The 106,787-nt window shown below is 44.7% G+C and overlaps 3 protein-coding genes and 2 long non-coding RNA genes across 6 annotated transcripts; 1 reads left to right on the forward strand and 4 right to left on the reverse strand.

Annotated features, from left to right (window-relative positions):
* Positions 1–258: 258 nt before the first annotated feature.
* On the reverse strand, positions 259–13,838 carry VSIG4 (V-set and immunoglobulin domain containing 4). Of its 2 annotated transcripts, none has more exons than XM_083722357.1 (9): positions 11,531–13,838; positions 7,278–7,634; positions 6,287–6,568; positions 4,989–5,054; positions 4,385–4,468; positions 3,036–3,101; positions 2,373–2,474; positions 1,861–1,882; positions 259–827 (listed from the first exon to the last, which is right to left on the reverse strand). In XM_083722357.1, exons 1-9 carry the CDS (start codon positions 11,622–11,624, stop codon positions 560–562), a joined length of 1,341 nt encoding a protein of 446 aa, XP_083578483.1. In that variant the 5' UTR covers positions 11,625–13,838; the 3' UTR covers positions 259–559. The 2 variants fall into 2 exon arrangements, with proteins under 2 accessions (XP_083578483.1, XP_083578484.1); XM_083722358.1 differs by lacking the exon at positions 11,531–13,838 and adding an exon at positions 11,177–11,506.
* Positions 13,839–24,635: 10,797 nt separating this feature from the next.
* Positions 24,636–30,433, reverse strand: LOC310836868. The gene is made up of 2 exons (XR_014560282.1): positions 29,467–30,433; positions 24,636–24,841 (listed from the first exon to the last, which is right to left on the reverse strand). It is a non-coding gene; the product is annotated as an uncharacterized lncRNA (long non-coding RNA).
* A 13,874-nt stretch (positions 30,434–44,307) lies between these two features.
* On the reverse strand, positions 44,308–77,428 carry LOC310837134 (heat shock factor protein 3-like; the record flags this gene model as incomplete). Its single annotated transcript, XM_083723200.1, has 11 exons — positions 44,308–45,851; positions 46,790–46,844; positions 61,132–61,237; positions 66,360–66,490; positions 67,157–67,238; positions 68,730–68,791; positions 69,786–69,861; positions 72,230–72,351; positions 73,726–73,853; positions 75,918–76,026; positions 77,384–77,428. Coding segments are annotated over 11 exons (1,140 nt in total), but the record flags the coding sequence as incomplete, so codon positions are not given.
* On the reverse strand, positions 48,366–50,779 carry LOC310836875. Its single transcript, XR_014560289.1, has 2 exons — positions 50,481–50,779; positions 48,366–49,045 (listed from the first exon to the last, which is right to left on the reverse strand). It is a non-coding gene; the product is annotated as an uncharacterized lncRNA (long non-coding RNA).
* Positions 49,515–50,450, forward strand: LOC310836752 (putative CENPB DNA-binding domain-containing protein 1). Its single transcript, XM_083722551.1, has 2 exons — positions 49,515–50,012; positions 50,178–50,450. The coding sequence occupies exons 1-2, from the start codon at positions 49,530–49,532 to the stop codon at positions 50,433–50,435; spliced, it is 741 nt and encodes a 246-aa protein (XP_083578677.1). The 5' UTR covers positions 49,515–49,529; the 3' UTR covers positions 50,436–50,450.
* Positions 77,429–106,787: the final 29,359 nt, after the last annotated feature.

The following is a 106,787-nucleotide window of genomic DNA, read 5'->3' on the forward strand; positions in this document are numbered from 1 at the left end:
CAATGCATTCCTGAGGCACACTTGAACATAAGCCATTGCTTTTGTGATCCACACTCCACCCTACTTAACTAGGGTTGCCATCTTTCAAAAATTGAATCAATTTTGAGCTTTGGCCAATTTTTGTGCAATGTTGTTGAGCTTTTTTTAATTGCTAATTCTCAATTCGCGTCCGTTTTCTTATTGCATCCCGGCTGTGTCAGCAAAAGTCAAGATGTATGGCCTCTTTGCCCAATTGGTGGCACAATTTTACCCAGCCTGACAATTGCTGGGTTGAGGAGAAGAAGAAGAAGAGTTTGGATTTGATATCCCACTTTATCACTACCCGAAGGAGTCTCAAAGTGGCTAACATTCTCCTTTCCCTTCCTCCCTCACAACAAATACTCTGTGAGGTAAGTGGGGCTGAGAGTCTTCAAAGAAGTGTGACTAGCTTAAGGTTACCCAGCAGCTGCATGTGGAGGAGAGGAGACATGAATCCGGTTCACCAGATTACAAGTCTACCGCTCTTAACCAATATACCACACTGGCTCTCATCAATGCAAAAAAGAAAAAGGAAGGCGCCTCACAGGGGGGCATCTAGCACTTCAATGTCAGAATCTGACTCATTGATCAGGGCCTCATACATATTGACTGTCTTGAGTTCTATCGCCTCTTCCTCAAGGCCTAGTATAGGTGCCAGGATGCGGCTGTTGTCAGCACTGCCGTTCAGTAACTCGTACTCATACGAACATGCACACCTGTTGTTTCTTCCTAGGTCATGTGGGTTGTCCCCACCACTTCCACCTGTGTTGTCATCATCGTCTTCATCTGTGCCTCTGGTAATACAGAAGCTGAAACAGAAAGTAAAAGGTGAGAATCAGGTCAATAGACCCAGGGCTTGCAATAGGCGTAAGGGAAGAAAACGAAGTACTTTGGAGGGCTGGAACTTCAAAGCCTGATTGGCATTTCTGCAGTTAGATGGTCTTTTTGCACAGCTTCCTATGTCCTGTTTCAGCCTTTCCAATGTGCACAGTCTGCTTCTGAAATCCATGCTTCAACTTTTAAACAAGTGCAAAGATTAACATTTGGCCACTTTCCACTCACAACATACCACTATTCTATCCATGTTTTCTAAGGAGATAGGAGGCTCACTTGCTGTATGGAGTTGTGCGGTTCTTGCTGTCATTTTGCACACTTTTATTTTTCTAGTGGTAGCGGAACTTATGCCACTACCAAAAAAACACGAATCAGGGAGTTTGTCAAGCCACAGAGCAAGGCCTGATTTGCTGGAAGTGTCTACTCTTGTTTTAAAGAGTTCCTAGATTTTAGCCCAAATATCTGATCCAATAGTTTATGTCCTTTGCAAAAGCAGGGGATCAGCTGAGCCCACTGGTGACATCTGGCTGAGGCTGGATTAGGACTGCCAGAGGCCCTGAGCACTGAAAAGATTATGGTGCTCTCCACAATATGTAGTTCAAAATAAATTCAAAATAAAAAAGAGAAAAGAAAAATCAAGAAGAGTACGAGTAGAGTGTAAGGAAGACTAGCAAAGTTCTGATTTTTCCCATGACCACCTCAATACTTTTTCTTTAAAATATCAAAGGTCATTCCCCTCCCAAAAACACACACACAAACAAAATGGTCACTTTTTGGGTACCCCTGCTTTGCTAGTGCCCTAACCACATCTTTTTGGATAATCCAGCCCTGAATCTGGCCATTCCGGATGAGACCTACTTCTCATTCACTCTCCTCCTACCACAACACATATGCACTGTAGCATTTATATTTCAGGTCCTTTTCACTTATTCATATTCATCTTTCCAATATGCTGCCAGCCCAAACATGTCAGTTCTACAATCCCTAGATAATCAGATAATCACTTACTATGAAATTGGAAAGCCATCACCTGAAATACAAAAAACAAACAGCAGAACTTTATGAGCAAATGTCCCTCCAGAAAAGTACAATCATTTCAAAACTGCAAACAGCTTTTGTTAAAAATGTAACAAGCAATATCAGATGAACAATAGAAGTGCAGCTTATACCCTAATCCCAACAAGGGGAAAACACATGCAGCTGCTGTGTTGTTCTGTATGTGGCAGGGGGGCACTGGTGCAGCTCTTAGGCAAAACGGCCTATAAACACTCCTTCTGTCTGGCATGGTCATCCTTTTCTACCAAGCACATAGCTTCGGGAGGGACGTACAAAGTTATGTTAAGAACTACCTGCAGTTCACTAGTCCCATAGATAGGGTTCCTAAATCCTTCACCCTGGTCCACCCACCCTAGTCCTGAGGACTAATGCAGCAGAGTCCCTCCCTCCAGTTCTTCATATATCATTTCACTCTGTCATATCAGAGAAGCCATTGTTTTCTGAGTGAAATCTAACTCACTCACCAGTTCCATGTATTCTGTAGCAGACAAGACACGTAAGAATACCAGTGAGAACAAAGGAGAGCAGAACAAGCATGATGATGGCAAAAGTTGACATCTTGGACCCTAGGATAACACAGCAAAGGATGAGACTTACATATTTGTATGTCTGTTCATACTGATATGTTCATTTTAATGCACATGTTCCCCAAATATATACATTTCTGTAAACACTGCTTGGAAAACTACACTGCAAAATTCAGAAAAGGGTGAATTTTGTAGGGTGACACTGTTTAGGTTCTCACACAGTTTTGAAAAGTGTGGATTTGATACAACTGCCTTTAAATGTGAACTAAATTTAAATTCTTCCCAATCCCTAGTTCTGAGAATAGGTCAGCTTGAAGGGGAATCAAAACATTTTAAATCCTTTCCCATGTTAAAAGTATCCTGAAAAGTGGCAGGCAAAGGGTTGGAGCCTAACTTTCCTGTACTCCCTAGTATGTAAGGGGTTTGGTTAAAAAAACCAAAATACTTTTAGCAAGTTCGTCCCCCCCCCCCACTAATGGGGGATGCATTCAAAAATGGCACTTCCAACTTGCAGCCTGAATTCTGCCACCTTCAAGCCTGCCACACAGGCAACTTCACTTCCTCCTTTTCCTTAACTTTGCTATCAAGTGCTGTCTTTACCAGTAGGCTTTGGTAAAGGCTTCCCAGTAGTAGTCGCTGTCGTAGTTGCTGGTGTTGTAGCTGGACCTGCAAATCAAGGCAAAGATGCTGCATCAGCAGAAAGGAGACCGGCTTTCACCCAAAGAGCAACTGAAGCAAGGCTGGAGGAGAATCTATGCAGCAGCTGTTAGAATTCCCCACCCCACCCCAGTGTATTCGCAGGGCGAATTTCATCTCCGGAGCCACACAAAAGACTTTAGGGTTGAGATGTTGGGTACTTCTGCTGGGGTGTCAATTGGGGTGACCTTTAGAAACAGGCTCATGTCGGACAGGGTCTTCTTCTTTTTGCCTCCAGCACTTTCTCCATGAAACCAACTCTTTACCACCGAATTGGAGCAAGCAGTAGCCTGCAGGAAATCTGAATAGCTGTTTGCTCCAATTCAGCAGTAAATATCGGGTTTTCCTGTGGAAAGCGGTGGGGCACCAAAAACAACCCCCCCACACACACATGTTCAAACACAAACCAGGAAACCATGGACCTGTGCCTAGAAAGTGCAGAGTGAAAGGTAAGTCTGGATGAGTCCTAAATGAAATAAAAATCTAAATTCTCCCTCTCCCTCTGGAAATGACAGTGCACAAATGTTCCTCAAAACTGGGGACTCCCAGCAACAGTCAAGGTATATGTAGGCCACTTAGGAAGCTGATCTTTTTTGGAACACATCTTTGAGCCAGGATACACCAGTTACTAGTACATTTGTATTCCATGTTAGCCCTATTCAGAGAAGACTCACTGAAAGGCATGAACAGGACTAATTCAGGTCGACCCATGTCAGTGTGTCTGCTCTGGAGGAAATGATGCTTGTGCTTCTGTGGGTACAGAAATACATTCCTGGCTGCTAGTGAGAGTATCCTCTTCCTCAAGTCGAGTCCTAAAGAGGCAATGAAAGCCCCACAGTACTGTACAGCTTGGCTAGTTTTCGGAGCTGAAAATGCTAGCCCCTGTAATGAGCTAAACTTTACCTGTCACTTGCTACTTTATCAGTACATCTGTGCTCAAGGGCTAACCCAGGGGGAGTAGCCAAGGCCCCACTGCAAACACGGTCTCCTAGTTTGCGAAGGAGCCTTAGGGACAGAAGCAGACTTCTGGGTGCTTGGCACTCAGAGAGAAGGAAAGGGTGACTAGAGCCATTGAGAAGGATTCTGACATTGCCTGGAAAGGCCCCTGAGCAGAGGATTTTTTTGCAGTGAACCCCAGAGCTTTCCCAGTAAACCTAAAGAGATGCCGCATTGCACATTCCCCTCCCTGGGAATTCAGGTTGTCCTCCTCCTGCAGTCTAAAATAACAGGAAGGCCACACTAATGTTCCTCACGTTTTGCCATGGTGAGCTCTCTTGAGTTGAAGCTGCCAGATGTAGTTCTTCCTCCGAACACCATCCAAGCCGTGCTGGTGGCATCTGTGAGAATATTAGAGATACGTCCCCATACTGTGCCTTCCCCACATGCACTCTTGTCCCCCAGGGCCACTGTTCTCTCGGCAGGACTCAGCTGGGAGAAAACCATGCCCTGGGAAGTGCTGTGGTGTGGCATTGCAAGGCACTGGGAAGGTTTTGGCACCCCTCATCCCCACACCCCTTTGCTGTCTAGATTGGGCCTCCGCCTCCTCACACTTGATACACAACTAGAGACGAGTTGAGTTTACAGGGTCACCTTTTGAGGCTGCAGGGTGAAGGAGTCCTTCTATTTCTATTTCCCCTCCACCCACGACCACGTGGACAACTAGAGGATGCCTTCAACAAGGGGGGGGGGGCGACAGCGGACAAAAGCAGGAGAAGGACAACTGGGGGCATTCCGCAAATGCTGCCTGCTGTAGCAGTTGAAGGCCAGGCAGAGGAGCAGGCGACCCCACCTCAATCACCCATGCATTTCCCACCCACAACTCAAAACTGAACGGCCTATCATTTGGCGACAGCTTACCTGCCACAGCTGTGGTGCTCATTGCGAACTCAGTGCTAGGCCCCAAAGTAGATGGCACTGCAGAACCTGCAAGCAAAAGCAGGAATGCATTTTTCTCTCTCCTTTTCTGAAGAACAGATGAGTTCTTTTTTGCATGTAAGATTCTGATAATCACTAGATGCACTGATAGTGCTTAATAACTGTTGGTATTCCACAGCTTTTATTCCTTCTAATATGTATCTTGCACCATCAATGTAACTGGTGTTTACAGGGCAGCTAACATACTGTAAAGGGTTGGTTTTTTTGGGAGGGTGGGGTGTGTGTGTCAGTCCGGATGATACCTGTGGGTTCCTTCCAAACCTGCAATCCTGTGTATGTGTAGAGTGCAAATCTAGGACAGGAAACCTGCTGAACCAATCAAACTAGTCTTTCTGTTAAGGTAATGGCCTTGGCTGGCCAGTTAAGTACTGCCATTTACATGTTGTAGGAGGCTGCCATAGAGACAAGTGGGTAGGCTTTTTTCCACATCACCTGGTGGGATGCCATATCAATCAAAGATGGGGAACTCTGTGTGAGAGAGAGTTTTGGCTGATCTTGGAAGCTGCAGAAGCAGGGATGTGTCTGCTGTACGCTAGACCCAAAGCTGTGACTTGGGGCTTCCCTAGGAACTTAATGGGCAGGTAAGAGTTAAAATGCTGTGGGCTCCCAATTCACACTTGTCCTTTGTTTTTTAGATACAGGATTGTAGCCTTCTGCCTTATTGATCTTTCTGAACTGAATTTTATATTAAGAAAGTAAGACGTAAGAAGATCCTGCTGAATCAGGCCAATGGCCCATCTAGTTCAGCACCCTGTTTTCACAGTGGCCAAACAGATGCCTAAGGGAAACTAGGGAGCAGAACACATTGTTTTATTGTGTACTGTGGATTTGATTATTGTACACTGCTCTGATATGTTTTTAAAATGTAGTTTATAAACTTTGTCAAATAAAATAGAATAAAATCTATCTATTTCATGCAAAGAATTTCAGATACTGGAGCTCTTAACACAGAGGCCAAGCCTGGACAAAACTGTTGGTTATAAATTGTGCGCGCGCGGGGGGGGGGAGGGGTTAGCTGCTTTGGAGAGGCTATTGTTACACTATGTATTGCTTTGTGCTGTATTCTGGTTTTCTTGAATTTGTATGTAGCCATTTTACTGCATTTTTTATTAAATATTATTATTATTTGAATAAATGAATGAATTGGGTTTCCTAAAACTAAATCACTCTGGAGCTACATTGTGGATCTTTGCATAGCAGAGGCTGTTGGATGCTCTTACTTTGCACGTTTATCCGAATAGCTCTACTCTGCTGGATCTGCTTGCTGACCCTGTTTTCAACTTCACAGTAGTATCTGCCAGCATCCGATGCCTCCAGCCTGTCAAAGGTAAGTACAGCTTCCTTGCCCACAAGGGTTGCATTGCTTCCTTCCACTTGTTTGAACCAGCGGTAAGTGATGGGCGGAGAGCCACTGGTCAAGCACGACAGGTTGAACCTCATCACGCCAGGCAAGCTGGTCTCATCATTGTTGGTGGCCTTAATGACAGGCTTGGCCACTGGAACTGGGAAGCAAAACGATACTTATCAAACACCTGCAGCAAATTTGGTACTTAAACAGCTCAAGCAGACATAGAAAGCGAGGAAAGTAAAGGAAGACGACTGAAGATACTTTGGAATTGTAAGGTTCTAGGAGAATGTGATCCTCAAGGTTCTACCTCTTTTCACAATTGATAAAAAGCTTGGGGACCTGTCCCCTCCCTCCATTTAGAACATAAGAAGAGCCCTTCTGGATTAGGCCCATCTAGTCCAGCATCCTGTTCTCACAGTGGCCTCTTCTGAGAAATCTGCAAGTAGGGTCCAAGCACAACAGTACTCACCCCTCCTGTGGTTCCCAGCAACTGTTTATCAGAAAGAGGCATTGCTGCCTTCAACTGAGAAGGCAGAGCTGAGCATTGTAGCTAGTAGCCATTGATAGCCCTCTCCCCCCTGAATTTGCCTAATCCTCTTTTAAAGCCAGTCCCATCTGTCACCAAGGCACCTTGCAAAGAAGCAGCTGAGCACCTGAATGGTGAAAGCAAAGCTATATTTTCTTCTTCCTTCACATTTTTAAAATCCTGCTTGAGAATCTTTTTTTAAAAAAGCAAACCACAGATTCTCTGAATAAACAAAATAGAAAATGATACTATGCAACTTAAATATATATATATACACACACACACATATATTGCATTTTTAACCATGCAGCCTTCTCAGCATATTAATGCAGGTTACCTTTTTTAACCTTCAGTATGATGATCCTTGATATTGTTACCCTGGTATTGTTTTTGGTCAGGAAGGTAACTTCACAGGCATATCGCCCTCTATCTGCCATGTCGAGATCGTGGATCAGGAGGGAGACATCTCCCAGGGGTTGCTTAGGAACGGTGAGTCGGTCTCTGAAATGTGCCACAGGTGTTTGGTCCCCGGAGTCATTATCCCGGTGAAAGATGGCTCTATTGTGATGATCCCGCTGCCTCCAAACAACACTTTGTTCCAGGAAGTCAGGAGATGGGTCATACAAACATGGCAAAGTGACCGAAGCCCTCCAAGTGCCATGGGTCTCATGTGGGCCAGTCAAATCCAGAACAACTGGGGGAGCAGCAAGATAAATAGAAGGTTATTATATTATTTCACAGGACCGATTGATTGATATGCCAGAAATTTGTAAAAGTAAAGGGACCCTGAAGATTAGGTCCAGTCGTGGCTGACTCTGGGGTTGCGGCGCTCATCTCGCTTTATTGGCCGAGGGAGCCAACGTACAGTTTCCGCGTCATGTAGCCAGCATGACCAAGTTGCTTCTGGAGAACCAGAACAGCACACGGAAACGCCGTTTATCTTCCCGCCAGAGCGGTACGTATTTATCTACTTGCACTTTGACGTGCTTTCAAACTGCTAGGTTGGCAGGAGCAGGGACCGAGCAATGGGAGCTCACCCCGTCGCGGGGATTCGAACCGCCAACCTTCTGATTGGCAAGTCCTAGGCTCTGTGGTTTAACCCACAGCACCACCCATGTCCTGCCAGAAATTTAGGCCTGTGCAATTAAAGTGAATTGAAGAATCTGGTCCAGCAAATCAATTTTATTTGTTTGTTTATTTATTTAAACACACACAGACAAATAAGTGGGCCTTTTCCTCTGCTGGATACCACTGTCATCCTAGGATGAAGAACAACATCCTATTGTGGGGCTGTGTGTGAGCCGTCACTGATTTAGGAAGCCTCAGACATAGAGACATGTGTTGTTCTGTGTTGGATCCCAAACTGTGACTTGAGGCTTCTCTGGAAACCTAATACCAGATCTGCTGCAGCATTAATGCGGTAAGTGCTTTCATCTTTTGCTCACGCTGTACCTGTAATACACATGTAAATAAACCTATATATCCTAAAGACATCACAGTCTCCGCTGGCCTTCATTCCAAGGAAACTAAACCTGCGTAAGCACAGGAACCCCTGGAGGCTGTTGCTGCTCGGAGAATGGGGGGCCAGTAACAATATTGTCTACCAGATCAGAGCATTAGCCTGCATTGGCGTGGCCAAGGGGGCTGCCCCCCCAATCAAGTAAATCAATAAAAATACTTAACTGAGGCTCCCCCCCCAACATGAGCGTAGGCAAGGGGGCTGCCCCCCCAAAATCAAGTAAATCAATAAAAATACTTAACTGAGGCTCGCCCCCCCAACATGAACGTAGCCAAGGGGGCTGCCCCCCCCAAATCAAGTAAATTAATAAAAATACTTAACTGAGACTCCCCCCCCAATATGAGCGTAGGCAAGGGGGCTGCCCCCCAAATCAAGTAAATCAATAAAAATACTTAACTGAGACTCGCCCCCCAATATGAGCGTAGGCAAGGGGGCTGCCCCCCAAATCAAGTAAATCAATAAAAATACTTAACTGAGACTCCCCCCCAACATGAGCGTAGCCAAGGGGGCTGCCCCCCCCCAAATCAAGTAAATTAATAAAAATACTTAACTGAGACTCGCCCCCCAACATGAGCGTAGGCAAGGGGGCTGCCCCCCAAATCAAGTAAATCAATAAAAATACTTAACTGAGACTCGCCCCCCAACATGAGCGTAGGCAAGGGGGCTGCCCCCCAAATCAAGTAAATCAATAAAAATACTTAACTGAGGCTCCCCCCCCACATAAATCCTGAATACGCTCATGCTAGCCCTGTCAGAGAGAGAAAATAGCACCAAAGTGCCCCCTTCCCAGGCATTTTCTTAAGACTGCTTACCATAAACAGCAGTAACCCCCCCAAAAAACCTGGCTTGTATATCTCATGCAAGCACTTCTCTCTTGAAAGAAAATTAGCGTTGGGGGGGGGGTGTTTCATGCAGGTGCCTTTCTGAGCCCTATTAAGAGCTGAACCTGCCATCTTTTGCACACAAGGCTCACAAACAGGAGGCCCACAAGCACAACTTGCCTCTGACAATGAAGTTAGCACATAGCCATTGTGGCTTGTAGACAGGCATAAAGAGCTAATAACGGACACCTCCTTGCATAAAGAGACACCAACTGACCTCTGAAGCCACCTGCTGGAGAAGGTAATAGGCAACTGACAACCAGAACACTTATGAAACCAAAGACGCAAGACAAGAGGTTCAGTTAACCTTTTAAAATTAAATAAATACAGAGGTCTTGCACAAGGCTTATTTACCATAAGTACACAACAAGAGCTGGATCAGGCCATGGGCTCATCTAGTCCAGCATCACATTATCATAATGCCCAGTTAAATACCTCAATGGTAAGCCCACAAGAAGTTCCTGGGGTGCAACAGCACTACTGCCTCTGATTCCGAGTAATTAATTTAATATTTAAACACTGCTTTTCCGGCAATAAATGTTGAGCTCAAAGCAACTAAGAAATACATTTCTCAAAAAACAATGCCAGAAAACAACATCATAAGTAATTTGCCACGAAGCTAAGATTATGCAAGATTACGGCATCTGCTACATTTTGAAAACCACACCTGTTCCATCCACCTGTTCAAGCCCCCATGACATGCTAAACACTTCATGCTTCTTTCTTAAACATATCAAAGAATGACATTTGGCTTATGTAGTAAATGTGAATGAGAGGACAGAATGAAAAGGATGAAAAGCCTTGCAAAATTTTAAAGGTACAGCAAATGTAGAGTGGCATAAAACCATCAGATCAATTGCAGTCACTTAAGTGCCTAGGCAGATTTACAGAAAAAAAGCATACAAAATGTTCTACAACTTCTTTGGAAGTTTTCTTGCTTTGTGTAATTTAATCAAAGCCATAATATATAGCCAGGAGTGATTAAGCAAACAGTGAAATTTCCTGCCTCTTCCTCACAACAATGCAACAGAGCAACATCACACATTTCAGTTGCAACACACAATCTGCGGCTTTACTGTCTTACAACCCATGCCTAGTTCTGAACCGAAGCAACAACTTTGTAGATGAGACACCGGGTGCCGTAGCGAGAGGCATCAGTTAAGAAGAAACATTCCAAAGTGGAAGGAGAAATGTCTCAAGGCTGCTTTTATAATGAGTTGTTGCATTAATAGAGAAGCCAAAGAGATCGGATTCAGTCCTCAGTTAAAGGCAAACCTCCCTAACTTTCTGAAACAATATGTTAATCAAAATACAGCCATCCTTTTAAATCCACACTTCTCTGAACCCTGCAGTTCTCCATCCAAGTAATGCAAACAGAACTGCATATGCTGTGGTAAGATGTGCACAGAAATGTATATAAATTCAATGAGACATTCTCATTGAAATGCTGATTAATTTTCATGTGGATTTGAAGGGGGGAATACAAATTGACATGGAAATGCAAAAGTGGCAGCTTCACTCATCTCTGTGTATTAAAGATAATATTTTTTAAAAGTCTGCCACTGGTTAATTGTGTGGCACATTATTTAGCTTATTGGTTTATTTGTATTTTAAAAAGCCTGACTATATTTCTGCATCATAAAAAAATCAAAGCAGCTTACAGCAATAAAGCCATGAAACTATACATTAAAAGCATAAAAAGTTAAAAACCTTTAAAAGTTTTAATCTAAAAAATGAAACATTGCAGCCCTGATTGTTACTCTTATGAATTCTGAAGAACGAAGTATTGTACATCTCATTTAAACAATATTAAAATTTCATCCTAAAAGGACTTACCTTTTCCATGGATAGTGGGTGAAAGCAGCAGAAACCACAGCCAAGCTACCTTGGCCATGATTGCCAGAGACTGATTACTCTGACTGCTCCTCACTCTGTGCTAACTAGTAAGGAACTGAATCCTTCAAGGGTGCAGTGAACAAAACTTCCCTCTCTCTGCTCCCTACGAACCGGACAACTGCATCAGTGCATCACAGATTTTTATACCATTGCCAGGGTACCTTCGTCCCCCCTTTTCTGTTCAAAAAGGAAAGGAAAGGAGGGGCATCTTCCAATTGGCTGAATACATCAAGGACATTATTAGAGTAAGCTGGTTGATTATAATAAAAAAACAAGGGAAAGCAGTATCATCACCTTTGCAATGAATGGAAGAAAAAAATGCACTTGTTTGCAGGCGCAAGGGTTTATTTGGAAGAACCTTGTAATAGTTATGTCTCAATTTCTGCATGACCTTTAGAAAGAACTTTGTTTTAAAATCAGATGTTTTTTTCCAACACACACTTCTTCCCCCCGCCTCTCCATTTTTTGCATCCTCTCCTTCTGCTCACATTTTATGTATATTTGCTAAGTTTGCAAGTTTCAGGGTAACCCTAAATGGGCTGAGAGACTTCGACACCTGAACTGCACATTTAGAACTAAAAATTCAAGCACAAAAAGCCCTGTCAGTTCCATAGAAACTGAACACATTTGATTGATTTATTTTTAAGTGTTATGATTTATATCCACCCCATGGAGCCCAAGGCAGCAAACATTCAAGTGATAATTTTAGTGGGATTATAATGTTTTAAACACATAGGGTGGGTGTGGCCTTAATTCAGGGCTAGGCAACCTAAGGCCCATGGGCCACAAGCGGCCCACGGGAGTCGTTTAACTGGCCCCCGAGCCACTCCCAAACCAAGTCGCCTGCTCGGCGAGTCCCTGTGCATTGCGCTAAACTGACGCAGCACGGTTCGGGAACTCACTTCCGTAGTGCCAGAAATCGCGTCTGCGCATGCTCGGATGCCGAAAATTGCGTCTATGCAAACGCAGACACCGGAAATCATGTCTGCGCAGATGCTGGAAATCGCGGCCGTGAGTGCGCAATCTGGCCCACAGAGGGATCTCCATTGGAGTGAACCAGCTTAGGTGAGGTAAACCTTGCCGACCCCTGCAATTGAAGAAAAGTACCATATTTTTCGCTCTGTAAGACACACTTTTTTCCTCCTAAAAAGTAAGAGGAAATGTGTGTGCGTCTTATGGAGCAAATGGCACTGCACAGAGAAGGAGAGCTGCACAGCGCCCCCTCAACGAAGCAGGAGGAGAAACGGAGCCCCTTCCATTTCTCCTCCCGCTTTGCTGAAGAGGCGCTCCGCAGAGAGGGAGAGATTTTTTCCCTTGTTTTCCTCCTCTAAACACTAGGTGCGTCTTATGGTCGGGTGCGTCTTACAGAGCGAAAAATACGGTAGGTAGGTAGTTGGGGAGCAGGGAAGAAAAACAGAGGGTGCAGACTAGGGGCTGGGGAGTGTGAGGACATGCTGTGTCTGCCTGCCTATATATGTCTGCCTGCCTATGTTTTCTGCTTTGTGAAATGGTTCTGTGACCTCTGAGGGCATCATAGTGCCACTGTCAGGTCTGAGGCCTTCTGCGGATACAATGGAGCAGGCCTGTTGAGTGTCAGGTTCAGAAAGGGAGTTGAAGGAGCGGGCGAGAATCATGGTGGGTATTTATAGGTGCAACCTGGATCAGCTGATGTCTTTCAGAGGCCACATCTGCCCCACACATTTAAAGCTTTATGACACCACTTTTAAACACTCATGGCTTCCCCTCAATGATCCTGGGAAGTGTAGTTTGCTCAGGGCATTGAGAGTTGTGAGAAGACTCCTACTCCCTCTGCAAGAACTATAGTTTCCAGATCTCCCTGAGAAGAGGGATTGACTGTTAAAGCACTCTGGGAACTATAGTTCTGGGAGGGAAATAGGGGCTTCATAACAACTCCCAGCACCCTTAACAAACTACAGCTTTCTGGGAAGCCATGTTCTCTTATACCACTGTTAAAATGGTCTAAAGTGTTTTAAATGTCTGGTGCAGATGTGGCCTTTGCTATTTAGAAACATTTATGTACTACCCTTTGTCCTATGTAGTATTTCAGAGGTGTGAACAGCCACCCAGGGAATCCTTCCATACTCTGTTCATAGTGGGTGAACAGAAAATATCAGCACAGTGTGCAGCGTTAAAGCAAAAAACACCATTAAAAACAAAGTGAGTAGCTAATAAAAAATTGAAATATTAAGCAGCTACAAAGTCCTGTTGTCAGGCATCCAAGAGATGCCTGAAAGTCAACATTGAGGATGTCTTCCAAATCTCTGGTGACACCAAATGCCCAACTTCTAGTTGGGGCCAGTTGGGTCTCAGTAACCCTGGTGTGGGGACAAGTAACATCCTCTTCCAGATAAGCTCTGACTAACTGGGATATAAAGGCTCAGGTGGTCTTTAAGGTACACTGGGCCAAGGTTGTTCAGGGCTTTGTATATCAACACATCCAACCTGAGAGCCTTTCTTAATTTTGGGAACCCTTAAAATAGAATAGACCTATACTTTCTCTGACAGAAATGCTATGGAGGTGCAGGTTACAGCAACAGCCAAGGCGACATTTTTCCACCTTCGCCGCATCAAGCAGTTGGTCCCTTACCTTTCCCACCCCGACCTGGCGACAGTGATCCATGTGGTGGTCACCTCCAGGCTTGACTACTGTAATTTGCTCTATGTGGGGCTGCCCTTGAAGCTGTCCCAGAAACTCCAGCAGGTGCAGCGAGGCTCCTCACGGGGTCTCTGCCATGGGAGCATATTCACCCAGTGCTTTTCCAGCTGCATTGGCTCCCGGTGGAGTACAGGGTCAGATTTAAGGTGCTGCTTTTGACCTTTAAAGCCCTTCACAGCCTAGGACCCTCGTACCCACGGAGAGCCTCAAGGTCCATAAACAGCAACACCCTAGTGGTCCCGGGCCCTAAGGAAGTTAGATTAGCCTCAACCAGAGCCAGGGCCTTTTCAACACTGGCTCCGGCCTGGTGGAACGCTCTGCCTCATGACACCAGGGCCCTGCAGGATCTGATTTCTTTCTGCAGGGCCTGTAAGACAGCCTTTGGCTTGGAGTCAATTTGATTCTCTCCCCCCCTTTCTTTTTCCTTTCTCCTTCTGTGATGAGGCTGCATTTTAATTGTTTTAATGTTTTAATGTCGTATTTTAATCTTGTTTTTAAGTTGCATTCATTCAAGTCATTTTTATTATTGGTTGTTAGCCGCCCTGAGCCCGGCTTTGGCTGGGGAGGGCGGGGTATAAATAAAATTTATTATTATTATTATTATTATTATTATTATTATTATTATTATTATTGATGCATATAAAATGCTTATATTAACCAATCCGTTCACATCTCCTCTCAGAAAGGCAAAGTTGGTTAGACAAATTCATGGAGGAGGAGAGGGCTATGGACGGCTACTAGCCAGGATGGCTTTGCTCGGTCCTCCACGGAAGGAGGGCAACAATGCTTCTGAATGCCAGTTTCCATAAATTACGCTCAAGTCCTGCTTTTGGGCTTCCCATAGGGGCATCTGATCGGCAAATGTGAAGACAGGACATAGGACTAGATGGGCCATTGGCCTGATTCAGCAGGACTCTTCTGCAGTTCTTATGTGCTCGAAAGCTTCTGTCTTAACCTGGTAGCTTCTTCACTACAACCTTCCTCTCTGACTCTTGTGTTATTGCATTAACTCTTGGCCCAGCTAAGCTGTCAGATTGGTTTGCAGGGCAGTGTGGTAGATGCCACAGCAAAAGAGGAGACTTCTCATGAGATCTTGGGGCCCAAGCATCTTTCACAGCTTGCAAATGGGCAGGGTGGCAGAACCTTTAAAAGGACCAGCCACTTCTTTCCTCTTGTGGAGGAATTGGGATGGTCAGACTTTGGGCTAGAAATCCTTTTGGTCAACAGAACCAAATTCAACATTATGCCAGCCCCCCAGCCCCCTGCCGGGTGGGGGTATGTCTGTCAGTAAAGTTGTAGCTAGTTTTCACTCATGCATCTGACTTGGCCAATTATTGGGTTGGCAGGACGGGGGGACCAGATTAATTGTCCTGTAACCTCCTAGGCTTATCCGGAACCTTACTTTAAAAAACCAAGGCCAGTTCTCAATAACAATCTGGCAGCTGACCTCCTGAAAGGGACATGATATGGCAAATGTTTTTTTGCTGGCACAATCTTTCAAAACAACAATTGAAGCTGTTTCCATCTTGTTATTATATACATTCTTGCAGGGTCATATTTATAGAACAACCAAAGGTCACAGCCTGAAAGCATCTACACGGTTAGAATTGTTAGAGACAAACCTAGTGCCATCTTGGATTAATAACCTTCCTTCTTCTTGTGGGGGTGGGTGGGTGAGACAATACACTAGTTCTGCACACTGTCCTTTGAACTCAGAATTGTGGGACTTTTTGGTTTTGCAGCATGAAAAGCTGCAACTTTTGCAGCACGATAAACTTCTCCAGGCTATCAAGGTTCCCAAAGCAAAACTCACAAGTGAGAGAAGAGCTGCTCCATTCATGCCATAGATATTCTGGTTGGCTACTGTGAGAACTGGATATTATATTGGGTTGCCAGACCTCCATGGCTGACTTAGTCTCCAGGTTTGCACGGATCACGTTCGCAACCGAAGCATCCACTGTAATGATTAATAATAATAATAATAATAATAATAATAATAATAATAATAAAGACTCAGTATGCAACTTACAAGCTGCAGCCTGGCAGGAGCTGGCTGCAAATTATAGTGTAAGCACTCAGGATGGGGGCTAGTCCCCCTCTGCTCCCCTCTCCCAATTAATCTGTCTCCAGAGACTTCCCCCATGACATCACGAGCGACTGTCCCTAGGTCTCAGGTTTTGGCCCTGAAATCTCAGGTCTAGGATGCTGCTGGCTTGACAACCCTAATACTGAACTAAATTGCAATTTGGTCTCATACAGCAGCCAGGCTCTTCTGATGTTCTTAAACCACAACTTTGGACTTTTTTTTATTTGGTCCATACTGCTTAATGTTCATTCCTTTAACAGAAAACAGACCCAAAAGGATTGAAGGGTGTATGCAGAACTCAAGTCAAAATATGAGACCACATTGCAATAATCAAGGAAATGAAGCTTTATGAGGAACAGTAGAGGGAATTGGGTATGTTTTGCCTGGAAAAGAAGACACTGAGAAAAAATATGATAGCCATCTTCAAATATCTAAATAGCTGTCAAAGAAGGTGGAGCAAGGTTTCTTCTTGTTCTGGAGGGTAGGACACAAACCAATAGATTCAAGTTACAAGAAAAGAGATTCTGATTAAACAAGAAGAACTTTCTTACCGTGAGAGCTGTTGGACTGTGGAACAGACACCCTCAGAAGGTGGTGGACACTCCTTCATTGGAGGTTTTTAAGCAGAGGGTTTAGTGACCATCTGACATGCATTCTTTAGTTGAGATTTAGTTGAGACTAGATGACTCTCAGGATCCCCTCAAACTCTACAATTCTATAATTGTAAGTCATTGCAATCTGAGGAGCAAGGCTGGCTCTAACAGATGCCAGATTCAGGTGTTTTCAGGGCACCCAGGACCAAGAAAGTCTTTCACTCGGCATCACGCCACAGGACTACCCATCTCACTTTGCAAGGCATGGTGTCGGCATGAAATAGACACACTTTCCAGGTTAAAAGCGTGCAGCGGCGATGCTTTACGCAAAGGCTATCAGAGCTCTGGAGCCAGCGCTGCTGATATAATGAAAAAATGATGCATGTGCTTTTGAACAGCTGAGTCACTCTCAGATCTCGTTCTCCGTATGCAATGCAACCCACCCACCCTGCACAGACTTTTCTTCAAGGGTAGCAACACAGCTGCTCAAGATGGGGAAGTTGAGGGTGTCCTTGCCCTGGAGGGCCGCCACTAAGGAAAGTGTTTTGCAAACTGCAGTGGCTGTCAAATTTAGCAGCCATTGGAACTAAGTAATGCTGGAGCAGTCAGCATTTCTCTACCATCCCCCATCCCTTGAGAAAAGAAAGAAAACATCCCAATCACATGTATTTTCAATTAAATATTTTTCTGGATTGTTTTTTGGGGGGATGTCAGTCTGGTTGATGCCATGAGTCCCTTCCAATTCTTGGGGTTCTGTAGCCAAGTGAGGGTTACAATCATAAAGAAGAGGTTGTTGAACTAAACAGGGAGGTTTCTTTGTAAGACAGTGACCTTAACTAGCCACTCAAATGTCCTCATCAGCATCCCAAAAGAATGAGTTGGGCTGCAAGAACTACAACTAAGTGACGGGCCCTCCTAGCTAATTAGTGGAGTGGGAGAGCTGAAAATAATGCCAAAATATTTCACATCTGGCAACCAATGTGCCACTTTGGTTCCAGATAGTACATGGGTAGACAAGTCTAAAAAGTCCAGGACACAAATTTCCATGGCCCTCTAACGGCTATGGTGGCTCATTTAACAAAGGCAATGTACAGTGGTGCCCCGCAAGACGAATGCCTCGTAAGACAAAAAACTAGCTAGACAAAAGAGTTTTTCGTTTTTTGAGGTGCTTCGCAAGACGAATTTCCCTATGGGCTTGCTTCGCAAGACGAAAACGTCTTGCAAGTTTGTTTACTTTTTCGTAAAACCGTTAATACCCAGGGTGCATTGCTTGAAGAGGTGCAGTTGCGACTTGACTTTGAGGAGCAATTCATAGCATGCGGTGTGGTAGCTTTTTTTGAGGTTTTTGAGGACTTTGGTGATTTTTGAAGCTTTTCCAAAACTTCTTTTGCAGCCATTTGGTAAGTTAAACTTTTAAAACTTTTTTGGGTTGGGGTGTTTTGAATTCAAGGACTTGGTGTTGGGGAGGGGTTTGCAAGAATCTGGGAGCTTGTGTGGTTTTTTTCTGCATTTTTATGATTTTCTGTGACCATTGGGCCACTCTGTTGTTGTTTTTTTAAAAAAATCTGGGTTTGAATTTCTGTGTGGTGGGTGGCTGGGGGAACAGTTGAGGAGGGGTTTGCAAGAATCTGGAAGCTTGTGTGGTTTTTTTCTGCATTTTTATGATTTTCTGTGACCATTGGGCCACTCTGCTGTTTTTTTTTTTAAAAAATCTGGGTTTGAATTTCTGTGTGGTGGGTGGCTGGGGGAACAGTTGGGGAGGGGTTTGCAAGAATCTGGAAGCTTGTGTGGTTTTTTTCTGAATTTTTCTGATTTTCTGTGACCATTGGGCCACTCTGTTGTTGTTTTTTTAAAAAATCTGGATTTGAATTTCTGTTTGGTGGGTGGCTGGGGGAACAGTTGGGGAGGGGTTTGCAAGAATCTGGAAGCTTGTGTGTTTTTTTCTGCATTTTTATGATTTTCTGTGACCATTGGGCCACTCTGCTGTTTTTTTAAAAAAAATCTGGATTTGAATTTCTGTGTGGTGGGTGGCTGGGGGAACAGTTGGGGAGGGGTTTGCAAGAATCTGGAAGCTTGTGTGGGTTTTTTTCTGAATTTTTATGATTTTCTGTGACCATTGGGCCACTCTGCTGTTTGTTTTTTTAAAAAAAATTCTGGATTTGAATTTCTGTGTGGTGGGTGGCTGGGGGAACAGTTGGGGAGGGGTTTGCAAGAATCTGGAAGCTTGTGTGGTTTTGTTCCTGAATTTTTATGATTTTCTGTGACCATTGGGCCACTCTGCTGTTTTTTAAAAAAAATTCTGGATTTGAATTTCTGTGTGGTGGGTGGCTGGGGGAACAGTTGGGGAGGGGTTTGCAAAAATCTGGAAGCTTGTGTGGTTTTTTTCTGCATTTTTATGATTTTCTGTTACCATTGGGCCACTCTGCTGTTTTTTTTTTTAAAAAATCTGGGTTTGAATATCTGTGTGGTGGGTGGCTGGGGGAACAGTTGGGGAGGGGTTTGCAAAAGTTGGGGAGGGGCTGGGGGAACAGTTGGGGAGAGGTTTGCAACAGTTGGGGAGGGGTTTGCAATTTCTGTGTGGTGGGTGGCTGGGGCAACAGTTTAGGTTTTTGAAGACTTTGGTGATTTTTGAAGCTTTTCTAAAACTTCTTTTGCAGTCATTTGGTAAGTTAAACTTTTAAAACGTTTTTGGGGGGTTTTGGATTTTGGGTTGGGGTGTTTGGAATTCAAGGACTTGGTTCTGGGTTTGAATTTCTGTGTGGTGGGTGGCTGGGTGCTTTTGAATTTTTTGGATGTGAAGCACTGATTTGTTATTTTTATTTTTTGGGTTTGCGAAGGTAGGAGCTGTGCTGCCATGGGGCCCAAGAAGACTGCTGCTGCAGAGGCCGGCAAGAGGAAAAAGGAGAAGGTGACGCTGGAAATGAATAAAGAGATCATCCGGAAGCACAACGGTGGAATGCGTGTGACAGATCTCGCCAGGGAGTACGGGAGGAATCCATCGACCATCGGGACCATCCTGAAGATGAGAGAGAAGATCCTTGTGACTGATGCAGCCAAGGGAGTCACCAGGATCGTGAAGAACCGCCCAGCTGTTCTGGAGGAGGTCGAGAAGTTGCTGCTCATCTGGTTAGAAGAGAAGCAGCGTGCAGGGGACACAGTGACTGAGGCCATCATTTGCGAGAAGGCCAAGGCCTTGCACGCAGACCTCGTCTGGGAACAGCCAGGAACCTCAGGCAAGCCAGAAGTCTTCAAGGCAAGCAGAGGTTGGTTTGACCGGTTCAAGGCAAGATCTGGAATCCACAGCGTAGTCAGGCATGGAGAGGCTGACAGTTCTGATGTTCCTGTGGCTGAAGACTTTGCAGTGGAGTTCCTGGAGGTTGTGAAGAGGGAGGGCTACGTTCCACAGCAGGTCTTCAACTGCGACGAGACCAGGCTGTTTTGGAAGAGGATGCCCAAAAGGACTTTCATCACACAGGAGGAGGCCAAGTTGCCTGGCCACAAGCCCATGAAGGATCGTCTTACCCTGCTCTTCTGTGCCAATGCAAGCGGCGACCTGAAGATCAAGCCCCTGCTGGTGTACCACTCGGAGATCCCACGGGCCTTCGAGAAACACAAGGTCGACAAGGAGCAGCTGAGTGTCATGTGGCGATCCAACAGTAAGGCTTGGGTCACACGTGTGCTGTTTGTGGACTGGGTCAATCTTGCTTTTGGCCCTGCTGTCAAACAGTACCTGCTGGACAACGACCTGCCGCTGAAGGCTTTGCTTCTGATGGACAATGCTCCTGCTCATCCTAAAGGCCTTGAGGAGGACTTGTTGGAGGAGTTCGGCTTCATCAGCATCATGTTCCTGCCGCCTAACACCACGCCACTGCTCCAGCCGATGGATCAGCAGGTCATCGCCAATTTCAAAAAACTCTACACCAAGGAGCTTTTCAGGCGATGCTTCGAGGTGACTGATTGCACCACCATCACCCTGCGGGAATTCGCTTGAATCGTCACCTGCTTGAAGATGATCACCATGGCCTGGAACGGGATCACTCAGAGAAATTTGAATTGCGCTTGGCGCAGCCTGTGGCCGGACTGTGTGGCACCAAGTGACTCTGATGCACCAGAGTCAACAGTGGTGCAGGACATTGTTGCCTTGGGGAGGACCATGGGCCTGGAGGTCACAGAGGAGGACGTCAGCGAGCTGGTGGAGGAGCACGACCACGAGCTGACAACCCAGGAGCTGGTCAAACTGCAGGCAGAGGCTGTGCAGGAGCAGGCCTCGCTGGAAGAGGAGGAAGCAACTGAGGAACGGCTGTCCTCCAAAAAACTGAGGGACATTTGCCAGAAGTGGAAGGATGTGCAGGCTTTTGCACAGCGGCACCACCCTGACAAGCACGTGGCACATGACCTTGGGAACACTTTTGATACCAGGGTCATGTCGCCTTTCAGGGAGGTGCTGAAAAGGCGGATGAAGCAGCAGACCATGGACAGGTTCTTCAGCAAGAAGCAAAGAGTGTAAGAGGAACCTTCTTCGAGTGGTCCCCCAGAGTCTTAGAAAATGTACTGTACACTTTGTTGATTTTAAAATGTTTTTCTGTCATGTTTAGAAACTTAATTTATTGTTCCTTCAATTTTTGAAATGCTCTTTACAGTATGTGTGACTTTAAAGAGCACTTAATAAACTCTTGTTGTACCAAATTTGGCTTTGTTTGGACTTTTTTTGACCATAGGAACGCATTAATTGATTTTCAATGCATTCCTATGGGATTTCGTGCTTCGCAAGACGAAACATTCGCTAGACGAAAAAACTCGCAGAACGAATTAATTTTGTCTTGCGAGGCACCACTGTATTTTTCATTAACTCTGGAAGTTGATACTTGATTCTGATCAAACTAGGCCTCTTACAGAAAAACATTAGTATTACCTCTCCCCTAAAATATCATAGAATCATAAGCCATGGCATTGTAGAGTTGGAAGGGACTACCGAAGGTCATCTAGTCCAACCCCTTCAAATATGACCATAAAACCTTCATTCCCCCCCTTATTCGATTTAACAGCATCAAACATGAAAAAATAGAAAATACGCAGAGTGTACTTCATGTTTCAGAGAGAGAAACACCCCTCCCACTGTATGTAGCTCTCGTGATTCACACTGTCACTGAAGAAGAAGAAGAAAAATCATACATAAACTGTCTCATCTGGGCCTGAGTGGTACATATAATTGGGGGTGGGGGGAGATAGAATATGCAATTTAGTAGAAAAGTTAAAAAAACAAAAAAACAGGGAAAAGGTGGAAGAGGGGAGTCACACCAAACATTTCTCAGACATTTAAGAGGTGGATTTTTGCCATCAGCTATCAGGATGGAAGCTAGGACCAGGGAGCAAGTGGAAGAGCAATCTTGTCCATGGAGCAGCTGGGCAATGGCAACACCTTGCAGAGTGTGGGGGCAACTCTAAAACAGGGATTAGAGCCCTTCCAGCTCAAGGACTTCTGGGTGACTTTCTGAGGGCCACATGCTGGTACATCAGAAAGCAACAGTGGGTTTTACCTGGGTTTAGCTGTCTAGTTTTTACACCCACTCACACATATCGGCTTTCCTCTGTTTGGATAAACAGGATGCATTATAAAAGTTCAAGGTGATATTTCAGCAATGATAAGACACCTGTAATGCGTCACAGGGCCAGTGAGGATTAAGACAAGCTTTGATGACTAGATTAGTGAAGCCTGGAGGGCTGCATTTGGCCCCCTTCCTTAAGGTCCCCCACCCCAACTCCTGCTCTAAAACATGATTCTGCTAAAAGTTGCCTGGCGGGGTCTCCTCGTCTAAGAACGAATGGCTTCCTAGGGATGAGTTTAGCTCAGTGGCAGAGCACCTGCTTTGCATGCAGAAGGTCCCGGGTTCAATCCCCAGTAGTATCTCCAAATAAGGCCAGGAAAGACCCCTGCCTGAAACCCTGGAGAGACAATACTAAACTAGATGGACTAGTGAACAGACTCAATAAAAGGCAACTGTTTATGCTGCTAAGTTAATAGACATCTGAATATTTATGAGCATCAATTAACGTTATGTTCCATCTAAAGCAAAACTACACTGTATTAGAATCATTTTTAGTGGAGCAGCAAAATAGATATAGTCTTCCCATGTGTCTTGGGTGGGTGGGGGGTAAAAATGAGTTGCATATACAGTGGTACCTCGATTTCAAACGTTAATGAACATTTCAAATGTTGACAAACATTTCGGTTTTTGAACGCCGTAAACCCGGAAGTAAATGCTTCAGTTTTCGAACATGCCTTGGAAGTTGAACATGCCACACACCTTCTATACTGAGTTTTCCATATTGAGGCTCCCGTATTAAGTTTTCAGTTTTCAAACATTTCGGAACTTGAAACAGTCTTCCAGAACGGATTACATTCAAAAGTCGAGGTACCACTGTATTGATAAAAAGTGCTGTGGGAACCAGCACAAAATTGCTTCAGTAGGCAAAACAACCCCCCCCCCCAAAAAACAACAACTTGATTTTGTGCTCCATTCTTCCTCTTCTCATCAGGTTTAGCCCTTACATACAATACAAATCTATTTGTGGATTTTATTGTTAAAATCACCGGCATGACTGGTGGTGAGGGTTTCTGTGAGTACAGCACTCCAGTATTGGGGAAAAGGATTGCATTTTTATTCTTTGTGACACATGGTAGCCCTATTCAGAATAGGCCAATTGAAGTTTATGGGCAATACTAACTTAGATTCACTAATTTCAGTGGATCTGCCTCTGAGTGGGACTTAGTTGAATACAACCCACATTCTTTAACATTGCCAGAAGAAGACAAAACATGATGAAGTCCCGCAGAACCAGCAGTCTGGGCATCCTCAACACTACTTCCATAACAAACTCTTTCAGCTCAGGGAAAGACACTTCTGGGCAGCGAGGTGATGAGATCTTGAGGGGCAGGACATGAGATCGCTTGGTGGTCTAAGCTGTTCCCCAAATGGGGGAACATCCTATGTGACTTTGAGCAAACATATAGCATTCTGCCAAACCCCAGGATGTGGTTGTTTGTTTTACCTACCACCTTACTAAGGAAGATTTCTTTCACAGAGTCTGCTTTATTTTTTTTAAAAAAAATTACTTACAAGGAATTTCCCTTTACAGTCCTACAGAATCTCTGCAGCGACACTTTTAAAAGTGGGAGATATTTAGTTCTGGCCATGGAGCACTTGTGTGAGGCCAAGACCCCCTATCGTTGAGGCTTCCCCTTTTGACTGTTGGTTACAATGGTTTGGATCATGCACTCTGCTGTCTCTTGCTCAGAAGTAACTCATATGTACCCTCATTCCGCTTGACCTCTCAGTCCTGCGGGGTGAGGATGAATTGAAATCTGAAGATCTTGAAAATCAGACAGCGGAGGTGTGGATTACGGAAAACAAGGACCAGTCCTCCAGCCCTGACGTCAAGTGCTCAGGGACATGGAAAAATCAGATTCAAATATCCTGAAATCTGCTCAAGCCAAGCTTTAATTACTTATCTAGCTTCAGTCAGTGTCAGGCTTTGCAAGGCTGTTTCCCCCCACCCCCACTTAGTGATGTTAACTGTTATTAGAGTTATAATCTCTTGATCTCATTAATCCAAGCAACAGCCCGCTTCCTGAAAGCCGGATGGTATTTGATCCCCCTTCTGCCCCGGCTCATGGGCACGAATCAATCGGAGTTAGTCTCGCACACCTCCCATAAACGATGGGCAAGCGTCCTTGGCGGATGGGTTGTGTGTCTTGCCATTGTTTTTATCCACGGTTGCGTGCCACCTGCTTATGCTTGTGATAACTCATTTCATTTCTCTGAGATGGCACACAACGTGTTCCTTGTAATCTCCTTTTTGTGCGGAGAGCTGGAGGTTTATTCAGTGTGCTCCCCACCCCCACTATGGTACCCTCTCTTAATTAAAAATATATATGAGAACATTAAAAGCAACCCCTAATCATCACCACCATCACCATAACAGGATAAAACTCACAACCATACATCTGCAGCACACTAATAGATTAAATACTGAAACTCCATATGTGTCATATTTCTTATGATTTTACAGACATGCAAGTTATATTATAATGTTCATAAAGTGAAATGTTGTTATAGCTTTCTCTTCCTTTCTTTTATAGGTAAGGCATGATGTCTGTGCGAAAGGGAGATCAGTGGCATGATAATACTATTCCCTTCCAGCCTGTTTTCAGCCGGAACGCAGTTCTGGCCGCTTTCAGGTTGGCACCACTGCCATTTTAAGAGAACAAGGGTTTGTGCTGAGTTCCGGCACCTCTTTTTTTCTAGAAAAACAGCACCGGAAAAATTAATAAGCTATTTTTTGTAGGTAATTACACTCAGGTGTTAAAAGTCCATTACTCATTATTTCAAGAGATGGCATGAATTTCGACTATGTTAGATAGGACAGCGGCAACAAAAATAGTAACTCTTCCAATAATTCAATTTTGCCAGAATCGACTGAAGGACATTCAGTGAATAGGATGACTCATCCTGCTGAAATGGCTAGGCAGAGCCTTTCAAGTCTTCTGTCTCCGCATCTGGGGGCAGGAGCCATCCCACCCTCCAGTTCTGCTTTGCCCCGATCATCTTGGCAGGACCCCTTTTCCCCTGTAAGGAAATTTTTTCCTTACTTTGTACCACTAACTGTGGCTTTTTTTCCTTAAGTTTTTGATACAGCCTGGAAAGCTGAATGAGCTAATTATCATAAGACTATATTAGTTTCCAGGGTGATATATATAGTATATATTATTATAGATGAGGGGTGGGGGCCTGAAGGAAGAAGATGGCTGCTTAAACAGAGCTGTAGCTGGTGGAGGTGGGGGGGGGGGCGCTAGCTGTTGTTGTTTTTTGCCCCGGGTGAAGCCTCCACCACCTTCTGTCCTTTTTATGAAACAGGATCTTTTGTTATGATTAAATGGCAAGTCCACAAGCACTTTGGAGTATTGCTTGCTTCTAATACAGCTGTTCTAATTTCTCTGTGTGTGTTAGGATCTAGAGGACAACATACATGTTTACACCATGTGAATACATAAAGAGGGCATACAATCAGCTATAAAAACTGAGACTTGTTTATACTGCAGATAAAATACTTGCAATGAAAGAAATGTGATGCTTCTATTCTTTATTCTTTTATTTTATTCCTTAGATTCTTAAACTGCAACCCTTTACAGTGATATCTTGGTTCTCAAACGCCTTGATTCTCAAACACCGAAAACCTGGAAGTAAGTGTTCCGGTTTTCAAACAATTTTTGGAAGCCAAACATCCGATGTGGCTGTCAGCTTTGTTTCCAGGGCACCTGGTTTTTGAACATTTCGGAAGTCAAACGGGCTTCTTGAAGAGATTAGGTTTGGTGCTTTTGTTTTTGCTATTTATTTTGCATTTTTGTTTTTTTGAGGCCTTTTTGTTTAATTTGTTTTTGTGACTGTGTAGAACCCAGTTCAGCTACTGATTGATTGATTGTGTGACTACGGAAATGGATAAAAGCCCCCATTCAAACAGTGACTATCATCAGTGCAGCTAAGAAAAAATAATAATTTAATTTTTTTATCATCTACAATACTGTCTTATTTATTTTATAGTACAGTACAGTGGAACCTCGGGTTACGTACCATCCTCCTTAAGAACACTTCGGGTAACGAACTCTGCTAATCCGGAAGATGCTCCTGGTTGCAAACTTTGCCGCAGGATGTGAGCAGAAGTCGCGCACCGGCAGCATGGCAGCAGCGGGAAGCGCCATTAGCGAAAGCGCGACTCAGGTTATGAACTGTTTCGGGTTAAGAACAGACCTCCGGAACAAATTAAGTTTGTAACCAGAAGTACCACTGTACATTGATTATTGATTTCATTTTATGGATCAATGGTCTCGTTAGATAGTAAAATTCATGTTAAATTGCTGTTTTAGGGGTTGTTTTTAAAAGTCAGGAATGGATTAATCCGTTTTGTATTACTTTCTATGGGAAAGTGCGCCTTGGTTTTGGAACACTTTGGTTTTGGAACGGACTTCCAGAACGGATTAAATTTGAGAAGCAAGGTACCACTGTACATGTCTACTCAAAGTAAGTCCCACTGAATTCAATGGAGGCAACTGTGTAAAGATTGTGCAGTCTTATACTGCAACCATAAGCATTTTTTAATCAGAAGTACGGTAAGTCCCACTGAGTTCAATAAGACTTATTCAGATAGATGATTGCTGCACATGGAAGCTCTACTTTTGACAAACAATTTACTTTTACTGGAAAGGATGCTCATTTGCCCTTTGGGCATACAGTCATAATACTTCTTAGGATTCCTCAAATGATCTTGAAGAAAGTAGAGTGGAATGCAAAAGGATTCAGGAAAGCTGAAAATAAAAGACATCACTCAATTCTTCCAGCCACAAGATAGAAAGCTGGGAGAACTAATAGGAGGCGAGAAATAGACTCTTTAGAAATTAATAAATTAATAACACTAGTCAACCTCTTATACATGAAAACGCTTTTAGAGGTAAAAACTCTAGACTTTTGGCAAACAGATGTAAAAAGCAATGGCACAAATCACATTCTGAGAAGATGTCTCTCCTTAAGACATCTGCTCAGAATTTGCTTTGCAATCTCCAAATAAAAAAAGATACCCTCAGTTTCTTAGAAAATTTAGCCATACCATCAACAACTCATGATGAGAAAACCTTTTAAGATAGCCCCGTCTCCCTAGAAGAAATTGACAATGTTCTTAAAACATTGAAACCACATAAATCTCTGCTCACTTCTGAGTTTTATAAACAATTTTGAAGAAATGTTATTAATATATATTGTCCACCTATTTATTGACTTAGCGAGAGGACCCTTTCCTCCCCAAAACAAGGTACAACTCCACAACTGTACCTGTTTAAAGACCAACAGAAGGTAGAATCTTTCTGGCCAATCTATCTGATTAATCAGGATTATAAAATCTTTATGTCCATGCTAGTCAACACTATTTTACCACCAATCTCCAAATTTTTTTTTAAAAAAAATTCACATAACTTATAGGCATTCGATTCTGTCACACAAAGCTTAGATTAATTATAACAATAAACCTTTATTCAAAACACCGTCCTGCTTGTATGGTGGACAATTCTTCAAAATTTGAAAAAAAAAAAATGGAGCAAAACTCATTTTACCCTCCCTGACAGATTAGCAACAGTAAAAATTATGATCCTACCCAGACTGGTGTTTCTATTCCAACCACCCCCCCCCAAGTCAGATCCCACTCAATCAGATACAAAAGTCTTTTCCTTCAAAGTACCCAGAATAAATGCTCTTAAAAGCAGTTGTTATTGCCACTCCCCTTAAAGAATGAGTGGTAGATCCCCTAGAAGGATCCTTCCCCAGGTTCCCATATGGCTGAGTGATACAGAATTCAAGCCCTCTAGAAAACAGAGGATGAAGACACCTTTTTCTCCTTAAATGGACCTAAGTAAGACATACAGGGACCCTACCTTGCAGAACTCTAGTGCTCCACTTAAAAAAAGGAAAAAAAGAGTAGGACATGTCTTACATCTAGGGAATACCATCTACATCCTCGACTGCATAAGGGACTAGGAAAGAAAGAAAGAAAGAAAGAAAGAAAGAAAGAAAGAAAGAAAGAAAGAAAGAAAGAAAGAAAGAAAGAAAGAAAGAAAGCACCTGGTCTTGGGTTCTATGAAAAACTGAATTAATTTTGGGCATGAAAAGATGGGGTTGGGAAGAACACAACTTTATCCTGGTGGGAAAACAATGAGTTGAAGATCAGAGGACAAGGCCCTCAACTCTGAAAACCTATGAGCAGAAGTCATGGCTACTAAGAAAACAGTTTTCAAAGTTAAAAACTTAAAGTACTTAAGGGCTCAAAAGACACATGGAGTCAAGAAACAAGGAAGGAGATTCTGACAAAACATCAGGAAGAACTTTCTGACTGTTAGAGCTGTTGGCCATGAAACAGACTCCCTCGAGAGGTTGTGGACTCTCCTTCTTGGAGGTTTTTAAGTAGAGGTTGGAGGGCCACCTGTCATGGAAGCTTTAGCTGAGATTCCTGCATTGCAGGGGGTTGGACTAGATGACCCCACGGGATCCCTTCCAGCTCTACAATTAAATGATTCTATGAACAGACAAAGCTAACATTTGGAAATTACATAACAGTAGTTACATTTTTATTCAAACCAAGAGAACAAAAACATATTAAGCCACTCTGAGTCTAAGAGAAAGCAGAGGAAAAAAATGAGGTGGGTTAATGTTCTCCAGTCCACTCTTCAAACTGAAATTAACAGTAAGTACCAATTTTCCTCTTTCGCCAGAGTGGATTGGAGTAGATGAAGTGAATAAGTGGCTGCAGAGCATTATTTCCTCAGGACAGGGTGGGATTCTTCTGCCTCAAAACCAAATATGAACAAACCTTTGTAGCACCTTTCTACGAAAAGCAACAAGGCCAGTCACATTCACACCATGCATTTAAAGCCCTATGATACCACTTGAATTCTCAGAGCTTCCCTCAGAGAATTCTGGGAACTGGAGTGGTGGATGCTGAGAACTGTAGCCACTTCTCAGCATCCTTAGTAAACCATCAGCCAACATCCCAGCAAACCTATCAGGGTAAATGCTAATTGAATAGACAACATTGTCTGATCTCTGCGCAAACAAATCTGGATGAATGTTAATCAACAGGATGTCTAAAAGTGGCTGTGGTGAAGCAGGGCAGGGGGGCAGAGGGTAGCCCAGACCCTCACTGACAGATATTTTTGAAGGTATACAATACGCCTCTGTGCACGATGAGCTTGTTTCTCCTACCCCTGCATTAACCTGTCTCCTGGATACTCCCTGAGCCCTTTCAATCTACACATCCTATATATTCATTCACATACCCCATCATAATAAAAGCATGGCCTGTTAAATAAGGAAGCCCTCTGTGAAGGACAGGTCATGGGTCTGCTTCCTGGTGACCCAGCTACTAGTAAGAGTTGGTGAGAGTGACAGTTTGATACCGACAGTTTAATAGTCAGATAGGGATTTTTGGCCTAGTTGGACAGAAGGGGTCTATGGCTAATCCTCCCAGGTCCAATACCTTTTCTTCTTGTTCCATAGATGTGCCATAGGTTTCTTCTGAAACTGGGTCTCAGTTAGAATTAGGGATTGTCTGTGGGTAGACAAGACTGAACAATTTGAGTGGGGTTAGCCTAGGCAGGACACACCAGTTTTGATTCCCTGACAGAAGGGTTAGGATTCTAGAAGGGTATGGGAGTGTTTATTTGGGTAGTGCAAGTCAATAGTCATGCTAGAAACAATTTAACCATCCAGTGACAAGTTTAAAATGTGATGTTAAGAATAACCCTAAATATCTCTGCAAAGTGTTTGTTTGAAACAAAGGGCTGCTGCACAGCTCCAGCTGTCCTGTGCTTTCCTGCTTGTCCCTTGCTTCTAGATGTGGGTCCAAGTGATTTTGCACATGCCTTGCAGCTTTCCCCTGGAAAACACATTCTTTACCACCAAATTGCAAGAAAAAGCCATCCATGGAGAACTCAATTGCTGTTTGGTCCAATTCAGCTGTAATCCACAGGTTTCCCCTGGGGAAATGGTAGAAGAAGCAGAGGTGCGGATGAGCTGTAGAGTGTTGTGCCTTTCAAAGGTAACCACTAAGCTATACCCTCGTTGAGCGTAAACTCTAAAAGTTCCTTATCCTTATTTAGATCATCTGGGTGAGGAAAAGTATTCACAAGTTTCCCTTCAAATAATGATAATACTGTGCTGCTATTAAACATAAACACAACCACAAACAGTTCTTTGAAGGCTCCATCAAGCACCTCTTGCCCCTGAATTGTGCAAGCTGGTCAGTGAGACCTGCAGGTATAGGGCCATAGGCGCCGACTCCATGGGGCCTGAGGGGGCCCGAGCCCCCTCAAAAATTCATTTGGGGGGGCTCCGCCCCCCCAATAATTTAAGAAAATTATTACCGTAAATTTCGCTCTATAACACACAGATTTTTTCTCCTAAAAAGTAAGGGGAAATGTCTGTGCGTGTTATTGAGCGAATGTGTGGTCCCTGGAGCTGACTCGCCGGAGCGCAGGGGCAAAAATCAGGCAAAAATCAGATCCGGCGGTCGGTCGGGCGGAGGGAAGGCGGAAGCTGCTGCTTTCCTGCATTCTGCCTCAGGGTCTTACTGCCCACCCGCTTCTTTTGCTGCGTTTGCTCAAACTCAACAAAGAGCAGGGAATCCCCTGCCCTCCTGGCAAGCAGAGGGTTAAGGAAAGGATCGAGTCCTTCCTTCTAATTCTTTCCTAGTCACACTGCGTGCAGGCTCCATCCCACCACCTCCTCCTCTCCGTGCTCTAGGGACTCGCAGGCAGCCGAAAAACATGCAGGTGCTACTGGAAGGAAATTTTTTTTTGTTTTGACTATGGCAGACCAACACGGCTACCTATCTGTAGGTGGGAGAGATAGAGAGAGGGCTGGCTTGGGGGGGACGGGGACTTTTGCCTTCCTTTCCTCCCCCCCACCCCGTTAAACTCCTCCCCTGCATTCTTAGCCAGCTGCTTCTCCGCACACCCCTCTTGTGCTTCTTGTCCCTTCTGTGTTTTTCCTTCCCTCCCCATTTAAAACGTGGTGACAAAGCACGGATCCACATGGATCCTCAGGATTTTTGCATTGGGTCACCCCAAATTCACCATCAGATCACATTACATGTCCATGGCTACAGCCTGCCCCCCAAAAATCACGCACCCACTGTTGCCTGGGGCTGCAATGGTGCAAAAACGTGGTTACAAAGCATGGATCCACAGGATCTTTGCACTGGGTCACCCCAAATTCACCATCAGATAACATAGCATGTCCATGGCTACAGCCTGCACCAAAAAAATCATGCACCCACTGTGGCCTGGGGCCACAATGGTGCAAAAAAGTGGTTACAAAGCACGGATCCACATGGATCCTCAGGATCTTTGCATTGGGTCACCCCAAATTCACCATCAGATCACATAGCATGTCCATGGCTACATCTTGCACCAAAAAAATCATGCACCCACTGTTGCCTAGGGTCACAGTGGTGCAAAAACGTGGTAACAAAGCATGGATCCACATGGATCCTCAGGATTTTTGCATTGGGCTACTCCAAACTCACTGTCAGATATTAAAAATCTTTATAAAATAGAGAATTAAATACATACAGAATGTTAATTTTTCAGTTTTGAAATATTAGTACTAGTTTAGTACTGTATTTCTATATTACTATAGTACTGTATTAGTTATTTTCAAATAATTAAATATTTTTAGGGTGTAAGACCCAATTAAAGCCCTTTATTTACATACAGTATTACAGTATTTACATACAGTATTAGGCATACTGTATTAACTTTATTAACTGTATTAAAGCATTAACTTTGAGATATTATTTTTATTTAATGAACCCTCAGCCTTATTCAAAGTAAGCTTAAATTAGCTATTTCACTTATTAATCAAAGTGCTATTACTGTGCGACAGCAATATTTTATGTTTTATTCTTTTAATGATAGTTTAGGATTTATTTAAATATCATTTCAGTCTTTTCAGAGCTATATATTCACTGCTCTGTAATAGTCTATAAGCATAATTGTTACTGTAAATTAAATTAGCTTTTTACGAAAATACCGTGCGTATTTATGTTTTGTTTCTTTTTTCAAAGCCAAAAAGTGTTTCAGGCTTGTCGAGTTTCCCGGAGTGTGGAGTTATAGAGAGTCGAGTTTTCAGGGTTCTAATGTTGATCATATGACTCTAAAATACTTTTAAAAAACTTTAAAACTCATTAATTTTCATCTAAAATTTAGAAAACTTCCCGGGGCAGGACCCCGGTATGGCCCCCCCCCCCAATATTTTTTATAAGTCGGCGCCCCTGTATAGGGCAGTATACAAATTAAATGAATAAAAATAAATTAAATACAGGAAGAACGGTTTAAAAATCGGTGCCTTAATTTTGATTTCCCCTCCTCCCCCTCGCTTTCCCTTTTTCCTTGTGTATCATGTTTCTCTAGATTGTAATCTTGCAGGTGGGGACTGTCTTGTTTTAATCATATGAAAGCCACTCTGATAACCCTTTTGGGTTGGTACCAAATACTCCAAAGGAGTAAATAAATTAATTTTCTGCAGGGGAACAAGTCACCCCATACAACCTACAGGAAAATTTATGCTGCCAAATTTTGAATGACCTAACCAGCCTTCTGTGTTATCGCATGCTCAAGTGGCAGGGGAAACCGTGTAAAGGGGGAGACTCTTCCAAGGCTGCACTCATAACTCCTGAGCTGTTCTGCTGTATATGCAGCCTACCAGCAGCTCAGTAAACTTCCTTTTTCAAGTACCTTGGATCCCGAACGCCTTCGTACTCAGACGTCTTGGCTCCTGAACACCGCAAAGCCAGAATTGAGTGTTCTGGTTTGTGAACGTTCTTTGGAACCCAAATATCCGACAGGGCTTCTGCAGCTTCTGATTGGTTGCAGGACCTTCCTGCAGCCAATCCGAAGCTGCACTTTGGTTTCCGAACATTTTTGAATTCGAACGGACTTCTGAAATGGATTCTGTTCGACTTCTAAGGTACGACTGTATTGCCTTGGGGCAGGGCTGCTGTTATGTATTGGGTTTAACACATTTTATGTTACAAGGTGCATTCTAACCAATTGTATAAGTGTTGGTAGACAAACATTCTAGATAAACTTAGTTGAGGAACTTATACTGCCTTGGGCTTCTGACTTTTTCCGAACATTTAACATTGGCAACAAAGGTGGGATTGATGAGCTCCCGCTGGCTGCCAGATGCCCAAGACCGCACCACAGCACTGCCACCTGCCGCCTCGCAGTAAGCGCAACCTCACTGCCACACTGGACTCAGTAAATAGTCCCGGAAACGAGACCGCGCCTGCCGCGTCTTCGCAACCACCCACAATTGCACAAGTGACTGCCCCAGGTCCGAGGATGGCCACCAGTCATAGTTGGCTGCCACCAGATTTTGATATGAGCCATCCTGCAGAATGGCCGCAGTGGCTCCACCGAATAAGGAGCTATGTCCGACTACAAGGCTTCACTAGGGAGGCAGACAAGGCAGATGTGCTACTGATGTTGCTGGAAAGTTCCGCCATCACTCTACTGGAAGGTCTGATGGCACCCAGGGACATAGAGGCATGCACTTTCCATGAGCTGACACAGGCTATGTCAAGGCACCTTGCGCCTCAGCCAACTAAGAACCACTGCCGCTACGACTTTGTGCACAGAGAGCAACAAGCACAAGAGTCAGTGGGTGAATACTTCACAGCGCTCTGGGCGATTGCAATGCATTGCTAATTCACTGACATCAAGGGACTTCTTGAAAGATTCATCAGACAGCCGTCTCTGCCGCAAGCTGCTGGCAAAAGACGATATCATGATGATGGAAGCAATGAATATGGCCACAGCCTTTGAGAAGGATAATGCCCACGAGGCGGTCCACAACCCACATAAGGAGAACTCACCACATCCAGCGAGACTGGTTGTCTTCCGTAGATTCCCACAATGAGGATGTCCACTGAGCTGTGGACTGATCCAACCGACACCACCGCTCCCAAGCTACGAGAGCATCGCCGAACCAGCGATCATCTGACGCACCTTGAGGAACCTGTGCAAGCTTCAGAGAAAATAAAGAACATCAGACATGCAGATCCTGCGGCAGGAAGACTTACCAGACCAGCCCTTGCATGTGAAGGACATTGCCACCGCAACCGTGAAGGATAGGCTGTTGTCCCACGTCTCAGACTGGGTGTGGAGGGGGTGGCCTGGGAAGCCGGGTCCAGAAATTTCATGCTGCACAGCCCGCAAGGATGAGCTGTCTACTCGCCAAGGATGTGTGTTATGGGGTAGCTGTGTCATAGTCCCCCGCCCCCTGTTAAGGAAAAAAGTCTTAGAAGTGTCCCACCCGGGGATTGTCCGGATGAAGGCAATGGCCCGTAGCTATGTGTGGTCACAGCCAGGCATAGATGCGGAGATAGAGGCCTGGGTGAAACATTGCGAGCCCTGCCAGGTCTCCCAGCCGGATCCACCCAAGGCACCAGTACGGTCCTGGGAGTCCACACAGTCCCCATGGTCTCGGGTGCACATGGATTTTGCGGGGCCATTTCAGGTGGTGCCGACTTCAACCATGTTCGCTAGAGTTACTGTAAACGCGTTCAGGAAGCTATTTGTGACACACGGCTTGCCAGACATACTGGTGAGTGATAATGTAACCAAGAATGGAATCCACATTCGTTCTGCTCCTTTTCACCTGACCACTAACAGCCAAGCTGAACACATGGTCCGTACTACCAAAGATGCGCTTAGGCGCATGGTGCATGGAGACTGGACTATCTGGTTAGCAGAGTTCTTATTGGCCCAACACATCACCCGAAGCGCAGTGACTGGCTGGAGCCTGGAGGAGTTGCTTATGGGGAGGAGGCTCACTATCCTCCTTAATTGTATGCACCCCGACCGGGCTCTTGAGCAATGGCCATCCACTGTGGTGCGGGGGGGCTCCAAGAGGATTCTCCCCGGGGACACTGTGTACCTCCGAAACTATGGGTCCGGAAAGGGTTGGGTCCCTGGTATCATTGCCCACTGTACAGGTCCGGTTTCCTACAAGGTAGGGTTGGAGGGGTACTGGTTTGGAAGAGACACCTCTACCAGATCAGAGCCAGAGCACCTCCAAACACGGAACATCAAGCGGAACCAGAGGACAGAGAAATGGGTACTTTGGGAGTTTCTGTGCCCAGTCCAGGGTGGGAACCAGATGGGTTGCCGGTGACTGAGTTACCCCAGCAGGGCGACTTCAGGCTGGAATCCTCAGTGGCTCCATCAGCAGTGACCCCTTTGGAGCCAGCCTCGCTGACCACCCCACTCAGACCGCAGGTACCGGAGGAACCTCCTGGGTCACCCACTCGGGCACAGGAACCACGACAGTCACAGCAGGAGCGGAAAAAGCCGGCACACCTTGATGACTATGTTTGTTCCTTTTGCTAGGAAGTTGGGAGGAGGAGTGTTATGTATTGGGTTTAACACATTTTATGTTACAAGGCGCGTTCTAACCAATCGTATAAGCGTTGGTAGACGAACATTCTAATAGCAAGTAAGCGCATGCACTTTCAACTGTCAACGGTCAGTTCATGCTTGGCATTATTATTGCGTTGTCCAGTCAGCTTGGGTCTTGTGTTCCTATGAGTGAGCTGTTGTCACTGACAAATGTTGAATAAACGTAGCTGAGGAACTTATACTGCCTTGGGCTTCTGACTTTTTCCGAACATTTAACAGCTGCAAACAACAAAAAGCAAGGGAATTGTTAGCCACGTGCCATTCTCCAGCATGTAACAAATGGGTCAGATGTTGTGTCCAATCTAGTTCAACACTCAGTATCTAACAGCAGCCAACCAGATCCCCCAAGGAAACTCACAAGCAGGGTGTAAAAACAACAGCCCTCAGTTTCCATCCAGTAAGAAGAGCTTAAGTAATTTGTATAATCCTCTTTTCAAGCCATCCTGGTTGGTGATCATTACTGCCTCCAGTGGGAATGAGTTCCATAGTTCTACAAGGCAGTGCATGAATGACTTCCTTCTGTCTGTCCTGAATCTTACAACATTTAGAATCCCAGGGTGTGCATGAGTTGTGGTGTTACAAGAGAAGGAGAAAAACATGTATCTATCTGCATAAAAATTGAGGGCCAAATTCCGTGCTGTTCCAGAGATATGTGACTGGGTCTCCTTTTGTTTTTAGTTCCCGCAGCTGAGTTCTGAATTTGACTAGAGCAAAATGAAGGATAGAAGTCATGTTATGAAACACTCAGTACAGGACAGCCACTTCGGAAATAAACATCTTTAACTGTTATCATGTTTTTTAAAAATAAGCCTCAAGAAGTGCTGTCAATATGCTTTTTAAAGAAATTGTATAAAGTACAATTTAGTCTATATCATATCTGAGAGTTGCTGTGGAATTGTATCTCTCCTGCAGAAATGTGTTGTCTTCTCCTGTTTCTGCGGAAATGCCCTTCAAACATTCCACATTTCTTCTGTTTATAGCAGCTTGTGTTTGCCTTGCTAGGGCTTAATTTGCTCATGTTTTCTTCCTTCATTTGCAAAGACAACATGAGGCACCCTACACAACCCTATAACTTTGCAATCCTGTGCAAAGGTATCCCAGTAAAAAAAAAGCAGAAGAGGAGGCTGTGACAGATACCCCCACTGAAAATGGGTGCTGGGCAGTGTTATTTTTTTAGAAAAAGAGGTGCACCATGAACACCTCCCTTGTTCTCTTAGAATGGCAATGGCACCCACCTGAGAGGTACCAGAACTGAGTTCCAGTGATTTCCGGCTGAAAAAAAGCTGGGTAACATGACCAATGTTGGGGTTGTATTGTTTACAGTTCTAGGGCTGCCATAAACCCAGAATTCCCCAGAAATATCCAGGATTCATCCATTGGAACTGGTGTCCAGGTGGAATTTTGAAAAATCAGGAAAAATGTCTGGGGGAACCTGGGTGTATAGCAAACCATGGGGTTTGCAATTTTTTTTTTAAAAAAAAGCTCAAAGACGTGAACTGAAAACTTACAAACTTAGAAAATACGTCGCTGTAATTTCATTGCATCATGTTGCATGGCCATGTTATAAGTAGAAGGACAGTATCCTCAGCTATAAAAACACACCCAAACATGCATTTTCTGCATTCTTTGCCATTCTCTAAGGCACGCATGCAACTTGGCTATGCATCATGAAAGGGCTCAGTCTCCCTGTGTAGGTATATATCACACCATTCAACTGTTTTTTATTCTCTCACTACATGGGCAAATTATAAGTGTGCAGTCAGCTAGTTTCCAATGCTGGCATTTACCTGCCAACTGCACCAAAGTTACAGCATGTCTTGACTTATTAAAAAACTAAACAATGCACAGAGCATAATTTTACAGGCTTGGACCAGTTTACCCTCACTAGAGCAAATAAATATGCATTGGAAACATCATGAAAACATGTACTTTTCATATTACAGTAATAATATTTCAGACCAGCGTACCCGATGAAATTGACATTTGGCTTGTTCATTACTGCAGTTCACTGTGCCAATTTGCAAATTGCCTAGTTTCCTTTGCCTAGTTTCCTTTGAGTGGTCCACCCCTGCCACTTAATGGATCCAAATGGTTTCCAGAGAGTGGTAGGAGATGTTTTATCCCATGTTGATGGCCTTTCAGCTGATTCCCTGGTGGCCCGCTGGAATGCGGAGTTAACCAGGACTATTGACTGTTTGGCTCCGAAGCACCCTCTCCGATTGCATGGAGCCCGGACAGCCCCATGGATTTCCACGGATCTGAGGGAAATGAAACAATCGCTGAGATGGCTAGAGCGCCGGTGGCGGATAACTCATTCTGAATCTGACCGGACATGGGTTAGAGCTCAATGTTGAGCCTACCAAGTGGCGATAGTGACAGCAAAGAAGACCTCCACCGCCTCTATTGCATCTGTGGAAAACAGCAGCAGGAGACTCTTTCAGGTGGTTCGCAATTTAGTGGAACCACCTGCTCCATCAGGGCCCAGTACAGGCCACATGGTCTCCTGCAATGATTTTGCAAAGTTTTTTTTGCAGATAAAGTCGCTTAGATTCAGGAAGTGGTAGACTCCACCGTGGAAGCTGGGCCATGGGGGGAGAGTGCTAGAGTCCTGTCTAGTCAAGTTGCACGGGTTCAGTTTCAATCTGTTACCCCCGAAGATGTAGACAGGCTGCTTGGACGAGTGAAACCAACCACCAGTCTCTTTGATCCTTGCCCATCCTGGCTTATAAAAGCTAGCCGGGAAGAGCTGGGTAATGGGCTTCGCGGACTGGTGAATGCTTCTCTCTGTGAGGGAGACTTCCCAGACCCGCTGAAAGAGGCGGTTATCAAACCGCTTCTTAAAAAAACATCGTTAGATGCAGCCAATATGGCAAACTATCACCCAGTCTCAAATCTTCCATTCTTGGGCAAGGTGATTGAGCGAGTGGTTGATGTACAACTCCAGGCACGCCTGGAAGAAGCGAACCATTTGGATCCCTTCCAGTCGGGATTCAGGCCTCATCATGGGGCTGAAACTGCCTTGGTCACACAGGTCGATGATCTCTGGCAAGCTAGGGACAAAGGTGAGAGGTGTTTCCTAGTTCCACTGGATCTCTTAGCGGCGTTTGATACCATTGACCATAATATCCTTCCGGACCGTCTAAATGGACTGGGAGCTGGGGGCACTGTTATTCAGTGGTTCCGCTCCTTCCTCCTGGGTCATGTCCAGAAAGAGGTGTTGGGGGATGAGTGTTCAGACCCCTGGGCTCTCACTTGTGGGGTGCCTCAGGGTTCTGTCCTCTCCCCCATGCTATTCAACATCTACATGCAGCCGCTGGGAGAGATCATCAGGGGGATTGGGCTGGGTGTTCATCAATATGTGGATGATACCCAGCTTTACCTATCTTTCAAATCAGAACCAGTGAAGGTGGTGAAAGTCCTGTGTGAGTGCCTGGATACGATTGGATGGTGGCTAACAGATTGAGGTTGAATCCTGATAAGACAGAAGTACTGTTTTGGGGGGACAGGAGGCCGGCAGGTATGGAGGACTCCCTGGTCCTGAATGGGGTAATTGTGCTCCTGAAGGTACCAGGTGCGCAGCCTGGGAGTCATTCTGGACTCCCAGCTGTCCATGGAGGCACAGGTCAATTCTGTGTCCAGGGCAGCTGTCTACCAGCTCCATCTGGTACACAGGCTGAGACCCTATTTGCCCGTGGCTTGCCTCGCCAGAGTGGTGCATCCTCTGGTTATCTCTCACTTGGACTACTGCAATGCGCTTTATGTGGGGCTACTCTGAAGGAGTGTCTCCACTCCCATCGTTCTGCCCAGACACCGAGGTCCAGCTCCGAGGGCCTTCTGGCAGTTCCCTCACTGCGAGAAGCCAAGTTACAGGGAACCAGGCAGATGGGGGTGAAGACGCTCCTTCAGGTATACAGGACCGAGGCCGTTTAGGGCTTTAAAGGTCAGCACCAACACTTTGAATTATGCTTGGAAACGTTCTGGGAGCCAATGCAGATCTCTCAGGACTGGTGTTATGTGATCTTGGTGGCCACTCCCAGTCACCAGTCTAGCTGCCGCATTCTGGATTAATTGCAGTTTCCGGGTCACCTTCAAAAGTAGCGCCATGTAGAGCGCATTGCAGTAGTCCAAGCGGGAGATAACTAGAGCATGCACCACTCTGGCGAGACTGTCTATGTTCTGGTCTCTTCCACAAAGGCAGTTATTACAAAACCAGCATGCACAGTGGTGCAAGAAACAAAATAGCATTACAACATGCAGTTATGCTAAAGCAAATGATAAATTTCTGGAGGGTCACTGAACTTCACTGCACGGGCAGATTGTGCCTGCATAATCCTTTTTTTTTCTGGTGTCAAGACAGTCAGAAACTGGGCAATGGACTGTTTCTTCTTAAAAAGCAGAGTGTGTTTGATTTTTCACAAATAAACTAGAGGGAAAGTATGTGGCCAGTGGCCCATCTAGTCCAGCGTTCTGTTCTCACAGTGGCCAATCAGATGCCCCAATAGGAAGCCCACAAGAAAGACCTGAGCACAAGAGCCCTCTCCCCTCCTGTGGTCTCCAGCAACTGGTATGCAGAAGCATTGCTGTCTCCAGCTGTGAAGGCAGAGCACAGCCATTGTGACTAGTAGCCTTTGACATTCTTATCCCCTATGAATTTGTCTAATCCTGTTTAGTGTTATGGCAGAGAGAAACATTTCTCTAGCCACTTTCTCCAGGCGGTGCATAATTTTATAAATTTTTATCATGTCTCCTCTTACTTGCATTCTCTTTAAATTAAAAAGTCCCAAACACTGCAATCTTTCCTCATATGTGAGTCAAAGGCTATCTGTGTGGTTCTCCCCCTCTACATTTTATCCTCCTGAAAACCCTGTGAGGTAGGTTATGTTATGAGATTATGACTGGCCCAAGGTAAGCCAGCAAGCTACATGGCTGAGTGGGGATTTGAATCCCTGTTTCCCTTGGTTCTTTTCTGAATTCTAAATTCTATTATTTATAAAATTAAAACAATTGACTGTGTCAGTATGAAATTTGGTATATAGGATCTGAGGCAGTGTATTAATTTGGCCAGATTTCATTTACACCGTGTCTTCTTTCAGTTGACAATTGGGCTTAGTTTGTTATGTGAAGAGTATACCGTGTGTTGGAGCAGGAATTCCTCATCTGCATTTGTAGCAACTGGTGGGAGAGGTGTATCTGTACTATTTCTACCTGGACATTCACTACATGTTGTTCTGGTGACTCAACAGTCTTTTGTGCTTGCAGAAATTTTAAGGGTGCACATCAGGTAGAAATTCTTAGCTGCATTTGCCGAAGCTGTGTCTGTAAAATGTTCGTCTTGACATTCACATGTTGCCATGGTGAAGGAACATTGTGTATTTTGTGGATGCATCAGGCATAAATTGTTGGGTATGTACACAGCAACAGTTGGGGGGGGGGAGAGCTGCACCTGTATAATTTCTGTCTGGACACATCACTGTGGTGAGGGAATATAGTACATGCATAATTTCTGACATGTACACAGCACATTATTTTCAGGAACTGGATCTGTAGAATTGCAGGACTTCTGTGCGGAAGTATTCTGACTCAGCTCCTTATTTTTAACTAAATGGACAAATGTTGAAGATTGTGGAGGCAAGCACCCCACCCCACCCTTATTCCAAATTGCCCTCCTCCAGGAATTGGTGGGCAGCCTTGTGCAGCAGGGAGCCTCCTGTAATCATGTGGGCAATTTAGAACCCTGATTTTGTTCAGGGTTTTGCATTGTGCAGCCAGCCTATTGATGGAAGTAGAGCCAGATTAAATACCCCGCAGCCTTTGCCACCTAATGAAGCTGAATGCTGGAAGATTCATGACAGATGGAAGAAAAGTCCTTCACACAGTGCCTTGTTAAACTATGGAACTCACTCCCACAGGAGGCAGTGATGGCCATCAACCTAGATGGCTTTAAAAGAGTATTGGACAAATTCATGAAGGATCATAAGACTATGAAAGACTGCTAGGCATGATTCTTATGCTCTGGCTCAAGTCAAAGGCAATAATGCTTCTGAATACCAGTTTGTTGGGAACTGCATTAGGGGAGAGAGCTCTTGCATCCATGTCCCCCCTCCCATGGATTACTTTTAAAATATGGGGTAGACAAATTCACTGCTATCCAGAAACATTCTCAAACTGTGGAGGCAGAAGATTGGCATATGGCAAATAGCCCTTTGTAGTCCTCTCAATGAATTTGTCTAATCCTCTTTTAAAGCCACCCAAGTTGGTGTCCATCACTGCCTCCTGCAGGAGGGAGTTCCAGAGTTTAACGATGTGCTGCATGGAAAAGTCCTTTCTTTTACCTGTCCTGAATCTTCCACTGCTTAGCTTCCTGGGATGCCCACAAGTTCTAGTGTTATGTCAGAAACACTTCTCTATCCCCTTTCTCTAGAAGGTGCATAATTTTACAAACTTCTACCATGTCTCCTCTTATTCATCTTTTCCCTTTAAGCAAAAAGTCCCAAATGTTGCAACCTTTCCTCACATGGGGGGGGGGGTAGTTCCATCCCCCTGATGCTTTTGTTTGCCCTTTCCTGAACCTTTCCAATTTTACAGTAGCTCTTTTGTGGTTGAGACTACAACAGGACAACAGCACTGTAAGGTTGGAAGAGCCCCTGGTGCTGTTGCCCATGGAGAGACTTTCTCTCCTTCATGCCTCCCCTGGAACATTTCGTGTGTTCCAACAGTGCAACACCCTTATGACTGGAGTTGCTTCAGCTAGAGCCCTTGCAGCTGACCCTGCCCTTTTGTCTCACTTCTCTTGGTTTAAGAGAGAAATGCAAAGGATTTGCTGGTGTGACAATCCTGAAATTTAATGACTTGTGCAAGTTTCTCATGTTAAGCAGTTCCACATTTTAGCATATGCTAAAAGAAAGAAATGCTGCAAAGTCCTCTTGGTGTGGCAGCATTGCAGGATGGCAAAGGCTTCACTGGGGCCCCAGTGAGGGAACTTGAACTTCAGTGCCCTTCCTGATGGGCGGTAGAGGCATAAGCTCCAGCTGCCTATCAGGAAGAGGATCCTAGCCTGCTCCTGGCTTTGGCTAATGGGGATGCAGGCAGGGGACATGGGCTGTACCAGGGGGCAGAACTGATGGAGCAGGTAGGCTTCCCTTGGATCCACCCCTTGCCCATTTAAGCAGCCTGCAACCGGGGCACTACCTGTTCATTCCTTCGCTGGATTTCCCTGCCCACCCACCCTTGGTTTACGATGATAGTCGATGACTTTGCTGTGGTCGCTGTTCTTCATGGAGCCCGGTAGGAATTTGCCCACTGGGCTAATTGGCTCTTACGCGGTGGTTTTCCCCACCTCGTCACAATCCTCACAACTGCTTGGGCATTGGGGCAATCCTTTGTCTTGGATGGAAGCAAGGTTGTAGTCTCTGCCTGCCCCTCCAAATGCTAAGGTATCCCGTTAAAGGGATCGGGGGGAGTGGCCACATCCACATGCCCTGGGGGCCAGGGTCAAAGGGACTCCCCCAGGCGGCGGTCCCTGCAGAGGTCACCCTATTTGATGTAAGTTTTAGAAACCCCCACCTGGATTAACCAGGCGTCACTTCCAGTGAGCGGGCCGGAAGTACCGTATTTAGATTGCCCCATGCCCAAGCCAAACCTCTTTCATCTGTATTCAATAAAGCTGTGGCCTTTTTTTAACCCAAACCCAGTCTTACTGGTCTCTTATTTATATGGGTTGGGGTATGGGGACCCCGATGCCTGGTCCTGCAAGTGGTTTCTATGTACTGTGTTTAAGTACTTGTGTCAATGGCATTTTAAACGTCAGTTCTGAAACCCAAGAATTTAAATCTGCATCCATCAGTTGAACCAAAAGAATTAAAAAAGACGGGAAGGAATACAAAAATCTATGATGAGCACTAATTAGCAGGAGCGAATGTACTTGAGTTTTGATTTGCCAGTATAAACTTTCTAATATATATGAAAATCACAGGTCCTTAATTTATTGAAAACAAAGCTTAGGATAAAATAGACCCACTAATTTGGAGAACCTCTGTTCTTCATGCCCAGATTGACACAAGAAGAGCCATATGAAATTCCCAAAAGGCTTTCCTAGCCTGTTATACAATTACAGTACTTGTAAATAAAAGTATTCCATTTCAATAGGAAGTTTGCTAGGCCTCATCATTGCTATGCAGCTCATCGGCAAACCTAAACCACCATCCCCTTTGCATTTGCTCTCCTATGTTCCTGCTTTGGATGTTGCAAGGGCCAAATCCAGGAATGGCAGAAAGGAGGAGGACATTTAACACTGCCTAGGGACTACAGAGGGGCTTTGCTTTTGGGAAAGCGAACCATTAAGCAACCTCACAAGGCAAACAGCGGACTTTATGGAAAGTGATTGTGTAACTAAAGCACAATCACTTTAAAACAAAGCAATATGTTAGATTGTTTCCTATCACTGTTTTTGAGTGGAGGGAAGACTCTCCCTGCCACCCCCCCCCCAAGTCTCAAACTGTGAAACCTTGTGAAGAGTTCTGGGAGAAAACAAGCATCAGGTCACACTCTTTATAATAAAGGTCAGTTGCCCGAGATGTGCAGGTGGGACAGGTCACAGGAATCATTCAAACTTTTGGCCCAGGAGTTAAAAAGAGAAAACTTAATCACACAAACAAACACAATCTTAATGATATTTATTTTGCTTATTGCTACAAATTTATTGAGAAGTGACTTGGGAGGAATTGGTGGACGGTGCACAGAAAAAAGCAGCTTTTTTAAAAGCGTTGCCTTTATACTCAGTATTGTAGCTACATACTGGCATCATTTCACACACAGGAATTAGAAATATAATTTCCCAAAGGAAACAAATTGCTTACATCGATATTTTCTCATTGTGGCAAGATGCACTGCGCATATAACACCGATCCTAGCCCAATTGCACTGGCTACCAATAGGTTTCTGGGCCCCGTTTAAAGTGCTGGTTTTGATATTTACAGTGTTATGCTTCTCAGAACCCCAGTACCCCAAGGACCAGCCCTTCCCATATGAACCAACACAGTCCCTGCAATTGTCATCTGAGGCCCTCCTTCTTCTGCTCCAGCCATAGGAGCTCCTGAGGTTGGCAACATGAGAATAGGGCCTTCTCAATGTGACTCTTTCTTGTGGGATGCTCCTCTCTGGGAGGCAGACCTGGTGCCATTGTTATATATCTTCAGTGTTGGGCAAAATTTTTGCTTTCCAACCAGGCCTCTATCTGTGATCGTTTAAAGTGAGTGGGATGTTTTAATGTATTTCCCACCTGCCTGCCCCCAATTTTGTGTATTTCAGGTTGTTGTTGTTTTGTGATTTCATTAGTTGTTCTGGATTGCTGTGGCAAAGAAAAAGTGACTAATAAATTTAATAATGATGATGATAATGATAATGATGATGATAAATAATAATAATAAAAAATCAGAGGTGAAACCAAAGAATGCATAACCAAAATGAAAAAATACATAACCAAAGAATACAACAGTATTCTGACAACAGTAGTCAGAAGAGGCAAGGCAACAGCCTCTTCAGTTCTGATTTTCGCAAAAGTTAATAAATCCTAACGGGAGTACAAACCACCTCTGAGTCAAAATTTAACAAGAGTTAAATTATTGCAGTTTTGCAATACTGGATATCACGAGACTAGACAATTTGATAGGCAAAGGTTTACAGTGAGCTACAAGTTGCTAAGACTAGAAAAAATACTTGTATATAAAATAAACTTCTTTTGGATTATTTGTTTTTTGAAAAAAACAAACAAACCATTGTGGCACAATTCCAGCTTTTTAGCTGCACAGGCTTTGGTATTCAGAAAAAGCAGAATAAACCCTCCCCTTACAGAAAACCGCAGAAAGGAGAAGCAAGCGCTCTACCAGCTTTTGGTGCTGAAAGCTACATCTAGGTAGCTTTCTCTATGAAATCTGCAACCAGGCTGGGGAGCAGGAAGGGAGGGCCTCTTTAGTTGTTTTACACATTTTCAAAGAGAACCGGCTGATCCAGGAGCAACAGGGCAGGTGCGCCATCTACTTGGTATACTTGACCAAGGCACTCCTCAAGTGCCTCATCGCTGAAATGAACAGGAGGTATGATGTCAACAGAAGCCTCCAGGGGAATACCGCTGTCATATTCCTTCTTGAAAGTTGGAGGCTCCCCCAACATGGGATTCACGTGGCTCTGAGTCAGAAGCAAGTCTGCGGAGAGGGAAAACACACCCACCAACATTACAGCTAAGTGAGACTCCATATGTATAATCAAGGGGTGAACAAGCAACATCAAGGGACAGCCTGCATGTCCGAATGGATCACAGATGTAAGGCCACCAGAGTGGACTTTATTCCTTTTATTATTTTTATTATTTCATAAAATTTATATGCTGCTTTTGTAAAAAAAAACCCGAACAAACTAACCTCAAAGCGGTTTGCAAAAAAAGAATTCCATGCTGCCTGAACCGTAATCCTTTCTTTTCTTTTCTTTTCAATTATTTATTTATTTATCGTTAGCGTATGACCAAGCAAACATGGAGCATACCCAGCATAAAAATAAATAAAGAGATGCAGTTGCACGTAGCCTAGATTTTAAGATGAGTCTATATAGCCCAGCTATTACAAAGAGTAACTACTGGGAGGAGTACTTAGGTGACTCTCCCTATTTATATAAAATAAAATAATGAGTCCACATCAAAAATGTCTAGTTTGGCTTCTCCCCAGACTACACATCTATGAGCTCATTCTCCCCACCACTTTCCCCTGGGAAAACCCACTCTTTACCACTGGATCGGAACAAATGTCAGGGCTAAGGGTTTCCCCAGGGAAAGTGGCGGGGCAAACGGTTCAGGGCTAAGGGTTTCCCCAGGGAAAGTGGCGGGGTGAATGGAAAACCTCTTTGACTTGTGCCTCGAAAGCTCAGGACAAGCGGAAAGTCTCTCAGACATGTGCTTGGTGGGCATGGCACAAGCAAACTGTGGGCAAGCCCTATGCCTGACCACTCCATAACCAGTCCACAACCCTTCCTACACCAGGTGTATGTGGGGGGGGATCATCTCCCTGCACTGCCACCACCACCATGTTGATCGACATCTGGGAATAAATAAGCTTTCTACCAAAGCAGTTCATCTATTTCCAATAGCTCACCATTCATTGGTGCCTCCTGCTCATTCATCCCAGTCGCAACAGTTTCCCCTGTCATCTAGGTGAAAGCAAACATACAAGGATTTAAATTGAACAAGTTAAAAACTAAGGTTTTAGAGAAAAATTTAACATCAATTGAAAGAGAGAGGTTTCAAAATGAGACAGGTTTGACCGTGGTTAAGAAAGTGAAATACCTGGGGATTAATATGACAGCTAAAAATGGGAACTTATTTAAAGATAACTATGAAAAATGTTGGATGGAAGTGAAAAAAGATTTAGAAATCTGGTCAAATTTGAAGCTTTCCTTGTTGGATCGAATTGCAGCTATAAAGATGAATGTATTGCCTAGAATGTTGTTTTTGTTTCAAACATTGCAAATTGTGGACAAGATGGACTGTTTCAAGAAGTGGCAGAAAGATATATCTAGATTTGTCTGGCAGGGCAAGAAGCCCAGAATAAAATTCAATATATTAACTGATGTAAAGGAAAGGGGTGGATTTGCCCTGCCAGACTTTAAACTTTACTATGAATCAGCAGCATTCTGCTGGTTGAAAGATTGGCTGCTTCTTGAGAACACAGAAATTTTGTTTTTAGAAGGTTTTAACAACGTTTTTGGGTGGCATGCATATTTGTGGTACAACAAGGTTAAAGCACATAAAGCATTCAAAAACCATATTGTCAGGAAAGCATTGTTTAATGTCTGGATAAGATATAAGGATCTACTGGAAAATAAAACCCCAAGGTGGTTGTCACCAATGGAAGCAAAAGCCCAGAAAAAGCTCAATATGGAGGCCAAATGGCCGAAATATTGGGAAATTTTGGAACAAGAAGGAGATAGATTGAAACTGCAGAGTTTTGAGAAATTAAAAAACAAAGTGCGAGATTGGCTTCATTATTACCAGATAATGGAGGCATATAATTTGGACAAGAAAATTGGCTTCCAGGTGGAAAAATCAAAATTAGAAACAGAACTGTTAGAACCTAAAACTAAGATTTTGTCAAAGATGTATAACTTGCTGTTGAAATGGAACACTCAGGATGAAACGGTGAAATCTGCTATGATTAAATGGGCACAAGATGTTGGACATACAGTGGTGCCCCGCAAGACGAATGCCTCGCAAGACGGAAAACTCGCTAGACGAAAGAGTTTTCCGTTTTCGAGTTGCTTCGCAAGACGAATTTCCCTATGGGCGTGCCTCGCAAGACGAAAACGTCTTGCAACTTTGTTTCCTTTGTCTTAAAACCGTTAAAACCAAGGGTGCTTTGCTTGAACAGCTGCAGTTGCGACTTGACTTCGAGGAGCAACTGTTAGCACGCGGTTTGGTAGCCTTTTCTCAGACTTTGCTCATTTTTGAAGCTTTTCCAAAACTTTTCCAGAACTTCTTTTGCAACCATTTGGTAAGTTAAACTTTTAAAACTTTTTGGGGTTTTTTTGGATTTTGGGTTGGAGTGTTTGGGATTCAAGGACTTGGTGTTTGCGGGGGGGGGGGGTTAAGAGAATCTGGGAACTTGTGGGGGGGTTTTTTGAATTTTTTTTATTTTTTGTGACCGTTGGGCCATGTGGTTTTTTTAAAAAAAATTCTGAGTTTGAATTTCTGTGTGCTGGGTGGCTGGGGGAACAGTTGGGGAGGTTTCTGCAGGAATCTGGGAGCTTGTGGGGGATTTTTTTGAATTTTTATGATTTTTTTCTGACCATTGGGCCATGTTGTTGTTTTTTTTAAAAAAGTCTAAGTTTGAATTTCTGTGTGGTGGGTGGCTGGGGGAACAGTTGGTGGGGTTTCTGCAGGAATCTGGGAGCTTGTGGGGGATTTTCCTGCATTTTTCTGTTTCTCTGTGACCATTGGGCCATGTTGTTCTTTTTTTAAAAAAAAATTCTGAGTTTGAATTTCTGTGTGCTGGTTGGCTGGGGGAACAGTTGGGGAGGGATTTGCAGGAATCTGGGAGCTTGTGGGGGATTTTTTTGATTTTTTTTTATTTTCTGTGACCATTGGGCCATGTTGGTTTTAAAAAAAAAAAAAAAAAATTCTGAGTTTGAATTTCTGTGTGTTGGTTGGCTGGGGGAACAGTTGGGGAGGGGTTTGCAAGAATCTGGAAGCTTGTGGGGGATTTTTTTGAATTTTTATGATTTTTTTGAGACGATTGGGCCATGTTGTTTTTTTTTTAAAAAAAATTTCTGAGTTTGAATTTCTGTGTGCTGGGTGGCTGGGGGAACAGTTGGGGAGGGGTTTGCAGGAATCTGGGAGCTTGTGGGGGGTTTTCCTGCATTTTTCTGTTTCTCTGTGACCATTGGGCCATGTTGGGGTTTTTTTGAAATTTTTTTCTGGGTTTGAATTTCTGTGTGCTGGTTGGCTGGGGGAACAGTTGGGGAGGGGTTTGCAATTTCTTCATGGTGGGTGGGTGGGTGGCTGGGTGGCTGGGGGAACAATTGAGGTTTTTGATGACTTTGGTGATTTTTGGAGCTTTTCCAAAACTTCTTTTGCAGCCATTTGAGGTTTCTGAAGACTTCGGTGATTGATTGTTGAAGCTTTTCCAGAACTTCTTCTGCATCCATTTCGTAAGTTAAACTTTTAAACCTTTTTTGGGGGGTTTTGGATTTTGGGTTGGGGTGTTTGGGATTCAAGGACTTGGTTCTGGGTTTTAATTTCTGTGTTGTGGGTGGCTGTGTGCTTTTGATTTTTTTGGATTTGAAGCACATCACTGATTTCTTTTTCTTTTTCTGAGTTTACGAAGGAGCTGTGCTGCCATGGGACCCAAGAAGACTGCTGCCGCAGAGGCCGGCGAGAGGAAGAAGGAGAAGGTGACGCTGGAAATGAAGAAGGAGATCATCCGGAAGCATGACGGCGGAATGCGTGTGACGGACCTCGCCAGGGAGTACGGGAGGAATCCATCGACCATCGGGACCATCCTGAAGATGAGGGAGAAGATCATGGCGACTGATGCAGCCAAGGGAGTCACCAGGATCGTGAAGAACCGCCCAGCTGTTCTGGAGGAGGTCGAGAAGTTGCTGCTCATCTGGTTAGAAGAGAAGCAGCGTGCAGGGGACACAGTGACTGAGGCCGTCATTTGCGAGAAGGCCAAGGCCTTGCACGCAGACCTCGTCCGGGATCAGGCAGAAACCTCAGGTGAGCCAGAAGTCTTCAAGGCAAGCAGAGGTTGGTTTGACCAGTTCAAGACAAGATCCGGAATCCACAGCGTGGTCAGGCATGGAGAGGCTGCCAGTTCTGATGTTCCTGCGGCTGAAGACTTTGCAGCAGAGTCAACAGTGGTGCAGGACATTGTTGCCTTGGGGAGGACCATGGGACTGGAGGTCACAAAGGAGGACGTCTGGGAGCTGGTGGAGGAGCACGACCATGAGCTGACCACCCAGGAGCTGGTCGAACTGCGGGCAGAGGCTGCGCAGGAGCGGGCCTCACTGGAAGAGGAGGAAGCAACTGAGGAACGGCTGTCCTCCAAAAAACTGAGGGACATTTGCCAGAAGTGGAAGGATGTGCAGGCTTTTGCACAGCGGCACCACCCTGACAAGCACGTGGCACATGACCTTGCGAACACTTTTGATACCAGGCTCATGCCGCCTTTCAGGGAGGTGCTGAAAAGGCGGATGAAGCAGCAGACCATGGACAGGTTCTTCAGCAAGAAGCAAAGAGTGTAAGAGGAACCTTCTTCGAGTGGTCCCCCAGAGTCTTAGAAAATGTACTGTACACTTTGTTGATTTTAAAATGTTTTTCTGTCATGTTTAGAAACTTAATTTATTTTTCCTTCAATTTTTGAACTGCTCTTTACAGTATGTGTGACTTTAAAGAGCAGGTAATAAACTCCTGTTGTACCAAATTTGGCTTTGTTTGGACTTTTTTTGACCATAGGAACGCATTAATTGATTTTCAATGCATTCCTATGGGATTTCGTGCTTCGCAAGACGAAAAATTCGCTAGACGAAAAAACTCGCAGAACGAATTAATTTCGTCTTGCGAGGCACCACTGTAACATTATGTTTGCTGACTGGGAACAGTTGTGGACCACAGGTATGAAGTTCACGGCATGTAATGCCTTAAGAGAGAATATTATGAAAATGATATACAGGTGGTACATGACCCCAGTCAAGCTTGCAAAAATTTATCATTTGCCCGATAATAAATGTTGGAAATGCAAAGAGAATGAAGGTACATTCTTTCACCTTTGGTGGCCCAAGGATTAAGGCTTTCTGGGAAATTATCTATAATGAAATGAAAAAGGTATTTAAATATACCTTCCTGAAGAAACCAGAGGCCTTTCTCCTGGGCATGGTCGGCCAATTGGTGTCAAAGAAGGATAGAACTTTTTTTATGTATGCCACAACAGCAGCAAGAATACTTTTTGCAAAGTACTGGAAGACACAAGACTTACCCACTCTGGAAGAATGGCAGATGAAGGTGATGGACTATATGGGACTGGCAGAAACGACTGGCAGAATCCGAGACCAGGGAGAAGAGTCGGTGGAAGAAGATTGGAAGAAAATTAAAGACTATTTACATAAACATTGTAAAATTAATGAATGTTAGAATGATGCTGGATAGAAATTAAGTGGTTTCCAGCTGTAATGCTTTAAGAGAATATGAAAAAAAAGGTTTAGAAATAGGTAAAAACTTATTGGTAAGGATTTGCTGAACTAACAATTTGAATTGGAATACAAAAAAGGGAGGTATGAGGAGGTCCGGGAAATAAGTTAATGGAAAATAAGTAATGGAAATTCTGTGTGTTTTTAAATACTTTTATTTTTGTATTTTTGTTATTTTTTCTTTTTCTTTTCATTGTATTATTATTGAAAATTTTAATAAATATTCTATATATAAAAAAAGAGAAATGGAAGGGGCTCCATTTCTCCTGCCGCTTCGCTGAAGGGGCCCTGAGCAGAGAGGGGTAGATTTTTTTTCTCTTGTTCTCCCCCTCTAAAACAAGGTGCGTCCTATGGTCGGGTGCGTCCTATAGAGGGAACAATATGGTATTTCATCTGTTTAGTCCTAGAGGCCAAATTCATGCATGTCATTTCCTCATGTTTTGCCACTGACATTCTGCTTAGGCTCTAGAATTTCACCTGGGGCACTGCTGCGGCTGCCCCCAGATGTGTACCAGTAAATCCCAGTACGTGTTTGATATGTTCTATGTGTGTCAGCTAAAACATTAAGGCATCCAAAGTAACTTTTTTTTAGGGGGGGGTCCTGTTACCCTGCTAATTCTGCTCTGCTTAGCTGCAGTGTATACACATTTTAAATAAATAATTAAAAAAAGCACTGAGAGCCAGCCTTGGCTGCCAAGTGGCAATCAGACTGGATCTAAGGGAACTTTAGATTTCAATTTTTTGTGTTATTATTCTAATAATCATCTTCCAGTATTTTTGTAAAGAATTATAGGTTCACTGCATACAGTAATGTGTCCTGTTCTTCTTTTTGCACCTCCAGTGTAATTCTTAATATGACTCATTCACTGAGAGGCAGCGTGATGTAGTGGTTCAAGTGCTGGACCAGGCCCTTGGGTGACTGGGTTCAAATCCCCGTTCAGCCATAAAATTCATTGGGTGTGACCAGTCACTGCATGCCAGCCTAGGTTGTTGTGGGGATAAAATGAGAGAGCCTTGCAGGGAAAAGTGGGATATAGAGGAAATAATCAAATAAAGTAAAGGTAAAGGGACCCCTGACCATTAAGTCCAGTCGTGGCCGACTCTGGGGTTGCAGTGCTCACCTCGCTTTATTGGCTGAGGGAGCTGGCATACAGCTTCCGGGTCATGTGGCCAGCATGACTAAACCGCTTCTGGCGAACCAGAGCAGCACACAGAAATGCCGTTTACCTTCCTGCTGGAGCAGTACCTATTTATCTACTTGCACTGGCGTGCTTTCGAACTGCTAGGTTGGCAGGAGCAGGAACCGAGCAATGGGAGCTAATAATCATATACATTGCTCCAATTCAATCTCTCACCCAGAAACCATTTTATCTTATATTTGCATGAAAGCCAGGAGTCTAGGCTTGCAATCCTCCTGCCACCCAGCAGCCTGAAGTGCCCACGTTCCCAAAACAAGACCAACCAAAGTGTCCCTGCTGCACTGCATTTTGCAAGAGAGGCTCCCCATCGTCGGCCAGCCAATCTCCCTTTGGAAACCTACACAGGGCATTCTTTCAGGAGGTCAGACTACACACCACACTTGTGAGCAACACTTACAGGGTTGATGTTGCTGGTAGACGCCACTGCGGCATTACAGTGGTACCTCAGGTTAAGTACTTAATTCGTTCCATAGGTCCGTTCTTAACCTGAAGAACCACTTTAGCTAATGGGGCCTCCCGCTGCTGCCGCGCCGCCGGAGCACGATTTCTGTTCTCATCCTGAAACAAAGTTCTTAACCCAAGGTAATTGTCAGGGAACTGCCATCGGAAAGGCAGGTGGTGGAGGGGCTCTCAGAAGCTAGGAGAGACTCAGCAGCGGAGGAAGGCACCAGCAGGGGGAGAGTGGGAGATCAGAGAGAGAGTGAGGTGAAGGAATGGCTCAGGGAGTCTTCCAGCGAAAACAGCGGAGAAGTCTCAGGACCTCCTATAGGTACACCCACTCCTCGCCGGAAACTGTCGCGCCGAGAATCCAGACGACGCATTTCCGTCAAGGAGCTTTTATGCTGGAGTAGATTCCATAAACGCCCACTGTCGGATTCTGCCAGCGATTAAGGGAGTCATGCTTAAGGGGCTCCGCTGTAGACAGAGTCTTGAGAAACATGCCCAAGATCTGAGGGACTGAACTTTTAAGCACAAGTAGCTCATCATCCCATCACAGTAATATTTCTGGGTTAGCGGAGACTGTAACCTGAAGCGTATGTAACCTGAAGCGTATGTAACCCGAGGTACCACTGTACTACAAATAGCAAAACCCAAAATGTCTTCGGAAAGGAGCTTATTAAGAAATAAAAAGTGAACACGTTTTGTTCTAAGAAGGCAGAAAATATTGGGGAAGAAATATTCCCCACTGTCTATCTAAACACACAGCTTTACCTCTGACAGGCCCAGAAATGGATGGGGGGAGGCTAGGCAGGGGGAGCGAGGAAAGGAGGAAAACTTCTCAAGGAGTCAAAGGCAGGTGCTTGCAGTATAACACAGGAGGCTTTAAAGTACAGTGGTACCTCAGGTTAAGTACTTACCATATTTTTCACCCCATAGGACGCACTTTTCCCCCTCCAAAAATGAAGGGGAAATGTGTGTGCGTCCTATGGGGTGAATGCAGGCTTTCCCTGAAGCCTGGAGAGCGAGAGGGGTCGGTGCGCACCGATGCCTCTAGCTGACCAGGCTTCAGGAAGCTATTCGTAAGCCTTGCAAGCCCAGCGGGAGTTCCCGTGGGCTCACAAGGCTTGCAGGCAGCAGCCTGCCGCCCAAAGCACGGGGAGCCCTCCGGAGGGCACCCCGTGCTTCGGGCAGGTGTGCGCAAGGCTTGGGGCTGCAGCCACGGCTGGGGGGGGGGGAAATAATATTTTTTATTTCATTTCCCCCCCAAAAAACGAGGTGCGTCCTATGGGCCGGTGCGCCCTTTAGGACGAAAAATACGGTAATTCGTTCCAGAGGTCTGTTCTTAACCTGAAACTGTTCTAACCTGAAGCACCACTTTAGCTAATGGGGCTTCCTGCTGCCGCCGTGCCGCCGGAGCATGATTTCTGTTCTCATCCTGAAGCAAAGTTCTTAACCTGAGGTATTATTTCTGGGTTAGCGGAATCTGTAACCTGAAGCGTATGTAACCTGAAGCGTCTGTAACCCGAGGTACCACTGTACTGGACCCCTAACTAATATTGAAGGGAAGTTAGACAGAGTTCAGGAAAACAGGACATAAAGTGGATGTACTTAAGGGTGAACTGTGGTGGGGGGAAATGCCTTGAAGTTATCAGGGATCATTCTTCATCCACTGGCCTCCTTTTCCCTGACCTAGGAGTAGACCCAGCCTCCCTGTTCTGTAATGGTCCGTGACAGAATGTTCATCCCATGTGCAGGATGAAAGAACTTAACCCAATCTGATTTGTAGAAAGAGGTACAGATGCTTCAAATGAAGAACCAATGTGATGGTCTGGGTATTTTAAAAATCTGTTTGGGATAATATTTCTGACATGTTAGGATATCCTTATACCCTTGGAATCTAAAATAGTTCTTTTTGACCTATCTAAAGCATGCTATCCTGGAAAATGATCAATAATCAGTATTATATCTTATAACTTCTACTAAGATTATGAAAACAAATAATAATAATAATAATAATAATAATAATAATAATAATAATAATAGGGGGCGGGCAGTACATCTCCTACAATATGTGGATGGATTGAAAAAATCTGGAATATATTAGCAATTATTGAGTTAACTTATTATAAAAGAATACTGTTAGAATCAGCCTAACAGGTTTCTGGAAATATTGGGGGGGGGGTGTTAATGTTTTGGATTAATATGTTTAATGACAATGTTCAATCTGCTGTAATATTTTGAGTGAAGCCTCTCTGAAACTTACGCAGGGGTTACATTCTGGGGATCACGCCTAAAGCCAAAATCGTGTACAGTAAAAACCCAGTGGTGGTTGGATGCTATTTATCCTGGAACCTCTGGCTTTTAATTTTCATTTTTTATTGCCGTGCATTTAAATCACAGAACCAAAGAACTGTCGAGTTGGAAGGGACCAGCTGAATGTGCACAAGTTAAATGTGTGTAAGTTTCTGGCTTTGCTTTTTATCTTTATGAATTTTCTTCCTTTCTTTATTGCATCTAAACTTTTTAATCTAAACTTTTTTTAAAAAAATAAAAGGTTTGGACTCATTAGGAGACCCCTAAAAAAATGCTGTCCTATTTGCTTCTAAGCGAAGCCAGGGAGCTCAAACAGCAGATGAGCTTGTCTCAAAATTTGCACAGAGCTGATACCACAAACTGGTAACGCATATGAGTAGGTGAAGGGGCCTCGGCCAGGAATACTGCACTTGAGCTGCTGCCAATGGCAACAAAATTCACCAGAAGGTTCATCTAATCTCCCAGCCTATCAGATATGCTCACGAGAAAGGCAATTGCTAAAGCAACTCAAGGCCAGTCAAAAGAATCACCACATCACCCGCCCGCCCCCGCCCCCTCATAATCAGTCTAGCTTGGTAAGCATCCTTAAGCCACTCAGCAATCTGAAGAAAACTATTTGGTGCCACTTAAAGGCTAAAGAGAAAATCAGAAGTTTGTAGCTACCATGATAGGTTTTCTGCACCTACGGCTAGTCCCTGGAGTAGAAACCACCACACAGGATCCCCTTCCTCCATTACAGGAGAGTGACATTTTCTTGGGCAGAGGTGGTGGGCAGGTTGGTGGGGGAGAATCTATTGAAAGTTGGGGGCTGGGGAGTAGCTTGACAAGCATTCAGGTATAGGAGGGCCTTCTCCTCACACGCACGCTGATTGCAATTCTTTCAGAAATTCTTTCTGTCCGGATGAAATCAAGGTTTTAAAGCACTTTGAAGCAGCTCAACTCCTGTGACTTCTTCAGAAAACTGCTTTTGGGGAGGGGGTGGGGAAGAATCCGAACCATTCTGTTCAAATGACAGTTATCTGGGTTTTAGAGATGGGCAGGTCAGACTATCTCTGTTTTTCAGGTACTTACGGTATATTTCGGCCTATAGGACACACTTTTTCCCCTCCAAAAAAGAAGGGGAAATGTGTGTGCGTCCTATGGGGCGAATGCAGGCTTTCGCTGAAGCCTGGAGAGCGAGAGGCGTCAGTGCGCACCAACGCCTCTCGCTCTCCAGGCTCCAGGAAGCTATCCGCAAGCCTTGCACGCCCGGGGGAACTCCCCCCGGGCGCGCAAGGCTTGCGGGCAGCAGCCTGCAGCGTGGAGCATGGGGAGCCCTCCGGAGGACGCCCCGTGCTTCGCGCAGGGTGTCACCAAGCCTTGCGCACCCGGGGGATCTCCCCCCGGGAGAGCAAGGCTTGCAGGCGGCAGCCTGCAGCGCGGAGCACGGGGCGCCCTTTGGAGGACGCCCGTGCTTTGCGCTGGTGTCCGCAGCCTGCCGCCCGGCGGGCGGGGCGCCCTGAAGCAGAGCGCCCCACATGCCGGACAGACATCCGCAGCGTGGGGAGCCCTGCAGGAGTTCCCCGCAGGGCTCCCCACGCTGCGGATAGCAGCCTGCCGCCCGGCGCGTAGGGTGCCCTGAAGCAGAGCGCCCCACATGCCGGACAGACATCTGCAGCGTGGGGGAGCCCTGCAGGAGTTCCCCGCAGGGCTCCCCATGCTGCGGATAGCAGCCTGCCGCCTGGCGGGTGGGGCGCCCTGAAGCAGAACGGCCCACGTGCCGGACAGACATCTGCAGCATGGGGAGCCCTGCAGGAGTTCCCCGCAGGGCTCCCCACGCTGCGGATAGCAGCCTGCTGCCCGGCGGGTGGGGCGCCCTGAAGCAGAGTGCCCTGCCCGCCGGACAGACATCCGCAGCGTGGGGAGCCCTGCAGGAGTTCCCCGCAGGGCTCCCCACACTGCGGGTAGCAGCCTGCTGCCCGGCGCATGGGGCACCCTGAAGCAGAGCGCCCCTCGCGCCGGGTAGACATTGGCCAGCCCCACAAGCTCGGGGGATAGTGGGGAGGCGCAGTGCCACCACCCCACTGTTCCCCAACCTGGTTTGGGGGGGAGAAATAAAGGGGGGAAAGTTTCCTTTATTCCCCCCCCAAAAAAAGTAGGTGCGTCCTATGGGACGAAAAATACGGTAGCTACATGCCTGTTTTGCTCCTTTCTTTTGGCAGATATGGAATATCTTTTTTAAAACAGAAAATGTGGCCTTCCATCCCTGTTTGAGTTCCTTCTTTGGAAGCTGTGAGAATTAAGGCAGAGCTGCGTAGAGCAGGCAGGTCCTATAGAAACTCCAGAAAAAGACTGCATTTGCCACATGCCCAAGTGCATGGGTAGGCAAACTAAGGTCCGGGGGCCGGATCTGGGACATTCACCTTCTCAATCCAGCCCCTGTGGACGGTCTGGGAATCAGCGTGTTTTTACATGAGTAGAATGTGTCCTTTTATTTAAAATGCATCTCTGGGTTATTTGTGGGGCCTGCCCATAGCTGTCAACTTACAGATTTGAAAATAAGGGACCAGCAGCCTCGAAAATAAGGGATCAGCAGCCAAAATAATGGATTTTGCTTAGCTTATACAGAAGTCTGGCACTGATGGAGGCATGCTGCTTTTGCTGCGACTGACTGTGTTTTGCAGGGGGTTGGACTAGATGATCCTAAGGATCTACAACTCTGACCAAAGAAGAGTGGCAGACAAAACTGATGAACGACGTTGAGATGGCAAAACTTACAGGCAGAATTAGAAACCAGGAAGAGGACCCCTTTAATAAAGAATGGGGAAAGTTTATAATTTAGTTGAAAAGCTATTGTAAAGAGTTACATACATTGGTAGGATTGGCAGAAAACTTGTAGTAAAAATTTGAACTATGGATGGACAAATGATTTATAAAAGGGATGAAAGGGATGCAGAGAGGGAAATCACTGCAGTAAGATGCTGCACTGGTTGGAGGGTATGCTAAGCAGCACGTCGGGGCTGCCGTCGTCCTGGTGCAAGGCGTTCCATCGGCCCTTCCCCACCCAAGAGAGAGAGGGAGGGAGGGAGAGAGACTCTCGCCCACGCCACCCGCCAGCCTGGCATGAGGCGGTTGCGGCGCTGCCACGGGCACTGAAGTGGTGCCCTTCTGCATCCCTCCCCATCCCCTCCTCTTCCTCGTCCCTCAGGCTTCCCCTGCAGCACAGTGGAAGTCTCGCAAGAGAGGGGCTGCCCGACTGCCCGCCGCCACCCGTCTCCTCAGTATGCGCCGAGATGGAGATGTGGCAGCTCGTGTGCGCTCTCTCTCTCTCGTGGTGGAGGACCCCAAGCCGCTGCTTGCCTCCCGAGCTGGGCGAGCATGTAACCCGGGAAATTTAAGGGACATCATCAATAAGGGACAGCAGAGAGACACAGTGCTAGGATAAGGGAGTTTCCTGCCAAATAAGGGACGGTTGACAGCTATGGGCCTGCCTGGTGTTTTTACATGAGTAGAATGTGTCCTTTTATTTAAAATGCATCTCTCAGTTATTTGTGGGGCCTGCCTGGTGTTTTTACATAAGTAGAATGTGTGTTTTTATTTAAAATGCATCTTTCGGTTATTTGTGGGGCATAGGAATGTGTTCATTCCCCCCTCCCAAATATAGTCCGGCCCCCCACAAGGTCTGAGGGACAGTGGACCGGCCCCCTTCTGAAAAAATTTGCTGACCCCTGCCCAAGAGCTTTCCCCTCACAAATACTATTCCTACTGCTATCTATCTATCTGGCAAACCTGTTGGGATAGGGCCACTGAGTCCAGGTAATTTCGCTGCCCCAAAAGAGACAAAAAAGTGACTGTGAACTCAGAGCCAGCTCTCCCCATAGCACTGCCCCACATCTCTCTGCCAGTCAGTGAAAAAGCCTCTGCCGCTTATGTTTTCCAAACTGTAGTCTAGAGCTCCTGCAGAGTCCACATTCTGATCCTGAATCTTAGGGACAAAGGTCTGAAAGCACAAACCAAGAAAATAGACTTTTGATCAACCCAAGTAAGGTTCCACCTGACAACCAATCAGGCAAGAGACTTTAAATAGGGGAACTAAAGATGACAAATACTACCTTTCTCCTGATTCTCATATAGAACATAAGAACATCAGAAGAGCCTGCTGGATTAAGACAGTCCAGTCCAGCATCCTGTTCTCCCCAAGAAGAGGAGATAAGCAACTGGCTAGCAGTTACCATATTTTTCGCTCTATAGGATGCACCTGACCATAGGACGCACCTTGTTTTAGAGGGGGAGAACATAAAAATTTTCTCCCTCTCTCTGCTCAGCGCCCCTTCAGCAAAGTGGCAGGAGAAATGGAGCCCCTTCCATTTCTCCTCCCGCTTGGCTGAAGGAGCGCCGCGCAGCTCTCCCTCTCTGCTGAAGCCGGGAGAGTCTTGATCTCCTGGCTTCAGCAAAAGGAACCCGAAGCCTCCGGCTATCCCTGAAGCCTTCGGAGCACAGCACGAGTTCCCACTGCGCTCCAGAGGCTTCGGGTTCCTTTTGCTGAAGCTGGGAGAGCAAGAGCAGGGCTTCAACAGGAGCCTTCTGGAAACTCATTGGGTCCATCAGCCTTTGAGGGCGGACCATTCATGCAGGACCCTCGCCTCCGAGGAGGGGGAAAGATGCTGACAGCCTAAATCTCAACAGGAAGTGATCTGACCATGACAAGGGACTGATGTCAATGTTTCCCACATTCAAATCACCCTCTTCCTGCCCAGTTGAGAATACAAGGTCCAGAATGTGGCCTGCCACAAGTGTTGGGCTGGTGACTTGTTGGGACAGCCCCATGGTCATCGTGGCAGCCATGAAGTCCTGAGCCACTCCAGAGCCAGTCACCTCAGCATGGATGTTGAGGTTCACCAGAATCACCAGTCTGGGGGTCCTCAACACTGAGACCAGCTCTGTCAGCTCGGGCAGGGAGACTGCTTGGCAGCGAGGTGGGCAGTAAACCAGCAGAATCCCTAATCTGTTGTGGTTGCCCAATGCCAGGGAACACACATTCTTGATCCCTGCCCCCACACTGGACAGAGATACTGGAGAGAGAGAGAATTTCTATAGATCACCAGCAACACCCCCTTCCCTGACCCTCAAGTCTGCCCTGATGCTGCACCAAGTATCCAGGTAAGCACAACTGGGTGAGACCAACTCCACCCTGCTCACCCACCCAGGTCTCAATTATATCATGTAGACGAGCCTCCACATCCACAGTGGAACAATGGATGAGGATGGTCTCACTCCGAGCCAACTTCGCATTCAGCACCAGCAGCCATAGACCTGACGGCTGGCTGATAAGATAAGTCATAGACCTGACGGCTGTCTGATAAGTTCAAAGAGGAACTGGCACATGGCAGAGTCACCAACTGCCTGTGCCATGTGCCTTTTACCCTGCCCACCCCAGCTCCTACATCATTCCTCCGCCTACCCTGAACCACTGTGATGGGGCTGCTGTTCCTAGATCCTCTCTCCCCAGGTATATTCCACAAAAAACAAGAAACATGCAAGACAAAAACAGTTTAAAACTATTTAAAACATTTTAGACAATGGGTGTATTATAACAAAACTGAAACCAGCCAAGTACCCCAACCCAAAGATCTATTCAGCTGCCTTAGCTTTCAAATCTGCAGTTAGTCAGGACCTTGCCCTCCCCCAAGACTCACAACCGAGATGGCAGTACAGTGGCAAACCACTTTTTTAAATCCACAAATGCTGTTTTCGTCCTTTGTTGCATGAATGAGTACCGCTATTACAAATCTAGGAACTTGCCCACATGAAGATGAACTTACCCGAGAAAGTATTTTTGAGATATCGCATTGCTCCTCCTCACTCAGCTCCGTATCAATCTTCACAGAGTTTGATACGAATAAATTCAAGAAGCCTTCACCCTCCTTTCTATGAAGAAAAGCAGAAAGTCTAAAATTAAACAATAGGTAGAAGAAAAAAGGCAAGCGTTGCCACATTCATGGGAGAAGCCAAAGGAAAGAAGCAGCCTGATCAAAGAGCTGTTTCATGGTGGAATGAATTCCCTTAGAATGTGGTGGGCTCTCCTTCCTTGGAGGTTTTGGAACAGAGGTTGGATGGTCATCTGTCAGGGGTGCTTTAGCTGTGATTCCTGCATTTCAGGGGGTTAGACTGGATGAGCCTTGGGGGTCCCTTCCAACTCTGCAATTCTATGATCTTTTGATTCAATGGCAGGAATGTGGAGTAGCAGGGTTGTTGTTGTTTTAAATAAAGTGCTTATGTCCCACCTTCCAATAGAAAACAAAAGAACACGGGTAGCTTGCTTTAAATCAAATTGGTCCATGCAGCTCAGTGTTGTCTACACTGACTGGAAGTGGCTCTCCAGAGTTTCAGACAGGAAATCTCTCTCAGCCTTACTTGGAGCCACCATTGGGGATTGAACTTGGGGACCTTCTGCATGCAAAGCCAATGCTCTACCAGTAGGCTATGGCCCTTTCCCAAACAGCCTTAACAATACAAATAGGTGCAAAGGTTAGCTTTGATGGGTAGAGCCACAGCTCAGTGGTTGAGAACCTGCTTTGAAATATGTAGATCCATATGAACTTAGCTATGGGTCAGCAACAAAGCTGGGATTTTTGCCAAGAGGACTCAGCTTAAATGTGATCTCAGAAAGGCACTTCTTCATGTTTTCAGGCAGTCTCTCCCAACCTGTGCTGGCTGCTCTGCAGGGCACCACATTAAGGTAGGCTGCTCTTAAGCAAGCACACATACACAGCATCACTTAACCCTGGTTGAATTATGCCTTAACTGTGAAAAGATCTTGAAGAGGCACTTGACTTCTGCTTTGTAAATTTAACACACAGGTGGAACAGTGGTATTGAAACCTGATGGGAGAGAAGAGGGGACTTGATCATGCAAGACTTTTAGCTTACTCACACTTCCATTTGTGCCATGATTTCCAGGCACAGGCCCCTTATTTGTAGGACTGGTCTGAGCGGTTTTCTGCTTGCCTCAGTGCTTTCCCTGAGAAAACCTGTTGCTTATCACTGAAGTGGAACAAACACCAATCCACAGAAAACCCAATTGATGTTTCTTCTTGTTCAGCAGCAAACACACCTACAAATCATGGACCTGTGCCTAGGTATCATGGCATATACGAAAGTGTGGATGAGCCCTTGAAGTCAGCTCATCCCTGCATTAGATGATCACCCAAGGCCACTAATGAATCATCCTTTGGGAACCACTGGTCTGGCATCTCAAACTTTTCCTGGCAACTGCCCCCTTGGTTCCATAAACTCATGCCCAGAGCCCCCCAACCTACATAAAGCATCGCTCAGAATACTGCTTTATGTAACCCAATAAGGAAGCTAAAACTCAATAAAACTCAAAACAGGAACAATTAATTGCATATTTCTTCAAAGTTCAATTGAAACTATTTAGTTTAATTCAACAAAATTGATGAATTTGATCCAGTGACACCAGTTTTTCAAGGTTTGAAAACTACTGACACCTCTAGCAACCACCTGCCTCTTAGCACCTGCCTAGGTAATCCCACCACCTACGAGGAGGGGATACCACCTACTTTGGAAACTGCTGGGCTAGATGATTTACCAGAATGCCCAACTCAAGGAATCAGACTGGCCCCCATGAAACTAGGTGCACCTGTCAAGAGAAGTGATGAGCCGTGCTTGTTTTCCACGGACATGGGCCGTCAAGGTGTCAATCAGCTTCACAGAACCTCTCTTTTTTGCCTTGATCTTTGTCTTTTTTGCCTTGACATGGGCCGCCAAGGTGTTAAGCGGCTTCACAGAAGCTCTCTTTTTTGCCTTGGGCTGGGGTGGAGTGTCCACAGTCTGAAGTCTGCTATTGGCAGGAGTGTCTCCTGTTGCAGGCACTTGGGCCTCCCTAAGGGACATGCCACAGGCACAAGATGAGAATCCAGTACCCTTGCTTCTTTTTCTTAGCATATAATATAGTCAAAGCAACACGCCACCACTTCTATTTCATTTTATACAAAGCTAACTATAACCCTAAGCAAGCCACAACATAAATGCCATGCTAAGACCGCTGGCCCATTAACTTGATACCCCATGGAAAATCCACAGGCCTCCTAAAATGATTATCTCCAGCCCCTGTTGTGCCACAGCATCGACACTTTCCTGAGGCTTCTGAATGTAAACACCACATTGCTGGCTGCCAGGGGGTAACTTGATACTTTCAACAAGGAATTGAGCCTAGTGGCTATGACCAAATCTATGGAACTCACTGAAAGAAACAGATTAATTATGAGGAAGTGCTTCCATTCGCTGGCAGCCACTTGTTCATTCACACTGAATATCCCCCACATGTCTGTATTTTCAGTAACTTCAGTTCAGTAACTGGTTCCTCCATTCATGAACTCTGTACTAGTTTATACAAGTCAAATGGGCCTTAGAAAGCACTGCAAATAACAAGGCCAGTGGAAGTGATGGTATTCCAGCTGAACTATTTAAAATTTTAAAAGATGATGCTGTTAAGGTGCTACACTCAATATGCCAGCAAGTTTGGAAAACTCAGCAGTGGCCAGAGGATTGGAGAAGATCAGTCTACATCCCAATCCCAAAGAAGGGCAGTGCCAAAGAATGCTCCAACTACCGCACAATTGCACTCATTTCACATGCTAGCAAGGTTATGCTTAAAATTCTACAAGGTAGGCTCAAGCAGTATGTGGACCGCGAACTCCCAGAAGTGCAAGCTGGATTTAGAAGAGGCATAGGAACCAGAGACCAAATTGCAAACATGCGCTGGATTATGGAAAAAGCTAGAGAGTTCCAGAAAGACATCTACTTCTGCTTCATTGACTATGCAAAAGCCTTTGACTGTGTCGACCACAGCAAACTATGGCAAGTTCTTAAAGAAATGGGAGTGCCTGATCACCTCATCCGTCTGCTGAGAAATCTCTATGTGGGACAAGAAGCTACAGTTAGAACTGGATATGGAACAACTGATTGGTTCAAAATTGGGAAAGGAGTACGACAAGGCTGTATATTATCTCCCTGCTTATTTAACATATGCAGAATTCATCATGCAAAAGGCTGGGCTGGATGAATCCCTAGCCGGAATTAAGATTGCTGGAAGAAATATCAACAACCTCAGATATGCAGATGGCACAACCTTGATGGCAGAAAGTGAGGAGGAATTAAAGAAACTTTTATGGAGGGTGAAAGAGGAGAGCGCAAAATATGGTCTGAAGCTCAACATCAAAAAAATGAAGATCATGGCCACTGGGCCCATCACCTCCTGGCAAATAGAAGGGGAAGAAATGGAGGCAGTGAGAGATTTTACTTTCTTGTGCTGCATGATCACTGCAGATGGTGACAGCAGCCACGAAATTAAAAGACGCCTGCTTCTTGGGAGAAAAGCAATGACAAACCTAGACAGCATCTTATAAAGCAGAGACATCACCTTGCCAACAAAGGTCCGTATAGTTAAAGCTATGGTTTTCCCAGTAGTGATGTACGGAAGTGAGAGCTGGAACATAAAGAAGGCTGATCGCCGAAGAATTGATGCTTTTGAATTATGGTGCTGGAGGAGACTCCTGAGAGTCCCATGGACTGTAAGAAGATCAAACCTATCCATTCTTGAGGAAATCAGCCCTGAGTGCTCACTGGAAGGACAGATCCTGAAGCTGAGACTCCAATACTTTGAGAAGAGAAGAGTCCCTGGAAAAGACCCTGATGTTGGGAAAGATGGAGGGCACAAGGAGAAGGGGACGACAGAGGGCGAGATGGTTGGACAGTGTTCTTGAAGCTATGAACATGAGTTTGACCAAACTGCGGGAGGCAGTGGAAGACAGGAGTGCCTGGCGTGCTCTGGTCCATGGGGTCACAAAGAGTCGGACACGACTATACAACAACAACAAGTGTAATCTTAGGAGGTTAGTACTTAACCTAGCACCAAAGCACAGGGTTCCATGTAGAGAGCCCCCTGATTCAGTACTCAGCATCTCCAGTTACAAGGATCTCCAACACAGGGGAAGACTCTGTTTAGGATCTTTCCAAGCTTTGTTCAAGCAAAACCCAGTCAGTTTTGTACTTACTCATTTCCTTGCACACTTTGCCAGCTCTACTAGCTTCTTTTAAAGAAGAAGTGACTAGAAAGTACAGTATTCTGCCAAAATAAAACACTCCACAACTTTTGTATTTAACGTTAACAGAAAAACTGACAACCCATGTTTGAAAGAGTGAAACAGACAAGAAAATCAATACTTGTCAATCAACCTGGCATACTTCTCTTTACATATATGCACAGTGCTGCTTTTCTTTTTAAAAAAATGTTTAGGGGCGCTGTCATTTTCCTACGCATAATGAAATACTGCCCCTCAATGAGACCAAACGTAGATTCACAAAATGTTTAGGGGTATGCGTCCCCCCAGAAAAAAGCACTGCCTATGCATCACCGACAGAACGTGGTTTAGGGCCTGTGAGAACACACAGCAACTTATGGAATGATGCCTTCGTTTAAAAGCTAAAATGACTGTAAAGTTAAATGTAATTAAATAGATGTTTGCGGCTTCTAGGTAGGATTGCTGAATATTGATTGTTTTCACTTACTTATGCAAGAAGCAACATTTATTGGCATTTTGGGGTTTCCAAGCAGTCAGCCAAAGAGAGACACTCTATGCATATATCACCCAAAGCAAAAAGGGTTGCAGCACCGTCTTCAGCCTCTGAATTGTTTACTGAGAAACAGCCAGCCAACCTACCTACCTGTCTAAACCACAATGCACGTTTTGAATTCTGCATCCTCACTGTTAAGTTGTGGGTGAACATATCAGACGACACAGCGATTCTTCAAACAGCTCTTGTTTATTCACAGGCCATAACAGAACTGAACTGAAGGGTTCAGCCAGCCTGCTTATATAGAGCTCCACTAGAACGCAACAGTAACCATTTTCTGTAACTATCCAATCACTGAAAGTCACTTTCGATCCCTTATTTGCATATGTGGACCTGAACTATCTACAGTATCCCCCTGCTGGCCCAGGGTGAGAACTTCAGTACATAACACTCACCTGGTCCCATGGGGCTCATGCACTACAGCCTGCCCATTATTTGCACCAGCAGCAGCACCTGCTTCACCCTCCATGTTGTTATGGGTCACAATCAAGTTTCTGCTGTCTGCACTGTGTTCTGGAACAGCTGCCTGCAAGAGACAAGAGTAAGAAACTGATGTATTAGTGTGACAACACCTACACTCTAGAACTCCCTACTAACATCAGGCAGGTGCCTTCACTGTACAGTTGTACCTTGGATCCTGAACACCTTGTGACTCAAACATTTTGGCTCCTGAATGCCGCAAACTCAGAAGTGAGTGTTCCAGTTTGCGAACGTTCTTTGGAACCCGAACGCCCAGAGCGGGGCTTCTGCAGTTTCTGATTGGCTGCAGGAGCTTCCTGCAGCAAATCAGAAGCCACGCCTTGGTTTCTGAACATTTTGGAATTCGAACGGACTTCCGGAACAGATTCCGTTCAACATCCGAGGTATGACTGTATTCTTTTCAGCCTGCCTGCTAAAAACATTTTTGTTTAGGCAAGCCTACCCAGACATATAGAATGTTGATATATGTTTTAATCTGCTTTTAGCTTATTTTAATCTTTGAAGGTTTTAAGTGCTTTTTTACAGACGATATTTTTAATTTTCTCTTGATGTTCTCTCCCTACCCCCACCCCTGCAACCATCAAGCAGGTGTATAAATCTTATGAAATAAATAAAATGTCTGACTAGTGTCATACTGGTTAAATCTTTTACCTGGGCTATTGTACACAAAGTAAAACAGGAGAATTATTTTTTAATTTTTAAAAAAGCTTACTGTTTCACGATCCTCCATAGCACTGTGAGCCTGTGGAAGGCTGTTCTTTGGACCAGGGGCTTCCGAAGCATCATTCTGAGGTCTGAGTGAGTGAGAGAGAAAAAAAAACACACACACACACACACACACATAAATAACCAAATTCTTATGACGTGCTTAGAAAGATATGAGGGGCCAAAACATCTAATTCAAAAATTCATCTTGTCTTCCACATAAGGCAATCCTTACCTGCAGAAGAAATGAAGGAGGCAAAGCTAGAAGTACAGATAGGTTGGCCTAAATCTTATCCACTTGCTCAAGATTTTACCCTCTTTTGCAGCATGGGAGATCCCTTTACTACTTACCACTGTATTGTTAATATCAATCATATTATGATGACTGATAAAGTATCTTCACAAAGGCTTTCTGTCGTGTATGATTTCTACAGTAAAATCTGAAAGCCAGTCTTGTGAATTTATTTCAAATGCGTAATTTCCTACCAAGCTTTTTTCTTTTCTTTTTTCTTTTTTTGACAGGCCAGCGCCTCCAGCCTTCCTTTCCCTCATCCATCAACTGTGGGCAGCCCTTCCATCAGGCTACCTCAGTGGGGAGAGAGAAGGGAAGCAGGAAGCTCACTCAGTCAGCTTTGCTGGAGGCCCAGTTCCACCAGACACCTGCTGGTCCTCAACTGTGCCAGTTGGGCATTATAGGAACAATTGTTTAGAAATTGGTGTTTGAGTTTTGGTTTTCTTCTCTGCCCCACCTTCCCTTTTCCCTTCTACGTTGTCGGGGTTGTTGTTGTTGTTGTTTTAAGATCATAAGTTTTCGGGTGGGGACTGTCCTGTTTTGATTATATGTAAGCCACTCTGGAAGCTTTTTGGGCTGAAGAACCAGGCACAAACACTCCAAGTAAAAATAGCAAGCTCTTGCGAGCTATGGCTCCCCAAGCATCTATAAAAGGTGAGGACATACAGAGAAAAGGACAAAGATGTAACAGATGAACATGGACCATGGGGGAAGGAGCTTCTTAGTGGTGAGGCACACACATTTCTTGAAGGAGGGCCCAGGTTCAATCTGTAGCATCTCCTGTTAAAATATTCTCAGGTAGGAGGGCTTGAGTTTGTGGGGAACAACTCAGAGAGCTGCTGCCAGTCAACGTATAGGAAATATTGGTCTATGGTCTGACTCGGTATAAGGCTGCTTCATGTGACTTTTCCAGGTAAGCAAGAAGCCACAGTATCTAAAGCATCCCTAAACAGCTTAAAAACTAAGTATCTCCATACACGCCCACAACAAATATTTCACAAAACCAGATATAAGAAATAAGAGAGATGAAGCCACAATATTTAAAATAGTGTGGTGACAGTGTGAAATGAACAGAAAGTACCATATTTCAAAGAAGCACCACTGAGGGTACCTGGGGTCTTAGTGCCTCGGCAAACCCCTTTCTGCTGGTCTTTTTCTAAGACGTTTTCCAGAGGTCAAAGCACTGCATGATGTAAATACAAGCTTTGACTTCTTTCCCCAACTAAATAGGGGGAATTATTTTATAGGTTCATTTTGGGCAACAGGAGAAGAAAGTAGTAAGAATTACCTTTTCCTTTGGGCATCCTGCCTGCCTGTCTCAGACATGCAATTCCTAATGATCTGGAGGATCTGAAGTCAAAGAGGTAGAGAGAGAATGAATGAATGAATGAATGAATGAATGAGTGAGTGAGTGAATGTTAGAAGCCATGTATTCCTTTTAGTCATTGCCACAGGGTCAGGGGACAGTTCCAACTGAGAGTTAGCTATCAAGACACACCTGCCATGTTCAGGCTTGCAAGCTACAGAAGAAGGCCTGAGTTTGAAAAAGCATTTGCCATGCAGCAGCCAGCATGGGCTCTTCCTGCCCTTCAACTGCCACTTGGCAAAAGCAGTTCCATCAGGGTGCATCAAAGAAAGACCATCTCCACTCATCTCCATTCAGACTAGTCATTGCAGTAATTACTCAGTAACATTTAGGACTAGTGACCCAAGTGTACTAGTTTTCCTCTTCCTCTATCTTGTCTGCCTGCCTTTTCTTCTTGTGTTGTGTCTTTTAGATAGCAAGCCTGCAGGCAGAGACTGCCTTATTTGTTAATGATTTTATGCAAGCTGCATGGAACAGGGAAGCATATTTGTGTGTTTGAATCCTCTGAATAGCTGTTTAATTTGTTTTTATATTGCTGATTTACTGGTTTTAGATTGTGTCTTGTACACTGTTTAGGTTTTTGAAAATATTGAATGGTACATAAATACTTTTAAGCAAACAAGCATTATCCCCATACTGCATATTATGGAGGTGAGGCAAGCCAGGCAGTGGTTTGCATAATCTTCCTAGAGCATTTAGGAGAGTTCTGAATGGGGGGACTTCTAAATTCACAGCTCAGCTTTAGCCACTATCCTAAATTACCCTGCCTTAACAGGACATAAAGATTACCATCTATCTCTGTGTACTTTACTCATCTACTTCTGGTATGCCATAGTGCAGCCTGGTGTTGCCCTCCAGATGCCACTTCCATTTGACCAAGACTGATGGAAGCCATAGTCCAAAACACATCAGGAGGACAGTTAGTTGGCAAAGGCTGCTCTGGAACATCAGGATAAAAGCAAAGTCTTTTTCTGGTACCTGAGATAAGACGTCCTGCTGCTGATCTTCCTTCTGTTGCAGAGAGCCCATTCCCTCAAGAACTGAGGTGGTGTCCCTGAAAGAACAGGCACAGAGGGAGGTAAGAAGAACTAAGGAAGAGGGGAAGATGGTCACATACCTGCCTTATGATGGCACAATGTCAGGGGACATTTCATGCTGCTTTTTTAGATATAGAACCAGAAATGAGAAGTGGGAAGGCAATGTACCCACTTCATACAAGCATAGTAGACACAGCTGCTTTTCAGTGCCGCACTCAGTGGAAAACCTCAGCTTGATGTGTCAGAAAAACAGTGATTATGTACTTGGACCGCCAATCCTGACGACCCTTGAGTTAACCAGCTCTTGTTCCTCATCATGCCAGGCCTGCTGGGTTGGTTCTGGGGAATTTCACATACACCTCCTTTGCTGTTCAGCCAGTCCTTGAGTTGGAAGGTACAGTACAATTGCATCTTCTGCAGGGGCTGCATTCCAGGGATAGTGTGTATATGCAAAAACACATATACTTGAAATGCCCATGCATGAGCAATCTTCTGGAGCCAGCACACCAAAGGAAGGTAGAGAGCTTTTAAGCTCTCTGCTTACTGGGCTGTGAGATCTCATGGGGCCAAACAAGATTTCATGAGAGCCAGGTAAGCAAGACAGGGAGATTAAAAGCTCTTTCCATGCCAGAAAAAAACCCCTCTGCAATAAAAGCTTTTAAGCTCTCCACCTTCTGTGCAATTAATTTGTTTGATTTCAACCAGCTGGTCTTCAACAGCATAAAGTTGAAATCGCACAGGTTAGACATGCATATGTACTGTACCCTTCTAAAGCAGAAGTTGGTGCCCCCTCCAGATGTTTGGATCACAACTCCTATCATCCCTTAATACTAGACCATGCTTGCTGGGGCTGCTGGGAACTGTAGTCAAAAATATCCATTATTAATTATTTCATTTATTTGTATCTCACATTCTTTTGCTAACCGGGACTGACACAATGACACAGATAAAATACAAAAAAATCTAAACAGAAAAGATAATCATTAAAAAGTAACTCTTAATAGACTTGTTTTTATATTGTTTCAATTCTATAAGATCTTAGTTACCTTTTAATGATTAAAAGGTGGGGGAAGTGTTTTTAACAGTGCTGTTGTGTTTTTATTATCTAAAAGATAATCATTAAAAAGTAACTCTTAATAGACTTGTTTTTATATTGTTTCAATTCTATAAGATCTTAGTTACCTTTTAATGATTATCTTTTAGATAATAAAAACACAACAGCACTGTTAAAAACACTTCCTTAAAAAAACAGCTCCCCAAAGACTGTCAGAATAAAACCATCTTCCCCCACCACTGGAAGGACAACATGGGAGCCAGTCTAGCTTCTTTGGGGAGAGAGCTTCAAAGCCTAGAAGCAGCCTCTCTAAATCTAGAGTTCGGGGCAAGTTTATATGAGGGAATAAGGTTTTTCAGATAGCTTGGGCCTACACTGCATAGGGCATCTAGGGGGCACCATGTTGGTTACGCCAGTGTAGACAGAGCTGAGGGAAAGTGTATGGTTCAATATAAGGCACTTTCCTTCAAGACAGAAAAAAAGCTATTATTTATTCACGCAGTGCGTAAACTATGAAATCTGCTAAGCACAAGATGTAGTGATCATCAACAAATGTGACTGGTTTAAAATGGGATTAGGCAAATTAATGGCGGATAAGTTTATTTGGTATATCAGTCATGAACAAATAATGTTATCGTGATAACTGTGTGCTTCCAGTACCGGAAATAGCAGGCCTCTGAATATCAGTTGCTCACAATTCTGAGTCTCTCAGAGGCATTTGGATAGCCACTGTGAGAACATGATGCTGAACAAGATGGGTCTTAGGCCTGATCCAGCAGGATTCCTCGCATGCCCTTATTAGAAATGAGCTATAGGTTCTCCAGCAGTTTGACTTCACCCCTGGAGGCACACTCCATTGTCTCTCAAGACAGACAGATGCCAGTGGTACAGAATGGCTCTTTCTAACGGCCACTTCAGAACCGCCTAAATGCAAGTGAGAAACAGCCAAGTGTGAAAGTACTAATGCTGCTGAATTACCCAGAAATTAAACAGGACATTTCAGTCTCTGCCCTAAGTTGAGCTCTGCAAACAGATAACATGGCACACAAGTGAAGCTCAAAACATAGCACAGATAGAAGCTTCATGTTACCTACAAGCTACTTAGCCATAATGCTGAAAAAGGCACTGAAAAGTGTGTGTCAATTACCCAGATTCTGCTTATTTTTGCACTCAGCATCACACTTCACCGTGGTGCCAAATCCTGCTATGCAGCCCCTACCCTACCTGTAGCTTTGCAAATGCAGGTAAGTTGAAGATGTTGCAAAACCTAAAATGAGCAGAGTGGCTCTCATTACAAGACAGTACAAACTCAGCAGAAGAAATGTTGACACCTGGTCACGGTATCCAGCTTGATGCTTATGCCATCCTGCTGTTCTCTCATGGCCCGGAATTCGGCGAGCATTGCCTGCTGGTCTTTTTTTGAGCTGGCTGCGGGCTCCTTGCGTGTATACACCTGTGACAGAATCAGATTGCAGGTACTGTTTTTAGAGACAAGTTATTGTTTAAGCAGGGAACAAATGCAGTTAAGGGACTGGCTTTTGCAGAGCGAGGACTTTGGAAGCCATCCAGCCTCACCTCTATCTATCACAGGAGAAATCCCAAATCTGGTGCATATACCACCTCAGCTGGCAGCAGCAGCACAACTGCAGCTCTATAATTTTGGGAACAAATGGCCTCTGAGTGCCTCAGTAAGAAAACTGCCAGTTCACTCAAGCATCATTCGAAAGTGAGCCCTTTAAGTGGGTTTGTGCAGTTTGGAAAAAATGTTTAGGGAACACTTGAGAGGCCACTGATATTTCCCTCGAACAGGCCTGACTCACACAAAAGGAAAACCACAGCTTCCCACCCCACAGATGAACCTTGGGTTCACACGCAAGGTCATTCTCCCCTCCTCTTGAACCAACATAGTGGCCTTTTGCACCTGCAGGAGAAGGAATTCCACAATCGAGGCACCACTACAGAGAAGGCCCTGTCCTGAGTCACTGTGAGACACACCCACTAGAATGATATGAAATCAGGCTTGGAAAGAAAGTGGAGGGTTTCATCAACTTTGCACTGACCCTCAGAAAATATTAGAGGAACAGTGAGAGCCCTGTTCACTCCTTGGGACGAGAGGATTGCCCCAACAGGTCAGAGGAGCCCCCTCAGAGATGCAGAATGATGGCACAGTGAAGAACTTGCCCCCATGCTGGTCCAGAAGCAGCAAGAGAACTAGGCTGCTAAGGCCAGCTAAAAGTTATTGACCTCTGACTATTCAAGCAACAAGAGCCATCCTTGCAAGACTATTGCACAGATGAGTGAAAACAGTTGGAAACCTTGAACATTACTTGGAATCTGTATATTTCAGCCTATATAACCAATATATTTTTCAAATAAAATACTGCAATTTCTTAATAATCTCAGAAGGCAGCATACAAAAATGACTGTTATATATGGCCAGTCGCAGTAAAGATCAGGCTTCCTCAGCCTGGCCCCTTCACACCTTGAAGGATAACAACTGCCATCATCCTTGACCATTGGCCATACTGGCTAGGGCTGATGGGAGCTGGAGTCCAAGATGTCTGGATGGTACCAGGTTGAGAAAGGCTGGTCAAGCCTATATACCCAAATAATCTGAAGGTGATGGGGAATCAGTCATGTTTTGCGGCAACAATGAGGCATCTGTACGCTCTGCAATGGAGGCTTATTGGCAATGCTGCCACACACACACACACACACACATGCACAAGCAGGAATCCTGTGTGTAGCACTAACATCACTGTGGTTGCATTTCAGAGCTAAGGTCTTCACCAGGTTGTGAACGGGGGGGGGGGGGGACACACAATACCTTCCGTTGGATGCTCGCCAGCAGTTCAGGTTTCCCTTTTTTGAACTGTGGGTGTTGATACTCCATGGTAGGGTTTTTGAAAGTGAGCATTGTTTCATTTCTCATTGATGTTACCTTCTTGAAACCATCTGTGAAGGCATTAAAGGAGATGAATGCTCTTTAGTTTCTCCTCCCAAGAGGCGATATGATTCTAGATCTGTTCACCTTCCTTAGTAAGAATATAACAATATACCAATCCATGTTCAAGGTGTTGCTACTGGTATACAAAGCCCTCAACAGCTTGGAACCAATTTACCTGCAAGATTGCCTTGCCCCACATAAGCCTACTCAATGGCTTCAATCTGCAGAACTGGTACTTTTACAGGTGCCATATAACACCTGTTCCACATCTGCAAGAACTTGATCTTTTTCTTGTGGTAGCACCTATACTTTGGAACTCCCTGCCTATTGACATCAGGCAGGCACTTTCCCTGTAATCTTTTTGGCACCTGCTAAAAACATTTTTGTTTAGACAAGCCTGTCCTTATGCTTAAAAAAAGCTGATGTGTGCTTTAATTTGTTTTTAGTCTATTGCTGTTTTAACTTTTCAAATGTCTTAAATTATTCATTTTTCTTACTGATAATTTTATTGTTTTATCCTTTTTGTAAACTGTGTTGAGTTTTTGTCTTCACTTTTTTACAATCAAGCAGTGTTTCAATTTTATGAAATAAATAACAACACAGGATAAGACACCTGAAAACATACTTTTCAGAGAGAGGAGGCCCACGTAATTGAAACAAACCTGCCCATGGTCATTTCTTTTGACCAATGATTATAGAAGGTAAACAGGTAAGGGAAGAGGGAAGCAACGAAGGGAACCACTCCTGCCACTCATCATGCCCTCTAACAGCAAGAACTGCAGCATCTTGGCTTGCTCGTTTTGATTGTTGTTTTAGTACCATCAAGCAAAGAGTTGTGTGGCACCTTCAGGACCAACAAATTTATTATGGTGCAAGATTTCATGGACCACAACCCACTTCATCAAATACACCTGACCAGGGCCACAGGACTCTTGAGGGTTTTTCTGCAAGAGACTAGCACGGCTACATCTCTAGAAACTGATATTACTTGTGGTGCTTTTAGTTAGTTCATCCATGCCCTCCTATTCCCCGCCTCCTCCAAGGAGCTCAGAACAGCACACAGAGGTGGTCCTAGCCAGCCTCCCATGTTACCCTTGTAGCAGTTCTGCAAAGCAGATTGGGCTGAGAACACCTGACTGTCCCAAGAGTGTCTGAGAGGCCCTCAGTGAACTTCACAACAGAGTGGTGAAACACTATTCCCCTTCACTTCTTTTAAGCCACAAGTCTAAATTTCAAAAGAGGAGGCGATTAATGATGCTGGATAAAGACAAGCTTCATCCACGAATTATGCCACCCATGTTCCAAATTGTGACACCTCCTGCCATTCCCCTGCTTTGTTTCAAGACCAGGAAACTCTTATTGTGTCCAGCTCAACAATGCCTGCACTCTTTCCCGAGATCATCTCTTCATTTTAGCTAGAAATCGGTATTTCAATACACCCCACCCCACCCCATTTTAAAGTTATGGTTATCTTTAGGGCAGGGCTTTTCAAAACATCCCCCTCACAGGAAACCCTCTTCACAGCAATGCATCACATACTGTGCATCAAAATATGCTTCTCTCTAAAACATGCAACAGAGAAAGCAGTTGTTGCCTTCAATTCTTGTAATTGATCTAATTCTACTTGAAGCCTAAAAAACTACTTCTGTTGAGAGACTCATTGTTTTCTTTTTTCCTCTTTCTTTGTTTCGTCCCCCTAGTGGTGGTGCCTCAGACTAGGCCTTGCTCCCTGCACCTGAGCTTTAAGCAATATAATCATCATTTGAGAGAATTGCTGCTGTTTCCTCCAGCACTTGTGGCCAACTCACATGAATTTTAAGAGTTGTGCATTGACTAATTATATCCTAGTTAATTGGGCATATCAACTGTTGGAATGATAGGCTTAAAAAATAATAATCTGGAATAACACCTACTAGGAACTTTTGGGAAGGGATGTTTAATTGTTCCACAATTTCAGTTTTGTTCAACTGATTTTTATTTAGAGAACAGTTTTGGATCATTTGTGTTTATAATGTGAACTAAGTGAAAATCATGGACAGAAAACAGTAAACACACACAGATCTGGTACTTACACAAGTTGAGCTGACGAACGAAGCTGGACAAGTTGTTGTGTTTGAAGTATTTTGGGAGCAGCTGAGATGCAAACCTTTGCTCATCCAAGATGCAAACTTTTTGCCCATCCTAGAAGAATTAAAGGTGGGGAACAGCACAGTAAGGAAGAGCAGCAACAAATCTGAGCTTCCTACATATTAGACACACAAGGAGTGCTATTGTAAGAGCCATTGTGGAGACAGGAGGAAGAGTATGCCACAATGCCTAATGCTTTAGGACTACATGAAAAAAAATCCTAGATTTGATTTTTCACACTCACCAATTCAGTAGGTTGTGGTCAAGCTCCCATCCTCTTTTGCATAATCTTAGAGCAGCGATGGGGAAACTCTAGCCCTCCAGCCATTGTTGGACTGAGACTACAACCAGCTCCAGCCAAGGAGCAGGGAAGACAGGAGCTATAGCCCAGCAACAGGTCCCAGAAAATGGCAACAGGTCGCAGAATGGTGTATGGAACAGGCACGTAAAGAGTCACTTAGCTGGGGTGATTAAAGGATAGCAGCCAAACAATCACACATAAACTGGAAGATATTTGGGTTCTTTTCATGGTTTCAGGGTGCTGATGTGCCTAACACAGAGCAGGGAGGTTGAGCTAATAACTTATGTGGACTTATTAACAAAGGTTTGGATTGGATAAGAAAATGCTCAACAAGACTGATTCCCATTACCGGCCCCACAGCAAGTAGCTGCAAAACACAGATTCCCACTCAAATGACACAAAACAGCTGTAAGCAGGGGTGGAGGAAGGGGGTGCAGTGGGTGCGGTCTGCCCCGGGTTTCACCACTGGAGGGAGTGACAAAATGCTGGGCGGCACTCACTGTGGGGCCTGCAGCATGCCTGAGCCATATGTCTCATGGGATAGACATGGCGGCTTGGGTGTGCGCAGGCTCCGCACTGCCCAAACGGTGTAGGGCAGCTGAGTGGGAGGAGGCAGGCAGACTCCAGAGGCCCCGTGGTGCACCCCGCCCCTATTGGCGGTGTGCCCTGCCCCTGGGTGCGCTGCCCCAGGTGCTCGAGTGGCTTCCTTGACAGCTGTAAAATACTAAAAGGAAAAAATAGTATCTTTAAGAGGTAAAGTTTTGAAGCAGCATATACAATACTTTCTTGCAGCCTGAAAGTGTTGTTTTAAGAAAAGGGATACGTGCTGAATAAATCTAAAAAAGGGCTGGGGGATCAATTGCTACATCATCCAAAAACAGTTAAAAGTCCACATCATGCTAACAGTTTCATAACAGGTGACGTGGCACTATATTGCAATTCATGATGTCTTTGTGTGCTGTGTAAAAATCATGATGTGGGGAAAACTGAAGCAAGTCATTGCTTTTCTCCTGATTCCTGTTGCCCCTGTTGCTCTGGCACCTCAGCTCTCTCCTGCCTCTTGCAGATGGGAGCGATCCACAAGAACAGGTGCTGAAGAAAGGAGCCTACCCGGAAACTTTCCTCAGTAATATTGAGGCCATGAGCTTCTTGTTTTTAAGCTCAGAGGCCAGGCTGGTAGGTGATTGAGGGAGGCCTCCGATGCAGGAAGCCCATTATGTCTAGCCACACAAAAGCTGCCATGTGGCTATCCAGCCCTGCCTTTTGAATAACTGCTGCCCTCAGCTGGGGCTTCCTTGGAAGGCGCTGCTAGTCCTGGAGAAAAATGAACTGGGGTTAAAACTTTTGAGTTAAATAAAATAAAACTAAAACTTGGCCTGTTGTTTAATGCTCTTTCCTTACTGGTCCCCTTATCTCTCTCTCTCTCTCTCTCTCTCTCTCTCTCTGTGTGTGTGTGTGTGTGTGTGTTTCTGTGTCTCCCTCACTTCACAAAATGTGCTTCCCCCCTTGATTATGTAATTAAACTTTTAGGAAACAACATCTCACCTTACCTGTTAGCTATGCTACTGTTTACTTCTACAGCCTTACTTTTAGAGAAAAAGTACAAATTTTAAAATTATCTGTGCGATGAAATAACAGCTGCAGCAATATGTGAAAGGTAAGTAAATATCTTGTCAGCTTTATGACCCTAAGTAATGCCGAGTAAGTGCTTGCCCAGCTTTGGGAGGGAGAGAAGGGTTCTAGGACCAGAGCCAGCTGGTTCCAGAGCCAGCCTTCTTGCTCAGTGCAGGATTGAGAGTGGTGCCAGTATTTTCTCTGCACAGGGTGCCAAATTAAGAAGATCCCCTTGGGGGCGCTAAAGAGCAGACTCGCAAGACCACCATGTTATGAAAGATCAGAGAGTGCCTCCATTTTGTCTGGCTTTTGGAGAGGACGGCGCAAGGGCTCTGGGTTATGCTAGAGCCCTGGCACTGCCTTACATAAGCCGGAAACCTAAGAAGTGCTTGCCCATATTTGGGAAGGAGGGAAGGACTCTAGGACCAAGGGGTGACAGCAGTAAGATCTATAATAGAGAAAATCCCCTTGAGGGCGCTAAGCATTGGGAGCAGAAAAATAGAATCATAGAACTGTAGAGTTGGAAGGGACCCTGAGGGTCATCCAGTCCAACCCCCTGCAATGCAGGAATATGCAGCTGTCCCATATGGGGATCAATTGTGCAACCGTGGCATTATCAGCACCGCACTCTAACCAACTGAGCTATGCAAAGTCCACCCATCTTATTTGTCTTTGTTTGGGCAGAACGAGTGCTCTTTTCCCAAAGACACCTGTCGCAATCACAGTTCTGCACAGGTAGGTGTATGGGGAGAAGTATAGATAAATGAAGACTGAGTTTCCTCATTTCTCCATTTGTTTATTTATTCCCCCACATGACCTAACACCCTTGCAAGAGCAGAAAGTGATTTCCACCTCACCTCCGAAATTGCCCCCCTCCTCTTTGCTGCCCAACACTGTGCAACACATAGATGTGTACCTGTGTCTCCCTCATTTCTGTTAGGCAACATTCACGTTACCTTTGAGAGATAGAGTATTAATTACTTATACAACTTTCTGCAAATTTAAAAATTATCTGCAAAAGGCGAAGTGGCACAAAATTACAAAGATCCACGTGGGAGCAATAAATAGCCCCTGACAGGCGGCCATTTTATGAAAGATTACGGAGTGCCTCCATTTTGTGTGGCTTTTGGAGGGCGGTGTGAGGGCTCTGGGATGCTGCCAGAACATTGGCACCGCTTTCCCTAAGCCAGGAGCCCGGCAGTTTTTCTGCTCATGGAACAGAACTGAGTTGCCACAAAATTAAGAAGATACACTTGGGGACACCAAATATTCCATTTTTGAAAGCTGCCCCCTTTTCAAAGCCAGCTAAACCTGATGCAATAGCAGTTTTGCACAGGTGTGTGTATAGGGTGGGTGTGAGAGAGAAATCAATGAAGTGTGTTTTTTCTCTGCTTACTATTTGTTTCTCCACCTCTTGACACCCTTATGCATGGCCTCCCAAATCCCCCCCCCACGTTACTTCAAAACATACAGATGTGTACTTCTCTCTCTCACGTCTATTAAGGAACATTCTCTCACCTTATCTTTGATATCTATGCTACTATTTCGGCAACTTTAACTTAAGAGAAAATGTGCTAGGCTAAAATTATCTGTACTGTTACATAACAGTTGCAGAAATATGTTAAAGGTACTTATTTCAGACCTTGTGCAATATCAATGTATCACGATGTTTAGCTATTGACTTATCACGATCTTGAGAATCACTCAGCTGTACTTGCAGCCCTTTTAATTTCTGGCTTGTGTTCATGTAGGATGCTCATTTCAGTCTGTCAGTCTCCATGCCTTTTTCACATAGCAGAACCACATCTATTATCTAATACATGACAGGTATTCTTCCCGAGATACTTAACACGGTTTCCAGTCCATTATTGCTGTTCTCTTGTTTACACAGTGCTATGCTACCTCAGTCATTCACAAATTCTAAAAGCACCTCTAGTGGTGGAACACAAAATCACATAAATACTTCATTGAACAACAAGGTAAAGCATCTACACATCACTAGTTTTGTCAGGGCAGGATGCTGGAGGACAAAATCTGAGGAAAAAATGAATAAAGTCCCCAGCAAAGTATGGGGCTGCTTACCTGACTTTGGGAAGGTGGTGGTGGTGGGGCTATGGAATGCTGCCAGAACTCTCCTGGCTGTCAGTAAGCGCTTGCTGAGCTTTGGGAATGCTCCAGGAACTTGCCAAAGTGAGGGACCCCAGAAAGCCTCCATGCTCAGTGCAGGATTGACAGCAATGACAGCTGTTCCTCTGCATAGGATGCCAGCCAAGGTGACACAAAATTAAGAAGATCCACTTGGGGGGTGGTAAAGAGCAGACTCACAAAGCCACCATTTTGTGAAAGATCAGAGAGTGCCTCCATTTTGTCTGGCTTTTGGAGAGGACGGCGCAAGGGCTCTGGGTTATGCTAGAGCCCTGGCACTGCCTTACGTAAGCCGGAAACCTAAGAAGTGCTTGCCCATATTTGGGAAGGAGGGAAGGACTCTAGGACCAAGGGGTGATAGCAGTAAGATCTATAATAGAGAAAATCCCCTTGAGGGCGCTAAGCATTGGGAGCAGAAAAATTAACCATAGAATCATAGAACTGTAGAGTTGGAAGGGACCCTGAGGGTCATCCAGTCCAACCCCCTGCAATGCAGGAATATGCAGCTGTCCCATATGGGGATCAATTGTGCAACCGTGGCATTATCAGCACCGCACTCTAACCAACTGAGCTATGCAAAGTCCACCCATCTTATTTGTCTTTGTTTGGGCAGAACGAGTGCTCTTTTCCCAAAGACACCTGTCGCAATCACAGTTCTGCACAGGTAGGTGTATGGGGAGAAGTATAGATAAATGAAGACTGTGTTTCCTCATTTCTCCATTTGTTTATTTATTCCCCCACATGACCTAACACCCTTGCAAGAGCAGAAAGTGATTTCCACCTCACCTCCGAAATTGCTCCCCTCCTCTTTGCTGCCCAACACTGTGCAACACAGGCAACATTCACTTTACCTTTGAGAGGTAGAGTATTAATTACTTATACAACTTTAACTCTGCAAATTTAAAAATTATCTGCAAAAGGCGAAGTGGCACAAAATTACAAAGATCCACGTGGGAGCACTAAATAGCCCCTGACAGGCGGCCATTTTATGAAAGATTACGGAGTGCCTCCATTTTGTGTGGCTTTTGGAGGGCGGTGTGAGGGCTCTGGGCTGCTGCCAGAGCCTTGGCACCGCCTTCCCTATGACAGTAAGGGCTTGCCCATCTCTGGGAAGAAGGGAAAGGCTCTAGGACCATACCAGAGTCCTGGAAATCCCAAAATAGGGAAGATCCCATTGAGGGCACCAAAAATTGGCCTCAAATGATTACCAATGTCTTTGGGAGGGCAGCGTGAGTGCTCTGGGATGCTACCGCTTTCCCAAATGCAATAGCTGTTTTGTACAGGAGAGATAAATAAATGGGGGGGGTTTACTCCATTCCCCTTTTATTTATTCATTTCTGGGAGGCAAGGTGTTAATTACTTCCTGGTCTTCCAAGGGTGTTGAATAAATGAAATGTTGCGTGGAGTGGGTTTAGCAATACGTGAAAAGTAAGTAAAAATCTATCAGTTTTCTGTCACTAAGTAGCAGCAGTTGCCAAGACATTACTCCGTTTGCCTCTATGTAGCGCAGGCCTTATTCCAGACATTGTGCAATATCAGTATATCACAATGTTTAGCTGCTGATCTATCACGATGTTGAAAATCGTCCATCCCCAATTACAGCCCTTTTCCTTTCCGACTGTGTTCATATAGGTTGCTAATTTCAGTTTGTCAATCTCCCTGCCTTTTCACACAGCGGAACCGCATCTATGATCTAATACATACCGCCTTCTTCTCAAAACCCAGTAACCCCTTGCCCAGCTTTAGGAAGGAGGAAAAGGCTCTAATATTCTGCCCTGGACATATTCATTCCCCAAGCCACGTGACTTGCTCTGCTGCAGTGCGGGATGAAGAGCCATGCGAGCAGTTTCTCTGCACAGGGCGCCAAGCTGAGGTGGCGGTAAATTACAAGGATCCACTTGGGGGTGTCAAATAGCCCCACACTAGTGCCATTTTATGAAGGATTATGCAGTGGATCCATTTTGTCTCGCTTTGGGAGGGTGGCCCTCCCTAAACTATAAGTGTGGCAGTTTTTCTGCACAGTGAGCAGAATAGAGGTGCTGCAAAAATGAGAAGATCCACTTGGGGGAGCCAAATATCAGCTTCAAAAGATTACCAAAGTCTGTCTTGTCTTGTCTTGTCTTGTCTTGTCTTGTCTATCTATCTATCTATCTTATCTATCTTTGGGATGCTACCCCCTTTGCAAAGGCAGCTAAACCTGATGCAATTGCAGTTTTGCACAGGTGTGTGTATTTGAGGGGGGAAATAGAGGGAGAGTGGGTTTCCTACAGCTTTATGCAACAGCTATGCTACTAATTACTTTTACAACTTTAAACCTTTACAAAGGGGTGTGATATTCGCAGGGAAACCAAAATGCTTGTTTGCAAAGCTATTGTACTACCAACCTTACTTTATGCTTGTGAAACATGGACCACTTATAAATGCCATCGCCAACTCCTCGAAAGATTCCATCAATGGTGCCTCCGAAAATTTTTACACATCACTTGGGAAGACAGGCAAACTAATGCCAGTGTACTGGAAGAAGCAAAGATCACCAGTGTTGAAGCAATGATTCTTCAACATCAACTTTGTTGGATTGGTCATGTTGTGCGGATGCCTGATTATCGTCTTCCAAAGTAACTACTCTATTCCTAACTTAAAAATGAAAAGTGCAATGCTGGTGGTCAATAAAAGAGGTTTAAAGATTCTCAAGGCAAATCTTTAAAAAAATGTAGTATAAACATTGACAACTGGGAAACACAGGCCTGTGAGCACTCCAGTTGGAGAACAGCCATTAACAAATGGAAAACAATCTTACTCAGCTACGGTTGATTGCCTAAGAAGAAGTGGTGGTGGTGGTAGGACAAATAAATGGACAATGGGTGGGTTTCCTCTGTAGTCCATTCATTTATTTATTTACCCTGCACCACCTGACACCCAAACCTTCCTGGGGCCCTTGGAAGAGCAAGAAGCCATTTCCACCTCGCCTCCCCAATCGCGCCCCCATGTTGCTCCCCAACATACAGATGTGTCCTTGTGTTTCCCTCATGTCTATTAGTGAACATTCACTCACCTTACCTTTTATTGCTGTACTACTAATTACTTCTAGAGTTTTAACTTTGGGGGGAAAGTGTTAATAAAAAATTATATGCACTACAGAATCACAGTTGTAGCAATATGTGAAAGATAAGGGGAAATCTATTGGTTTTATGCTACTAAGTACTAGCAGCTGCTATGACATTATTCCATTCGCCTCTACATTGCTCTATACTTATTTCAGACATTGTAATATATAAGTATATTAGAATGGTTAGCTGCTGGTATGCTACGATTTTGAGAACCAGACATTGCCCAGCCCTACTTGCAGTACTTTTAATTTCTGACCTGTGTTCATTTCAGTTTGTCGATCTCCATGCCTTTTAAATTAGCAGATTCTCAACTATGATCTAATACAGGGCATGTAGGACCTTCTTTTCTTGTAGGGCATATTCCTTTTGAGACACTTGAGATGAAGGACATTATTGCGATGAATGAACTGAGGCAGAGGGAGGTTAATCTGAAATTTAGAGCTGTGCCAGAGACCCAAAATGAAAATATTAAAGAGAGATTGACAATGGAGTTAGCAGAATGGATGGGTTTACCAGCGGAGGAAATGGCCAATAATATACAAAATGCATTCAGAATGCGCGTTAACACAACAAGAGGAAGGAAACTTATAGGTGATTGTCTGATTACATTCAAGGATAAAGAAATGAGAAATAGGATCCTTCAAAGGAATAGAGAAAAGAGGTTGAATATAGATGGGAATTATATAATTATTTTTAAAGATGTCCCGATCAGACTACTCAAACGAAGAGATCACTATAAATCCTTGGTGCAGGTACTGAGAAGAAATAAGATCGAATTTAGATGGGAATTCCCGGAAGGGATATCATTTGTATATAGAGGTAAGAGGCACAAGTTGTCAAGTCAAGAAGAAACCGGGAAGTTCTTGAGGAAGTATAAGGAACTTAAAGTGGAGGTAAATGGAACGGGGGCTGGAGGAGATGAGGGGGGCCCATCAGGAGACTCAGGAGAAGGGGATGAGGAGGAGGAAGGAGGAAGTAGATCGGGCAAAGAGGCAGAGGAGGAAGCGGAGGACTCAGGGAATCCTTAAAGGAAAAGAGAATTTGAATAAAACTCAGGCGAAAACTTAACTTCCGAAGGGAAAGTTAAGCATCATGGGATTAAAAATTTGGAACTGGAATATTAATGGGATGAACGATAAAAATAAGAGGAATAAAATTGAGCAATATCTGAAAAAGAAAAATTTGGACATTATCTGTCTACAGGAAACGCACGTTGCTAGAAGGCATAGGAAAGTGTTAATTAACAAAAGGTTGGGAAAGGAATTTGAATCCTCAGACAAGGTAAAGAAAAGAGGTGTGGTACTGTATGTTAAAAATAATATAGAAGCTAAAACAATATTCAAGGATGAAGAGGGGAGGATGATAGGGGTCAGTATTAACTGGCAAGGTGAAAAGCTGATGGTAGTGGGGCTATACGCCCCAAATGGTAGTAAAACGGAATTCTTTAAAAGATTGGAAGAGAAGTTGACGGAATTTGTGGACCAAAAAATAATTTTAATGGGGGATATGAACGGGGTTGTTTCACTAGAAATGGATAGACAAAGAAAAGGAACAAACAAAGAAGGAAAGTTACCAAAAACCTTCTTCTCCATGGTAGAAAATTGTAATCTGGTGGACATCTGGCGTCTCAGACACCCGTTTGACAAACAATTCACCTTTCATTCTGAGCCTAACCAATCGCTGTCACGCATAGACCAGATATGGGTCTCAAAGGAACTGTGTCCAAGAGTTAAATTAATAGAAATAAGACCAAAAGTAATTTCAGATCATAGCCCAACAGAGCTGGAACTGGAAAGCCTAGAGACAAGAACCTTCAGATGGAGATTAAAAGACCACCTTTTAGATGATCAGAAAGTTGTGGAAAAGGCACAGAAAAAACTGATAGACTATTTTAAAGATAATGGTGATAAAGGAACAAAGGATAGCGTTGTCTGGGATGCGAGTAAGGCTGTAATAAGAGGGTTTTTTATCCAACAGAATGCAATCAAAAATAGGAATAGAGAGAAAAACAAAGAGGAAATTCTAAAACAGATAATGGTTAACGAACAAAAACTATCACAAAAACCAAATTGTCAAAAAGCGAAGGAAAGAATTAAGATTCTACAAGCCCAGTTTGCTATAATAATAAATAGAGAGGTGGAGTGGAACATTAAAAAACTAAGGCAAAAAAATTTTGAATTTGCGAATAAATCAGGCAAATGGCTTGCCTGGCAAATCAAAAAAAGGAAGGAGCAAGGTGTAATTAATAAAATAACAGTGGAGGGAGTAGAAAGAACCGACCCCAAAGGAATTAAGAGCGAATTCCTCAGCTATTACAGGAATTTGTATAAAGATCAAGAGAAAGTTGGTTTAAGGAGGATAGAGAGATTCTTGAAGGATAAAAGGGTGCAAAAAATCTCAATAGAGGAAAAGCAACGTTTGAATACACCAATTGGAAATGAGGAAATAGAGGAGGCAATTAAAGATTTAAAGAGGGGTAAGGCACCAGGCCCTGACGGATTCACAGCCGGCTACTACAAGGAAATGAAATCTATTTTGGTGGGACCTCTAAAAACGATTATGAACAATATCTTAAAGAAAGGAGAAACCCCAGAGACCTGGAAAGAGGCATATATTACGTTTATCCCCAAACAGGATGCAGATCCAACCCAGGTTAAAAATTACAGACCAATTTCACTCCTAAACACAGATTATAAGATATTTGCAGGAATTCTGGCAAGAAGGCTGAAGATTTTGCTATCAGAAATTATTCACAGGGACCAGGCGGGATTCCTGCCAGGTCGGCAGATGAGAGACAACACAAGAAATATAATTAATATGCTAGAATACCTGTCTGTTAGGATTGACAAACAAGCTATAATGGTGTTTGTAGATGCCGAGAAGGCATTCGATAACGTGATATGGAACTTTATGTTGAAGAACTTAGAACACATGGATGTGGGTAACGATTTCTTTAATGGGGTAAAAGCAATATACACAGAACAGAAGGCCAAATTGATCATAAACAATATGGTGACGGAGGAGATAAGGATACAGAAGGGAACAAGACAAGGATGTCCGCTTTCTCCGTTACTATTTATAACTGTGTTAGAAGTCCTTATGAACTCAATAAGACAAAACGATAATATAAAAGGAGTATCAGTAGGACAGAATGTTTATAAGACCAAAGCCTTCGCCGACGACTTAGTAATAATGACGGAAGAACCAGCAACGGCAATAGGGGAAATATTAAAGGAAATAGAACAATTTGGAGAAGTGGCAGGCTTTAAATTAAACAAGACAAAAACGAAAATGATAGGAAAAAACGTGGACCCAAAGATAATTGAAACAATCCAACAACAATCGCAGATAGAGATGGTCAAAAAAGTCAAATATCTCGGCATCTGGTTAACACCTAAAAACATAGACTTATTTAAAAATAATTATGAGCCGATGTGGAAGGAAATAAAGAAAGATTTAGAGAAATGGGGAGGGCTAAAATTGTCACTCTGGGGAAGGATTAATGTAATCAAGATGAATGTCTTATCGAGGTTGATGTTTCTATTCCAGACCATCCCTATAATCAAAGGGAGTCGAATCTTTAAGGAATGGCAAAGGATAGTCTCAAGATTCATATGGCAGGGCAAAAAACCCAGAATTCAGTTTAAATTACTGACAGACGTAAAGGAAAGAGGGGGCTTTGCCCTGCCGGATCTGAAACTGTACTATGAGGCATCATGCCTATGTTGGATAAAAGAATGGGTAAAATTGGTGAATACGGAGCTGCTCGACTTAGAGGGCTTCGATAATAGATTCGGCTGGCACGCGTACTTATGGAAGAACAAAAGGAAAGAACACAAGGGGTTTGCGAATCACATTTTTAGAGGGCCGCTAATCGAAGTTTGGGAAAGATATCAAAATCTGTTAGAGCCGAAAACACCACATTGGCTTTCACCTCTCGAAGTAATGAGTACAAAAACCATTAATATGAGAAGCAATTGGGCAACTTATGATCAGCTACTAACTAAGGTTGAAGGGAAATGGAAGCTAAAACCGTATGAGCAAACAAAGGAACATGTTTACGATTGGCTACATCACCATCAGGTGAATCAGATGTTTAGTAGAGATATCAAAGAAAGAGGCTATGCAGATAAAGACTCAAAATTCCAGACAGAAATAATAAACAATAAAGTGAAAATTATATCTAAGATATATAGGATGTTGTTGGACTGGAATTTAGGCGATGAGGAAGTCAAATCGGTGATAATCCATTGGTCAAGGGATATAGGTCATAGTATACAGTTTGAGGATTGGGAGAAACTTTGGAAGGAGGGGGTAAACTTTACGGCGTGTACTTCGATAAGGGAAAACGTCATGAAGATGTTTTATAGGTGGTACTTGACACCCATGAAATTATCAAAAATGTATAAGGTGGATAATAAGTGCTGGAGATGTAAAGACATAGAGGGCTCCTTCTACCATATGTGGTGGGAGTGCCGAAGGGTGAAACAATTTTGGGAGAAAGTACACACTGAATTGAAGAAGATATTAAAGTACACGTTCATAAAGAAACCAGAAATCTTTCTTCTAGGGATATTAGGACAAGAGATAAAAAAGGAAGATCGCAGATTGGTATACTATGCGGTTACGGCAGCAAGGGTAGTATTAGCCCAGAAGTGGAAACTACGGGAAACCCCAACGGTGGAGGAGTGGAGATCTAAGTTGTCAGATTACGCAGAGTTGGATAGATTAACAGGAAAAGTTAGATACATAAGAGACCAAGTGTTCACCAAAGATTGGGAAAAGTATGTAGATTATCTGGAATGTATTAGTGAAAGGCAAATAACGCTAAAGGGATTTAGAGACGCACTGTGAAAGACTAAGAGTTATTGTGCAAAGCAAACAGGAATTAGGAATCGGTATAATGACAATATAAGTAATGAAACGTGTAATTTTATTTATTGCTTCGAATGATTTACGGACAGGCTGAAGGAAGCCCCGTAAGAGACAACTATGTTATGGATGATATGGAAATGATAATTGCTGTTTATTATTTTTAATTTTTCTTTTCTGTGTATTTTCTTTGTATTTGTGTGTTACCTTGTGTTCTTTTTGGAAATAACTAATAAAAAAGAATGAGCATAAGAGACACTTAACACTGTTTGCAGTCCATTGCTGCTGTTCTTCTTCTTCTTCTTCTTCTTCTTCTTCTTTTTCTTTTTCTTCTTCTTCTTCTTCTTCTTCTTCTTTTACACAATGCTATATAATCTCATTCATTCAAAAATCCTAAATGCGCCTCTGCTGGTGGAATCTCAAAATTGCAGAATTACTTCATGGTACAAATGGGTATGCGTATGTACATCATTGCTTTTGTCAGGGCTGGACATGGTAAACAAAATTCAAAGCAAAAATACGAAAAGCCAGTAATCCCAAAACTGGTGCCCCAGCAAGGTGGAGGGCTGCTTACCAGACTTTGGGAAGGTGATGTGTGGGTTTGGGTGTGCCCCGGGGTGCTGCCAGAGGCGGCCATTTTATGAAAGATTACAGGGTGCCTCCATTTTGTCTGGCTTTTGGAGGGCGGCGCAAAGGCTCTGGGGTGCTGCCAGAGCCCTGCCCTAAGCTGGAAGCCTGGCAGTTTTTGTGCATATGGAACAGAGCAGATGCAAAATTAAGAAGATCCTTTGGGGGGCGGCAAACATCGGCTTCAAATCGTGATGTTTAGCTCCTGGTATATCATGATCTTGCATCGCCCAGCCATACTTGCAGCCCTTTTCCTTTTTGATGTTTGTTCATGTTGGATGCTCATTTCAGTCTGTCAGCCTCCATGCCTTTTCATACAGCAGAACTGCATATATGATCTAATACACTGCATGTAGGACCTGCTTCTATTGTAAAGTATATTCCTCCTGAGGCACTTACAGCTGTTTCCAGTCCATTTTTGCTGTTATCAATTTTGAACTATGCAATCCTATTTCAGCCACTCAAAAATCCTAAATGACCTCCACTGTTGAATCCCTAGAATTAAATAAATACTTCCTTGAACAAAAAGGTAAGCATCTATACATAACTGGTTTTGTCAGAGCAGGATGCTGGTGGATAAAATCTAAGGCAAAAATGAATACAGCCAGTAACCCCTACAACTGGATTCCCAGAAAGGTGGAGCACTGCTTATCCCACTTTGGGAAGGGTAGTGGGACAGCTCTGGGACATGGGAAGGGCCCTCGCGCTTCGTTCCCAAAGCCCGGTAAACACTTGCCCAGCTTTGGAAAGGAGGGTAGGGCTCTCGGAGCCCTAGACCTTAATTCCCAGACTCAGACGCTGTGCTCAGTGCAGGATTCAGATCAATGCAGCAGTCATGCCAGCAGTTTCTCTACACATGAAGCAGAGCTGAGATGGTGCAAGTTTAAGAAGATCCACTTGCGGCTGCCAAATAGTAGCCTCCCACAGACTGCTATTTTATGAAAGATCCCAGAGTGCCTCCATTTTGTCTGGCTTTGGGAGGGCGGAGTCAGTCCTCTGGTCTGTTGCCAGACTCCTTCCCTATGACAGAAGCACAGTAAGGGTTTTGGGTAGGAGGGAAGGGCTCTAGGACCTTGCCAGAGCCCTGGAGATTTCTTCCCAGAGCCAGAGTGGTACCAGCAGTAAGACCCATAATAGAGAAGATTAATCACAGTTCCTTAAAAAAAATTTTTTTGACAAAGCAATAATCATAAATAAATAAGAATCAAAATGAGCACCCCAACCCCCCAAGACCATTCAATTATAACTATCCAACCTCCCAAAATTTCAACACCTCTTGTGATTGTTTGCCTCCTTTCTGTTTTAACAGTACAAATTATACAAACACCTTCTATATCTCCTCAAAATCATTTCTCTTGCATATTGCCCATCTTACCTTAATGGCACATGTTTACTTATCATTAATAGCTATATCCTACACCCATTTATACCATTCTTCCATTTTATATTCACCTTGCCCCTTCCATGTCCTAGCTATAATAATTTGTGCACCTGTCAATAAATTTGTGAGCAAGTCCTTCATAGCCTGCAAACCTCCCACCCCATCAGAAATTGATAATAATGCTACTTCTGGACTTTTGGTCAGCTTTAACCCAGTGATTTCTGTTATCTCCTTAAACACCCTCTTGCAAAAAAAAAAAAAAGAAAGAATGAAAATATTTACACCCCCACGACAAGTGAACATTATTCCTGGTTTCCTGGCATTCCCTCCAAAATATCACCGAACATTCCTTTTTTATTTGATTTAATCTGACTTGTGTTAAATACCATCTCCAAACTAATTCATAATAATTTCTTTTATTCTTATAAAGAATAAGAAAAAAAGTAAAGAAAGAAAATTATTAATTGCAGTTCTGGACAGGTGTGTGTATGGGGTGTGGAATAAATAAATGGAGCGTGGTTTTCCTTTGCTCTCCAATTATTTATTCCCCCCATACACACACCTCCAGATGCCATAGTCATCTATGAGGACCTGCTTTTCTTGTTAGGTATATTCCTTCCGATGCACTGAATACTGTTTCCAGTCTATTATTGCCATAGCGTCTTTACATAATGCTACACTGTTTCAGTTATTCAAAAACCAAAATGAACCTCTAGCGGTGGAACCAAGAAATGCATAAATACTTCATTGTACAAAAAGGTATATATACACATCACTGGCTTTGCAGCAGCAGGACACTGCGGGGTACAACCTGCAGCTCCACTCAGATGAATGTGCCGGAGGATCTGGTATACAGGAAAAATATGTAAACTTAGAAAACCCCTGAACTGGGGCCACAGCAAGGTGGAGGGCTGCTTAATCAACTTCGGGAAGGTGGCACCATGGCTCTGGCAGTCTCCTTCTCAAAGCCATTAAGCGGATGCCCAACTTTCAGAAGGGAAGAAGGGCTCCAGAAGCTACCTTCCCCAAGTCAGACGCCTTGCTCATTGAAAGATGCCAGAAGAGAAAGTTTATCTGCACAGGGTGCTAACCCAAAGCGGGGCAAAATTACGAAGTTCCACATGGGGGCACCAAATAGCTTCGCCAGACAGCCATTTTATGAAACATTACAGAGTGCCTCCATTTTGTATGGCTTTTGGGAGGGCGGTGCGAGAGCTCTGGGAATCTGCCAGAGCCCTGACACCACCTTCCCTAAGCTGGAAGCCTGGCTGTTTTTCTGGTGCCGCAGATGGGACTCAAATATCAGCTTTGAAAGATTACCAATATTCATATATCTAGTCTATCTTTGGGATGCTGCCCCACCCCTGCCCCACAAAACCTGAAGCAATCACAGTTTTGCACAGGTGTGTGTATGGGGAGAGGGAAAAGTGAATGGAGAGAATGTTCCCACATCCCTCCCCACTAGCACCTCCTTACACCCCTGAATGAGCAGGAAGTCACCTCCCAAATCACTGTCCCCCCATGTTGCTGTCCAACCCTGCCCAACATACAGGTGTGTACCTGTGTCTCCCTCCTGTTTATTAGGAAACATTCTCTCACTTTACCTTTTACATATATGCCACTAATTACAACTTTGGATAAAATGTGTCAATCTAAAAACTATCTGCACTACTAAGTAACAATTGTAGTAATAAGTGAAAGATAAGTAACAATCTAGCAGTTTTATGCCACCAGCTACCAACAGTTGCAAAGACATTACTCTGTCTGCCTCTATGTAGTTCTGTCCTTATTTCAGGCATTTTACTATTTTGGTATATATATATTGCAATGTTTAGCTGCTCACATATCACGATGTTGAAAACCAGACATCGCTCAGCCGTACTTGCAACCCTTTTCCTTTCAGACCGCTGTTCATGTAAGATGCTCAATTCAGTCTGTCTACCTCCCTGCCTTTTCACAGAGCAGAACTTCATCGGTGGTTTAATAAATATAAGACCTGTTTTTTCTTGTAGGGTATATTCTTCCCGAGATACTTAATATTATTTTCATTCCATTATTGCTGTTCTTTTTTTTTTTTTTACACAGTGCTATACTATCTCAGTAATTGAAAACTTCTAAATGCACCTCTAGTGGTGGAAAATCAGAAATGCATAGACACCTCATTGAAAAGAAGGATAAATATATGTTTACCACTGCTTTAGTAAGGGGGATAAAATCTGAGGGCAAAAAATGTGCAAAGCCAGTAATCCCCAGAACAGGGCTCCCAGCAAGGTGGAGGGCTGCTTTCCAGACTTTGGGAAGGTGGAGGTGGGAGGGCGATCTGAGGTGCTTCCAAAGACCTCCTGCCCAGTAAGCACTTGTCCAGCTTTGGGAAGAACGAGCTCTCGGATCCTGCCAGAGCCCTAGACTTTAATTCCTGGAGCCAGGATCCTTGCTCTGCTGCAGTACAAAATTCAGAGAGGTGCTAGTGGTTTCTCCGCACAGGTGTCAAGCAGAGCTGGAACAAAATTACCAAGATCCACTTGGGGGCACTAAATAGCGGCTTTCCGGAGGCGGCCATTTTACCAAAGATCACAAGAGTGCCTCCATTTTGTTTGGCTTTTGGAGGGTGGTGCAAAGGCTCTGGGATGTCAGAGCCCTGGGACCGCCTTCCCAATGATGGAAGCACAGAAAGTGCTTCCCATCTTTGGGAAGGAGGGAAAGTCTTTAGGACCATGCCAGAACCCTGGATCTTCCTTCCCAGAGCCAGGTGCCCTGCTAGGTGCAGGACTGAGTTGCTGTTGCACAGCTAAGATGCCACAAAATTGAGATGATCCACTCCCCTAATCTGGAAGTCTGGCAGTTTTTCTGAACAGGGAGCAGAGCAGAGGTGTATTACCAAAGTCCGTCTGTCTCATTTATCTTTGGGATGTTGCTGCCTTCCCAAAACTGGCTAAACCTGATAAATTCACAATTTGCGCAGGTATGTGCACTGGGGGTAGGGTGGGAATGAAAAAAAATGGAGAGTAGATTTCTTTCACTCTCCATTTGTTCATTCCTTCCCACCTGGTCCTCCCGACACCCTTGAAGGAATAGGAAGCCGCCTCCCAAATTGCAGCCCATGTTGCTGCCCAACTCTCCTGTTATGTACTGAGTTGAATAGGATCCAAACTGCAGCAGTCTGATTGGTCCTAGAACAATAGGATCCAAATTGCAGCAGTCTGATTGGTCCAGAACAATAGGATTCAGAATGCAGCAGTCTGATTGGTCCTAGAACAATGCAGCAATATGATTGGTTGGCAGGAACCACCCAATCATGCTCCAGATATAAGTGAATCCACAACCTGATTGGCTTACAGTAGAATTCCAGAATTAGCCAATCATGTGCAGCCCATTGTGTAAATAATGTATATAAAGCAGATACTTTGAGGGGACATTCATTCATTCCTCCTCACCACTATGAGCTGAATAAAGAGCATGAAATCACTGTGCGACTCTGAGTATATTTCACTGGCGACGAGGATGGGATCCCGCTGAGCTGACTGCCACACACAGCACCGCAGCACCGCCACCTGCCGCACCGCTGCCTCGCACCGTGTATCCAGGCTTCAGCTCCAGGACACAAGGAACTCAGAATGGCAACCGACAGCAGCTTCTCGCCGTTCAACCCAGCATCTGGAGACTGGGAAGCGTACGCCTCCCGTTTTACCTTCCTCCTAGAAGCCAAAGGGGTCACCGATGAAGAAGACGCCAAGAAGAGGGCAATATTCTTCAGCGTCTGCGGAGAGGAGACATTTGAAATCGCCCGGGCTCTCCTTGCGCCTGAAGACGTTGCTACTGTTCCATACAAAACAATAATGGAACAGCTGAAGGGGCACCTCTCGCCACAGCCCTCAGTGGTGGCTCATCGAAATGCCTTCTGAGCAAAGCGGCAAGCCCCTGGGGAAACCATAACTGGGTTTGTGACCTCTCTCCGCCAAGCCGCCCGGTTCTGCAACTTCTCAGAGCTGGAGAACATGCTTCGGGACCGCCTCGTCGGTGGCCTGAAGGATGAGAAGCTGCAACGACGCCTCTACGCTAAGAAGGACCTAACGTTCCAGGTCGCTCTGGAGGAGGCCCTGGCAACGGAAGCTGCCAAGAGGTCGACACAAGAGGCACGGCCGAGCCTGCCATCCCAACCGAGGGTTCACCACGAAGACTTCACCGACGACTCAGGATCTGACAGGGAGGAAGTGCACCGAGTACAGCAGGACACTCAAGCAGCCCACATACCACAGCTGCCTCGACGAGAAGGAGGGAACTGCGCAAGCTGCGGGGAAAGTCACGAGAGGAGGACCTGCCGTTTCCGCAACGTAGAGTGCAGGCAGTGCAGAAAATTGGGACACATCGCCCGGGTGTGTCGGGCTCAGCCCACCCGACGCCAGGCATCAGATGACCAATCCAAGAGCCCCAGGTCCCGGGGCCCAACGCACCAAGGCAACTCGACGGAGCTCACGGACGTCCAGGTATACCAGCTGCCCTACCCCAACATAGAGAAAATTTATGTAGAGGTACGGATAGAGGGGGCCCCATGCCGCATGGAGCTTGACACGGGTTCAAATCTATCCATAATCTCGGCAAGGACCTTAAGGAAACTGTGTCCTACTGGGGGTCCCAAACTCAGGCCGGCCCCATTCACCCTCCGGGACTTCCAGAAACGTAAGGTCCCCACAATGGGGGTGGGGACCTTCAGGGTGCAATACCGAGGGCGGACGTGGCAACTGGACTTGCTTGTGGTCAAGGGCCCCTACATTAGCTTACTGGGATTGGCATGGTTTGGACCACTGGGGCTAGCCATCACCGGGGTGAACCACACTACCTTACAAGTGGACGTGGATGCCATATGCAAGGAATTTCCAGAGGTTTTCGATGGGAAATTGGGACAGTATACGGGCCCCCCCATTGCTCTACAGCTTGACCCCGCAGTACGACCGGTCAGGCTAAAGGCCCGCCGGGTCCCGTTCGCCCTGAAACCCTGTATAGACGAGGAATTGGACTGGCTTGTGGAGCAAGGAGTGCTGGAGCCGGTGCCTAATGCCCCCTGGGAAACCCCAATCGTCACACCTGTCAAGCCTAATGGTTCAGTCCGCATCTGCGCAGACTACAAATGTACCATAAACAAGGCCCTCACGGCCCATGCATACCCAGTGCCAGTGGTCAGCCATGTCCTTGCCACCCTGGCTGGGTCGAAAATTTTCAGCAAGCTGGACTTGGCCCAAGCATATCAACAGCTTCCAGTAGATGAGGCCACAGCAGAGGCACAGACAATTGTGATGCACAGAGGAGCATTCAGGGTAAAGCGGCTGCAATTCGGTATCAGTGTGGCACCAGGCATATTCCAGAATCTAATGGACTCGCTCCTTAAAGGGATTCCTGGCGTCACCCCCTTCTTCGATGATGTGTTGATTGCTGGGCCCACACCAGAGGAGTTTGAGGACCGCCTCCGCACCGTTCTGCACCGTTTCCAGATGGCGGGTCTCAAGGTGAAGCGGGAAAAATGTCTACTAGGAGTGCCTCAGGTGGACTTTCTGGGATTTATGGTGGACGCAGAAGGGGTCCACCCAATTGGGGACAAGGTACGGGCCATTTCTGATGCCCCAGCGCCCAAGAACAAGACTGAACTTCAGGCCTTCTTGGGACTATTGAACTTTTACCATTCCTTCCTTCCCCACAAGGCGGCGGTAGCAGAGCCCCTACACAGACTCCTGGACAAGCGGGCCCCTTGGGTGTGGGGCCAGCGCCAGGAGGCTGCATTCCAGGCAGTCAAGGACCTGCTTGTCTCAAACTCGGTCTTGGCACACTTCGACGAGAGGCTGCCGGTGGTGCTAGCATGCGACGCCTCGCCCTATGGCATTGGCGCTGTCCTGGGACACCAACTCCCGGATGGGAGAGAGGTACCGGTAGCATACTTTTCCCAGACACTCAACGCAACCGAGCGGAACTACTCGCAAATAGACAAGGAGGGGCTCGCAATCGTGAAAGGAGTAAAAAAATTCCATGATTTCTTGTACGGGCGGCCCTTCACCGTGGTGACTGACCACAAGACGTTGCTTGGCTTGTTTGCTCCCGAAAAGCAGACCCCCCAAGTGCTGTCTCCTCGTGTCCTCAGGTGGTCAATTTTCCTTGCCAGCTACCAGTATGCACTGATTCACCGCCCGGGGAAGGCGATGGGCCATGCGGACGCCCTCAGCAGGCTACCACTACCAGAAACAGGCCCCGACCCAGCACCTGCACAAGAGGTTATGAGCCTGGAGCTGCTTCCTGACCGCCCCATTCAGGCACAAGAAGTTGCACACCATTCCAAGAAAGATAGGGTCATCTCCCGGGTCCTGGACTGGGTGTGGAGGGGATGGCCCAGCAGCAGTCCTGGGCCAGAATTCGCTGGCTACACAACCCGCAAACATGAACTGTCGGCCCACAAGGGGTGCCTGTTATGGGGAAGCAGGGTTGTTGTTCCCCAGCCCCTCCGCAAAAGGGTCCTCACAGCCCTACATGAGACACACCCAGGGGTAGTAAGAATGAAGGCCCTGGCCAGGAGTTATGTGTGGTGGCCAGGGATCGACGGAGAGATAGAGGCCTGGGTCAAACACTGCCAGGCCTGCCAAGAATCCCGCCCAGATCCCCCAAGGGCCCCAGTCCAGTCCTGGGAGTCCGCCCGAGCACCATGGTCACGCCTGCATGTGGACTTCGCTGGCCCCTTTCAGGGGAAAACATTCTTCATAGTGGTGGACTCCTACACCAAATGGCTGGAAGTTGCACTGGTACCGTCCACTTCTACGTCTGCAGCCATCCGGGTACTACGCAGGCTGTTTGCAACCCACGGGCTCCCTGACACTCTTGTCTCAGACAATGGGACTGCATTTACGTCAGGAGAATTCCAAACCTTCACAGCGCAGAACGCCATCCGCCACATCCGTTCGGCGCCATTCCACCCTGCCACCAATGGCCAAGCAGAACGCATGGTGCGGACCACCAAGGACACCCTTCGCCGCATGACGCAAGGGGATTGGGAGTACCGCCTTGCCACGTTCCTCCTAGCACAGCACAGCACCCCCAGCTCAACAACTGGCCGGAGCCCCGCTGAACTACTAATGGGTCGGCGCCTTGCAATCAGAATGGACCGCCTTCACCCCGATAGAGCTCAGGATGAGGTAGTGGTGGGGGAAGGCAGGAACCCCCAGACCTTCAAGGCCCAGGACCCAGTGTACGCAAAGAATTTTGGGGCAGGCCCAGCATGGGTACCTGCCACAGTCACCAGGGTCACTGGCCCTGTGTCGTACGAGGTGCTAACGGATGGGGGGCAATGCTGGCGCCGCCACTGCGACCAGATACGGCGACGATTCCCGGGAGAAAACCAGGAGGAGGAAAGGTCAGAGGAGTCCCAAGGGAACAGCGGGGCAGTGAGGCCCATAGAGCAGGAGGGGGCAGCAGGAGAGGCAGAATCAGTAAATACAGAGAGGACCTGCGAGGCCGAAAGGACACCGGAGCCAGAACCACGACTGAGCGAGCCGGTTGCGCCAGACCAAACAGGCCCATCACAGCCAGCATCCTTGGAACACGAGCCAGAACCTGAACCCCGGACCAGGGAACACCCCAGGCCACAACGCACACGTAGGCCGCCAGCGTACCTCGAGGACTATGAATGCGACCTCCCGGGCAGGACTGGAACTTAGAGGGGAGGGGTGTTATGTACTGAGTTGAATAGGATCCAAACTGCAGCAGTCTGATTGGTCCTAGAACAATAGGATCCAAATTGCAGTAGTCTGATTGGTCCAGAACCATAGGATTCAGAATGCAGCAGTCTGATTGGTCCTAGAACAATGCAGCAATATGATTGGTTGGCAGGAACCACCCAATCATGCTCCAGATATAAGTGAATCCACAACCTGATTGGCTTACAGTAGAATTCCAGAATTAGCCAATCATGTGCAGCCCATTGTGTAAATAATGTATATAAAGCAGATACTTTGAGGGGACATTCATTCATTCCTCCTCACCACTATGAGCTGAATAAAGAGCATGAAATCACTGTGCGACTCTGAGTATATTTCATCTCCCCAACATACAGATTTGTGCCTGTGACTTCCTCTTGTCTATTAAGGAGCATTCTCTCACCTTACCTGTGATAGAAATGTGCTAATCAAAAATTACCTGTACTAAAGAATCACAGTTGTAGCAGTATGTAAAACATAATTAAAAATCTATCAGTTTTATGCCACTAACTACTAGCACTTACCAGGACATCACCCATTCGCCTCTACATGGTTCCACCCTTATTTCAGACACTATGCGATGTCAGTGTATCACAATGTTTAGCTCCTGGTATATCACAATCTTGAGAACCAGACATCACCCAGCCGTACTTGCAACCCTTTTAATTTCTGGCCTGTGTTCATGTAGGATGCTCATTTCAGTTGGTCAGTTCCCTTGCCTTTTGACATAGCAGAACCGCATCTAAAATCTAATACCGGGCATGTAGGACCTGCTTTTCTTATAGGGTATATTCTTCCCGAGATATTTCCTATTTCAACTCCATTATTGCTGTTCTCATTTTTACATAGTACTATGCTATCTTATATTTCATTGAACAAAAAGGTAAAAATCTATAAATCAGTGGTTTTGTCAGGGCAGGACGGTGCGCCGAGGAATAAAGTCTGATCTGAGACAAAAGTGAGACACCCAAAACTTCCTTGGGCCCTTGAAAGAGCAAGAAGCCATTTCCGCTTCGCTAATCATGTCTATTAGGGAACATTCACTTACCTTACCTTTGATTGCTGTGGTACTTATTACTTCTAGAGCTTTAACTTTGGAGAAAAAATGTTAATAAAAAATTATACAGAATCACATTTATAGCAATATGCAAAAGGCAAGGAAAAATCTATTGGTACTAGCAGTTACCAGGTGATAAGCGCAGAACTACGTACAGGTGAACGGAGTTATTTTGGACGCTGTGCGATAGTGGTATATTGCGATGTTTAGCTGTTGGTATACCATGATCTTGATAATCAGACATCGTCTAGTGCTAGGCTAATTGTCATTCTAAAACCCTAAATGACCTCTGGTGGTGGAACCCCAGAACTGCAGAGATACTCCATTGAACAAAAAAGTACCTATAGTCATTTGTTTGGTTCAGGGCAAGATCCTGGGGGGGCAAAATCTGAGGCCCCCCTCAGCTGAATGTGCCCCGCCCTACCACCTGCCATCATGGCTAAATAGTCAGGCCAAAGAAAGTTAAGGTATGCTTTTTAAATGTTGTAAAACATTATTTACCAATAAATGAAATAAACCAAAGATAGAAAACTTACAGAAATACTGTTACAGCAAGTTGAAAGCAGCATAAGTTTGGGCATTATCTCTGAACTTCTTGCTCAGTTTTCTTCTTTCAAAAAATACAATTTCCCCCATAAACCTGCTAGGCTGGTTTATATGTATTCTTTTGCAGTAAGTTAGGTTAAGCAGGGATGCAGGTGGCGCTGTGGGTTAAACTTGCTGATCAGAAGGTTGGCGGTTCGAATCGCTGCGACGGGGGGGGGGGGCGTTGCTCAGTTCCTGCTCCTGCCAACCTAGCAGTTCAAAAGCACCTCAAAGTGCAAGTAGATAAATAGGTACCCCTCCGGCGGAAAGGTAAATGGCGTTTCCGTGCGCTGCTCTGGTTCACCAGAAGCGGCTTAGTCATGCTGGCCACATGACCCAGAAGCTGTACACCGGCTCCCTCAGCGCCGCAACCCCAGAGTCGGCCATGACTGGACCTAATGGTCAGGGGTCCCTTTACCTTTTACTAGATTAAGCATAGTTGCTATGGACCAAGGAAAGACATACCATATTTTTACGTGTATTGGATGAGGTTTTTTGACTAAAAAATCATGTCAAAAAACCAGGGTTGTCCAATACATGGATCATGGCATGGCGGGGGGGGGGGGAAGAGAAGCTGTGCGCCACCAGCCAGCTCATTGGTGGGAGTGTGGCTTCCCCCAATGCCACAGTGAGCGGGGAGCGATCTGAGGGGGGTGTTTCCTGTCCGCAGCTGCATGGGGGGGGGGAGAAGCTGTGCACTGCCAGGCAGCTCGTTGGTGGGAGCACAACTTGACCCCCCCCCCCCCGTGTCACTGTGCGCAGTGGGCACTCCATGGATTGTTTCCGCCACGCAGCAGCATCGGAGCACAATTGCTGGCGGGAGCACAAATTCCCCTGATGCTGCTCCATGCTGAAATGATCTAGGGAGTGTTTCCTGCCTGCAGCTGCATGAGGGGAGAGGCTCAACACCTTTGGGCCATCTCCCCTCATTTTCCTAAAATTGAGTTCCCCAAAATAGGAGGCGGGTCTTATACATGGGGGCGTCGTATAGACAGAAAAAACCCAGTATGTTTTCCAAAGGGTTGGAATCTCAACCCAAAGCACAAGAGGAATCCTATGCTATTATGCTTAATGTAGAAATATAAATGGAAAGCTTACCCAAGAGAAAAGACAATTATCTCAGTGATAGTAATGAAACTGGGTTGCTAAAACTGCACAATACACTGCCAGCAGCACAGTGTAGGTTGGAATATGGTTAACGCATAAACTACACTTGCAGTTGCTGAGAACATATAACACCTGCTTCCTAGCACAATTCAACGTGTTGATGATGACCTTTAAAGCCCTAAATGGCCTGAATGAGTGTCTCCACCCCCATCCTTCAGCCTTGAGATCCAGCTTCAAGGGCCTTTTGGCGGTTCCCTCATTACAAGGGGTAAAGTTACAGGGAACCAGGCAGAGGGGCTTCTCAGCAGTGGTACCCACCCTGTGACATGCCCTCCCATCAGATGTGAAGTAGATGAGTAATTATATACCATATTTTTCGCTCCATAAGACGCACCCGACCATAAGATGCACCTAGGTTTAGTGGAGGAGCAGAAGAAACAAAATATTCTCTCCCTCTCTGTGCAGCACCTCTCCAGCAAAGTGGGAAGAGAAATGCAAGGGGCTCTGTTTCTCCTCCCGCTTTGCTAAAGAGGCACTGCGCAGAGAGGGAAAGCTGCACAGCGCCTCTACAGTGAAGCGAAGTCAGTGAGCTTTCACTGAGCAGCAATCCCTCTTGCTGGTCTGGTTTCTGGGATAGCTGCGCAGCCTTCATTCGCTCCATAACACACACACACACATTTCCCCTTACTTTTTAGGAGGGAAAAAGTGTGTCTCATAGAGCAAAAAATACGGTAACTTTTGGAAGACATCTGAAGGCAGCCCTGTACAGTGGTACCTCGGGTTACATACGCATCAGGTTACATACGCTTCAGGTTTCACACCCCGCTAACCCAGAAATAGTGCTTCAGGATAAGAACAGAAATTGGGCTCTGGCGGCACAGCGGCAGCAGGAGGCCCCATTAGCTAAAGTGATGCTTCAGGTTAAGAACAGTTTCAGGTTAAGAATGGAACTCCGGAACGAATTAAGTACTTAACCCAAGGTACCACTGTATAGGGAAGCTTTTTAAGGTTTTACGTTTTTCTATGTTTTTAATATATGCCAGAAGCCGTCTAGAGTGGCTGGGGCCACCCAATCAGATGGGTGGGGTACAAATAATAATAAAATAAATATAATAATAATAATAATAATAATAATAATAATAATAATAATAATAATAATTGCATCTGTGGACCCAGGTGTATGAACTGAAAACTTACAAACTTAGAAAATACGTAGCTGCAATTTCATTGCACCATGTTGCATGGCCATGTTATAAGCAAAAGTACAGTATGGTGGTACCTCGGGTTACATACGCTTTAGGTTACATACATTACAGACTCTGCTAACCCAGAAATAGTGCTTCTGGTTAAGAACTTTGCTTCAGGATGAGAACAGAAATCGTGCTGTGGAGGCGCGGCCACAGCAGGAGGTCCCATTAGCTAAAGTGGTGCTTCAGGTTAAGAACAGTTCCAGGTTAAGTACGGACCTCTGGAACAAATTAAATACTTAACCCAAGGTACCACTGTATCCTAGCTACAAAAGCAAACATGCATTTTCTGCATTCTTTGCCATTCTCTAAGACACACATGCAACTTGGCTATGCATCATGAAAGGGCTCAGTCTCCCTATGTAGGTGTGTATCACACCATTCAACTGTTTTTTATTCTCTCACTACATGGGCAAATTATCAGAGTACAGTCAGCTAGTTTCCAATGCTGGCATTTACTTGCCCATTGCACCAAATTTACAGCATATCTTGACCTATTAAAAAACTAAACAATGCAAAAAGTAGAATTTTACAGGCTAGGACCAGTTTACCCTCATTAGAGCAAAGAAAAATATCCATTAGAAACATCATGAAAACATGCACTTTTCATATTACAGTAATAATATTTCAGACCAGTGGACCCAATGAAATTGGCATTTGGCTTGTTCACTACTGCACAATTCTCCAGTTTGCAAATTGCAATACAAATATGCCTAGTTTCCTTTGTACAATTATTAGGGGAGCAAACTTTTGCAACTTAGATTATATGCCTTCATATGAACATACATGGGCACGCACACGTACAGAATGTATTCGTGCATTCCAGAAAAGAAACATGTGTACACATCAGGTTACACTCACATCAAGGACAACAAATTAACTATTAGAAAACTAGAAGAAATAAAATGAAACTACTACCATAATCCTAAATTCAAGGGAGTACATTTTGGATACATAAATACACGTATGTGACCACGGCTGCACAGATGCTATTGGCCAGAAATGGAAAGTAGATAAAGTCCCTACCAGAGAAGAATGGCAGATTAAGTTGGTAGATTATGTTGAAATGGCTAAAATGACTGAAAGAATCAGAAAAGAGGAAGACCAAAATTTTAATAAGGAATGGGGAAAATTTATAATTTATTTTAAAAACCATTGCAAACAGCTAAAATCGTTGATAGGATTCAGAGTGGATAAAAAAAAAAAATCAATGTTTTTTTAAAAAAATAAAAATATCAGATTTTTTATTTAAATCAGATTTTTTTTAAAATCAGATTTTTTTTATTTAAATCAGATATTTTTTAATTTAAATTGGATTTTTAAAATAAAATACTTTTGGAGGAAAAATCTTTCTAAATATAGTCTTTTATTTAAGTTACATTATAGTCCAAAGGCTATTCATCAGGAAATAAAAATTTGTTTAAGTTTTTCATGTGTGCTAAAACTCAGTCTAAGTTTTTTTTAATAGTTTAACCACATCAACAAACATGGATACACATGCTAAAATGTTATTTAGTTAAATAAATTGTTTAAATTGTTATTAAGGAAATTATTATTTTTCTCCTTCCAATAAAGTACAGCAGAATAGTTGTCCAAATATAAAGTTAACTTATTAAACTTCACAATAATTTCATAATTATTATTATCGTTCTATGTATTTCTAATAGTATAATCATATCAGTAATTTTTTATATAACTGTAAAAAACGACTTTGAAAATTTATTATTCGAAAAATGAAACCTTCAGCTGGTTGTAAATATTAAGATTATCTTTCTGTAAAAAATAAATAAAAATGATTTAAATCAAGTCTTACTGACTAGTGATTTAAATCAAATCCACCCTGGTAGAATTGGAATAACACTTGTAGTTTAATGGTGAATTTTGGACACAATGTAGAGGTAAAAGATTTGGATTATCATAAAAGAAGCAGGAGGAAATGATAAACAATCAAACCCAGAAAGTGGAGGAGAGAAGTCCAGGAGATTCTTTGGAATCTTGTTTTTATGTTGTGTATTGGATATGTGATTGTAAAATATTAATATGAAAAACCAGTTAATTTTTTTTTATTTTTTTAAAAAAGGAATAACTTTTGGATAGACATGCACAAGGTCACAAATTCAGCCTCCAGCAGCCGCTGCCAGTAAACAACACAGAGCTTAGATGACTAAAGGTTATCAGAACGCAGAGGAGGCTGCTTATTACATCTCTGCATGAGTTCCTGCTATGGTGTTCCTAACTTCCCTACATGAAGCCTTCTGCTGCGTTGGGGAAGGGGGCAGGCAGCTCTGCCCTAGGTCTGCAAGGGGCATGGCTGAAGTAACCCCACCATTCTAGAACTTTAGATACTTGGTGAAGGGATGGCATCTTGAAAAAGCACTTCGATAACAAATTAAATTTCTTTGCCGAACTCTGTGCTTATTTCGTAGTTGTTTTTGGAATTGTTACATTTCTCTTTAGCTTTACATTAACATTTTGACTGTGGTTTAATTCTGTGCGTGTGTGCCTTGTCACCTGTTTTATATTGGTCAGCAGCTGATTTGCAGGGCGGCTAACAACCAATAATAAAAATGATTAGAACGAATACAACTTAAAAACAAGATTAAAATACAACATTAAAACAATTAAAATGCAGCCTCATCACAGGAGGATCCCTGGAAACAGAGAAACTCAGATATATAATAACAGTCACCAAAAGGGAAAGTCACCAAAATGTTGCCACTTCTAGGTGATGCAGCTTGAAAATCATATTTTTCAATGCAGCTTTTTGGTTCCTGAAATTCATTCCGATGGTGCAGATAAAATATAAGGAATAGAATTCTACAGGATGTGTCGCTAGTGTGCATTCATGGCCCAAGGATCCCCAGGCAGCACATCCAGATGGTGGAGATGTCAGGCTCCATCCTGGCACCTCGGCATCTTCACTTGGTTGCAAGTGGCCAATAGCCAGGTGCAAAATGCACCTGGCAGATTTAAAATGCCTCCTGGAAAAATGTAAGAACATAGGAAGAGCTTGCTGGATCAAGCCAATGGTCCATCTAGTTCAGTATCCTGTTCGCAAAGTGGCCAGATTCCTATCTACGGAACCCGCAAGCGGGGTTTTGAGAACACGACCAACTCTCCCCTCCTGCGGCTTTTGGCAACTGGTATTCAGAAGCATAGCTGCCTCCTACCAGTTCCCTTGCAGCAGATAGCCCTCTTCTCCTTCGTGAGTTTTGCCTAATCCTCTTTAAAAAAGCAGTTTAGGGTTGGGAACCATGATTGCCGCCTCCCGCGGGAAGCTGTTCCACAGTTTAACTCTGCGCTGTGTGAAGTTAAGACTTTCTTTTCTCTGCCCTCTCCCAAAAGTCAGCTTCGCTAGAGTTCTAGTGTTACGAGAGAAGGCAAAAAACCTTCCTCTTTCGCAGTGGTACCCAAACCTTTTTTAACAAGCTTCCAAATTGCCCTCCCTCTTTTAAAAATCAAATTGCCGCAAGTTGGGAACCATTCTAGCGCTACGCGAAGAGGCAAAAAACCTTCCTCTATCGAAGCGGTTCCCAAACTATTTTTGGCCAAAACAGGCATCTCTAAAATTCCACGACATTTAATTCTTATCGTTCAAAAAGTGAAATCCTATTCACGTGGACGAAGCCTAAAATGCCATTAACTTGGTCTAAACAAGCTTCCAAATTGCCCCCCCTTAAAAATCAAATTGCCCCTCCGTGCGGCGTGTGCCGTAAGTTGGGAATCGCGGCTCTACCCGCTTTCTCCATTTTATAAGCTGCTCTTAGTTGATTTTAACGCTGTAACATACTCCGGGACTTCGGGTTATAAGTATAATAATAATAATAATAATAATAATAATAATAATAATAATAATAATAATAATAATAATAATACATTTCTATCAGGTCGCATCTTACTCTCTTTGAAGGTGTGATAAGCGCCAGAAGCGCCAGAATACAGTATTGGCCGCCTGTTGCTTCTGGACATTAAAGTCCGAGTTCGGAAGAAGCGCTACAAGTCTATTACGGCGCGCTCCCGCGGAACCCTCCATCCCCAATCCATCCCGCCGCTCCTCACCGGGCTCCAAGTTATCATGCTTTCGTTCCACGAATCCTCCATGATAGCCCACAACTTTAACAGGAAGGGGGGTAGCCGCAGAATTGTGGGGGCTGCGAGACCTGCAGTGACCCCCGCGGCAGCCGCGGCAGGAGCAGCTGGCGCCTTCTGCATGGTACCGAGAGAGAGGCTGCTCTTCCCCGAGCGGCGTGCAAGCAGAGGGAATACCTTTGCCGGCAAGAGAAATGAGTCCAACTTTGCATGAAGGGGGCGGGGCCTCACGCTCGGCCGCCCATTGGCTGCCCCTGGAGCGGAGGCGACACAAACTCGTACGCACGTGCAGGAAGAGTGGTCCGACTATTCAGAAAAAGGCAAGTTTCGGAAGAAGGGGCGGCGCGTCGGCGGCAGCGGTGTGCCGCTTGCCGACGCTGGGGCCGCGAATGCGCTCTAAGCGAATCACTTAGCTTTCCTTGGCGTATACATGTATGTAGTCCTTTCACTTTCTCTTTCCATTTCACGTATTAATTTATTTCGAAGAATTTATACCCAAAAAAACCCCGACCTCAATGCATTTTACAAAATAATAATAAAGGATTAACAACAAAAAATTAAAACTTTCAAACGTTAAAATAGCATATCTGAACAACCTGGACGTAGCCAAGAGGAAGAGCTGCCCTCCGCAAGTAAAACTACATACTTCTTTGACTGAGGTTCTGCTCCCCACAACATGAAGCCTGCCCCCCAACATAAATCCTGACAGCACCCATGCTAAACAATAAATACTTTTAGCAGGTGCCGAAAAGAGTATGCTGAAGGATATCAGCAGGCAGGGAGTTCCAGAGTGCAGGCGGCGCCGCACAGAAAGATCAATTTCTCGTAAACGCAGAAGGGATTTTGTGTGTCGCCTGTAATAGCGCTAGTTCTGCGGATCGAAGCAGTCAAGTGGACACGCATGCGGTAAGGCAATATTATATATTATTTAATTAATATAACCATGCTGAACA

The sequence above is a fragment of the Podarcis gaigeae genome (assembly GCF_964106915.1).
Source record: "Podarcis gaigeae genome assembly, chromosome: Z".
NCBI lineage: Eukaryota > Metazoa > Chordata > Lepidosauria > Squamata > Lacertidae > Podarcis > Podarcis gaigeae.

What these genes read in the sequence shown, in the direction of transcription:
- VSIG4 (XM_083722357.1), bottom strand. Translation starts at nt 11,624, where the DNA reads ATGCAGAAATTGAGACATAACTATTACAAGGTTCTTCCAAATAAACCC. An exon ending in TATTCGGATAAACGTGCAAA is followed by an intron (nt 5,055 to 6,286) that starts GTAAGAGCATCC and finishes TTTTGCTTGCAG; the next exon opens with GTTCTGCAGTGCCATCTACT. An exon ending in AGAGCTCACCATGGCAAAAC is followed by an intron (nt 3,102 to 4,384) that starts GTGAGGAACATT and finishes CTTGATTTGCAG; the next exon opens with GTCCAGCTACAACACCAGCA.
- LOC310836752 (XM_083722551.1), top strand. Translation starts at nt 49,530, where the DNA reads ATGGGACCCAAGAAGACTGCTGCCGCAGAGGCCGGCGAGAGGAAGAAG. An exon ending in GAGAGGCTGCCAGTTCTGAT is followed by an intron (nt 50,013 to 50,177) that starts GTTCCTGCGGCT and finishes CTGCGGGCAGAG; the next exon opens with GCTGCGCAGGAGCGGGCCTC.